General features: G+C 39.8%; 1 protein-coding gene across 1 annotated transcript; it reads right to left on the bottom strand.

Moving 5' to 3' along the window:
* Positions 1 to 16002: 16002 nt before the first annotated feature.
* Positions 16003 to 111473, bottom strand: ltb4r2b (leukotriene B4 receptor 2b). Its single transcript, XM_039745706.1, has 3 exons — positions 111288 to 111473; positions 39330 to 40104; positions 16003 to 16993 (listed from the first exon to the last, which is right to left on the bottom strand). Exons 2-3 carry the CDS (start codon positions 40083 to 40085, stop codon positions 16673 to 16675), a joined length of 1077 nt encoding a protein of 358 aa, XP_039601640.1. The 5' UTR covers positions 40086 to 40104; positions 111288 to 111473; the 3' UTR covers positions 16003 to 16672.
* Positions 111474 to 144179: the final 32706 nt, after the last annotated feature.

The following is a 144179-nucleotide window of genomic DNA, read 5'->3' on the forward strand; positions in this document are numbered from 1 at the left end:
TCGTGAAAAGCAGACAGACATACAGACAGAGAGACATTGGATGTAAAATATACTCAGCAAAAAAAGAAACGTCCCTTTTCCAGGACTGTGTATTTCAACAATAATGTAAAAATAACTTTACAGATCTTCATTGTAAAGGGTTTAAACAATGTTTTCCATGCATGTTCAATTAACCATAATCAATTAATTAACATGCACCTGTGGAATGGGCGTTAAGACCCAGCTTACAGAAAGTAGGCATTTAAGGTCACAGTTCTAAAAACGCAGGACACTAAAGAGACTTGTCTACCGACTGTGAAAAACACCCAAAGAAAGATGCCCAGGGTCCCTGCTCATCTGCATGAACGTGCATTAGGCATGCTGCAGGGAGGCATGAGGACTGCTGATGTGGCTAGGGCAATAAATTGCCATGTCCGCACTGTGAGACGCCTAAGACAGCGCTACAGGGAGACAAGAAGGACAGCTAATCATCCTCGCAGTGGAAGAGCCCGGATCTCAATCCCATTGAGCACGTCTGGGACCTGTTGGATCGCAGGGTGAGGGCTAGGGCCATTCCCCCCAGAAATGTCCAGGAACTTGCAGGTGCCTTGGTGGAAGAGTGGGGTAACATCTCACAGCAAGAACTGACAAATCTGGTCCAGTCCATGAGGAGGAGATGCACTGCAGTACTTCAAGCAGCTGGTGGCCACACCACATACTGACTGGTACTTTTGATTTTGAGCCTCCCTTCATTCAGGGACACATTGTGAAACATTTTTAGTTTATGTCTTATGGTGTTGACTCTTTTAGTGTTCATACAAATATTTACACATTAATTTACTGAAAGTAAAAACAGTTGAAAGTCAGAGGGCGTTTCTTTTTTTGCTGAGTATATTATATATTAGTAAACCTTCAAAACAATGTGCAGTTAAAGTCTCAACAGCATTCTCAACATTTCTGGAGCTTAGTAGAGCCAGATAACTATAAGAATCGTCACCAAGCAGCTCTGAAAATGTCTGCTTTGTTTGGGTCTCCATACCTCTCTGTGAGTCTGACATGAATGTCATGAAATCAAAGTTCAGAACAAGAATGACAGAAGAACGTTTAAATGACTCCAGAAGAATGAACCTCAGTGGCTCCACTCCACCAGACACCTGCCTCTCTTGTTGGCTCCATGCAGAGCCAGTCATCTGACTCACTGAAAAACACATCACACCTGCAACTGGACATGCGAATAAAGTGAAACAGTGACATGGAACAAAATGACAAATGAATAAGTCATATCTGTGTATTTGGAATTGCATTGTTTTGTTTTGACAGCATTCATGTTTAATTCAATAGTGTGAGATACACTAGAAAATACATACAGACATACAAAATGCACTTGCAGGTGAACTAAATATTTTTTGTGATGTTTTAATGCAAAATGTGAGTTGTGGACACCAACATTTTGTAAACGTTCAGGCAAAACAAGCTTATTTAGTTAGTTTAGGTTGAAATAAGCTATGAGAATAAACCTTAGAAAACATGAGTAGCTCTCGGCCATTTTCATTTTGTAAAAGTAGCTCTCAGGGGACAAAAGGTTGGAGACCCCTGGTTTAGATCATTTGAAGCCCATCTTCCAACTCTTCAGAAGTAGAACAACAGTCAGTATTATAGTGTTATACCAGTCATGAAAACCTAACGTGGATCATCTAGACTGCAGCAGAGATGATAACTGCCTGCCTTTTTGTTTCAAACCAATCCCTTTTATTCTTCTGGCAAGAAGAGAAAACCATGGAATGATCAGCTGCTAAAATGAAATTAGCAACAGACCAGTAAGTATGCATTTTTTTAACAAAAGACATAGAAAACATAACAGGTTTCTCAAGAGGCTGTTACTTTCTATGGAAACTAAAGGTCTATTATCATAGAGTTGAGAGAAGAAATCTATGAATTGTAAACCAAAATGCCTGAACCTAAATCACTCAATTGCACTTGTTTACAAATTAAGTCCAGAATTTTGGACAAAACCAACTTGTCAGCACCCAAATCACCTGTGCTTCTGAAATGCCACCCACCTGAAGCTAAGCATGTTTTGGGCATGGACCATCTAAGAAAACACACGGGGTGCTACTGGAAAAGGTGTTTGGTTTGTCCAGCGGGTGGCGCTTACCCCGTGGGCTGTGTGTGGATCCCAATGCTCAGGGGTCGCTGTGCTGGAAATATGGTGATGGGACACCAAGGTCCTGACTCCCTGAGCGTCTTTCTAAAAGAGTAGGTGTGAATTGGCCTTCGTGTGTGGGGTTGTGCTAGCTGGGATAGTCTCCATCAATCCCCACAACCCTGATCTGGGTTAGATGGGTTAGAAAATGACATGACATGAGAAATATAGGGAGCCTGAACTTATCAGGGTGCCTACAAACTGATACGATACAGTAACTCTGGATTCCCATAACCCTTTGTGTGTGGACATGCTTTCTTCATTTGATCTTGGCAGTAGTCGGGGTGAAAAGGTTTTAGCAGCTGGCAAGCAGACTTTGTAGAGTATGACATTTGTTAATGGAAGAGTGCCAGATATTTATAGAAATAAACTCTGCTCCTAACATCATTTAAATCATAGCAGAGTGGGGGAAATTCCATTTGTTACATTTACACCATGAGATAGTTTTCAACACACTATGAAGTCATCACAGTTTATTTTTTATTTTCTCGATTCAGCTCCGCTGTAAATTAATGTTATACTCAAATATTTTCTAACACATTCCCTTTCCTTGTGTTTAAAGTCGGACAAAAATAGTTCTTTAACTGTGTGATAACACTGTGAACAGTAAGGCATTACAGTATTAGCTACTCTTAACTCCAAAGGCTGAATTTTAACCTTAAATGGGTCTATCTAAATGTCGGTATTATCTCTGACCAGGATTTAACTTTTACTCATCATATACAGTATCTGTGCCTTCTAAAACTTGCTTTGTAAAGTTAAGAAGGCAGATCTTGAAAAGCCAGTTCACTCATTTATAAACAAAAGGCTACTATAATTCTTAATGATGAAGCTGTTCATATCGCTCACTTATTATTCTATAGCTAACTCAAAATGTGGCAGCAAGGATCATCGCTAGAAGTGAGAAGTGTTGTCATATTACTCCAGTGACTATCTAACTAAAAAGAAGAAAGGCACTACAACAGATCACTAAATAAACTGAGGAAAATGAACTATATAAGGGATAGGTAGTGCTATTTACAAAAAATAGTACTTTAAAAGTCTCCACCATGGCCTGTCTGTTACTCTGCACAAGTCCAGTCAGCCTCACACTGTTATGCTAGATGTGAGAGCTCAAAGTGACTCAGATGGACTGCAACACATACGCTGTCCACCTGCCTTTTAATTTCCAGCATGACAAAATCAGAGAGAGCAACTGTTAGATGTTATTAGCTACAAACCAGGAGATGCTTGTAGTTTTTGAGACTGAAACTGGAAACAGACTGTGTGATGAATATGAAAAACCAGAGGGCTTTACTGTTTATTGTAGTCAGACTAAAATTAGCTTACTACTGGCTTGCCATCCAATGTAATGGAGCTTGAAAGGATCTGTCTGGAAGAAATGGATAAACTGCCCAATTCCCAGTGTGCAAAGCTTGTAGAGATTTACTCCAGATGACTCAAAGCTGGTAGTTCTGCCAAAGGGGCTTCTACAAAGTACCAAATTCTAAATACTTATATAAATTAATTATTTCAGTTTATTTTTAAAAAAATTAGCAAAACTTCTGAAAACATGCTTTCACTTTGTCATTATGGGAATAGCCAAAAATGGCAAATTTATCAACTCTAAATTTAAAGTGGGTAAACAGAGCATGCAGAAATTGATGGAGTTTGAATATTTTCTGAAACTACTGAATAAATATATATATTAAGCAATTGGGTTGGAACAAAAACCTGCAGCCACTGCGGCCCTCCAGGACCGTGATTGAGGACCCCTGGTTTAACATTTAAAACTGTATAAAGTATGTTCAGAAAAGTTGTTTCTTTATTAATATATAAGAGCTTCTATAAAACAGACTTAGTAATGGCTGCTTAAATAGCGATTTGTTTGAATCTGTACAGTTCTAATGCATTTCGTAACTTTTATTCAGTGCCTTCGCCAATGATGGCACGTCATAGCACGCTGTTAATTTCTGCCACCATCTACTGACCTTTTTGGGTATTACCTGTTTTTAGCATCCTGTGTGTTTTTATTTTTGTGACGGTTATTTTATGCTATTGTATTTTTTCTGTTTCAGAAGCCACACACACATAAATACACACACAAATATTTAGCTTTACAGAGCCATTGCAACGAATCCTTCCTTTGCAACGTTCAGCAGTTAATTGAGTCATCCTACATTAATTCTGGTCTGCTTCATCCCTCTTATCGGGGATTAGGATTTGGTGCCACATAGACACCAGTTTGACGCACGCGCTGTTTAAGAATTATTATTATTATTATTATTATTATTTATTACTAAGGTGCTCAATTCTGTCGACCATAAATTGGTGCAAAACTGTAATAGGCACAAAAGTACAGAATTGTATTTTAAGGAAAAATCTTGTCATCCATTTGTCTCAAAATTGGAGTTTTGGACCAAAATTTAGAGTACAACCCTGACTATAAAGTAGCTGAATAAACAGTTCATTCTTGTCATTAGTGGAGACTGGGCATCTCCTTCTGCAGGTCTGTAGTGATTAAAGTTAACCTCTCTGAATTATTCAAAAGCTAGTGAGAACCATCCTTATTTGAAATCATATATATCAGCTACATTTAATATTTCTGATTCCATTTCCTGCAGTTTGGAAGGGACACTAAGTATTTTATATGGAACAAGACAAACAGGCTATTAGAGACGAGCGTAAAATGTTAAATAAATATGGCAACAATGGCTAGGAGCCCCTTTCTTCTGAATGAGATAAACTAATTTTAAACTAAACTAATCACATACAATGTAGAAATTTGACCTTTTGTTCACTTTGTTTTTATTCAAGGGAAATTCTGAAAGATTCCATGCTAATTATGAATGTAAATCTCCTATTGTGTGATGCTTGTTCTAGATATACAGTTGTGCTTGAAAGTTTGTGAACCCTTTAGAATTTTCTATATTTCTGCATAAATATGACCTAAAACATCATCAGATTTTCACTCAGGTCCTAAAAGTAGATAAAGAAAAAACCAGTTAAACAAACGAGAAAAAAATATTATACTTGGTCAATTATTTATTGAGGAAATGATTGAATATTACATATTTGTGAGTGGCAAAAGTATGTGAACCTTTGCTTTCAGTGTCTGGTGTGACCCCCCTTTGCAGCAATAACTGCAACTAAATGTTTCCGGTAACTTTTGATCATTTCTGCACACCGGCTTGGAGGAGATTTAGCCCATTTCTCCATACAGAACAGCTTCAACTCTGGGATGTTGGTGGGTTTCCTCACATGAACTGCTCACTTCAGGTCCTTCCACAACATTTCGATTAGATTAAGGTCAGGACTTTGACTTAGCTATTCCAAAACATTCACTTTATTCTTCTTTAATCATTCTTTGGTAGAACAACTTGTGTGCTTAGGATTGTTGTCTTGCTGCATGACCCACCTTCTCTTGAAATTCAGTTCATGGACAGATGTCCTGACATTTTCATTTAGAATTCTCTAAAATAATTCAGAATTCATTGTTCCATCAATGAAGGCAAGCCTTCCTGGCCCAGATGCAGCAAAACAGGCCCAAACCATGATACTACCACCACCATGTTTCACAGATGGGATAAGGTTCTTATGCTGGAATGCAGTGTTTTCCTTTCTCCAAACATAACGCTTTTCATTTAAACCAAAAAGTTCTATTTTGGTCTCATCCGTCCACAAAACATTCTTTCAATAGCCTTCTGGTTTGTCCACGTGATCTTCAGCAAACTGCAGACGAGCACCAATGATTTTTTTTAGAGAGCGGTGACTTTCTCCTTACAACCCTGCCATGCACACCATTGTTGTTCAGTGTACTCCTGATGGTGGACTCATGAACATGAACATTAGCCAATGTGAGAGAGACCTTCAGTTGCTTAGAAGTTACCCTGGGGTCCTTTGTGACCTCACTGACTATTACACGCCTTGCTCTTGGAGTGATCTTTGTTGGTCGACCACTCCTGGGGAGGGTAACAATGGTCTTGAATTTCCTCCATTTGTACACAATCTGTCTGACTGTGAATTGGTGGAGTCCAAACTCTTTAGAGATGGTTTTGTAACCTTTTCCAGCCTGATGAGCATCAACAACTCTTTTCTGAGGTCCTCAGAAATCTCCTTTGTTTGTGCCATGATACACTTCCACAAACTGTTGTGAAGAGCAGACTTTGATAGATCCCTGTTCTTTAAATAACACAGGGTGCCCACTCACACCTGATTGGCATCCCATTGATTGAAAACACCTGACTCGAATTTCACCTTCAAACTAACTGCTAATCCTAGAGGTTCACATACTTTTGCCACTCACAAATATGTAATATTCAATCATTTCCTCAATAAATAAATGACCAAGTATAATATTTTTTTCTCGTTTGTTTAACTGGTTTCTCTTTATCTAATTTTAGGACTTGAGTGAAAATCTGATGATATTTTAGGTCATATTTATGCAGAAATATAGAAAATTCTAAAGGGTTCACAAAATTTCAAGCACAACTGTAATCTTCCAGTGTGTGCTACAATAACTGAAGACAGACTGAAGGGCAATAAAAGTAGTGAACTCTGGTATTATGAGTGTTGTCTCTCGCATTTTCAGCACTAATTAAAGTAAAAAAAAAAATTCCAGTCTGTGCCATCTGGGAATTAGGTTTTAAAAACAAATGGATACAATCACCTTTAAACTTGATACTTGAAAGAAGATTCACCGCTCAACACAAAAACAATGTCAAGCATCACACTAACTTAAGAATAAGCAGCTAATTGTTATTCAGAAGCCATTTTAGACTCCTCAACCATCACTAAGAATCTGCAGCATCAAGTTCAAGTTCAAAAGTATTTATTGTCATTTCATCCATATACAGTAGTACAGCATACAGTGAAATGAAACAGCATTCCTTCAGGACCATGGTGCTACATAGAACACAGGACAACGAAGAATCCACGACACATAACATAAAAACACATAATATATAACAAGGTGCAAACATGTGCAACATTGCAGAACAGAACACATATATCAGATATCAGATCAGTCCATGAGTGTTCAGGAGTCTGACTGTTTGGGGGAAGAAACTGTTGCACATTCTGGTGGTGAAAGCCCGAATGCTTCGGTACCCTTTTCCCAATGGCAGGAGTGTAAACAGTGAGTGTAAAGGGTGTGTTGGATCATTCACAATGCTGGTGGCATTGCGGGTTAGCGTGTGGTGTAAATGTCCATGATGGAGGGAAGAGAGACACAGATGATCTTCTCAGCTGTCTTCACTATTTGTTGTAGGGCTCTGAGATCCCTGACCGTGCAATTTCCAAACCAGACAGTGATGCAGTTGCTCAGGATGCTCTCTATGGTTCTTCTGCAGAATGTTGTTAGAGTAGCTGATGGAAGATGGGCTTTCCTCAGCTTACGCAGGAAGTAGAGCCACTGCTGGACTTTCTTGGCTAAAGAGCTGGTGTTGTGGGACCAGGTGAGGTTCTCTGCCAGGTGGACACCCACGAATTTGGTGCTATTGATCATCATTCAGTTTTACCTTGAGAGTGGTTATTTCAGCTTCCATATTTTGGATATTGTTTTCTTTTATGTATCTGAAAGCCACTCAAATCCCCAGTACAAGTTAATCAAAACTCGACACACTTCATCTACCTGGAAATAAATGGAAGAGGAAAGAAATTCTGTAAGCATTACACTATAAGCACAAACTAAACTAGCATGTCCTCAGTATTTATGTTAGAGTACAAACTATTTCACAGCAGCATTACCTGCACATTATTATTGTAAACAGGGACACTTATTTCAGGAGTTTTTCTTCTATAATTGAGGCTATTTGTGCTCTACTTTTATTTAACTGACAATGTCAAGTGCCTGTAAAAAGCAGCCATTTTGGTCTTGTCCCTTGTGTGAGATGGACATCTAAGACAATGCTCCACTGGCAGCGGTGTTTAGCTTTTTTTTGCTATCTATCCGAGATACCCTGCATTTAGTCAACCCAAGAGGATTTAATTACAAGTGTATTAAAAGCATGAGCAGGAAACAGAGGGGTCAGAAAGACAGGGAAAAAGTAGGAAAAGTTTGACCAAAGTCTAAACTGGTCTTACATTTGTGCTAAGCAGGAATAAATGAAGGAATGGATCAGCAACAACCTCACACTGTAGCATCGGCTACAGTCAACAGTGAATGTGTTAGCAAACTGTGAGTGAGGCGGTCAATGAGAATTTACCATTCTCAAGAGGGTTATTGGAACTCAGCATGGCCTCTTTATCCCCTCTGTCATCTACTACCAACCCTACCTGTTAGTCTATAGCATCAACTGTAACTGGATACGTACCTCTGCCTTTGTAGCACAGAGAAGATGGAACTGAGCTATCCGAGCTGAAGGCATTCGCTATTGCACTTGAGGTTAAAATAAATGATGCAAAGAAGGATTTAAAGGATGATATTCACAAGTGAATAGACACCAGAATAGACAAGTTGCTTCAGGTTATAAAGACCAGGAGGTACATTTACACAATAACTTTGATGCAAACCTTAAAAATAATCTAGCTAGAATTGATGAAAAAATACTGGAATGTGTAAGCAAAATTGAGAATAAAATATATACACTTGGTGCTCACCTTTAAGACATTATGCATATGTTTATGACTTGTATTGAAGAAGTATGACAATGGACATCCGCCGCTGACAAATAAGAAACTGCTGCAAAATCCGAATGGAAATTGGTTGTTTAGAAATTAGCTATTTTGTAAGACAGACATAGAAGGAATAACATCAGAATCGAAGGTCTCCATGAAAACTATGAAAGTCCAAATCTATTGAAATCCATAGCTAAATTATTTTCAAAAATATTTGGAAAGGACTTTAAATTAAACACAGAAATCTTAGCAGCTTATCACATACATGGATTGAATGGCTCAAAACCGAGAAGCCTAATTCAACAAACTATCGGTTTAAGAAAATGTGATGTTGATTTGCAGACAGAAATAGGAGATTATATTAGAAAATTACTATATTTATATTTTCCCAGATTTCTATCCTTCAACAGCTGCTAAATGAACTCCATTCTACAGCATTAAACAGCGTGTGCTCAAAGTTGAAATCAGGTACAGCCTCTTGTTTCCTGCTAAACTGAAAGTGATTGTTGATGGCAATTCTGCATCTTTAGTTTTCCTGAAGAAGCAGAAAAAGGGTAAAAAGACTGATCCTGACATCATCTACAATATGAACATAATGGCCGTAGACTTTAACTGAGTTTTAAATCCAGAACTAGATAGGTCTCCAGCTGCAGTGATGATAAAATCTAATACCGCAAAAACAATCACACATTTGTAATGGGTCATAACTTATCAGACCCGTAGAGATTCTTAAATCCTAACTCAAGAGCATATTTCGTCTTCTCACCAACTATTTCATAGTTACTCAAGAACTAATTATTTCTTTATTGATAATAATTTATTGCCCACTATATTTACCCATTGCATCTCTACATGACAATCACCTTTTTCTACCCTCTCAGACCTACACGCTATTTAATGCTTGGAAAGCGACTGGGATTAAAACACTTAGAGAATTGTATACAGATAATGTGTTTGCATCTTATGAACAATTATGCTTCAAATTTAACTTTCCATCAACACAAATTTTCCATTAATTTCAAATCAGAAACTTTGCTAAAAGTAACCTTCCCAATTTTACACACTTCCCAGCCGTTTCTATTCCAGGAGGAATACTGATCAGTCTTGATGACTCAGACAGAATCTCAGTAATATATGAAACATTTTAAAGCGTCTTACTTTCAAAGATCCAAGTGTATCGTGGGGAAAGGATCTTTCACTTAATATTTCAGAAAAGGAGTGGAAGGCAGCCATGCACAGAATACACTCCAGCTCCATATGCACAAAGCATTCAGTCATTCAACCTAAAATCTTTTACTAATCACATTTATCTCATTTAAAATTGTCCAAAGTTTTTCCTGGGCAAAATTAAACCTGTGAGTCTAGCTCCAGTCTCATTGGGCTACATGTTTTTAGTGTGCACCAAATTAACATAATTTTAGACAAAAATCTTTGAATGCCTATCAGACAGCCTTGGTGTCACAATCACTACTAACCCATTAACATCTGCATTTGGTGAACTCGTAGATGGGTTTAAAGTGGAGAAGGACAAATTACCTATACTACACTACTAGCATGTAGACTTATCTTGCTCAACTGGAAGAATTCCAGCCCACCCGTTATAAGTCAATGGGTAACTGATGTTCTGTATTGTTTGAAATTGGAAAAAATCAGATTCTCACTTAGAGGATCTGTTCAAAACGTTTTTAAAATATGGCAAGATCTAAATAATAAAATTTTAGAATAAGCATTTAGAGTGCATCCGGAAAGTATTCACAGCGCATCACTTTTCCCACATTTCGTTATATTACAGCCTTATTCCAAAATGGATTAAATTCATTTTTTTCCTTAGAATTCTACACACAACACCCATAATGATAACATGAAAAAATTTACTTGAGGTTTTTGCAAATTTATTAAAAATAAAAAAACTGAGAAATCACATGTACATAAGTATTCACAGCCTTTCCTCAATACTTTGCCGATGCACCTTTGGCAGCAAATACAGCCTCAAGTCTTTTTGAATATGATACCACAAGCTTGGCACACCTATCCTTGGCCAGTTTCGCCCATTCCTCTTTGCAGCACCTCTCAAGATCCATCAGGTTGGATGGGAAGCATCGGTGCACAGCCATTTTAAGATCTCTCCAGAGATGTTCAATCGGATTCAAGTCTGGGCTCTGGCTGGACCACTCAAGGACATTCACAGATTTGTCCTGAAGCCACTCCTTTGATATCTTGGCTGTGTGCTTAGGGTCGTTGTCCTGCTGAAAGATGAACCGTCGCCCCAGTCTGAGGTCAAGAGCGCTCTGGAGCAGGTTTTCATCCAGGATATCTCTGTACATTGTTGCAGTCATCTTTCCCTTTATCCTGACTAGTCTCCCAGTTCCTGCTGCTGAAAAACATCCCCACAGCATGATGCTGCCACCACCATGTTTCACTGTAGAGATGGTATTGGACTGGTGATGAGCGGTGCCTGGTTTCCTCCAAACGTGACACCTGGCATTCATACCAAAGAGTTCAATCTTTGTCTCATCAGACCAGAGAATTTTGTTTCTCATAGTCTGAGAGTTCTTCAGGTGCCTTTTGGCAAACTCCAGGCGGGCTGCCATTTGCCTTTTACTAAGGAGTGGCTTCCATCTGGCCACTCTACCATACAGGCCTGATTGGTGGATTGCTGAAGATTCTCCTCTCTCCACAGAACCTCTGGAGCTCTGACAGAGTGACCTTTGGGTTCTTGGTCAACTCCCTGACTAAGGCTTTTCTCCCCGGATTGCTCAGCTCTAGGAAGAGTCCTGGTGGTTTTGAACTTCTTCCACTTACGGATGATGGAGGCCACTGTGCTCATTGGGACTTTCAAAGCAGCAGAAATTTTTCCGTAACCTTCCCCAGATTTGTGCCTCAAGACAATCCTGTTTTGGAGGTCTACAGACAATTCCTTTGACTTCATGCTTGGTTTGTGCTCTGACATGAACGGTCAACTGTGGGACCTTATATAGACAGGTGTGTGCCTTTCCAAATCATGTCCAATCAACTGAATTTACCACAGGTGGACTCCAATTAAGCTGCAGAAACATCTCAAGGATGATCAGGGGAAACAGGATGCACCTGAGCTCAATTTTGAGCTTCATAGCAAAAGCTGTGAATACTTATGTATATGTGCTTTCTCAATTTTATTATTTTTAATAAATTTGCAAAAATCTCAAAGTAAACCTTTTTCACGTTGTCATTATGGGGTGTTGTGTGTAGAATTCTGAAGAAAAAAATGAATCTAATCCATTTTGGAATAAGGCTGTAACATAACAAAATGTGGAAAAAGTGATGTGCTGTGAATACTTTCTGGATCGCTGTATATTGTGGAAAAGGGCATTCTCCCTTCTTTGTTGTTTTTAAAGATTTGCTCTTCCTGTTGGCTCTCCTCCATTTCTCTCTTGTGAGAATTTTCAGTTTAAGCAAAAGAAGATTAAGACTGTGACATGATTGAAGTGTTTAACATTATGAAGGGAATTAGTACAGTGGATCGAGATGGTTATTTTAAAATGAGTTAATCAAGAACACAGGGACACAGTTGTTAAGTGTAAATTAACAGAGAAAACCATGAACACATTGAATAAACTGCCAGATAGTGTGGTAGACAGTAGAACGTTAGGCACTTTTAAACATGACTTGATGTTATTTTAGAAGAATGAAGTGGATAAGACTGGTGAGTTTTGTTGGGCTGAATGGCCTGTTCTTGTCTTGACTGTTGTAATGTTCTAATGTAAATAAATAAATAAAAAGACATGTAAGTGTAATTTGCTGTCAAGCAATTTCTACTATTTGAATAATTTTGTATGCAGTTAAAATGTACTAGAAAAAAAACTAATACAAAAAAAGTAAAAAAATCAAAAACAATTGTTAAATTACAACATGGCCATTGATTTATTATATTTCAAAAAAGAGTGCATGAAGTCAGCTCTTTATCATCAGGAGCAGCAGACAGACCATTAAACAACATCATAGCTGTAATGCTTCAGCAGCAGTCCTTTTATTTTCCAAGAAATTATTTCATTCAACAATGTTCCCAGTAACAGTAATTCTGACTATAACTGGAAAATCACCATTCAGTGCAATTTTAAAACATCCAACCAAAGAAAGAGTTTTACTTGAAACATAAGTTTTAATTAAGCAAGTGAAATCAATGTTTTATTCAAAAAGGAATCAGACATCTTTTAATCACTGAAATATAAAAAAATGAAAGCATTTTATGACATACTGTATGTTTAAAAGAGATTACTAAAGCTTCTTAAAAATATAAGATATTTCACAGGAGTGTCCACTATTCAGTTTATCAGACATTTCTGTTAGCTAATAGCTAAATTGGTTGTGTAAGATCCTCCAGATTTTTTTTTAGTTTGGCTTAGTGTGTTCCTGTTTGATGATTCAGTTTTTAAAATTAAGCACCTATTTCTGATTATCATATTAAATGTAGGGTGGCATGGTGGCACGCTTCCCGGGTCCTCCCTGCGTGGAGTTTGCATGTTCTCCCCGTGTCTGCATGGGTTTCCTCTGGGCGCTCCGGTTTCCTCCCACAGTCCAAAGACATGCAGGTTAGGTGCATTGGCAATTCTAAATTGTCCCTAGGGTGTGCTGTGTGTGTGTGTGTGTCCTGTGGTGGGCCGGCACCCTGCCTGGGGTTTCTTTCCTGCCTTGCGCCTTGTGTGTGTTGGCTGGGATTGGCTCCAGCAGACCCCCATGACCCTTTAGTTAGGATGTAGCGGGTTGGATAATGGATGGATGGATATTAAATGTAGTGTATAAAGGGAGACATGATAATAGGAGGATCTGCACCATGTTTCTTCATCTGGATGAGATGTACAGTACATTACCCAGTTAGCCATGATGGGGAGACAGCAGGAAATATTTGGTGAAGAATTTTAGACCATCCACAAGCCTAGCATCTAACATCTGCAGCATTTCATAGATGTAGTCCAGGCTCCTCCAAAGGAGTTTTGGTATTTTTAGTGTATGTCAGGGTCCAGTATTACATTTGTTAGATACAATCAAATGGTAGTGGCGCTGCAGGCACTCCTGATTCCAGATGTATAAGAGCTTTCCTCTACACAGTCAGAGAAGCTTACAATTGGAAGTGGAGCACAGGTGGAGGCTTGTGAGACAGGATGATAAAAAGAGGTCAGAAGTTTCTACTAAAAGAATTAGCAGGTAGTAAGGAGTGCTTATGGCTTTGAAGAGGTGGCTCAGCTGCCAATATACTGTAGTACAGTGCCAGATCAGGCTTAGCATTTGCTATTTTGTCGATTTCTTTGCTAGAGTCATTCCTTCAGTTCAGTCCTACTGTTTATTGTTAGTTCTGGATTAAGTACAGCTCTCATGTTCCATTTGAATCTTGATCAAATGAAAATTTCATTTTTTGTTTTTGAATCTTTATTCAATACTTCTTCTTTAGTACAATTATAACAATAGATTTAATACTGCTATCCTGTGAAGATAAGAAATATGAACACCATTTAATACCATTTAGCTAGTGAATAGCTAAGTTTGCCCAATTTCTTATTCAAGCCTTTTTAAAAACCATTCCTTTCTAAGACTTGTAAATGTTTGTTCGATAGAATTGCTTCTATGTCATTTTCAAGTAATATACTATTTAACTGAAAGAATTGTGATGGACCAGCTTGATCAATTTCTTTGAGGACATTGAAGATATCATTAGGTCTCTGATATCCTTTAGTCTGTGCAGAACATGCTTATTAGCCCAGGGGTGCCTTTGGTTGATCTTCTCTGTATTTTTGTTGGAAAAATGATGACCAGAATTATACAAATTGCAACATATACAGACTCACTAGGTTAACTTAAAATAAAAAAATAAAAAGCAATAAAGTCACCAGAATGAATTAAAACAGGAGATAAATAAATTCACTCTTTGGAGATCACATTTCCTCCCTGAATTCTCTTCTTACAACAATATATTTATATTATAGTATTTATAGTATTATAGTAATTTATATTACAGTATGTATACTGTATGTATGTATACTGTTATGCACATTCTCCCTGTGCAGTATTCCTTCTTCTGGAGGACAGAAGATTGATGATTTCACCAACTCTGACATCACTTCTATTGTCTACCCTCCTGGACCCACCCCTTCCTGACTGGGCCACCATTTTGAGTCAATCCACTTGTTGATTCCCGCTTTGTATTTTTTTTTTTTTTTTTTGCTATCACTCAATTATTTGAGGTTGACCACAGTGCCCCAAACCTTATAATATATATGGTATATACAGTATACACACACACACATACACACACAGACATCTATATATATATATATATATATATATATATATATATATATATATATATATATATATATATATATATATATATATACACATACATACATACATCCATATTATTGGGTGCCAAACAGGCAAATATAATGTTTTTCAGAATATATAAATTCAGTGTTCTGAATATATAACATCAAAACCTGATTATATGAAGTCAGCGTCAGAATATATGAAGTCATTCCTGAGTATATAAAGTTAAAACTTGAATATATAAAGTAAATCCTGAATATATAAAGTCAGCGTTGGAATATATAAAGTCACTCCCTAATATATAACGTCAAAGCCTTATTATATAAAGTCAGCATTGAAATATATAAAATCATTCCCGAATATATAAAATTTCCGTGCTTGTCATTTCTCTCGTACTAGTGAAAGGTAAACTTCGACAGGAGCCACTCAGAGTCAATTGGGCTTGCGAGGTTTGTCCAAAAATGTACCCAAACAAAAAAAAATAAATAAATGTAGTGTTCAAAATGCCGGGCACATGTATCATTTTGAATGAATTAACTGAACAGTGAGTTTTTTAAAAATATTTTTCTAAAGATATTTTTGTTAACCTATTTCATTACGTTGCATTAGGAACTCATGGAGTTTACTAAAAATGTCGTTTCAATCAATATCAATATAATCTGACTTTAAAATTATATATTCAGGAATGAGGTTATATATTCCGACACTGACTTTATATGTTTGGTAATGACTTTATATATTCCAACGCTGAGTTTATATATTCGGTAATAACTTTATATATTCTAACTCTGACTTTATATATTCAGGAATGACTTTATATATTCTGACACTGACTTTATACAGTATATTCCGAAAATCATTGTAATTGCCTGTTTGGCACCCCATAATGTATGTATATACAGTATATATATATATATATATATATATATATATATATATATATATATATATATATATATATATATTATATCAGCTCTTCTCTGACATGCAGTGGTTGATCCCTTCTCATTTTGGCTGTTAAATAACCATGGAAAGTTTGGTAGAAGTCAAACATAAGGATCAAACAAAGTCCAGGGGAAAAAAATTAAAATAAACTGGAAAACATTTGGCAAACACCACAAATTTGCATTTATAAAATCTATAAGAATGACTTATAGCTGAAAGTCTTTATGATTTTCTCAAAACCAGTTTATAGCTATTAATCTGAAGTTTCATTTGATGACATATATGCAGGACATGAAAGGAGATCCAGAATCTGACACTCCTCAGTTAAAGACATCATGTCTTGAGTTATTTGTTGACCGTCACATAGCTTATTGTGAATGAAAGAGGCTTTGTCATCAGATCCGCTGCAATTTTTTGATTTCCAAGACAGGATTAGTTCCTTCCAGAATAGATTTTTAACTCTGCTAGAAATTCCAGAAAGTAAATGAACAGAATATATTTTTAGTAACTTGATTACCCAGCAGAATATCATGATCTGTTCTAATGCAATTCTGATCGACTTCAGAAATTTTACCTGCTATCTGTGTCATTAGACTCAACCATATCTGTACAAGTTTGCCCAGTTTTACAGTGGTCTTCTCAAATCAGAAATTAGCCAGTAGCCGTGATAGAACTTTCACCATCGTTATTCAAATCCACTGATTCAAGGTATGCTGGGTCCTTACTTGGTTGGCGTGATAAGTTATTGCCAATCTTGAACCTCTTGCTTGTAAGATCTTGAGCAGTGCCTTCAAATAATTTTGCCATGAAGTTTAATCCAGCTGTCTTTATGTAGCCCTTTCCAACAAATGTGTAGAGAATTGGATTTGCACAACTGCTGAGGAAGGCCAAGGCGGATGTCACCACGCGACATGTCTTCCAGATGTGGTCAAGTGTGGTCCGAAGTGGAAGAGGTGCCAGCCCTGCAGCCACCTGTATAGGAAAGAAATGTATTGATGAGTGATTAAATCAGATATAATTTGACACATTTGTAGAAATGAAAATGGAAAAGAGAATGAATGAATACACAGAAGGCATTGCAAAGGTAAAGAATGGAATTGAATTCTCAAGAAATACCTGACACTACTGACATGGGCAGCATTGTAATTAAAATGTCTAACATCTCCCACATGTAATTAAATGTATTGTTATTATTTTGTTTATATATTTAATCATTGTATTAATTATGATATTGCATTGATATTATTTTTGCTGCTTTTCTAAGTATACTTTTTTGTGAATAGTTGGTGCTGACATTTTGTGTAATGAATTACTTTCAGTGTTATTGTTGTGTCACTAGCAGTAATCTCTCCTAAGGAAATATCTATCTAACCCTAGCAATTCTGTATTTCAAAAATCTAAAAAAAAAAATATTTTGTTTAACAGATTACTTGTTGATTTGTTTGATGTTTTAATGTTATTATTTGGCTGGCATTTTCTAGTTATTGGTGCTGATGATCTAATACATTGTACATTGCACATCTCTCACTGCCTGCACATTCACACTGCCTGTTTTGCCTCTTAACATTCTTTACACTCACTTGGGGTCAGAAGTAACACATCTGCACTCAGTTTCTCCAATAGCTGATCAAAACCAGGAATAATTAGTGGGCTGTATATCCAGACAAATGAATTTAAGCAAAGCAGGGGAACTAGTAGGTTCTGCTTTTTACGAGTTTCATCCTTTCTTTCCATCTTTCTTTTTTTCTCACACTCACACACACACACACACACACATAACCTTTTAATTTGAGGTGTCGCCAACATTACAGCAGGTACCCAGTGTGGTGTAGTGGTTAAGGCTTTGGGCCTCAAACCCTGCAAATGTGGTTCAAAGTCTGCCTGTGCTTCAGCTGGAGAAACAACCAAAATACAACCAATTAAATTTCAAATGTTATAAGCTGAGTGGATTAAAGGCATCAGCAAAAAATGTAAATGATTCAAAATGTGGCAACAAACTTTTTGTTCCAAGAAATTTAAAAAGCAGAGTAAATGAAACGGAAAGCATAATATTCTTGAGTCATTGAAAATTTGCTCAATGTAAACAATTTCCTCTTTCCTGTTTATTTAGATTTTTCTGGAAGGATCAATAATATTTCAGAAAAACATTCATGTATTTTGCATGTTTTGAGCATACGAACGAATAAAGAACATTAAGTGACACAATTTACATGAGAATTTTTAAATCTTTTTAATCCATTGACATTTTTCACATTGTTTGCTGTTGGGCAAAGCAGGTCACCATTATGGTCCAGATTATCAAAAACTGTTTCCTCTCATTCTGAATGAAAACATAAGAATAACGTTTTTTCTTGGCCACTACTACAAACTACATTAGGTAATTAACATGTAAAAATATAATTTTTGGTAGAGTATTCCTTTTTATTCAGATGGCACTGTACATGTGTCTGCCTAAGAAGAATCAGAGTTGTTTTTTGTCTTGACTCCATGGTTTCAGTAATTCTCAATGTGGATGTATGGATAATTTAAGTTAAAAGTTGGATGAACATCATTTACTCCTGACGAATTGCTTTTACATTTTTCAGATTGTTCACAGAGCATCATAATATGTATCCCTTCTTTATAAATAATAGTGTATGATTTTGATTTACGGTATTTGTTTAAAATGTCTTTATGTGCTGGGCTGCTGAAATTGGAGTACAACAACCACTTCTTATTTAGTTTGTTTACTTGGTTATTCTCCATTAGAGATTTGAGAGAAACGTAGCATCATTACGTGTACAGTGATGTCTGACCAGCTCTCAGGCACCACGATAAGCAAGAATGTATTAAAATAGACAGGACAGAAAATACCTTCTTCTTCCTGAAATGTAGTCTTTTAATATTCTCCAGAGCAGCAGAACAGTTTTTGAAAGTGTCTGTTGTCTGACTGCTCTAATTTTACTTGTTACGTTAGTACCACTTCCTACTCTACAATTAGAAAACAGTATCCTTTATTATTACCCAGGAATAAACTAGTCTACCATGCATTATGCTTATTAGCCAACATAGACTGCAGCATCGGACAGACACAAACTTTCTGTAAATAAGAACTTTTGGAATTTGAAGCTTTTTTTTGCAGAGAGCATATTAGTTTGCAGTTTGGTGACTATGTGACTAGTTGTGCCCTATCTCATGACTGTTACTTTTTCCTAATCTGCTACACCCATAATCCATGTCTATCTTGAGTAATAATGATGCCTTTCTAAGAAGACAAACTAAACAGTGATCCAAATCTGACCTTTGTGAGAGTTAGCCACCCATTGACAGATACAGCTAAAAATAGCTAACTGGTACTATCAGCTAGACTGAAGATGAGGCTGGCATGTAAACCCAGATAAGGGAAAGGGAAACTCGGTCAAGCTGCCCACCCTATTGCCACAGTGAGTCTTAACATGAGATGAGATCTTAAAAATAATTTGGCTGGATAGATTGTGGGTGAACAGTCGGATTTTGCTGGAAATGTATGTGAAATGTAGAAGATCTGTGCATTAAACCTAATTGTTAAATTGTGATTTACAAATTGTAGAAAATATATACATATTTAGATTATAAAATGTACATATATTTGCATATATGTAGTTATTTCCTGCTATCAGATGTGCAACAAAAAAAAACAGTGATTGTTGTAGTAGTAATAGTAGTATTAGTAATAGCAGTAGCAGCAGTATTGCCAAGTGAAAGTTTTACTTGTATGTCCATCCAAAAAGCAATATGTCGACACTTTCTGGCCCCACAATAAACCAGAATTATTTAAATATGCAATCTTAAATTAATAGAACACACAAATCATCTTACCTCATGTACTCCTTAGGTAATACTAACATTTTTTTATACTGTACATGTACTGTATGTCGACTTGTATTATGATTTTTTTTTACCTTGTAGAGTCTGTTTATAATGTCATTTGATCATTTCAAATTAAACCAAAAATGTTTTGTTTTATTCCTATCGCATTTCTTTGCTTACGTGGCTGAATATGTCACGTGAACAAGATCATCATGTTGATTACATCATGGGATGTGATGGTTCCATTACCAGAAGTGTTGATTTTATTCTTTTCTTACTTAACAAATACTAATGGTGGTGCTGGAGTGTGATGACGTGTTGCATGTTGATTAGTATATGCAAGATATTTTTACTGTACTCTATACTTGAGACTATAATGACCCTCCAAACCTATAAAATACTTACAAGTGATTACATTTAGAGAAATTGATCTAATATAGATATATAATATTCAATATAATGCAATTTAATTTATTTTTAAACACACTTCCACTTATGAGCTCCACTGAGATGCACAATAATTACACATAAAATCTTAAAAATGAAACATGTGGCCTCCCCCAAGGGGTGCCTGGTGATTCTAGAGCCCTGGAAGCCAGCACTTCCACCACAACAGGAAGTGTCGGCGGAGGTTCATCAAGGGGCATCTGGAGCACATCCAGGTGGAGATAAAAGGGGACCTCCTTCCTACAATGAAGGAGCCGGAGTTGGGAGGAAGCAGATGAAGCTCAGGAGAGAGGATTAAAGGCGGCCCTAGAAGGACCAGTGAAAGGCCCAGAGATGGAGGGTGTTTGGTGCAGGGGCACTGTGTGCTGTACAGGACTTTATTCAATTGTAAGTAAATGTGTGCGTTTTGAACTTCCGGTGTCTGCCTGTCTGTGTCTGGGCTACTTTATCACTATATATATATATATATATATATATATATATATATATATATATATATATATATATATATATATATATATATATATATATTTTTTTTTTGAAAAGATCATTCTGCAGGTAAAGAACAATAATTTATTCAGGCAGAAGAGCTGATGTAAAATGAAGTAAAGTGGATGATTTATCCAAATGTAATGTAGCTCCTTGGATGCTCCACTTTATCTGTTAATTGCTTAATACATATAAAATGTAAAAGTGAAATGAAGGAATATTTGTGGCAATTAATGTGTTAAAGTTATTCTAAAATTGTTTATTCCACATCACATATCAGGTCTGATGCTCTTTTTTTCATAATGTCCATTTCCTTAGACATGTGAGTGGCCTTTATGGTGTTAAGCCTGTTTTGACTGTTGAGAAGTTGTTGGGCTTATGGGGCAGCCACACTCAGGAGTGGCAGGATACTTTAATTGGGCTTCCCTTTAAGCTGTTCCATCATAACATACGTTGCCCCTGTAATGAGCTTCTTGGTTAACCAGTATAAAGTCACATTTGTCCACTTTGGGTGTTGGGCTCTATCATTTTTGTCTCCTGTTTATGGTTTTCATGGACAAGATATCAATGCATAGCTGAGGATGTGAAGGAGTCCAGTTGGGGTGGTTAGGGTAGCATCATTGCCTTATGCAGATGATGTTGTCCACTTTGCCACATCTGACTCTGACCTCTGGTATGCACTTGTGCAATTTGTTGAGGAGCGTAAACCTGTGGTTATGGTCCTATCTTGGAAAAAAGTGGATTGCTATTACCAGGTGAGGAGAGATCTTGTTCATGAGTGATGGATAAAGGAACATGAGATGAACAAGTGGATATTAGCAGCAGCAGCTGTTCTGTTAGTGCTGTACCACTTCATGGTGGTAAAGTGGGAGCTTAGTCTATAGAAGAAACTCTCGGTTTACCAGTCTATCTACATTCCTCGTAACTGTGGGTAATGACCATAGTGGTACAAAGGAAGTTTCTTTGCTGGGTGGCTGGGCTAACACTCTGTGATAGAGTGACTCAGGAGAGCCTCAGTGCTTAGTTGCTGCTCCTCCAGATTGAGAGGAACCAGTTGAGGTCTTCTGTGCATGTCATCAGGATGCCCCCCTGGGTGACTCCCACTAAAGCTGCTTCGGGCATGTCCCACTGGGCAGAGTCCCTGAGACAGACTAAGGACAACCTGAAAGAATTACATCTCACAGGTGGGAACTGGAATTCCCCATGATAAGAAGACATTTCTAGCTGTGCAAAGAGAAGTCTTGGCTGACCAGCTTAGTTTGCTGTCACTGCAGTCCTCACCAGCAAAAATGGTTTCAGAGAATGAGGTGAAATTGCATTTTTACATTTTAAGCAACCAGTTCATTTGTAGTGCTTACTACAATAGTGAGAATAATATAAATATTAAGGTGGAAAATTTTAATATTAAGGTGAGAGCTGCTGCTGACATAGTTGCACCTGAAAATATAGTTAAATAATCTTTTAGTACTGTTATACCATGGAAGACCCAAAGAGTGTCTGATCTTAAGAGAACATGCCGGAGAGCTGAGCATAAATGGAGAAAAACTAAACTAACTATCCACTATGATATATTGAAGGTTAAAATAACAGAATACAACAACACAGTCCGTCTTGAGAGGCGCTCTGTTATTTCTCTAGAATTATAAATAACAATGCTAGTAATCCCAGAGTGTTATTCTCTACGATTGATTGTCTGCTAAACCCAGGTCACTCAATGGAATGCCTCCAAAATACTTCCAATGAAACTTGTGAGGCTTTTGCTATATTTTTTTAATTAAAACATTAATGATATTAGAAATAATATAGTACATCTCCCCAATACTGAACCGCTTAAACTCCGGTACTCCATTTTAAACAAATTAAATTCTTTCACCAGGATAGATTTACATAAATTATATAAAATAATTTCTCAACTGAGACCCTCCACCTGCATCCTCGACCCAATACCAAGTTTTTTCAAAGAAGTATCAGGCGTGCTAATGATAATATTCTTGACATAGGAAACTCGTCATTAGATACGGGGGTCTTCCCAGACTGTCTTAAGACTACTGTAGTTAAAACCCTACTCAAGAAAAATAATCTTGACCCCTCTGCTTTTGAAAATTTTAGACCCATTTCTAACCTGCCTTTCTTAAGTAAAATTCTAGAGAAGGCAGTCATTAAGCAGCTTAATGACCACCTCAATAAACTTGCTATTCTTGATAAGTTTCAGTCGGGTTTCAGAACAAATCACGGTACAGAAACTGCAGTTGTTAAAGTAGTAAATGACTTGCAGGTAAATGCAGAAAGAGGCCGTTTATCTGTTCTCATCCTCCTAGATCTGAGTGCCGCATTCGATACCATTGATCACAATATTCTTAGAAATTGCCTTGGTCAATGAGTGGGCCTGTCTGGCAGTGTCTTAAATTGGTGTGAATCCTACCTGGCAGGTAGAAAATTCTTTGTTAGTTGTGGTAATTATACTTCAAAGACACATGATATTCTATACGGTGTTCCACAAGGCTCTATCCTGGGTCCGCTGCTCTTTTCAATTTACATGCTTCCGTGAGGTCACATTATCTCGGAGCATAACGTGAGCTACCATAGCTATGCTGATGACATACAACTGTACTTATCAATAGTGCCTGATGACCCCGACTCTCTTGATTCACTGACACAATGTCTTACTTGTGTTTCTGAATGGACGAGTAGTAATTTTCTAAACTAAATAAACAGAAAACAGAAATATCAATGTTTGGCAATATTGATATAATGAGGTTATTAGAAATAACCTTGATGCATTAGGATTAAAAATCAAAACAGAGGTAAGGAATCTAGGGGTAACAATTGACTCTGACCTTAATTTTAAAACACATATTAATCAGATTACTAGTACAGCATTTTTCCACTTAAGAAATATAGCAAAAGTTAGACCCCTTATAACATTGCCAGATGCTGAGAAATTAATCCACGCTTTTGTTTTCAGTCAACTAGATTACTGTAACACTCTCCTGTCAGGCAGAATACAGCTGCTAGAATCTTAACTAGGAAAAGAAAATCCAAGCACATCTCTCCAGTTTTGATTTAGAATTGACTTTAAAATCCTGCTTATAGTTTACAAAGCCTTAAATAATCTCACTCCATCTTATATTTCGGAAAGTCTTACACCTTACACTCCAAATCGCAACCTTAGATCTTCACATGAGTGTCTGCTTAGAATTCCAAGAGCTAAACTTAAAAGAAGTGGTGAGGCGGCCTTCTGCTTTTATGCACCTAAAATCTGGAATACCTTGCTAATAGGAATTCGCCAGGCGGATACGGTGGAGCACTTTAAAAAACTGCTAAAAACACATTACTTTAACATGGCTCCCTCATAACTTCATTTTAGTATAACCCTGATATTCTGTATATGCATTTAATTATCATTTTTATCATGCCTCTGCAATCTGTGCTAACCCTTACTTTCTCTGCTGTTCTTTTCCTGGTTATCTGTGCTGGTGATCTTCACCCCCACCACCTGATCAAAGCACCGTGATATCCCTACATTGATGGATTAAAGGCGAGAAGTCCACATGACCATCGCCTTCTAATTGTTCCATGTGAAGCCTGGAAAACATGAGGACTGATTTAGATCATTTATGTTAGAATGCCCAGTGCGGGCTGGGTGGTCTCGTGGCCTCTGAACCCCTGCAAATTGTTGCTATTTTTGTTTTTTCTGTCCTCCAGGCCATCGGACCTTACTTTATCCTTTGTTACTTAGTATTGTCTAATCTTATTTTACATCTGTACTGTCACCAAACATTAGCCATTAGGTGGGAAAGATAGTTAGCCAATTTGAAAGGAGGTATGGTTAGGAGGCCAGAGTGGGCAAGGTTAGAAAGAAGGTTGGTACATAATGCTGCAAAACAGTGCCATGTATTCTCAATCAAACTGAGACCAAGGCTTTCTCTAATTCATTGTAGCATGTTCACAGTTTCTTTCTTATGAGCCATTCCAAGGTTACTGCGGCCTTGAGTTTTACGATCAATGCCCTGTTGAAAGGTGAAGCTTCAGTTTTCTAGTAGATTCAAGCAAGTTCTCTTTGCTTACATTTTCATAATTCATTCTTCTTTCTATTTTAACCAGATGCCTAATCCATTGTGAAGTAGAGCAGATGCACAGCAAAATGCCCCACCACTCTTCATTTCTGTAGGTGTGATGTTTTTTCAGATAGTGTTGCATTTGCTCCACACATGCACATATCTCTTTGAACTCTGGCCTAAATTCTCTTATCTTGGTCTCATCTCACCACAAAATCTTTTCCCAGATTACAACTGGGTTACTCTAAATAACTTTGGCAAACTGCAGACATGCTATCAGATGGTTCTTTTTGAGTAATTACTTCTTCTGTGCTCAAATTTTTGTTCAGATCAATTGAGTAGTGGACATTTACTCCTGCCTCAAGTACAGATAATAGCTCTGTAGCTCCTTGAAAGTGCTTGTTGGACTCTTCTCTCCCAATTCTCCTTCTTGTTTGTGAAGAAAGTTTTGAAGCCTAACCTTTTCTGGACAGGATTTAGGTAGTTTGACGTAACTTACACTTCCTCAAAACTGAAATAACAGTACTTAATGGGACATCCAAACATTTGGATATTATTTTGTGCTCTTTTACTAATGTGTGCATTTGTATCATTTTATTTTTCTAATTTCTGTGGAATTCTCTTTAATCTTAATTTTCACAACTTTCCTCTAGATTCACAATCTGATCAATGCTGCCTTAACTCTGGGGTTTTATCCGGTAAATGTGCCAGTTATTTAAATACTTCACTGTGTCCTTGTTAGGCAAATCTGTTTTGCATTTATAAACTTTGATATTCCACAAAGCATCCATCCATCCATTATCCAACACGCTAAATCCTAACTACAGGGTCACGGGGGTCTGCTGGAGCCAATCCCAGCCAACACAAGGCGCAAGGCAGGAAACAAACACTGGGCAGGGAGCCAGCCCACCGCAGTCCACAAAACAGGAACTGAATAATTATGGAAATTTTTTTTTCGCATTAAGTTTTTTTTCTTTTTTTATTTATTTTTTATTAATTTTATTACAATCCATACAAAACAATCAAGTTTTTACAAAAAAAAATTATTAAGAACAGATCGATCCCCACCCTGAGAGAGAAAGCAAGCCAAATGGCGTAAAATTTAAGGCTTGTAAACATACCTAAATTAATAAATTTTCTGTGCTTTATAAACTTATTTTAAAATATTACTGATTAGATCCTGCCATGTTTTGAAAAAAGTCTGTACAGATCCTCTAACTGAGTATTTGATTTTTTCCAATTTCAAATAATATAACACATCGGTTTCCCACTGACTTAAAAGAGGAGAGTTTGGGTTCTTCCAGTTTATCAGAATAAGTCTGCGTGCCAAAGTGTAGTGAATGCAATCACAATTTGTTTGTCTTTCTCCACTTTAAGCCCCTCTGGAAGAACCACAAACACAGCTGTTAATGGGTTAGGAGGGATTGTGAGTCCAAGGCTGTCTGAAGGTAATTAAAAATTTTGTCCAGAATAATGTTAATTTGGTGCAGGCCCAGAACATGTGACCCAGTGAGGCTGGGCTTGGTTGCAACGTTCGCAGGTTGGATCATGCCCTGGAAACATTTTGAGAGTTTTAGTCGAGACAGATGTGCTCGATATATAATTTTGAGTTGTATAATTGTATGCTTTGCGCATATGGAGCTCGAGTGAATTCTCTGCATTGCTACTTTCCACTCCTTTTCTGATATATTAATTGAGAGATCTTTTCCCAGTGTCCTCTTGGATCTTTGAAAGGAAGGGATTGTAAAATGATTTTATATATTGTAGAGATGGAGTCTAAGTCCTTGAGATTGAGCAATATTTTTCCAGTGGATGAGGGTGCAAGATGAGGAAAATCTGGAAGGTTCTGTTTAACAAAGTTCCTGATTTGAAGATAGTGAAAGAAATGTGTAGCTGGAATGTTAAATTTGGAATGTAATTGTTCATAGGATGCAAAGACGTTGTCTATATAAAGATCTCTAAGCAAGTTAATTCCAAATTTTTCCAGATATTAAAACTGCATATGTTTGTGAAGGTTGAAAGAGGTGGTTCTCTTGCAGGGTGCCACAGATAGAAGCTTCTCCGTCTTAAAATGCTTTCTACATTGGTTCCAGATTCTAAGTGAGTGGAGCACAATTGGGTTATTAGTGTATTGCCGATAGCGTGTGTTTATTGGAGCACAGAGCAAGGAATACAAAGAAGTACTGCAGGATTTTACTTCTATTGTGGTCCAAGCCTGTGTATGTTCTTCTATTTGTGTCCAGGTTCTTATCGCCTGTATATTTGCTGCCCAGTAATAAAACTGGAAGTTAGGTAGAGCCATGCCGCCTTCTGCCTTTTGTCTTTGTAGGGTCGCTCTTTTGATGCGTGGATGTTTTGAATTCCAAATAAATGAGGTTATTGTTGAATCTAATTGCTTAAAGAATGATTTATTAATGTATATTGGATGTTTTGAAATAAAAAGGAGCTTAGGAAGAATATTCATCTTAACAGTGTTAATTCTTCCAGCTAGTGTGAGATGAAGGGTTGACCATCTATGCAAGTCTTGTTTAATTTTTTCCATGCAGAGCGAAATTTTGTTGATAAAGAGCTTTATGTTTACTTGTGATGTTTACCCCTAGGTATTTAAACTGTTCTGCAATGATAAAAGGTAGGGTGTCTAATCTAATATTATATGCTTGAGAATTCACTGGAAAGAGTACACTTTTATTCAGATTAATTCTGAGACCAGAGATCTTTTGAAATTCTGTGAGTGCTGCTAAGACTGCAGGCACAGAATTTTCTGGGTCCGATATATACAGTACCATGTCATCTGCATATAATGAGATTTTCTGTTCCAGTCCTTCTCTGCTAATCCCCTTTATCTGATCAGTATTTCGACAATGTATTGCCAGTGGTTCAATGGCAATGCAAACAACAGCGGTGACAAGGGCATCCTTGTCTAGTGCCACGCTCTAGTTTAAAGTAGTCTGAGCAAATGTTATTGATGCAAACTGAAGCTTCTGGGTTAGTATACAGTAATTTAATCCATGCACAAATGTTGGGCCAAACCCAAACTTCTCCAATATAGTAAAAGGTATTTCCATTCAATCATGTCGAATGCTTTTTCTGCATCCAATGATAATAATATTTCTGGGGTGTTTGATTTAGTTGGTGAGTATATTACATTAAACAGGCGTCGAAGATTTGAAGATAGTGCGGCCCCTAATAAATCCAGTTTGGTCTTGTGATATTACGAGGGAGCACTTTCTCCATCCTTCTAGCTATGATTTTAGAGAGTATTTTAACGTCGTTATTCAGAAGTGAAATTGGTCTGTATGATGCACATTGTAATAAGTCCTTATTTTGTTTTGGAAAGACAGTGATTAGTGCTTGGCGAAAGGTTTGTGGAAGAGATTGGTTATCTCTGGCTTCTGTAAATGTTGCTAATAGGAGGGAGCTAGCTGAGCGGAGAATTTCTTGTAAAACTCTGCAGGGTAGCCATCAGGGCCTGCTGCTTTCCACCTTGGAGTGACTTTATAGCATCTAGTAATTCTGATAATGCCAGAGGTTTATCAAGTTCCTCCACACTAAAGCGTCTATTTGTGGTATCTGTAATGTATCCAGAAATGCATTAGATTGTATATTGTCTTCTTTAAACTCAGTAGTATATAGGGATTTATAGTAGTCTCTGAAAGTGTGCATTATATTTTTGTGTTCGATGATTTTATCTCCGTTGTGTTAGTGATTACCGAGATTGCGTATGCACTTCTTGCTTGTGAATTTGTTGAGCTAAAAGCTTATTAGCTTTCTCCATGTTCATAGTAATGATGTCTGGATTTGTAAATTAGTTGTTCAGTTTCTTAAGTTGTCAAGAGGTTTAATTCTGAATGTAGAGCCTGCCTCCTCCTATGTAGAGTCTCGCTTGGTAGTCTGGCATGTTCTTCATCTATTTTAGTAATTTCGCTTTTATCTCTGCTACTTTCTTGGCTCGGATTTATTTCTGTGGGAAAGATATGAGATAATCTGTCCTCTTAAGAAGGCCTTAAGAGTTTCCCAGAGTATTCCTGCAGAGATCTCGGGGATGTATTTGTCTCTAGAAAGAATTTGATTTGTTTGGATATAAATTCAGTACAATTCTCTCAGCTAATAGAAGCGGTTGAGGCCATCTGGGGTGAGTGTATGGGGCTTAGTAATTTAGCTCCAAGATCATAGGTGCATGGTCAGAAATAACAATAGCATCGTATTTGCAAGATTTAATCTTAGGCAAGAAGTTATTGTCTATAAAGAAGTAATCAATCCTTGAGTAGCAATGATGTACTGGTGAGTAGAAAGAATATGTTCTTGAATTTGGGTTTAAAAACCTCCAGGGATCTGATAAGTTGTGATCAGTTATAAACTTTGTAATTATCTTTTGGTGTTAGATGCGTTCCCCTGTGGAGGAAGTACTATCTAAAAGTGGATTTAGAACACAATTAAAGTCCCCAGCCATTATAACTTTATGAGTGTTCAGATTGGGAATGGATGCAAATAAATTTTGTATAAATTCCTTATCATCAACATTAGGTGCATAAACATTTATCAAAATCATTTTACAGTTAGATAAGTCTCCCATGACCATTACATATCTCCCTTCAGGATCCAATACTACATCTGATGCTACAAATGGTACTGTTCTATGTATGAGAATTCCCACACCTCTAGTTTTCTTTGTAAAACTAGAATGGAACATTTGGCCAGTCCAGTCTTTTGCAGCCGGAACTGATCCTTGCTTAGTAAGTGGGTTTCCTGTAAAAATACTATTTTAGCATTTAGACCTGTTAGGTGAGAGAGTACTTTCTTTCTCTTTAATTCGTGATTCAGGCCTTTAACATTCCAGCTTACGAAGTTAACTGTCCCATCATGGAGACACTGATTCTGAGTTTTTGATGTCATTTTATAGTCTTATTATAATTATAAAGATTGAGAGGATAGATTAGGTATAGATCAGGCCTGCTCTCTTTCTCCCCCCCCTTAAACCCCACCCTCCCTTTTTGCCTCCCCAAGTGAGGCTAAAACCCACTTCACACAGTTCCAGTCCTCTGACATACCCAGAGACAGAGTGCATCCAAAGCAAAACAAGCTCCAATACAGCGGCGCTTTAGGGTTAAAAGATAGAGATATCTCTAAAAAAAAAAAGGAGTTTTGCACTTAAAATATATATATAGTCTTCAGCAATTTTAGTGCATTAAGATGATACACCCAGATAATAAACCCGGGGGATGGTGTTAAAAATGTGTCCAGAAGAAGCATAACAAGTCTTAATGCAGTAATAGCAATAACAGTAAACCAAGGGTATGATATTGAAAGTCTCGTTTAGGGTAGAGATGAGATAATTAGCAAAGAAAAAGAGAGAGAAAAAAAAAAGAATAATTAAGCACAATAAAACATAAACAGATAGCCCTAGTAATACTAAGTAATAATGAGAATATATTAGAATATATGCTGATAAAACCCGTATTTTAAAACGAATAGATCAGACAAAAGATTATTAATCTTTGCTTTATCATTAACCGCCATGACTCACTATTATGTATCAGAATAGTCCCGGGATCAGCTTTCTTAATTCCTTTTCTGCTGCTTCCTTGCTAGCGAAGACATAGAATTGACCCTGCCATTCCACTTTCAGTTTTGCCGGATACAGGAGGCTGTATTTGACACTGGCTTGCCATAACCGCTGTTTAATATTATAGAAGGCTGCGCGTTTAGTAGCTGTTGCTGGAGAGAAGTCAGGGAAGATACGAATGTGGTTATTTTCATATATAATATCTTCCTTGTTTCTGAGGAGTGCCATCACCTCTAGCTTAAATGATAATCGTTCAAAACGAACTATAAAAGATCTTGGTCAGGGTCTGACGGTGTTTGATCCACGCGGTAAGCCGCTGCTATCTCAGATTCTGCTTTAAAGTCGTCCCTGATTTTTTTAGAAAAAAGCACAGCTGCGAATTTCACAGGGTTTGAACTCTCTCTATTCTCCGGCAGACCTTCAATCCTGACATTATACCTTCTACTCCCATCTTCTAAAGCAGCCAGTCTGTCTCCAAGTTTTTCTCCGAGTTTTTTGCATTCGGAACTGACATTTACTGCTCTTTCCTCGGCACTAGCAGCTAAATATTCGGCCATTTCAACCCGATTCGTGAATGTCTCCTTGATATCCTCCAATTGATCAGTAAGTGTGCTCAGTTTAACCAAGTTTTCCTGAATGTGCTCTTCAATTTTACCCAGCACTTGTCGAAGCTCAAGTTGCACCTCTTGACGCAGCCTTTCATTTGCCTGTTGGAATTCCTGTCGCAGCCTTTCATTTGTCTGTTGGAATTCCTGTCGCAGCCATTCATTGGCCTGTTTCATCTCCTGTTTCAATCCCTGTTTCAGTCTCTCATGTGCCTTTGCTTTCTCATTAGCCTTCTCGCTTTTCTTTATATCTTGCGTGAGCACAGCGAGCAACACCTTCAGTTCAGATAGTTCAATTGTGCCTTCTTGTACCGTAGATGAAGCAGCAGACTTTGCTGTAGCCGGTGTCCCCGCTGCTCCAGGCTTGCGTAATTGAAGCCGCGGACTTCAAGGCCCTTTCCAGTTTCATGTGATCTTCTCCAATCAGCGAGCTATCCAGATCTGCACTCACGATCGCACCTTCGCTCCCCTTTTGGCTCTCAGCCGGCGATGATGTAGCGGACCGTGGTCCCGAGGAGTCTGTGCTTTCGCCCATCTGATCCAGATCTGTCTCTGAAAGGCCGTATCTAGAACCGGGGCTTGCTGATTGCAGCTTGGGTGTAGCTTTAGTTTTCGATTCTTTCGAACCCCCCTTCTTGTTGGCCATGTTTATATGTGCTTACATATACTGTAGCAGTCTCTCTCTGGTTGAATAAATGCAGGATATCTCAGGACAATAAGCAAATAATATGAAAAATAACACCACTGCTAGCGGAGCTCCACTTCAGACGTCCATCTCTCGCATCGGACGAGACCAAGCAACCATTTTTTTTCTAACATAAAGTAAGGTAACATTAAAAAACAAATATTGACTTTCATCTCAAGACCCTGCTCAGGATTAAGTGGCATAGAAAATAGTATAGTATTGAATTTCAGTGCATTGGAACAAAACTAATCAAAGAACAAAATTTCAGTGTAAGCAGGGCCAGATTAAGGTGGGTGCTATTGATGCTGCAGCATTAGGCCCATTCCTGAAATAGGCCCAGATGAAAACAGACGAGAATTTTTCGGAAGCTGAACAGTTTTCCTTTGCTATATTAACCTGTAAAAAATTCTTAGAATTAAATTTGGAGTCTGACTTTCAGACGCCTAGACACAGCGTTACGTATTATACAGTTACTATTGTACAGTGATCCCTCTATATCGCTTCGACTTTCGCTTCACTCCATCGCGGATTTTAAATGTAAGCATATCTAAATATATATCATGAATTTTTCTCTGGTTCGCGGATTTCTGCGGACAATGGGTATTTTAATTTATGGTACATGCTTCCTCAATTTGTTTGCCCAGTTGATTTCATACAAGGGACTCTATTGGTGGATGGCTTAGAAGCTACCCAATCGGAGCATGTATTACATATTAGATAAAACTCCTCAATGATATACGATATGCTTCCCGCGCGGTGCTTGATTGTTTGCTTTTCTCTGTCTCTCTCACTCTCTCTGCTTCTCCAGACCCTTTCACGTCTGTCATCCTGTTCCTCCTTGCCCAAAGGAGCAGATACTGGTCCTGCTGATGGGTTATGGACCTTCTATGGCCCTGTCCAGTCCTCCTAAAGTAACTGCCTGTCTCCTGGAATCTCCTCCATGCCCTTGAGACTGTGCTGGGAGACACAGAAAACCTTCTGGCAATGGCCCATATTGATGTGCCATCCTGGAGAGGTTGGACTACCTGTGCCACCTCTGTAGGGTCCAGGTATGGCCTCATGCTACCAGTAGCCAAATGCAAAACTAGTGAAAAAACAGTCAGGAAAGATGAGGAGGGAAACATGTCAGTGGCCTTCACCGGTTAAACCATTCCTGTTTTGGGGGTCGTCTCATTGTTGCCCCTCTAGTGCTCCTGTTGTTAATTTCATTAACACCAAAACAGCTGAAACTGATTAACAACCCTCTCTGTTACTTAACTGACCAGATCAATAGCCCACAAGTTTCATTGACTTTATGCTATACTCCGATTAAACAGTGTTCCTTTCATTTTTTTGAGCAGAATACAGTATATATATCCTCTTTAATGAAACCCCTGTGTGTGTCCAGGTGTCCGTGTGTGTACGGGGCACGGTACCGTGTACGCATGCACACTGGAAGCTGGGCAAACAGTGAATGGCGTAGCCGCGGCCGCGCATGATAAGCAAATAAAAGACATCATTGCTGGGGAGAGTGCTGATTGGGTAGTCGCGGCTGCGCACATAAAATCTGTTGCTGTGGAGATACCACACATACTGCCCCGTGCATGTTTACTAACTAACTATCTACTAACAACATGCCACCCAAAAAAATGGACACGTCAAGTAGGACAAAAGACACAGACACTCAAATCGTATATAAGCAACATCTCCTGGAAGAACGGTCAGCTCAGCAAGAAAACATCAACAAAAGAAAGGCTCAAAGACAAAGAAAAATACGAGCAAATAGATCGATTTAAGAAAAACAAAATGAGCGTCAGAATATTCCCCATATTGATTTGGCTCCATCCTCTACTAATTTACCCTTTATCTTTTGAAGGCGACAATTTCCAGTTACATTAGTCTTTGCCATAACAATTAATAAAGCTCAAAGGCAAACCTTGCAAAAAGTTGGCATTTACTTGCCAGAACCAGTACTCAGCCACGGTCAGTTATATGTTGCATTATCAAGAGTTACAAGTTGTACAGATGTTGTTGTCACTGTTGTAGATGGTCCTGAACAAGGCAAACTGTTGCCAAACTCTGACAGAGTATTTACAAAAAATGTTGTCTATAATGAAATTTTATAGAAAAATTTAATGAGGTAAAAAAATAAAAACTTTTTCCTAAATATCTTCATCAGATATTGTGTATTACAGATTGTTACAAAGTTTTACACTAAGGCAATATTAATTATACTTACTGTATTGTCATATACAGTACGTTTCTATTTTATTTTTATTATTATTTTACTTTAGGCTTCTTGCAAAAATATTTTTAACAAAAAAAATTAAGAAAACAAACAGAATGAGGTCAAGGTTCCTTGCCATTTAATATAGACTGTTCCTACTAATGTTTATGCAATACTGTTCTAGCGCCTGTTATTGTAACGGGCTTAATGTCTAGTATATATATATATATATAAAATGTAAAATATATATGTAAAAATGTAGTTCCTGGAATGGCAATGTGTCACCCATGTTCATTGAATCTTCGCAGATTAACAGAAACAGAGGCAGCTTGAAGTAGTGACTCATCTTTCTTCAAATGAACACATGTTCAGTATGGATGATGAAACACGGTAAAACAAAAGTCAAAGTCAGGAAACTAAAACAAGTCAAAACCAAGAGATCAGTGTTTTCAGTACAACCCAGAAACAAAACTGCAAAGCATTTAGTGGGAAATGGTGAGTTCATCAGGGCCGAATAAAATCATGCATGTCACACTTGCAGTTCAAGACCATGCTTGTGTGTTTTTTTTTTCTTTAACTGTGGAAAACTCAGTGCTTTGTTTCTTCATTGTACTGGAAACGCCTTGTTCTATCACATTTGACTTCTTGGTTTTGACTTGTTTTTAGTTTCCTGACTTAGATTTTTGTCTTTCATATTGGCTAATAAATATCTATCAACTTTCTGGCTCCTGACCCTCTCACTATGTTCTTTTTGACCTGGATTATTGCTTCACATTTTGGGCACAGTTTAAAATGCTCATTTTCTTCCTCACTGGCATTGACCTTAGTTTGCTTTTCTGTCGTAATCTCTTTCTTTTTGCACAGTCAATACACAGAGGGTATTACAATGATCTGATGCCACCTGAGACAGACCAAGCGCCAGTATCCAATTGTTAATTTTGTTTCTAATGTCAGAGGTGCCTGACTTGCATATATCACTAGTCATTAGCAAAAGCAAGTCAAATATTTAATTATTTATTAGGTCAGTTAATGATTACATTAGAGAAGACTGTATACATATTGGAAAATTTTGATATGGCCCAAACAGAATTTCCATGCCAAAAACAGCTCATAAGTGATGCTTCACAGCAAGTCGTTGCTTCCTCAGTAGTATTCAGTCATGATGTCCTCTTCTTAAGTCTTTAGTTACGGAAGCTGCCAGATGCTGATACAGCAGTACAAGGAGACTGAAAACAGAAAGGTCTACCAAGACAAGATGGCTGGGCTAATTTAGTAGGAGCAGCTGCTGCTGAAGAAGAAGCTCTGGGCTTCTGGAGTATGCTGCAGCACTTAGCCTCTCTTGGAGAGCGAGGTAAGATGCCAGCAAAGTACATAATGGATGATTCTGTAAACAACTGGTGATAGCTTTATTTAGACAGAATCTATATATATAATTCACTAAGGCAAGACAACCATGAAAAGCACGCCGGAAGGGGCGTGGATTCACTAAGCCGCCAACAAGTGAGACACCTATGGCGCACGAAGGAAGGAGCCACGCCCACCAACTCCATTGGATACGACGACAACTCGCAGGGCCACGGCCACCAAGTCGGACGCGAGGACACAGAAAAAGTGGCGTCATTTATATTCGTCTGTCGTGGAGGCCACATGCGGTGCAGGGCAGGTTAATGTCATGTTCATGTCATGCACCTCCGAGCTACGTTGTCTGTTCATAGAGGCATGTTTCTCGTGGAGGTGAATCGCCATATGCAGCATGCGAGGGGTATCTCATGGGATCTTTAAAACAATCCTTTACAACTGAGGTTAAAACACAATGAAGTAAGCAGTCTTTAAAAACCGATTTTTCAGTTACAACGCATGACCGCTTGCACCATAGCAAACTGTTTTACACACTACATACAGCAATTCGCATCCGCGACAAACATGCGTCTTCTTAGATGCTCCTGCAGGAACACGGAAGACGTTTTCCTACCCACTAACACTCCTTTTTCACCGGCCCGCGTCTACCCTCGCTCTCCAGGCATTCACACTGCCTGCCCATGTGCCCGGATGCAAAAACTCACCGACCACCCAGTTAGCCCCTTTCGTCTGTGCTAGGAGTCCACATGCACGTCTAAGCCATGTTGACTTTTCATTATTCTTTTTGGTTTCGACACCAACGCGCCCACCATGAAAAACCATGCGAAAGGAACAACGAAGCCCCGCCCAGAAACTCTACCCCTCCTCCCACGTGCTCAGGAACGCACCTCAGACCACTGCCCGCCAAATCAAACAGCTCATCAAACACATACTCACTTGCTTTGGTCTGTGCTTCGGTCCAAACCCAGCTGTGAGCCACGTTGACTATTCTTTTGCCCTCCATGGCTGCAAATGTATTTCATGGAAACAACAATTCTTTCAATGTTATGGAAATTCCTGCTTCAGGTAACTGTTTGTTTCTGTCAGTCGGGTTTTTTTGAAGAAATGTCATTGACGAAACTGTTGCTCTCAAACTTCGTGACATGGCTCTTAGCTTTGTTTGCCAACATTGGGATAACTTCGGTGACGTGGTGTCCGTTGTTCTTAGTCACAGAGGCATTGTTATACAGTCTGCTCAACAATACGCTGATTACATGAATACGTCCGGACTCTATGGTGCAGCGTGTCAAACGGTTTACGAGGGGTATCCCATGGGATCCTTAAAACAATCCTTTACAACTGAGGTTAAAACACAATGAAGTGAGCAGTCTTTAAAAACTGAGTTTTCGGTTATGACGCTCCACCACGTGCTCCATGGCAAACTGTTTTACACGCTACATACAGCAATTGCATCGCGACAAACATGCATCTTCTTAGATGCTCCTGCACTTTGTTCACACCCCCCTCCCACCTCGCTACTACCGTGGTCAGGTGTCTTGGTGGATTATATATAGAAAGGCAGCCGAAACCGCACAGAGCAATGAAAAGTCTACAGTTCCATCTTTTCATTCACTTTCTGTTGTATCCTCAAACCCTCCCTTTTTAGACAACTGCGTCTTTCCAGAAGTGTTTAGCATTCAATAAATAATTATGCATGACATTGACCGTGTGTCTACCCGGCGTGGGTAAGCCGTTGAGCCCCATTCGGGCTGCAAACCGTGGAATTCCCACTAAGCGCGACTCATGCACTCCCCAGGGCCGATCCTGGCGACGGGCAAAAACGTGCCCCGCACGTGGGCGGCCAAACTCAAAGGCGGCCGTTGAGGAGACGTGCAGCAGCCGGCGACGCTGCGACCGGCGGCTGTCCGCCTTTGAATTTTAAAGTCTGAGGGCGGCCGACGACTATAGCAGCGGCGGCGTTTGCAGTGAGCAAAGTTTGACAAAGTTGCGTGTGGTGTGTATTGTAGTCGATGCGTTGATGCCTATTAGGGACTCCACATACATAGCGATTTGCTCGCGCGAGCAGGCGCAAAAGCCTTTGATGGTCGCCGACTCATCGCACACTCTGTCTGAACGGTTCCATTGCTTACCATGCGTTTACGACACGCTCTCTAAATGTGTGTAGTCCCTTAGTCAACGTTCAACTTGCATGTTTCATAGTTGCGTCGCGAAGGCGATAGATTTCATGTGAGACGCGTGACGCTCCTCAATGGGATTGCGAGTCAAGAGAAGCGGCAAAAGACAGCGGGGCTGCGGCGATCTCTGAATTGACTGTCACTGTGTGCAGAGCTGCCTGTCGCTTAGAACGATTAAATAAACCGGCTTTCTAATCTAGGCTGGTTTGGTTTGAAATTAATCGTTTGAAATTAAATTTTATTTATACATCCCGACTCTAACCCTAACACCGTCTTAATCCTGTTTGAAGTAGTACATGTAATAGTAATATCCGTCATATCATAATAGAAAATAGGTACGTAGGGCGGCGAAACCACATTCGCACAAAGGCGGCCGTCTACCCAGGATCGTCCCTGACGCTCCCACTGGTTGCGTCGCGACAAACATGCGTCTTCTTAAATGCTCCTGCACTTTGTACGCACCCCCCTCCCACCTCGCTACTACTGTGGTCAGGTGTCTTGGTGGATTATATATAGAAAAGCGGCCAAAACCGCACAGAGCAATGAAAAGTCCACGTCAGTCACATGTACATCTGGACTGTGTAAAGACGACGACTCAAGAGACAAGTTGGAGGTGGGCACATGACCGGGCAGTACATACTGAACGAGAAATCAGCAGACTAGCATAACGGACAGAGCTGAATGGACGTCCTTCTCTCCTCCCGTTCCACTCTCCGCGCGGAACCCCATCCCTCCGTCTGGCAGCAGAAGGCGCGAGGACGATCCGCCGGTTTTCAGTCACGGACGATTGTGTGTTGGTTCGTTCCGTGCATTGTTACAATGTTGCTTTTCTTGCCGATTTATTACATTACCGATTTTTCAAATGTTAATTTTCTCCCTGTGCTTAAAATTCATTAAAAAACCGCCCTGATTATGCGGCGTATGGTACGCCGCGGGTTGGCTAGTTTATCTTATTAACCTTATTCTAAAGAATTCATCCATTATCCAGCCCGCTATATCCTAACAACAGGGTCATGGGGGTCTGCTGGAGCCAATCCCAGCCAACACAGGGCGCAAGGCAGGAAACAAACCCCAGGCAGGGCGCCAGCCCACCGGAGGGCACACACACACCCACACACCAAGCACACACTAGGGACAATTTAGGATTGCCACTGCACCTAACTTGCATGTCTTTGGACTGTGGGAGGAAACCAGAGCACATGGAGGAAACCCACGGGGAGAACATGCAAACTCCACGCAGCGAACCCGGGTCTCCTAACAGCGAGGCAGCAGTGCTACCCACTGCACCACCGTGCCGCCCTTCTAAAGAATTATAATTATTATATTTATTCTGTCCCCAAACGCCGAATTAGTGAAGCTTCTATCCTAGGACCCATTTCTGTACAGAGTGTGCGTTGCCCTGTTGATTGTAGTGAACGTGGACAGATAGCTTTACTGACCAAGAAAGTAAAGGCTGAGAATCCGTATATTTTAATGTAGATTTCTGGCAAGAAGTCATATAAAGTATTAGGACATGAAAACCATTGACAACTTGAAGGTAAAAGAGTGATAATTTCCTTAATCTAAAATACAATATGGTGGAAGGTAAAGTAATGACTACAGCAGCACCAGCAGCAAAAAGAGAGCTAGGGATATACCAATATGTATTAAATTAAAAAGGGGGGGGCGTTATGAATGTACCAAACAGTCTAATAGCAATATTAACACAGGGTGCCGCAGCAGCACAATATTTCTTATTTTGAAACACGCTTATGATTATCCTCATTCTGATTCAACACAACTGTGAGAAGGTGTGTCTGCCCCACAAATTACTACCATTTTGTCGTGACTAATATTCAGTATTTCTCACAGATAATATACTGTAAACAGACCAAAATGGCAACAGAAACCATACCTGTATGATGTTGACCACATGGTAAGGTAACCAGAAGAAACCAAAAGCTCCAATGATTGCAAGGATCAGATTTTCACTGCGCAGTTTGCGCTGAAACTTGGAAGTCCGGAGATGGTGTAGAATGTAACAATAGCTACTCAGGATGATTGTGAAAGGCACTATAAAGCTAAAAACTGTCTCAAAGCTGTACTGAAAGACTTCATCTTTGCGGAACGGATGATGAGCACTGCACAGCCTTCGGGTGCTGTTGTCCGTAGTAGTGACGTGCCGAAACATCACAGCAGGAATTGCAAATATGAATGTGACCAACCAAAGTACAATCAAAATTTTAACCACTATTCTTTTCCTTCGGATGGAAGGCACTTGATGAGGCCAGGCTACAGCCACAAGACGATCAAGACTCATAAGAGTGATGAAAAATATACTGGCGTACATGTTCATACAGCATAGGTAAAAGAGACATTTGCACATGAACTCTCCAAATATCCAGTCCCTCAGTGCCAGGTAGACGGTGAAGAAGGGTGTCAATAACATTAAGCCGCCATCTGCGAAGGCTAAATTAAGGATCAACAAGCAGGTGACTGAGCGTTTCCGAGTTCGAAATAAAATACTCCAAATAATGAAAAGGTTTCCTGGGACTCCAATAAAGAAGACTAAACTAAGAATGAAAGTGCCTAACCCAGTAGACAAGTTGTTGCTAACTACATTCTCAGAGTCCTCGGTGTCGTTGCTTTGGTTGGTTGCCATAAGAGCCATTGAGTCTTCTGGAAGTGGCCTAGAATGGAAAAGAGAAAAGCGTGAAAAATCTCTGCTAGATCAAGAAAACAGTAACTTTAATGTAACTGGATCTAGTCTAAAACTAAACAAAGAGCAGATGGAAGTGACTTCACTGTCTTCACATGACGTGGGGATTATCTTAGTTACCATTTGTGAGATGTCACATATCTCAATATCATTCTATTCATGTGAATTTTCAATGGGCGTTTCAGGAGAAACACAGAGTCATATCCACAAAAAAACATTTACTGATTAGTGCCAATGTTTTGCAGTAAATACAAAGCTATTGAAATACATTAAGTAGATTATCATGTCATTCCATAAGTAATGCAACCAGATTATTAACATCAGAAACGTTTTTGATTTTCTAACAGTTAATGTCTCACAGCTCCAGAGTCCTGCAGGTGCGTCTTGACATGGACAAAGTCTGAGTGGTGCCTGCGCACTCTTCCCATGAGATATTCTCTAGCTATTGGAAACTCTAACCTGGGCTATCAGAAATGAGTGTCCCTGGCAATGGATTGGCATCTGGTCTAGAGGTGGCTTCCGCCTTGCACTACTGGAATAGACATCAGATCCATGTGAACTTGAGCTGCATAAGAAGGTCTAAAGATAACAAAAGCAATAACAACACTCTGTTTCTTGTATAGCCCATAATTAAACAGGTAATGCATTAACTGGCTTTAACCGGTCCTGTTGTTTTACAGCCCTCCAGGCTTGACTCACTAAGAAGACAAGAAAAAACTCCCAGAAAAAGTGTATGAAGCAATATAACTGTTTCTGACACATATAAAATTGTGATATACTGCAAGCTAACATTTTCTATAAAAGCTCTCAACGGTTTCCTAAATTACCAGATGTCATAAAAAAATTACATTTTAATTGACTTTAAACTGGATGTGTGAGTGAGTACAGATTTGGACGTGAGTGATCAACTAACATCCCATTGTGCTGGCTCTTACTGTCTGAGCAAAACAAATACGCTTCAGTTTGCATACAGTTTACTGTCACTAACACTAAGACTTATTTTGCAATCCATTTCACAATTGCAAAACGTGAAACTCACAAAATAGTTTTTAGGGTTCCCTAAAGCCTCATTCATGCTTCCCTGTTTACCTGTCTCCTTTTCTCCAGTAATCTGTACTCTACCTATTTAATCATTTTGTTTTATTACATTAGAACAATCAAGATGAGAACAGGCCTTTCAGCCCCACAAAGCTCACCAGTCCTATCCACTTAATTCTTCCAAAATAACATAAGCTGAGTTTTCAAAGTCCCTAAAGTCCTATTGTCTACCACACTACTTGGTGGCTTATTTCAAGTGTCTAAGGTTCTTTGTGTGAAGAAAAACTTCCCAATAGTTGTGTGAAATTTACCCTTAACAAGTTTCCAACTGTGTCCCCATGTCCTTGATGAACTATGCTTATACATTAATTTTACCACGGAGGAGTGCGGCATGTTTTTGTAAAGTGTGATATGCTGTTAATTTTCCAAATGAAGACACACTAAGGTGCAGCGTTGAGCACAGTACTGTGTTTTCAGTAGATATCTTTATTTAAATATTAAGTGACAGGAAGGGGCATGAGGAATTAATGTGTGAAAATACTTCCACGCTGGAACTTAACATCATTCTTCACGAGTAAATGGCATGAATTTCACCAGAAGCGAATTTATGTCAAGAAGTTTTTGTAAAGAGAAGCACTAAGTTTCATTGCAATTTCATTCACTTATCACTACTTCTACTACTTGTTACTAAGATGAATGTTGTCTCACTACAAACCTGTAAGTGAACAAGCAGCATCAGAAAACGGATTGATGTGTGGACAATCTTATGCATTTTGCCTCAAAGAATTAAGAACATTTGAAAAAGAAACTATTATATTATATTATATTATATTATATTATATTATATTATATTATATTATATTATATTAAGCTACAAATGGCACCATAGTTAGCACTATTGTCTCATACATGCAGCATCCTTGGCTCCTGTTCTATGTTTCGTCGTAGTTTGTGTGGTGTGTTTATGTTTGTCTTCCTCTAAATACATAATTTTATTTTTTTCTTTCCCACATTTCCAAATTGTCCCTGTGACTCTTTCCTATATTGCGTATACTACTGTCAGGATAGGCTCTGACTCATAGCAACCCTGATTTGGATTTATCAGGTTAGAGAGCATTCTATTCTATTCTATTCTGTTCTATTATATTATATTATTACTATTAGATGATATGACATGATTGGGTCTTATCTGGAAGATTACTAAGACTGTGAAGAGTGGAAGAAAATATTTGGGGGACAGCAGACTATCCTGAATAAACCCAGAAAATGGCCATTAAACTTGCAATTTACATTTTGTCAAGTATGACAGGGGGACATCTTTAGGGCTCTCGGTAAGTAATCAATACTCTGCCCTGAGCAAAGAGGGGGTGTTGTAACTAACCACTTCTCCCTTTTCCAACCACAGTTCCAAGGCTTGTTGGTCAGAAAATGTGCTACCCAATTCTTCTTCTACCAAGAAGCTTTGCCTCTTCCAGGTTGATAATATATAAACCGTGAAGCCACCAAACATCAGAGGTCATTCCAGAACCAGTTCAACAAGAGGACTGAGAGCTTCTTCTGCCTTTAATCTTTCTATTTTGCCTTAATGTCAGTTTTGCACCCACAAGTGCTTGTTATTTTCCCTTTTTCAACATCACGATTAAACAGGGCTACCTGCTGGCATATCATACTAGTAATGGCACACTGCATGATAATGTGCAGTGAATACACTTGACTTGAGCATTCCTAGTTTTCATATTCTTTCTTTCTCTGTATGTTTACCATTCGTTTGTTCAGAGGTTGATGCGCTTGCTGCTTCCTGAGCAGCTCTTCTTTTCTCCACCCTAGTGGCCCGCTTCTTCTCTTATTTCGTTGGCATCTTTCGGTGTTAAAATTAATTAAGTCAGTGTTGGTGTTGCAATTACTTAGTACGTTCTTTTCATTTCGTTTCTTTAATTTTTGACTTAAGAGGGCACTTAAGTCTTCAATCTGCCTCAGGAATGATTTAAGATATGACGAGGTAAAGGAAGTGACAGCGAAAGTGGTAGGGATGAGAACGGCACCCGTACACATGAACTGCATGGCCACCCTGCTACCCGCTGCCAAGAGTTGATTCTACAATACAATAAAATAAAAATAAAAAGTGGAATAACCTTGGAGGTCAATCTTCACCCTGAAAGCGGATAAATAGACGTCACGTAGCATATGTGTACTAAATTTCAGGTCAGTAGTTTAAACGGTTTGTGAGCTACAAATGATTTAAAATCCTGGACAGAAAAACAGATAGCCATGGTAGCGTATTATATAAGAATATTATATTATATTATATTATACAGGGCTATTCAAAATGAGAGAGCAGATTTCTAAAATTTATTTCAAACAAACTGTGTAAGACAGAAACACATTCAGCACATCACTGGATAGAGGAAAGTTCAAAGTTTGATCCTATGGTCCTTGAGTTTGCATGCACTCAACATGAGCACCATGTGTAACGCGACAAACATTAAAATGGAAGACCATTTCTTGCCACACAAAAGTCAATTGGTCCCTAGTTACTGAATTCACAGCTTTCTTAATTTGATGTCACAAACCTTGAAAATTAGTGGACATAGGTGGAACAAACACTCTTTCTTTAATGTACCCCCACAGATAAAAATTGCAGGGTGTAAGGTCTGGAGACCTGGTAGGCCATAGACGATGAGCAAGATCTTGTTGTCCACCTCTTTCAATCCATTGTCCTGGATTGGTATCATTCAGGTAACACTGGACATCCAAGTGGAATGCTACTATACTATAAATGAGAAATAGCACTTGTACTTTTAGGCAGGCTTTTAAACTTTGATCTTTCCTTTATCCAGTGATGTGCAGAATGTGGGTCTATCTTATACAATTTGTTTGAAATAAATTTTTGAAATCTGCTCTTTCATTTTAAATAGCACTGTATTATATTATATTATATTATATTATATTATATTATATTATATTATATTATATTATCTGTGTAAGCTCCTAGAAACCATGGATTCTGGCACTTCATTTAATCGGTTGTGCATTAGCGGCTAAGTGAGGTTTTCTTTCCTCGGAGGTTTCGTTTTGCTGATGTGCTCACCTCACTCATGGATTAGCAGCTAAGTGAGTTTCTCTTTTCTTGGTGGTTTCACTTTGGCAACAGAGTCGATTTCTTTGAGCTTCATGCTGTAGCCTTGCACTTCCGGGCCAGACAGACGGACACACACACACACACACACACATCGAAGTTTCGGACATGCATTTAAGAAATTCAATGTGTTCTGTTCACGAGTGAGTACCCCTCGATTGGCTGGTTTCCAGGATGGTCTATAGGGTTCAATGACATATTCTTAGAATCATTAAATCTAAACAGGGTGGCCCATCTGCTGGGTGCAAAGGTCCCACACACGCATACGTTAACGACCACTCACAGTGAAGACAATTTAGAGTCACCAATCCACCTTTCGCACACTTACTTTTGATTGGCAAGGTAAACTAGAATACCTGGTGTGGCGGATGGCCAGGACCCATGCCTGGCCGGGATGCCCCTTTGTCACTAGATCCAGGGCAGCAGCCATGGGATCCACGCTACATCCCTCGGAATCTCTGTTTGCAGCCCCCCGGGTTGCATCGAGGCCACTTTCATGGAACACTGGAGCTCATCTTGGTTGGGCTCCATGGCCTCCGCCAGGGGAGCTCCATAGAGCTGCACGGCTTAACGAGCCCATCTGGGCAGGAGCTCAGCCACACCCAGAAGTGCAGCCAGAAGTAGGTCAACGAGTACCTGCAGCACTTCTGGGTGGGCTATAAGAGGAGCCTGCAGCCACTACTCAGGGCGCCAGAGTCAGGAGGAGGTGACCGAAGCTGCCCTGGGAGGAGTGGGAAGAAGAGGATGATTAGGGGTGATTTTTATTTGTATTTTGGGACTGTGTTGTGCCTAAGGGGTTCAATGGGGAAGAGACGTGCCCCACAGGTGAAGAAGAAAAATAAATCTTTTTGTTTATTTTGCCTGTGCCTCTGGTGTCAATCTGTGTCGGGTTGGCGCCAACCAAGCTCCAGTCTCACACTGGAGAAATCATGCACACTGTGCACAATATCTGAAGCCATGGCACTGTCTGTGTAAGAGAGCAGCACAAACCACAACTGCAACACAATCTACAGCAAGAAGTTTTTAATTTACGGTTAGGAAAAAAAGAAGCAGAAAATGGTAAGCAAAGACTCCATTTTTGAACAACGAAGTACAAGCTCACCTATCCGTTTTCTAAATCTGCTAATTCAGATCAATTAACAAAGTAAAAGCAGGGCCTATTGAGGCAATCAGAGACCACAAATCAGAAACTCCCTGTATTTGAGGTGCCCCTTTATTGTTTGTCAGTTAAGTTAAAATCCAGGGAAAATGTACACAAATAACACATTCTTACAGAGAAATACCAGGATGGGAGTAGATGCCTGATGTCTAACGGTGAGAGGCAGGTCTCTGATATAGTGTGGCAGCTATGCTAGCCAGTGTGCCACGCCTGCTTTACATTCCCCAAACACAGTGGACCTACAAACCTGTGCCTCCTGCATGCACTAACTTGTGCAAGTCTTACAACATTGACTCCCAGCCCAGGAATCATTAATCATTGCCATTTGATCTCCTGTAAGTCTTGCGAAATTTATGGATGTTTCATTAAACTAATTCAAATAATTTTAAGAGGCACTTTATTTGAATAAAAGATAAGGTGGTTCAGTTGTGAGGGCAAGCAGATGATACCATTTTAGATAATGGGAAATTAATAGCAAATATTACAAGGATCAAAGTCATTGCATTAATGGAAATGTGATAGCTGAGCTGGAAATCTGATGTGCAAATATTTATATTCAAATAAAACACACTGATAGTGGATACAGAATAATCCACATGACTGCATGATTCAGTAGGTCAGTCCATACTTCAAAGCTCATATGCTTTGTTTTAATACTCATTATTGCATTTTCCAGTTTTGCTCATTCCTGTAAACAGTTATGGGAGGCCATTGCCTATCTGGACAGCAGGTGCTAACTACGGGCAGCACTTCTTGGCAGTACACAGTTGTCAGAGGGGGACATTTTTGTACACTGGGTCATTCCATTTCTCTCTTAGGAAAAGAAACATGTAAATATTACATTCAAAACCTAGCAGATAAACAGGCAATAGGCACCCATTGTTTGGACTGAGGTGAGAAGTTAAAAGGCAAATTTCCTGGGTTATCCTGTTACTGATTATTGTGATGGCTATCTACAGGATATCGGTATTTGCTGTCTTGCAAAAGAATCACCGCTTTGAGGTTTTATCTGCTTATACATACTGTACAAACAATATAACATTGGGATAAAAGAACTGCTCCTCCCTTGGAAAATGTTTGTATTTACCTGACTTGGAAATTAACATATCTGAGAATATTGGTTTCTAATCAGCTGTGTACTCATTGATAGTTGGTAACAATACGTTTTGTTAACTTGTGTTTTCATTATTTATTAAACCTAGAAAATTTAGATGTGCCATTGTTTAATCCGATTGTCCAGGACTGATAATTGCAGGGACTGAAGGAGACTTAAACATCTGCGCAGGAGAAGGCAAAGAGAGGGACATTCCACTGAGAACGCTGCCAAGACACTCAGACAGAGCACAGGGGTTCACAGGCAGACGAGGGTACGTGGCTGGCACGACATGAGGCACAAGGACGGCAACACTTACGTCCAGGGAGAAAAAGACAGCTCCACAAGGAGACGCCAGTTGTGGGTCCAGCGAGAGAGGGAAGCCACATGAAAGGACGAACAAAGCTGGCAGACGAGAAATGAGGCGTGCCTAGATCACAGCAACACAAGGAGCCCAGAGTGGAAAAAAAGGAACGATGAAGAGACGCTGACAGGAATTCCACGATTTTGATAAAACTTCTGTTGGGAAACGAGTGTCCGGTGAACAGACTGCATCTGTGGACAGTTGGAAGATTAGTTGTTGGGGTAACGCAGTGCGCAAACTGGACTCTGCACCACTAAAGGTTGTATCCTCCAATCCTTGTTTTTAATGGACTTTTAGAGTGTGGACTGTGTGCTTTCCTTTCTAAAAAAGGAATTTTGTTCCTGATATTGTTAGATTTTGTTTATGTACATTTATCTTTTTAATGTACTTATTATTATCTTATGTAATAGAAGTTACTGTTGCTTTTCCTGAAATTACTGTTGTGTCTGTCATTGTGTGTTCTCACCGCCCAATTTAAAGAATGCTTTGTGCTATTTTCTTTAAATTTTAAGAGTTCTCAGTCTCTTAATAAAACCAGGTGGCGTAGACGGATATTTTAGATTCTAAGTCTAAGTTAGATTACCTGTAAGTGTGACCAGACACCTGTCACACAGTCACGCTCACACCCCTCATCACTTCTACTGAGCCAATTCAGAATTAGCGATTATAATAACACAGAGGGCATGTTTGCTGATGACATTGTGATCTGTAGATAGAGTAGGGAGCAGGTTGAGGAGACCCTGGAGAGGTGGAGATATGCTCTAGAGAGGAGAGGAATGAAGTTCAGTAGGAACAAGACAGAATACATGTGTGTGTGAATGAGAGGGAGAGCAGTGGAATGGTGAGGATGCAAAGAGTAGAGTTGGCGAAGGTGGATGAGTTTAAATAGATAGATAGATAGATAGATAGATAGATAGATAGATAGATAGATAGATAGATAGATAGATATTTTATTAATCCCAAGCAGAAATTCACACACTCCAGCAGCAGCATACTGATAAAGAACAATATTAAATTAAATAGTGATAACAATGAAGGTATAACTAATACTTGGGATTAAGAGTACAGAGTAATGGAGATTGTGGAAGAGAGGTGAAAAAGAGAGTGCAGGCAGGGTGGAATGGGTGGAGAAGAGTGTCAGGAGTGATTTGTGACAGATGGGTATCAGCAAGAGTGAAAGGGAAGGTCTACAGGATGGTAGTGAGGCCAACTTTGTTATATGAGTTGGAGACAGTTGTTATGTGGAGGTGGCAGAGTTAAAGATGCTAAGATTTGCATTGGGTGTGACGAGGATGGACAGGATTAGAAATGAGTACATTAGAGGGTCAGCTCAAGTTGGACTGTTGGGAGACAAAGTCAGAGAGGCGAGATTGCGTTGGTTTGGAAATGTGCAGAGGAGAGATGCTGGGTATATTGGGAAACAGATGTTAAGGATAGAGCTGCCACGAAAGAGGAAAAGAGGAAGGCCTACAGGAAGGTTTATGGATGTGGTGAGAGAGGACATGAAGGTGGTTGGTGTAACAGAGCAAAATGCAGAGGACAGCAAGACATGGAAGAAGATGATCCGCTGTGGCAACCCCTAACGGGAACCGCCAAAAAAAGAAGAAGAATAACACAGAGGGCAAATTATGTATTTATGGCAAAAAGGTTTATGGTTAAGCCATAATAGCCTTGCTAGCTGAGGTCAGGATGCTGCTGCTGCTGCTGACTCTGCTGTTAAGATCTTTCACCAGCCAGTCCTCCTGTTGATACTTGTCAGTCAGTAGATACACATGGATGATGATGATCAAAGTGATTCACCTGAAATTAAATTTGATGTAGTGAGAGATGTATTGTTTCATTTCACAAAAAAAACTAGCAAAACAAATGATGTTTTGCCTCCAATGAAATGTGTGCCATTCACACCAAAAGAAAGGTGTTTAGCTCCTGTCTGTAAGCATTTTCATGCATTATTTCTGTATGTGTTTCATTTAGTATTTAAAAAAGATGTCTAGTGAAAACAAAACAGTGTGCATATCCTTAACTTAGTTAAAGCGATGGTAACTTTCTGTGTAGTTTGCTATTCTGTGAAGTAGACACAGTAATGTGGATGATGGTGCATTGAGGTGTATCTTTATGCAGAAAATATATAGTACAGCATATCGCATTATTCTAACACATACTGCACTCCTCTGCAAAAAATGTACGGTAAATGACAGGCGTTAATTGAGTCAAATTTACTGATTTACTCTTTTATAACTCCACGCATCCATCTCAGCTCTCCTGTACTCCCTTTACTGCCCTTCTCTCAGCTCATTGCTGCACTTACCACTGTCTTAAAAATCTGACCTTTAACCTTCACATTAGTTCTTCTAACACACAGTACCCCTCATACCTTTTTCAAATTGTTCCATCCGCACTGCACTCTATGGGTTATCTCTGCATCAAATTTTCCATTTCAGGCTACCACTGATTTTTGATATTTAAATTTATCCACTCTTTTCGATAGCTCTCCCTGCATGCTAACATCTGAATCTTGATCACCATTGAACCTCAGATATTTTTCTTTGGTACTGTGTCTCTGCAGAGAATCCTTGGGTACCATTGGTTTGACTTTGTGTTGCTCATGGAGTCCCGAATGAGGCACATTATCTGCATTATGAGGGAGCATCAGTTACGGCACTACAGCCATGTGGCCCAATTCCCTGAGGGTGATCCAGCTCGTAGGATCCTCATTACTGGGGACCCGAGTGGCTGGACCAGGCCAGGGGGACGTCTATGTAACACCTGGCTACAGCAGATAGAGGGTCATTTCTGGAGGGTGGGACTGGACCACATATCTCCCTTATGGGGTTGCCAACTGGGATCCCAAGCTGTTTTGTCGTGTGGTGGGTGTAGCAACGCACTGTACCACTGCATGGTCCCCAACTTGACTTGACTTGCTTTATCTTCCAAAGCTCTTCTAAATTCTTCCATTGTCCTCTCAACTTCTTCTTTTCAGTTGCCACACAACACAATGTCATCAGTAAAAAGCCTACACCAGAGGGAATGGTCGAAAATCCCATGACTTAACACATCCATAACCAGACCAAAGATGCAAGGACTGAAAGAAGATCCCTGGTGCAGACCTTCTCTAACTGAAATCTTGTCTGTTACCCTAACACTGCTTTAAACTGAAGTCTTTGCTACCTCATTCATATCCTGGACAATCCTCACATACTGTACATCTCTGGTGATCCTTTCTCTTTCATGCACCTGCAGACCTCTTGATGTGGCACTCTGTCATAAGCCTTCTCCAAATCAATAAAACACCATGTGCAAACCTTTATGTTTCTCTGAATGCTTCTCTCGCTTTATTATACATGTAAAATTTCATTAAGATCGACTCAGCCAATTTGGAATTACGTGCAGTTTTAGGAGTGACCACAATTATAATCCCCTGTTGAAATTTTTTAAACACCATAAATCCTAAATTTAACTTGGGCCAATGTCAACCTACCTGCAGCATTTCATGAAAAATCATTCAGCTCTTTTTGCACGAAATGACAAGCAAACAAAAAAAAACAAAAAAAAACAAGACGCGGTCTGATTTCCCTAGTGTGCAAAATGGTAAATAACGTCAAAGGATTCAAATGACAGCCAAGAGGGAATTATGATATTACAACACATTTATGTACTGCAGAAGTACCATTTAATTAACATAGAAATCTCTTAAACATTTAAAGTACAAAGAGGAAATTGCGCCTCATTCAGGGAATACCAAGAGCCTGTGATGCAACACACATTTCTGGAAAAACCCACACATGTATTGATTTTAATAGAGGTTGCTTAACAAAAACACTTGTATTTCAGTCTTTCCATCCATTTACTGAGCTTTTAAGCCACCTCGCCATTTTCTGCACCTGCTTTTTCTTATTCACAAAAGCCAATTTGAAAACCTCAGACACTCAAGGAGAATTCACAGAGTGCACAGTGCTGTTTACCAGGCTTGGATGTGAGTGATCCAATTCACCACCAAAGGTATGAATGCAGTCCAGACTGGAGGCCATCATTCCATTGCAGGGCAAACACTGGGACAATTTAGAGGTGCCACATGTCCTCGAGACCAGTCCCACTATGGGCTAATTTGGTATCATTTGATTAGGTTTTTCAGTCAACAGACCCAAAACTAATAAGTCAGACCTGAATACACAACAGACACTGGCCGAGTTAAATCTCAAGCCACTTCACACGAGTGGAAACAACTCAGTTTTGTGCTGATTCAGGCCCTCTTACCACACAGTAATGGACAGATGGCAGAAAGTCAAATGCAAATCTGCTGACGGGCTTCCGCTTTGGCATGAAGATTTTGCAAGTGACAGTGGCAGGGAAGAGAAAACGGTGATGTTTTTTGATAAAAAGAGATCACACATGTTAACCACAATCTTTCAAAATGTCAAACAGGAAACCTCTTTAAACAGAAATAAAAAACAGTTCAATAAAGAGACAGTGTAAGCAGAAGAAAATGTTCAACTCAAAACCCAGTTGTTATCGTTGGGTTTCTTTGGGTATTCCACTTTCATTTAACTTCCAAAAGAAGGGTCATATTGCGGTGGGCTGGCGCCCTACCCGGAGTTTGTTTCCTGCCTTGTTCTCTGTGTTGGCTGGGATTGGCACCAGCAGACCCCCATGACCCTGTAGTTAGGATATAGAAGGTTGGATAATGGATGGGTGGAAGATGGTTCATTGGTGTGTCAAGTGATTATAAGAGTGTGTGAGTGTGAGTGTGCCCTACCATTGACTGCTCTCCCATCCTGTGCTCAGGTACAAATTCACTGTTAATTGTACACCATTCAGTGGGACTCCTGTGTCTCCCACACCCTAGTGACAGCAGTGCAATACCAAAAACATAGAATGAATGCAGCACTTTACACAAGCTAGTCAAGCCACTAGCATTTATGAAGCATTTTGATTGTAGAGTCCTATATTGCAGAGCCGTCAGCTAATTACGAAGAATTACCCACCACAAAGAGACACGGACCCAAAATAGTGGAAATATTACTTTAGAAAAAACTATTGCTTCTTCCAGAATGTATTGCTGCTGCGTGACTGCTCTACTTTAGAGCTGTGCTCATCCTCAACGTCAGCCAAGCTGATTTAATGCAAAGGAATGTTTCGGTACTGACATTCATGTTTTTGCATGTGCATGTATAGCACATTCACTCAAACAGAGCTCGCTCCACATGAACGCATCGGTTGAGGCAACATTTCTATTGCTATTACTTGGCTGAGGCCTTTTATCCAAGTTAACTTGCAATATTAAGATATAATTGGCAATATGTTTTTACAATTGGAGCACAGGCATGTGAAGTGACCTGCTCATGGTCACACAGTGTCAGTAGCAGGGTTTGAGGGCCAAAGCCTTAAACTGCATACCAAGCAGGAGTGAGCTAGCATACAGAACCTATACAGTATGTAATTGATACAGAGGTATTGAACACACTTACTTCCCGACGCAGTAAAACTCTCAAGTAAAAGGAATAGATTTTCTTTTCACTTATTTAAGGCAAAAAGTCAACATATGGCTCATTAGCACCCTCTTGAGATCACAACTGAGTTGTGTCGTATCAGATTGAGAGAAAAGATGTGGGAAGTGCTTAGCTACTTCATATCACATAAAGGAACAGATAAAAACAGGGCTGGTTAAAGTCCATTTGGAAACCTAAACAGGATGGATGGACATCACCTCTTGTTGGCCATAGCGGGTAGTCAGTGTTAATAGACCTTTGAGGAGAGGTCGGGGTCCCCTCTCAGTGCCCAGAGTGTGTGTCGGTGCTCATTTTTGTATATACAACTGCTGGAAGTATCCGTAATAAAACAATGCTAGACTGTGGCCATAAAAGAACGCACAAGATCAGCAACAATGTCTTGGCAATTTGGCATTCAACTCAGTTGATATCAGGAGGCTAACATGTCCCCACACCATTGTGCTGGCACAATAAGCCTGTACTGTTGATACAAGTGAAAATGTTCCTGTTCTCGGTTTCAATAATGACCCAATAAAGCTATAAACAAGGCGGAATAGCTCTACAGGTTCATGCTGTTCACAGGAAAGTCTCTACCTGCCATCTGTATGTCATGGCAGAAATCCAGATTTTTCAGACTTGGTGACATTGTTCGCAATTTTGACTCTTTTCTAATCTGTAGTCTCATTTTCTGATTACATCCAACAGGAGTGGAACTCCAATGGGGTCCTTTGCTGCTGTTGCCCATCCACTTCATTGTTAGGTGGGTTGTGTATTCAGCAACATCACTATTGTAAAGAACTTTTATTTGAATGTTTGTGGTCTTTTTGTTAACCTGTCCATGGCTGGCCACTCTCCTTTGACTTCTCTCATGAACAGATTATTTACACTTCATTCCTTTTAAATTCTAAAGCAGGGGTCCCCAACTCCAGTTCTGGAGGGCCCCAGTGGATGCAGGTTTTCATTCTAACCCCTTTCTTAATTGGTGATCTGTTTTTTCTACTAATTACCTCCTTTTCCTTGCACTTTAATGGACTTGTTTTTGAAGATTTGTTTCCCTGAATTTCTTCATCGTTCCTCTGAATTGCTTAATTTCTTTCCTTAAACGGCACCCAAAAATAAATGAAATGTGAAGTGAGTGAGCCAACCAAGTCAGGGCCTCAAACTCCAGTCAATTTTTCTCCAAACAGTTGCTTATTCAGGTGCCTTTGGTAACAAAAGTAGTTCTATCTAATCTAATCTAATCTCATCGAACTTTGGGCCAGTATGGGTGTGCAAAGGTTGTCCTAGAAAGTAATTTGTGAGTGAAACTAGGACAAGAAAGACACTAAGATGAAACCAGCAACATTCTGTCTGGACACTAGAGGGCAGCAGAGAAGCCTAGCAAAGAGTGTAGAAGCTACAGGCTGGCAACATGAGCACCACTGTGGCATCTCGTCTCATCCATTCTACCCACTTGCAATTCAAAGTAAAGCAGTCATAGGATGAGGTGGGTTTAAGTAGACTTTGAACTCTTCCGGAGCACTTTGATGCACTTTTTGACTTCATTCAAGTCAGGGAACCCCCTGTGGCTGCAGGTTTATGTTTCAATCAGTTTCACAATCAGTCATTTCCCTCTAATTAATCTCTTTTATTTAGCTGATCTTTTTTCTCTTCTCCTTTTCTTTATTCAGAAAAACATAGCAGTGTGATTGGTATATTTATAACACATTTAGAAATACTGTGTTTGTATTTTTGCTGCAGCTTCAAATGCTTTACCATCTTTTTTCCCTATTAATTGCTTTTTCTCTGTGTATTTTGCTCTATTAATTGTTTCCTAATAAAGACAACTAATAAGGAGCAGTGCAGACATCTGACAATGAATGCTGAAAGGCTGCAACTACTTCAGCATCAGACTAGCACATGCGCTTATCAGTAAATAATGGATTAAGCACCTAGAATACCTAGAAAAGCAGAATGAAAAGCATGATGATAAAAATAAAAAAAAACAAATTAAAAAATACAGAATTAACCCATGTTAAACACATAAATGTTGGTATAGGGTGTACTTCGTGAGGAGACTCGGGGTCTTTTAACATGTGCTGTATGCTGCTGGAAATGTTTCACCAGTCCATAGTAGGCGATGTGTTGTTCTACTTCATAGTCTGTGGTGAAAGTTCAAATGGCACAAAATGCCTGACAAACTTATCAGGAAACTCTGCTCTATCACAGGGTTGGCTAATCCTGGACACACTGGAAGTTGTTGTGAAAAAGAGCTTGGTACCAAAATTGGATGACATCATAAAAAATCTCCTCCATCCCCTCCAGGAGGACATCATGGAGCACTTTTATCCACAGGCATATTACTCCACGGTGTGCTAAGAAGTGTCTGTGGGGATCTTTTCTGGTTACTGGTAGCAAGCAATTTAATGCTTCCTCTCAACATTCCAGATTAAATACCCATAATTTTTAAATACGCTTGTATTCATTTTGCTGTTTCTACAAAAAATGAATGTATTATTTATTTGTTTACTTATCTACAGTGGCGTGAAAAACTATTTGCCCCCTTCCTGATTTCTTATTCTTTTGCATGTTTGTCACACAAAATGTTTCTGATCATCAAACACATTTAACCATTAGTCAAATATAACACAAGTAAACAAAAAATGCAGTTTTGAAATGATGGTTTTTATTATTTAGGGAGAAAAAAAAATCCAAACCTACATGGCCCTGTGTGAAAAGTAATTGCCCCTGAACCTAATAACTGGTTGGGCCACCCTTAGCAGCAATAACTGCAATCAAGCGTTTATGATAACTGGCAATGAGTCTTTTACAGCGCTCTGGAGGAGTTTTGGCCCACTCATCTTTGCAGAATTGTTGTAATTCAGCTTTATTTGAGGTTTTTCTAGCATAAACCGCCTTTTTAAGGTCATGCCATAGCATCTCAATTGGATTCAGGTCAGGACTTTGACTAGGCCACTCCAAAGTCTTCATTTTGTTTTTCTTCAGCCATTCAGAGGTGGATTTGCTGGTGTGTTTTGGGTCATTGTCCTGTTGCAGCACCCAAGATCGCTTCAGCTTGAGTTGACGAACAGATGGCCGGACATTCTCCTTCAGGATTTTTTGGTAGACGGTAGAATTCATGGTTCCATCTATCACAGCAAGCCTTCCAGGTCCTGAAGCAGCAAAACAACCCCAGACCATCACACTACCACCACCATATTTTACTGTTGGTATGATGTTCTTTTTCTGAAATGCTGTGTTCCTTTTACGCGAGATGTAACGGGACATTTGCCTTCCAAAAAGTTCAACTTTTGTCTCATCAGTCCACAAGGTATTTTCCCAAAAGTCTTGGCAATCATTGAGATGTTTCTTAGCAAAATTGAGACGAGCCCTAATGTTCTTTTTGCTTAATAGTGGTTTATGCCTTGGAAATCTGCCATGCAGGCCGTTTTGCCCAGTCTCTTTCTTATGGTGGAGTCGTGAACACTGACCTTAATTGAGGCAAGTGAGGCCTGCAGTTCTTTAGACGTTGTCCGGGGGTCTTTTGTGACCTCTCGGATGAGTCGTCTCTGCGCTCTTGGGGTAATTTTGGTCGGCCGGCCACTCCTGGGAAGGTTCACCACTGTTCCATGTTTTTGCCATTTGTGGATACTGTAGTTCGCTGGAGTCCCAAAGCTTTAGAAATGGCTCTATAACCTTTACCAGACTGATAGATCTCAATTACTTCTGTTCTCATTTGTTCCTGAATTTCTTTGGATCTTGGCATGATGTCTAGCTTTTGAGGTGCTTTTGGTCTACTTCTCTGTGTCAGGCAGCTCCTATTTAAGTGATTTCTTGATTGAAACAGGTGTGGCAGTAATCGGGCCAGGGGGTGGTTACGGAAATTGAACTCAGGGGGCACAAGGGGGCAATTACTTTTTCACACAGGCCAATGTAGGTTTGGATTTTTTTTCTCCCTAAATTATAAAAACCATCATTTAAAAACTGCATTTTGTGTTTACTTGTGTTATATTTGACTAATGGTTAAATGTGTTTGATGATCAGAAACATTTTGTGTGACAAACATGCAAAAGAATAAGAAATCAGGAAGGGGGCAAATAGTTTTTCACACCACTGTATATGTCTGTTGATTGGAAAGGAATATAAATAACAAGCTGGTTAAGTCTGCAGATTATATACCAAACTAGGTGGAATGGCAGATGATCTAGAATCTGTTGAATCACTACAGAGTGACTTGGGTAGGATACAGGCTTGAGCAGGTTTGTGGCAGATGGAGTTTAATGTAAGTAAATGTAAAGTATTACAAGTCGGAAGTAAAAATGTTAAGATTTCAATACACAGTGGGAGGTCTGAAAATGGAAAGTACATGTCATGAGCAGTATTCAAGAGTTGTAGTGAACTCAAAACTGTCAACTGCCAGACAGTGTTCAGAAGCCATTAAGGATGCTAACAGAATGTTCAGTTATATAGCATGATGTGTGGAGTACAAGTCCAAGGAGGTTATGCTGAAACTTTAGAACGCACTGTTGAGACCTCATCTGGAGTACTGTGTCTAGTTTTGGATTCTGATCTACAGAAAGGACATAGCAGCACTGAAAAAAGTCCAGAGAAGTGCAACTAGCCTCATTCCAGGGCTACAGGGGCTGAATTATGAGGTAAAGATCAAAAGAGCTGAACCTTTTCAGTTTAAACAAAAGAAGATTAAGAAGAGACATAACTGAAGTGTTTAAGCTTAAGTAATTATTCCAGTGGATTGAGACTGGTACTTTGAAATGAACACAGGGGCACAGATGGAAACATGTTATGGGTACATTTCACACAAACATTAGGACGTATGTCTTCACACTGAGAACTATAGACACATAGAATGAGTTACCAAGTAGTGCGGTAGACAGTAGGACAGTAGGACACCTTCAACACTAGACTTGAAGTTAATTTGAGGTAAGTGGATAGGACTGGTGAGCTTTGTTGGGCTGAATGGCCTGTTCATGTCTGGATTGTTGTAATGTCCGAATGTTCTGATGATTGAATTATTTGTCCTGTGAGTCTATCTTTGTTTTTGATTTTTTTGCTGCTCTATGCTTCTAAATTTCCCTTTGGGATTAGTAACGTCTACCTACCTGATTTAATCTAACAAAAATGTGACAAATTTAGTTTTGTAATTTCTACATTGACCCCACAGCATAGAAACTTGGAAATAACAGCTGAAATATCAATATATTTTGATGTAATTTTTGTGACAAATAAGGATTCTAATTCTGACATGTATTCTATGTTTATAACTAAGCTAATAAATTAAATTTCATAACCGCCTTCTTTATTGCCATCTGGAGATGTTAAATGATTGTGACTCTTGTGCTGCTGATGTCACAGAACCAGCAATATGAATATCGCAGTATTAGCACCGTTTAATATCCCTTAGTGGATAAAATACCCTTTCAGCATTCCTTGCTGATGGTTAGGTTTACTATCAAGTACGCTCTAACGATAGGTTTGTGTGCTTTGGTAATGCTGCTTCGTTTCTTTTAAAATTTTTTCTGGCCTCAACATGAATCTTTTTTGAAGTTTCTTTTTTAATTCTAAGGGTATGGAATCATGCAATTCTTCACTTTAAAATACTTCTGAAACATATTTTTAAAATGCTTGTTTATTTTTATGTCTTATTTCAACGTCCTTTCGCTTTTGTAACACATCACCATTTTGTGACCTTTGTAGTCGTCTGGCTTCTGACCAGGAGTGTGCAATACGCATCACTATCAATACCATGCACTCTTGAAATCTGGATAAAAATACTTTTCATGTCGTTTGCTTTATCTTCTTTTGATCTTCAGTACTGAGTCTCTTGTTTTCTCACTTTAAAATTTGATTTCTGTTAGATAGGAGTGATTCTTTGGCTATGAACCTTTTCTTGGCTTCTGAATTTCGTTTCATATCCAATCCCCATTTACAATAAAATTATCCCTGCCTTTTCTCCTAAGGCGTAACAAGTTAAAACTTCATTCTGACTTTGACATTCAAGTTTGTCTTGACCTTCTGGCTTGGTTGCCGCTTCTTAATTAATTTCCCACTTTTGACATCTGGCTATCCCCTGACAACGTTTTGATTTTGTTAATTGTCTCCTGGTCTTTTTGTGTTCACAATAATCCCCTAGCACATTAACATGTCCTTAATAACAGCTTGTTTAACTAGTTTTGGAGTCCAGTTATCAGCAGATCTCGGTTGGAACAGAAACTGTGGCGTCCCCAGGACTGAGTTTGAGAATCATTGGTCTAGCTTTTCTGCATTGGAATTTTCAGGCACTTTGTTTTGACTTTTCCCAGGTTTTTGACATCATTTTCAGTTGTTGAATTGTTCCCAACTGTCTTGTGATTTTGTTTCTACAAATGATGTATCTTCATTTCCCTAATTCAAATAATTTTCTTATTGAGACCGCATGTGGGTTTCGAAATTAGTTTCTGCTACTGATTAAGAGGTACTGACTGTTCCCACGTTACATGTACTTTGTCCCTCTGGGGAGCACTAACAGCTCTGGAGTTTAACAGCTGCCCCCAATTCTACTAAGCTACTTCTTCAATTACCTAAACTGTCTCATGTTTAGTCTTAAAGACCAACGAAGGACCGTATGAAACTGACGTAGGAAGGTGAAATGGGATAAAGGCACACTGGAGAGAAGTAAAGAAGCTGAGTTTGAAAGCGAAAGTGGTGCTTTGAATTGGAGTAAATGGAGACCACAGGGTCATTTAGAGAGTACAGTAATCTCTCCTTGATCGCGTGGGTTGCGTTCCAGACTCCCCCCAAATAGGTGAAAATCAGCGAAGTAGATACCATATGTTTGTATGGTTATTTTATTATATTTTAAGCCCTTATAAACTCTCCCACACTGTTTATAAATATTCCCCACACAGTTATACAGCATAATCCCTTTGTATTCTTTTAGATATTAGGTAAGATTCATTGAAATTATGTATGTAAACACATTGTTTATATACAGTAAAACCTAAATATTATTTTAAAGATATCGAGCGTCTCCGCTATCACATATGTTACAGCCATTACGATAGACAGGCCACCAGCAATAAATACGTACAATGCAAGAAAAATAGTATACGGTAAATGTGTGTACAGTGACACTAAACGTACGCACATGTACTAAGTACTGTAAGTAGAAAATTAATTATGGTTACTCACCAACAATGACACGATGACTTGTCCGATAACAATGAGTTTAATTTTATTGCACAACAAAGGAGAGCGTTACAGCTCTTCTAAAGGAGCCTCTTCAGGCTCCTATTGTGTAGCACCGCCGTTGTTCTTCTTTCAACAGTCTTCAATCCAAATCCCTAAAGCAGATTCCATCCAGACTACTGCCTTATTACATCCACTTACAACTCGTTTTGCACCCTGGTTAAAAGGACACTGCAGCTGTAGATCTTATATTCCTTTCCTACTTTTTAAATAAAAAGAATCGTAGTCTCATTGATGCCGTAATGGCGTCCTACAGCGGTGTAGCTTTTCCATTCCTTTAGCATATCCAAAACTTTTACCTTTTTGGCAATCGTTAACATCTTCCGTTGGCGCTTGGGCATGGCCCCTGAAGCAGCAGCAGGAGCAGATCGTTTTGGAGCCATAATGTAGGGCTTGACTACGCACAAAGATAAACACAAAAGAGCACAAAAGTTAACTCTTTACACAGCGAAACACATTGATGCTGAATGAGCAAGACGAGACTTCCTGGTTAACACTGCATTCAGCATACAGGAACTTAACTGCGTGCTCTGATTGGTTAGCTTCTCAGTCAGGAGAACTTAACTGCATGCTCTGATTGGTTAGCTTCTCAGTCATCTGCCAATAGCATCCCTTATATGAAATCAACTTGGCAAACCAACTGAGGAAGCATGTACAGGAAGTAAAAAGACCCATTGTCCGCAGAACCCGCGAAGCAGCGAAAAATCCTCGTTTTATATTTAGTTATGCTTACATATAAAATCCGCGATAGAGTAAAGCTGCGAAAGTCGAATCGCGATATAGTGAGGGATTATTGTACTCCATTCTTGTTCAGGAGCAGCAGGGAAATATGGCTTCATTTTTAGTCTATTAATTGAGCTCTCAATTCGTTCATCCTTCCACTTAATTTTGTAACCATGTACCCTCTGCGGGACTGATTTCTTCTTTGTGTCTGCATTTCAACTACCCACCAACCCGAACAAGATGAGGCCGGGATGACAATTAATGAATTATTTCTGATAAGCTGTACTGTAAAAGGTTTTCAATCTTTTTGACTTGTGGACCGGTTAAAGTACAAGAAACTCTTAGAGGACTGTGTAGAGCAGGTGGGTCCCTCTTGAGTTTCTGAGCATCCAAATTTACCCTTAAACAACCGGAACCAGCTACAATCTCTAGGCACAAAGTCTCGTCTTGTGGGACTTGAAAAACTCTTATCTCATCACAGGATTTTTTTATATAATGGAGAGAAGTTTTAAAAGGGTTTTTAAATTTCTTTAAGTAGTTGACATACTACTTTTAGTTTGTCAGATGCTGCATTGCATTTTATGCTATTATTATTTTGTTTGTCTTAGTTGTCTGAGTTTTTTGCTGGTAATGTTATATTTTAATCTTGAATGTTGAACTCAATGTCAGAGGGTGGTAGCAGAATCAATTGTTTCGTTTTATATCTTCTAGTTTTCACATAGATATGCTTTGCTTTGTTTTCATATCTCTTGTAAGTATGGTAACTAGCATACCATTTGATTGACTGTTGTTATTTTTTGATTTTTTGAAACTATTGACATTTGCTGCAATGCATTTTATGCTATTATTATTTTGTTTGTCTTAGTTGTCTGAGTTTTTTGCTGGTAATGTTATATTTTAATCTTGAATGTTGAACTCAATGTCAGAGGGTGCTAGCAGAATAGATTGCTTTGTTTTATATCTTCTAGTTTTCACATAGATATGTTTTGCTTTGTTTTCATATCTCTTGTAAGTATGGTAACTAGCATACCATTTGATTGACTGTTGTTATTTTTTGATTTTTTGAAACTATTGACATTTGCTGCAATGTTTCCCCGTAACAATTGGCGTTATCAGGGTTATAACCATTGATCATAAATAATTGTATTTTATTCTGTGGTGTTCCTTTTGCTCTTTCATTCATTTTAAAAAGGGACTTGTTCTTTGGAGAATATTTTGCTTATATTCCACCAACATCATCACACACTCAGTGACTGACTGCGAACTGTAAAAAATACCGTATCCTCGTCTTGTAAGTTGCATTAGATAAAGATGTTAGACAAAAGAAAAAGAGTTGTTTTTTTAAGAGTTGAGAGGTGGCATCTGGTTTTTAATAATGATTTCATGTTATCACTTCTCATTTGTTTTTTATAATCTTCAATTTGGCCTTGACTACAAGAGCGGAAATGTGAAGCTGTTAGTTAGAAACAATAAAAAAGACCTTCAGAAGATGCCAGCTGGAAATGTTGCTATCTTCAGCTGCCAGAACAACATCATCTATTTCGTGCTGCCTTTGTTCATATTTTCAACATTCCCAAATCAAGCAGTGATGTTTTAAAGGCGTTCCTGTTAAGGAAGCAGCAGGCAGGAGATGCAGGTCTCTGAATAATTGGCAATTGACGGGTTTGTCCCATGGCATGGATTTAAAGAGCAAAGCACCCACTGCAGTGAAGGACAGAGCAAAAATGAGTCATCCATGAAGAATTTCAATAAAACGCTCAAACTCACAATGCTGAAAAGCACAATAATAGCAAAAGCAGACCATGTCAGCCTAGGTAAAGAACAGAATAAACAGTGTAGTAGTAAAGAATAAATCTGATGTGTCCAGAATGTAGCTAAAATACCTCAGGCTCGTATTTTATTACATTAAATAAATTGAGAGATTCAAGTTTAAAAAAAAAAAAACGCATTTTCCCTCCTTTGCTTTAGTTTGGGAAGAAATGTGTGATTAAAAGGTTTAATTACTGCCTCTGTTGGTCCTCAGACATTTAACAGAACTACAGTAAGTATTGTGGTATTTATAAGGCATCTGCGAGCACCATTTCACCACTTTTAGTGTGACATCTCTCGATGTTAGGACGTGACATTATGGACAAAATAACTCAAAGAAAGATCATTCAGTCTTAATGAAAACTGGAAAAGTGTCAGAAACCTATGAGGACTGAGAAAAACTACTCCATTAGATTTTCCTCTACAGCAATCAGTGTGCGCACCGCAGTGGATTCAGAAAATATTCAAACCCCTTTGTCTTTTTGCACATTTTGTTATGTCGCAGCCTTGTGCTAAAATTGTTTAAATTTATTTTTTCCCCACATCAAACAACACTCAATATCCCAGAACGACAAAACAAAAACAGGATGTTAGAAATGTATAAAAAAATGTAGAGCTAAATTATCACATTGACATGGCATGCAGGTGCATGTAGGTGCATTCACACTACAGTCAGATGCCGGTCACTCATACTTACGAATGTGAACTGTCAAGATAGGCACATCTGATCTGAGCAAAACTTGGAATTGAGCAATGAGGCTTGTAATGTGAATGTGGCTGCAGATTTTTTGTTTCAGCCAGCTTCTCAATCAGTCAGACATTTTTTCTTTTTAATGACCTCTTTTAATAAAATCTCTTCTCTTTTTCAGAAAAAAACTGTGGTTTTAAAATGTATAAGGCATTTAGAAATATTGCTCTACCTTTGAATGATTCATTTTCTTTTTTGTTTTTTTATTAATTCTTATTAATTCACCCTGTTTCTGTGTTGTTTGCTCCCTTGATTGTATCCTATAAGTGATAATTAACAAAGAGTGGAGCAAACACCTCAGCAGACTACATTAAATACTGAAAGGCTGCAACTACTTCAGCTTCAGGCCCACTAAAGTGGTCATTAGAAAATAATGATTAAATAACCAAGATTTCTGGAAAATTAGAATGAAAATCATGATGATGATGAAAATCTTTAAAGCCAAGTTAAAAATAAATGAACACAAAAGTATCTTCATGTAGTATACGTAAATGTTTAATAAATTCTAATAAAAAATTTCCAGATGTAGTTTTCTAATTTCTACACTGACCCCAAGCATACAAACAGGGAGATAGCAGCTTGTTTAATGAGGCTGGCAATCCAATTAAAAATAAACTTCAGCTGGAATAAAAACCTTAAGGCCACACAGGGTCCCCAGGGCTCAGTTTGAAAGACCCTGGTCTTTTGAAAACTCGGAGGCAGTTGCCTGCTAGCATTGGATGCCACTTCATTCAGTAATACAGCAGTACAGGGGCGCCGCAGGGGACTGTACTTTCTCCGGTCCTGTTCAGCCTATATACATCAGACTTCCAATATGACTCGGAGTCCTGCCACGTGCAAAAGTTCGCTGATGACACTGCTATTGTGGGCTGCATCAGGAGTGGGCAGGAGGAGGAGTACAGAAAGTTAATCAAAGACTTTGTTAAATGGTGCGACTCAAACCACTTACACCTTAACACCAGCAAGACCAAGGAGCTGGTGGTGGATTTTAGGAGGCCCAGGCCCCTCATGGACCCTGTGATCATCAGAGGTGACTGTGTGCAGAGGGTGCAGACCTTTAAATATCTGGGAGTGCAGCTGGACGACAAATTGGACTGGACTGCCAATACTGATGCTCTATGTAAGAAAGGTCAGAGCAGACTATACTTTCTGAGAAGGTTGGCATCCTTCAACATCTGCAATAAGATGCTGCAGATGTTCAACCAGACGGTTGTGGCGAGTGCCCTCTTCTATGCGGTGGTGTGCTGGGGTGGCAGCATAAAGATGAAAGACGCCTCACGCCTGGACAAACTTGTTAAGAAGGCAGGCTCCATTGTAGGATTAAAGTTGGACAGTTTAACATCTGTGGCAGAGCAACGGGCACTAAGCAAACTCCTGTCAATCATGAATAATCCACTGCATCCACTGAACAGTGTCATCTCCAGACAGAGGAGTAGTTTCAGTGACAGACTTTTGTCACTGTCCTGCTCCACTGACAGACTAAAGAGATCGTTCCTCCCCCACACTATGCGACTCTTCAATTCCACCCGGGGGAGTAAATGCGAACATTAATTTTATTTTAATTCTTTTCATTTTTATTACTATTTAATTTAATATTGTTTCTTTGTATCAGTATACTGCTGCTGGATTATGTGAATTTCCACTTGGGATTAATAAAGTATCTATCTATCTATCTATCTATCTATCTATCTATCTATCTATCTATCTATCTATCTATCTATCTAATGCAGATTCATGTAGTAAACCACATTGCTTAACCCTTAACTACTCGTACCATTTCTCATCTCGTAAGTACTCGTGCGGTTCACTTTATGCACCAGTGTTAAATTGGCTATTTATATGCACGCTGTGAGGATATAATATAAAATATTGCAATCATTTTAAATTGTACATGTTTTGAGTGTAATGTGGCAGACGGCCAGGGATCTTGTCCCACCAGGATGCCTGGAACCCGGAAGGACTGGGAGAGGGGCAATACGCCCCCATGAAGGTAATAGGGTAGCCCCCTGGATTTCATCAGGACCACAGAGCTGGGAAGCTCAGCCCTTGTGGGGGTTCGTGGTCGTCACCAGGGGGCGCCTGGATGGTTCCTGAGTCAAAGACAACAGCACTTCAGCCACACCAGGAAGTGCTGCCAAAACAGGAACAATTTATGCCCAAAGTTCTTCTGGGTGCAAGGTCAGCACTCCTGCCACACTAGGACGTGCTGCCAGAAGACCATCATGGAGCACCTGGAGCACATCCGGGGCGGAATTAAAGGGGCCGCCTCAATCCATTTGAGGAGCCGGTGTCGGGAGGGAGAAGATGGAGCTTGCGAGAGAGAAGTGAAGGCGGCTGAAAAGAAAAGAGGACAGAACTGAGCCTTGTGGTTTGTGCACAGTATTGTGTGTGTGCAACTGTTCTAATAAAGAGTTCATGGTTTTTGGGTCTTCTGGAGTCCGTGTCTGTCTGTTGCCGGGTTGCCAGTCTTTCACAGTAATTTAATACCATATTATTGAATAGTATGACACAGTCTAGGACTATCTGATAATAAACCTGATCTACTTCTCCAGTGCTCATTCGTCACCGGTCACAATTTCATCCACTGCAGGATTAGCACATGGATCACATTTCACTTCAGCTATTAAATGGTCTTTACAGACAAAGTCAGTGCAAGAAGAACATCTCATTGTTGTCACATATACGTAAGTACCTGCGTGGTGTACCAAACCAGAGGATCCACATTGGAGGGAAACCATTACGACACTGGACTTGTAGTGAATCAAGCTGATCATAGATGGCGCATGCTGCTGGTAGATTCAAGTAAAAGGACGTTGGACAAAAACAACTGAGATTGGTGTACAAAATACAACAGCGTGAGTAGTTAAAGGTTAAAGGTCTCAAATCATTTTTTAGGTTGCAATTTTTATTTCAACCAGTGCCCTATTTAGCTGTTAATGATGCCTGTTATTTAATTCTATGCCCTATTAGCGCTCTCATTCTGCCAGACCAGTCATTTCCAAAATCTGTTTTCTTTTTTCTGAGATCATCATCCAGATATTTTGTGTACCAGTATTTCTCATACCTTCCTTTTTTTTTTCCTTTTTTTAATATTTTATTAACAGAGATATCATATGAAAGACACAGGTAACTTGCCAGCTGTTGGCTCCCTGCAGGTCTCATTATTATTTAGCGGCTTGTTAAAGAAAAAATGGAAAAAATAAAATGCAATTCATTTAAAATAAAGGCAATATTGAGTAGGCAGCATGGTGGCGCAGTGGGTAGTGCGACTGCCTCACAGTTAGGAGACTCAGGTTCACTTCCCGGGTCCTCCCTGCGTAGAGTTTGCAAGTTCTCCCCATTTGTGTCCAGTCCAAATACATGCAGGTTAGATGCATTGGTGATCCTAAATTGTCCCTAGTGTGTGTGTGTGTGTGTGTGTGTGCCCTGTGGTGGGCTGGCACCCTGCCCGGGATTTGTTCCCGCCTGATTGGCTCCAGCAGACCCCTGTGTTAGGATATGGCGGGATTGAAAAATAACTGACTGACATGACATGACTGATAATTGGTTCATAATAAAGAATGTGGCTGGAATGAAAACATGCAGCCGCTGTTGCCCACCAGCAGCAGAGTTTGACATCCCTGGTCTATAGCAAGGGTCACCAACTTCGATCCTGGAGAGTCACAGTGGCTACAGGCTGTGATTCTAACCCATTTCTTAATTAGGACCTGTTTTTGCTAGTAATTAATTTAATTTGATGTATTTGCTATTTAAAACTCAGACCCTTTAAATCAGAGCTGACCGACGTCCTGGAGGGCTGCAGTGGCTGCAGGTTTTCGTTCCAGCTCAGTTGCTTCATGAGAGATCATTCATTGCTGATGAAGCACTTATTGCTCAAGTAACATTTTCTTCTTCATTTTAGTTGTCTTGCTTGTTAAGATTTTGAACCCTTAATTGATTATTTTAACCTTAAACAGCTGTAGTCATTGTTTTAACTGATCCTCATTAGCAATAAGATGTAAATGACAAAGGAACCAGCAGTTCTCCATCTAGCTTGTCTCCAGTTCCACCCGTGTGTACTCATCATTCTCTATTTGGTTTAATTGAGTACTCAGAAGGAAACTTAAGAAGAACTGAAAATTACTTATTTTAGGCTTCACATCACTTGGATGATACCTCTATCATTAGAAAGGAAAAAACAATTCATGATTAAAGAATGAACTGACATGGTAGAGTTAAAACACTAACAAGCTATGAAATTAAATAAGATCTGATATTGGGGGGGGTTTGGATTGGCGTCTAATTAAGCAACTGGGTTGGAACAAAAACCTGTCACCACCGCAACTCTCCAGGGTCGGAGTTTGCCACCCTTGGTCTACAGCAGGGGTTTTCAGACTCAGTCCTGAGGGTCCACTGTGTCTGCAGGTTTTTGTTCCAGCCAGATTCCTAATTAGTAAAAACAACTGGTAACGCTGAGCTCATTTAATTAGCTGGGATTTCTTTTTTCCTCTTCTCTTATTCTACATTCAGAAAAGCAGAGCAGCATGATTTTTACATTTATTAGACACTTAGAAATATTTCTATTTTTGATATAGATTTAAATGCTTAACTCTCTTTCATTATATTTCACCCTTTCTCTGTGCAGTTTGCTCCCTTCATTGCGTCTTAATAATGACAATTAAAAATGAGCAGAGCAGACATGCTGGTAAACAACACTGAATAATCAAAGGCTGCAATTACATTAGAGTCAACCCCACTAATTAGTAAATAATGGATTAATTAAACAATGACAACACCTGGAAAAGTAGAATGAAAATCAAGATGAAAATATTGTTAAAAAGAAAAAAATAAATACATTATCTCCATATAACTGCTAAGTACAGTTTAATAAAATTTAGTTTTCTAATTTCTATATTGTTCCCAAAACAGAAAATCTGAGAAATAACAGTTCACTTATTTAGCCCAGAAGCTGTTTGGAACAAAACCTGCAGCCACAGTGGGTCCCCAGGACTGACTCTGAAAACTCCTGATCTATAGCAGGGTCCTCAACTCCAGTCCTAGAGGACCGCAGTGCCGGCAGATTTTCATGCTAACCTTTTTCTTAATTGGTGACCAGTTTTTGCTGCTAATTAACGCCTTTTCCTTTCATTTTAATGTACTTTTTTTTAAGATGTGTTCCCTTTATTGTTCCTCTGAATTTCTTCATTTCTTTCCTTAAATGGCATCCAAACAGAAATGAAATGTGAAGTGAGTGAACCAACAGAAGACCAACTAAGTCAGGGCCTGAAACTCCAACCAGCTTCACTCCAAGCAGTTGCTTTATTAGGCTCTGATTCTTGTCGTTCATTAAACCCGTTCTTTAATTCTGTGACTTGTTGCTGCTCTCATTGTGCAATAGCAGACATTTCTGAAATTGTTGATTTTCTCTTTTCTAAGAGCACCGTTTAAAATGTTTTGTGGACCTGAGCAGATCAACATTCCTGAGACCTTCATCATTCCTTATTTTCAGATATTGTATGATGGTCACAGTTTGCTCGTCTTATTTTGGTTCATTTTGTATCTCATTATTGTTTGGCTGCTAATTAAGGAAAAAGAAACAATTGAGGGGTCTGAGTCTTCAAGAGCAAGTCAAATAAAATGAATTCAAAAGAAGTTAATTAGCAGCAAAAACAGGTCACTCATTAAGAAAAGGGTTAAAATGAAAACCTGCAGCCACTGTGGTCCTCTAGGACTGGAGTTGGGGATCCCTGGTCTATAGGATGTGACGGCCAACAGAAAATAATATGGGGCCTGAATGAAGCCTGAGTGTTGGGTAGCAGCACTAACCCCTGTGCCAGTCTGTCATCCCTAACTACCATCCATTACTTTTCTAAACCCAGTACTTTGTGTAAGAGTCCGCAAGAACTGCAAACTATACCAGAGGCATTCTTCAAACTGGAAAATCAGAAAAAAAAGTTACTAATTCAATCAAACAATCAATTAATGAATTATTAAACGTGTGTACCTCCTGCCATCAAGGACTCCAAGTCATGTCTGATTAGCATATCACATTTAAACAACAGCTGGCATATTTTTGCATTTTTGGCAACAGAGAAACAAAGAGAAAGCAAGATGAGGCAGGTACCTAGGGGATGATGCATGTCTGAAACAGAGTCAGCCCTGAGTCTTTCTAGACATGGCCATAAAACGTGTGCTGTAACGGATGAGAAGCACGCCGGTGTGATTTTCTGAAACAAGTAAAGATGAACTGGCGTCTACATTGAAAATGAAATTCGCAAAGAACATGAAAGATGAAAATGATTCGGTCTGATCAGTCACTGAGGTAAGAGCAATGACTCTATAGTAACACTTGATGAGACCCACAACACAATGACCGACAACCTTAGTAACCACCAGGCCTCTTGATTCTGGGCAGAAGATGATAAATGGCTCATGAATAAAGTTTGGAGTTCATGTAATATTATGCTTGAGTTAAGGATGACAAAGATTCTGATCTGTCTGCTCAGATTCAGTCATCATCCAACATCTGCTGCTTCTGTTTTCCACTTTCTTATCAGCCAGCTATTGATTGCACAAACCTCTCTGTTTTTAAATTTGATTAAAAGTCCAGATAGAGCCTTCAAGCAGCATGTGTGTTGCAGATCATCTGGCTATTAAGTGTGATGAAACTGTCATTAATAACCACTGTAATGCTTTTGGCACTGACATCTTTGTGTAATGTTAAAGGTGTAACCTCGCAGGAGGAACACATCCCTACTGTGTGCTGCTCAGCCCCGGTGAGCTATAAGAATGCCTAATAAGGAGGCACATATCACTCATTGGACCATCCATCTTTGAACCCTCTTAATCAATGTTAGGGTCACAGTTTAGAGCTTTTTTCAGCAGTATTGGCTGAAGGAACAAAGCCAAGATGGGGAGTCTGTTCATTAAAAGGCATATTAACACATGCAACAACACTGTTTTGAATTGCCAATTCATCTGCCTCATGCATGTTTGAGATGGAAAAGAAAAACTTGAGTACCTGGACAAATGCCTACATTATTTTACTTTTGTGTTATGCAGGTAGGAAAGAGTGACAGAGCCATCCATTCATTTATCCATTTTCGAAAATCTGCTTTATCCTCAGTAGGGTAGCCTGTTCCAGCAAGCATAAGGTAGATGTGATGACAAAACTTTTTCATCATAAATGCACCTCTTATCTGTCTCCTCTTACCTTATTTACCACTCCATTTCCCCATGCAACTAGAACTTTTGTTCACTATTCATCTGACTCCAAGCTCAATGGAATAGTGGAAAAAGATAGATTTACACTCCAAGTTCAAGTCCAAGTCTGGTTAGCCCCTGAGTCTACATCCAGGGTCCCCTGAGTTCTATATAGATGGTGCCACCCTATGCCCATACTTCTCAGATATGACTGCACTCTCAAGCTCCACCTGTTACTTAAAGGTTCTGCCAACGCTTAGGTTCCCAGTTCCTTACACAGTGTAGCCAGGCCTAGCATGCCTCTGTGCTGTGGACTCATGTGCTAGGACATTTCTTTTCCATATCTATTTTCCCTCATTGTCCTAGGATTTTCATGTTCCCAACTGAGGAAGATCTCACTGCACTGTTAAGTCTATAATGGTAGATAAATAGATAGATAGATAGATAGATAGATAGATAGATAGATAGATAGATAGATAGATAGATAGATAGATAGATAGATAGATAGATAGATAGATAGATAGATAGATAGATAGATAGATAGAATTTTATTGAACCATGAAAGGAAATTCATTTGATTCACCATCAGTTTAGGACCTAAAGTATAGTAGTCAAATACTGGGGTGAGATTACATCCTTAGTCTCTCACTTTCAATGAAACAATGACAGACTATCCATTAAACATTCAATTTTCGGTCAGGCCAGATCAAAGGTTGGGGTCTCTCCACCAGATTTAGAGCTATACCACTATACATTTACATTTTCCTTGGCTTGGACTTGACTTGATTTTCCCCTCCGTCCCATTCTTTCACTTCCATTGAATCCAATGTTGCAACTTTCAAATCTTTATTTTTCTGTCATTAAATTAAAATATAAAGCCCATTATCTCATTAGCTCTGCAAACTTGGCACTAGATCAAAAAGCTTGTAGGCCCATATCCAGTTTTACACACCCACACACGTCTTTCACAATCAGGCGCTATGAGATGATACAAATTCCATATCTTTTCCTGCTTAGTCTTGTCAAGCTATACAGACCCTACAGGATGCTCTTGATAACACTGGGCTAAGAACTCTCCAGTCATTGAAAGCCTCTTTTACTCTTCCCCCTTCATGCTTTTGTTTCTACCTTCCATTTAGATCTGTTCTTAATACTCAAGCTCCATTTTCCTCTTCACTCCTCTCCCACTCATTATTTGCATTTACATTTAAATTTATTTGCTTAGCAGACACTTTTTTCCAAAGTGACTTACAAAAGAGATCAACATACAAAAATAAGTCTGGGGAACTGTTTGGGAATAGATGTCACAGGATAAGGTTACAAAATCATTATCACAAATTAAGAACTCAGAACAAAACACAAGTGAGTTACAATTCCTAGATTACAAAATCTGACAGCTAATATCAGTCAGACACAAATTCACCAAACAAGAGAGTCTTCTTCTGCTTCTTAAACACATCAAGGGAACAAAGGTGGGCAGCTAGTTTCACCAGATAGGAGCTATAGGTGAAAAGAGTGTGAATTAAGATTGATGCTACTCAGAGGTGGCATCATCCAACGCCATTCATTAGTAAATCTGAGTGGTCAAGCAGGAGCCTAGAACCGCGCAAGTATCTTCACATATGTACTGTAGGTGCTAACCCATTGACTTCTCTGTAGGCAAGCATTAAGGATTTTAACTTAATACAAAATGCTAGAGGGAGTGAACATATTGATCTGAAAGGAGGAGTGATATGTGCCCAGCTCAGCTGATTGAAACTATGACATGTCACTGCAGTAGCTTGCTGTCATACAGTATGCTTGTACTCCTGTCAACAGAGTTTCAATAGTCCACATCTTCTTCTTATTCTTCTTTTTACGGCTGATCCCATTAGGGGTTGCCACAGCAGATCATCTTCCATATCTCCTATTTTCTGCATCTTGCTCTGTTATACCCACCACCGTCATGTCCTCTCTCACCACATCCATAAACTTTCTCATAGGCCTTCCTCTTTTCCTCTTGCCTGGCAGCTCTATCCTGAACATCCTTTTCCCAATATTTCCAGCATCTCTCCTCAGCACATGTCCACACCAACACAATCTCGCTTCTCTGACTTTGTCTCCCAACCCTCCAACCTGTGCTGACCATCTAATGTACTCATTTCTAATCCTGTCCATCCTTGTCTCACCCAATGCAAATCTTAACATCTTTAACTCTGCCACCTCCAGCTCTGTCTCCTGCTTTCTGGTCAGTGCCACCATATCTAACCCATATAACGTATCTGACAAGGCCAAAACCTGGACAGTTGTGCTGCATTCTCTGTCAGATACAATCTGATCTTGTGGAAGTATTATTATAACTTAAAACTTATCATTATCATTTATCTAATTTACTTACCACTACTTGGAAATCAGTGTTAACCTTTTTTGCAATTCTTTGTAAAGCATCACTGCCATTGTTTATCTTGTTTCTTGGAAATCAGTATTAAAAACTATCACTTTTTTTCCTGAAAAATCCACATGTTCAGCATTTCAGCATGTCCAGTTTTAATATGCACACCATTCATGTATCACACTTCTAAAATGCTATGCCATTACTCTAGCTATGAAGTCTTACTGGCATATATGCACCTGTCACATTAACATGTTTATTCTAGGACCACCCACTCCAAATGTTTTGTGTTAGCTTTCTATCTTTTATCCTCTCTCTTCTAGCGTACACCTTCTACCTCAAATATTCCTTATTTAATATAGGTCATCTCTTCACCTCACTTCTCTCTAGCATAATTGTTGAAAGATCCACATGAGTCCCTCAGTGGAAATCTGCTTATTCTCTTCCTTTTACTTGGTATAAATCTGTCTTCTACAGTTTACTTCATCTTGAACTCTTTACTGCACTGGTTAAAGGGTCATCTGGACCACGTACTCTGAAATGGAAATCACTAGTGAAACTGGTTAAAGATTGGATGCTTAACTTTTCCTCTTTGATATTTTTCTTTAACTTCTTCTCGGAGGGTTTACTGGGCATGATGGCCCTCCTCCTGGTCATCTCAAGTTCTATTTTTTGAAGTTTATTTACAGGACGAATGCTAATATCTTTGGTGGGCTTGGGGAGTGCTCTTAATTTTGAAAAATGTGTTTTTTAAATGATAATTTGCATTTATATCTTTGTTGCTATTTCATGTCAATAAAAATGTGATTGCAAAAAAGTATAAGGAGTTTACAAAACAGTCAAAAATAAAGTACCAACTGTTACATAAGGGCAAGACCTTATGCACACAGTATAATAAAAATATGGAGGAATATTGTCTCTATGCCAATGTGTCTATCAGAACTGGCTATGATGAAGATGAGTGGAAGAAGAGGAGGCACTGAAAAGTTTGATGTCTGTGGAGAAAAAAAATGATCCACAGTAGTGCCTTTTACAAATCCATGATGGAATAAGCCTAATGGACAACACATCAGGGACAAGATAGTCATGCATTAGTCATGATGGCCAATAAATTTGTCAACATCCTCTTTTTTTGCCAGTTCTCCAGAAAGTCTGATGAGTCTCCTGACATGTTGATGTCATTCCTGAGTGCTGAGCTGAGACTTGTGTGTTGCTTCTGTATGATTTATAGTGAAAGTTTAATAAAACTCAGATTGTTGCTACGAAAAGTTTGTTTTGTTTGTCTCTAAGGGGTTATAATGTACTACTTACACTTTATTTTACTGTTGTTTCTCCTGAACAGGAGCGATCAGCAATGCCAGAAGCTCAGGAGGGAGGCTGCTGTACAGTAGACCATGGCAGGAGAAGCACAAGCTGAATTAAACAGTAGCTATCAGACATTAAGTAAATATTTAACCAGTGTTATTGATGTTAAAGCTAAATGAATAAAAAAGTTAGCAGAGAGGAAAAAATTAAAGGATAGAAAAAGAAACCTCATTCAGTCAGTTACACCAGGCATAAGCTAAAAAGAATGGCAGCATAAAGAGCACATCTATATGAGATGTAGTTAAACAAGTATTGGCAAGACAATGGCATTGGGCTATAAAGGAAGAAAGAAAGAGAAGGTCTTCTAGGGAAACAGACAGCAGTGAAGGAATGTTCTGTGCAAATAAAGACATATTTAGCAAATAAGTGAAGAGCCACAGGAAGAAGGCGTGTGAGAGTTCTGTATGTTTTAAACAGTTGAAAATGTTCTTCCTTTGTGTTCTCATTCAATTTATAAAGAGATATGGAAGTCACAGTCAATTTCAAAAATAAGGCCAATACCAGGTATGTCCTTGTTTGATACCGGACTATTCACTGGCTTGCTTAGTTGAGGCCTTCTTTCCAGGACACCTAAATAGGTGGGAGATGCCACCTAATCCACAAACTTGAGGAGGAGGCAGCAAGCTTGTACTATAGTTGAGAACAGATCTTGTCCTCCTGTCCTTTAGGATAAATTGTGCAGCCACAAAGTGGTGTGGGTGAAGATTCCAAACCAGAGAAGTAGTGACACATGGGTCGTTGTTGGAGTGGTTCTCAACTGGTGGGGCTGCAGCCCACTAGGGGATCCTAGTAAACTATTTTGGAGCCACAATATGACTGAAAGTAGTTATAAAATAGAAGCAAACTATTTAAATCATTGAAAATCAAGCTGCAGTAGGGATATCAAAATTAAGGTCCACGGACAAAATTCATCCCCATAAAGCAGCCCACTTCATCAATATTCAAAACATGCTACAGACAGACTGCACTGATTGTTAGTTTTATCTAATACCCCCTTTAATATGTGTTTCATATATAGATTGTATTCTTATGCTGTATAATTTAGCTGGATTACATTTATATCTCCCATAAAAATGTGTCTCTACCATCTGCATCATGTCCAGATAGAGATTGGGTGGACTTCTCACCTGCATACAGCGATTCAGAATTTAGTGGTTACTCGCTCTTATCTGCACATCACAGTGCACTGTAGCTACTAGAATGGGAGTCTGCTTGTAATGACCCAACAAGAAGGTTACATACCACACTGCTCTAAAGAACTTATTTCAGCATAATAGCAAAGATGTGGCAGTCTCATGAAGGATGTGGTGGGTCCACTTCACATAGGCTGCAGCCACCATTCCGCTCTCTTTTTAAGCAGCATCAGACTCAGGGCTGGTTACCTTTGTGCAGTTTACCTGACTGCTAGATTACTCCCATGAGTGCTGAATCCAAAGGAATATCAAGTAATAATCTATGATATATATATATATATATATATATATATAAATATATATATATATATATATATATATATATATATATATATATATATATATATATATATATATATCCTAAAAGTGCAACGATTTTATGTGACGTTATTTGACGTTAAGTCAAAATATGACTTTAAATCATGCTTATTTGAAAACCTACATATATATGTTTGGTATCATTCTTTTCGGAATTTATCAGACTTTAATATGATTTTATTAGATTTTCAGATTCTTATTCTGTTTTTAACTTATAAACCAAAATATCAAGAACTCAAGTCCCAAGAGACGAGACTTTGTGCCAAGACATTTAACCATGCCCAGGGCCTCAAATAAGACAAAGAGCATATGACAAATACAGCTGCTGTACAGGCTTTTAAATGTTCGAAGTGCCGCGTTTTTATGTTGCAATTAAGAAATTCATGATCTCCAGAAAAAAAAAAAACTTTTATTCAATACAAACATGTGTCTGTTTTTTAAATAGCCTATAAGTTTTATTTTATGTCTTAAAAACACCATCCATCCATCCATCCATCCATCCATCCTCTTCCGCTTATCCGAGGTCGGGTCACGGGGGCAGCAGCTTAAGCAGAGAAGCCCAGACTTCCCTCTCCCCGGCCACTTCTTCCAGCTCTTCCGGGAGAATCCCAAGGCGTTCCCAGGCCAGCCGGGAGACATAGTCCCTCCAGCGTGTCCTGGGTCTTCCCCGGGGCCTCCTCCCGGTTGGACGTGCCCGGAACACCTCACCAGGGAGGCGTCCAGGAGGCATCCTGATCAGATGCCCGAGCCACCTCATCTGACTCCTCTCGATGTGGAGGAGCAGCGGCTCTACTCTGAGCCCCTCCCGGATGACTGAGCTTCTCACCCTATCTTTAAGGGAAAGCCCAGACACCCTGCGGAGGAAACTCATTTCAGCCGCTTGTATTCGCGATCTCGTTCTTTCTGTCACTACCCATAGCTAATGACCAAAGGTGAGGGTAGGAGTGTAGATCGACTGGTAAATTGAGAGCTTTGCCTTACGGCTCAGCTCCTTTTTCACCACGACAGACCGATGCAGAGCCCGCATCACTGCGGATGCCGCACCGATCCGCCTGTCGATCTCACGCTCCATTCTTCCCTCACTCGTGAACAAGACCCTGAGATACTTGAACTCCTCCACTTGGGGCAGGATCTCTCCCCAACCCTGAGAGGGCACTCCACCCTTTTCCGGCTGAGGACCATGGTCTCGGTTTTGGAGGTGCTGATTCTCATCCCAGCCGCTTCACACTCAGCTGCGAACCGATCCAGAGAGAGCTGAAGATCACGGCCTGATGAAGCAAACAGGACAACATCATCTGCAAAAGCAGTGACCCAATCCTGAGTCCACCAAACCGGACCCCTTCAACACCCTGGCTTGCCTAGAAATTCTGTCCATAAAAGTTATGAACAGAATCGGTGACAAAGGGCAGCCCTGGCGGAGTCCAACTCTCACTGGAAACGGGCTTGACTTACTGCCGGCAATGCGGACCAAGCTCTGACACCGGTTGTACAGGGACCGAACAGCTCTTATCAGGGGTCCGTACCCCATACTCCCGAGCACCCCCACAGGATTCCCGAGGGACACGGTCGAATGCCTTTTCCAAGTCCACAAAACACATGTAGACCGGTCGGGCAAACTCCCATGCACCCTCCAGGACTCTGCTAAGGGTGAAGAGCTGGTCCACTGTTCCGCGACCAGGACGAAAACCACACTGTTCCTCCTGAATCCGAGGTTCGACTATCCGATGGACCCTCCTCTCCAGAACCCCGAATAGACTTTTCCAGGGAGGCTGAGGAGTGTGATCCCTCTATAGTTGGAACACACCCTCCGGTCCCCCTTTTTAAAGAGGGGGACCACCACCCCGGTCTGCCAATCCAGAGGCACTGTTCCCGATGTCCATGCGATGTTGCAGAGACATGTCAACCAAGACAGTCCTACAACATCCAGAGCCTTAAGGAACTCGGCGATCTCATCCACCCCCAGGGCCCTGCCACCAAGGAGTTTTTTGACCACCTCGGTGACTTCAGTCCCAGAGATGGGAGAGCCCACCTCAGAGTCCCCAGGCTCTGCTTCCTCATTGGAAGGCATGTTAGTGGGATTGAGGAGGTCTTCGAAGTACTCCCCCACCGACCCTAACGCCCCGAAGTCGAGGTCAGCAGCGCACCATCCCCACCATATACGGTGTTGACACTGCACTGCTTCCCCCTCCTGAGACGCCGGACGGTGGACCAGAATCTCCTCGAAGCCGTCCGAAAGTCGTTCTCCATGGCCTCTCCAAACTCCTCCCATGCCCGAGTTTTTGCCTCAGCAACAACCGAAGCTGCATTCCACTTGGCCTGCCGGTACCTATCAGCTGCCTCCAGAGACCCACAGGACAAAAAAGTCCTATAAGACTCCTTCTTCAGCTTGACATCATCCCTCACCGCCGGTGTCCACCAATGGGTTCGGGGATTGCCCCCTCCTTGAACCGTCACCTTGTCCTCTCCTTGAACCGTCACCTTATAGTGATGGAGGGGTTTGCGTGTCCCAATGATCCTAGGAGCTATGTTGTCTGGGGCTTTATGCCCCTGGTAGGGCCACCCAAGGCAAACTGGTCCTAGGTGAGGGATGAGTACAAAGAGCGGTTTAACAAACCTCCGATGAAGAATAAAAATCATGGACGACGTTTTCTCTTTCCCGGACGTGGGTCACCGAGGCCCCAATCTGGAGCCAGGCCTGGAGGTGGTGCTCGATGGCGAGCGCCTGGTGGCCGGGCCTGCACCCATGGGGCTCGGCCGGGCACAGCCCGAAGAGGTAACGTGGATCCTCCTCCCCACGTTAGGAGGTTGGGTGCAGTGTGAGTTGGGTGGTGGCCGAAGGCGGGGACCTTGTCGGTCTGATCCTCGTCTACAGAAACTGGCTCTTGGGACGTGGAATGTCACCTCTCTGAAGGGCTAGGAGCCTGAGCTAGTGCGCAAGGTCGAGAGGTTCCGGCTAGATATAGTCGGACTCACCTCGACACACAGCTTGGACTCTGGAACCAATCTCCTTGAGAGGGGCTGGACTCTCTACCACTCTGGAGTTGCCCCCGGTGAGAGGCGCCGAGCAGGTGTGGGCATACTTATTGCCCCCCGACTTGGAGCCTGTGCATTGGGGTTTACCCCGGTGGACAAGAAGGTGGCCTCCCTCCGCCCTCGGGTGGGGGGAAGGGTCCTGACTGTTGTTTGTGCGTATGCACCGAACAGCAGTTTGGAGTATCCACCCTTTTTGGAGTCTCTGGAGGGGGTGCTAGAGGGCATACCTTCTGGGGATTCCCTCGTTTTTCTGGGAGACTTCAATGCTCACGTGGGCAATGACAGTGAGACCTGGAAGGGCGTGATTGGGAGAAATAGCCCCCCCGATCTGAACCCGATCGGTGTTTTGTTATTGGACTTCTGTGCTCGTCATGGATTGTCCATAACGAACACCATGTTCAAGCATAAGGGTGTTCATATGTGCACTTGGCACCAGGACACCCTAGGCCTCAGGTCGATGATCGACTTTGTGGTCGTGTCGTCGAACTTGCGGCCATATGTCTTGGACACTCGGGTGAAGAGAGGGGCGGCTGTCAACTGATCACCACCTGGTGGTGAGTTGGCTTCGATGGTGGGGGAAGATGCCAGTCAGACCTGGTAGGCCCAAACGTGTTGTGAGGGTCTGCTTGGAACGGCTGGCAGAGTCCCCTGTCAGAAGTAGCTTCAATTCCCACCTCCGGCAGAACTTCAAGCACGTCCCGAGGGAGGTGGGGGACATTGAGTCCGAATGGGCCATGTTCCGTGCCTCTATTGTTGAGGCGGCTAACCGGAGCTGTGGCCGCAAGGTGGTCGGTGCCTGTCGCGGCGGCAATCCCCGAACCCGTTGGTGGACACCAGCGGTGAGGGATGCCATCAAGCTGAAGAAGGAGTCTTAACAACACTGAAAGTGTAATACCAGTAGCAAAAAATATGCTTTTATCAGCAAATGTAGATTTAAAATCAAGGACACAAGACTGGTCCCAAAGTACAATAGGGAAAAAAGTGTTCTGAGGCGCTCATATATTTTTGCGGTACACAATTCTTGTAGAACACTGGAGAATTTTGAGGGATAAAGTTTGATAATCATTGGTCTTGGGGCATCACTCCAGAGTTCGTGTCCATCAGTTTTTCAAGACCTCACAGAACTGGGGGTGACTTTTATACTTTTGAAACACTAGGCAGGGATAAGCAGTCCCAACTGTTCACCTCAAAACGAGCCCCCAGATAGAGAGAAATAGTGACTATGAGGGATGATTCACTGTACACTGTACTGTACACCTCTCAACTTTGATGGGTGAAGACGGCAATTTTCATTTTATTCCATACTAGCTGAAATTCCCAATGTTGCCCAGGAAGAAAATAAAGTGTTTTTTTTTTAATGTTTGAGAAAAATATAATTGAAAAAAACAGAACTTTAAAAATAAAAATAAATGAGCAAACAATGAAGACTCACTAATGTGCTTGTCTTACAGTCTTGTATTTATGTTAACATCCAGTTGATGCTCAGAACCGGCCAACTCTATTTAATTTCAAAAGCAACAGGGGCGCGTTGCTGCTTAAGCATAAAGAATGCCTTCAGGCACCTTCAGTTTGCCCTCTGGTGGTCATTCCGAGTGTCAATTGGATGATAACATGCATACAAGACCGCAGGATCATTTTATTCATTTGTTTATTTAATTTTGTATGAAATATTCTTTCATATTAGTGAACATCAGCTTTCAGAAATGAAGTTCGAGTGGCAGACTCCACATAGGCAATGAAACTAAATCTGTGAAATGGCAATGCCACCCACTGTGCCATAATGCTGCCCAATTAATTATTTAGTAGGATGAGTTACAGATTACTTTTCATTTTACTGTAAGGCATAATCTAATACATATATAGAATGTGTGGGTGTGTGTTTGTCCATTGTGCAAATCTAAACAGTCAAACCTACTGCATGTCTGCCAAATTATCCACAGACTCCTCGTTTGTGCAGGGTAAACACCATAGATTATATTTCTTTATAAAATTTAGTTTGTGCCCCTGCCCAGGTAGTGCCGGGTACCCCTGCTAGTTATTTAATACAGGCAGGTAAAATTGAAAACGTGGTGAGAGTTGACATTTATTTAACAGAGGATCTGAATGGATGCTTGCTGCAACTAGGTTATGAGTAGCAACTTAGTGAAGATAAGCAGGGATACAAAACAGTAGGGACTGAGGCCTGATATTGATATTGTAAACTCCCAATGCATGCCATAGTTTCAAATGCACTTCTCTTTAATAATATTAAAAATAATAATAATAATAATAATAATACATTTTATTTATATTGCTCTTTATATTTAACAATCTCAAAGTGCTACAAAATAAGAATAAATTAACAAACAAGATAATCTATAGAAGTAATTTAACAAAATGCCTTTCTAAAAAGATACGTTTTTAGGTTTCGTTTGAAAGCATCAGTCGACTGTGGGGCTCTCACGTAGTCAGGGAGAGAATTCCACAGCCTCGCTCGGCGCCATCGAAGAAAAGGCCCTATCACCCATACAGCTAAGCTTAGTTGTAGGAACTTGAAGAGTGTTAGTATGCACAGGCTAGGTGCTGAGGGTGCGTGAGGAAGTATGAGGGATAAGGAGTTCCTGTAAATACAGAGGAGCAGATCCATAGATGCACTGATGGGTAAGGAGGGAAACCTTGTACTCAATTCTAAGTGGTACGGGGAGCCAGTGAGGGGTTTTCAAGATAGGAGTGATGTGGCTATGCTTTCGCACCCTCATCAGGATCCTGGCAGTGCTGTTATAGGTATTTAATTTGCTCAAATATTAATTGAAATAACCTTACAGATAGTGGAGCACAAGACCAGGACTGCATACAAGTAACCAATACCCTTTTTTTCTTTACAGAGTATGGCAAAGCACTAATAACAAGAAAAGATTGTCTAGATTTAATATATTGTAATAATCAGGATAGAATTATGGAGTAATGACCATATTATGATGCAGTTCACAGTTTTCAGCAGCACATATATTCAAAAAGTTAAGCTGTTAAATTTAAAAGTGTTTTACCAGCAATGCACAGCAAGTTCATCACAAAATTTAGAAGCACTAAAAATTTTAAGTGAATTCTGCAGTCAACAAATGAAGAGCAAAAACAGAAGCTGCAAAGGAAAAAACATATAAGATTAATAACTCCAGGATTGTATCTCCTGGGGATAATAAGAGAATGAGAGCAGTGGCTAAAATGTTTATTCATGAAGCTAAAAGGAATTAGAGAGAAATGTTGAGGAATTTTTGTCCATTCTGGACAAAAATTTTTAATTACCTCTCAGACAGCCTTGGACTCACAATCCCTCCTAACCCATTAACAGCTGTGTTTGGGGTTCTTCCAGAGGGTCTTAAAGTGGAGAAGGACAAACAAATTGTGATTGCATTCACTACACTGTTGGCACGCAGACTTATTCTGATAAACTGGAAGAACCCAAACTCTCCTCTTTTAAGTCAGTGGGAAACTGATGTGTTATATTATTTAAAATTGGAAAAAATCAAATACTCAGTTAGAGGATCTGTACAGACTTTTTTCAAAACATGGCAGGATCTAATCAGTAATATTTTAAAATAAGTTTATAAAGCACAGAAAATTTATTAATTTAGGTATGTTTACAAGCCTTAAATTTTACACCATTTGGCTTGCTCTCTCTCTCAGGGGTGGGGATCAATCTGTTCTTAACATAATTCTTTTTTTTGTAAAAACTTGATTGCTTTGTATGGATTGTAATAAAATTAATAAATAAAAAAAAAAAAAAAGAAATGTTGAGGAAAAGAAAAAAGAAGATCCAAAAATTTATTCAGGTGTGAAAAGTCCATAAATTCCCAGCTGTTAACGGGACAATTAAGGAGATTCTGAGTAATATGAATATCATTTACCCTAAGGATGTAGTGAGTACAGAAAGGGAGGTCTGAGACTTCAAACTACAGGTAATGAGCAGTACACGGGAGGCACCGTTGATTTGTTACTTTCAGCATCCAGGCAGCTTACAGAAACTATTAAGAAGACTCATAGCATGCCAAGTTATACAGCCTAATGTCAAAGAAGGTTATGAAATGATTTTGAATCATGAAAATGAAATTGAGAAAGAAGGAGTTTTTAATATGATTAAAGATGGTGGAAGACGATATTTACACTAGTGAGGTGTTGTCTTTAATACTGTGCAGTTTTTGGTCTACATATGATAAGTACGACTTAGCAGTGCTAAGGGGTGACTAAACTAATTCCAGGACTGCCAGGTATGGGGAAAAGTGAAGAAGCTAAACCCTCTTAGGTTAAGCAAATGGAAATTAAAAAGGTGTTATGAAATGTTTAAATTCACAAAACAAATTAGCATGGTGAGTCCTGGCTATTATTTTAAAATACATTTTTCAACAAAAATGCGTGGACATGGTTGGAAATTTGTTAAGCACAGAGTTCAAACTTTACGTTTTTCTTTACCTTCAATACCCCGGTGTACTTATCCATCAGTAACTGTAGACAAGACACCCGTGCAAAGAGTCCTGCAGGACCGAGGAGTTAGTGGGGCAAAGAGGGAGGCGGATAACAGAGGTGTACTCATGCAAGCAAAAATTGTTCTTATTGTGCAATATCCAATTAATAATAAATACATAAATCATTCAAGTGCACTTTAAAAAGTATACAGAACTTGGCAAAAAACAAAACAAATAAATAATACTGTCGTGAGAAAAAAACAGTCCCATACAAGTTCATAAAAAAGGACATGTATAAATACTATTTTAAAACAAGCATTTCTCTCCTGGTAAACCCTGTGCCTAGTTTCATAAAAAAAAAAAAAACAACTAAAAGCAGTCTGTCCTTACTGAGGCTACTTTAAAAAAATGCCCAGCAGCCTTTTAGGGGATACAGTACTGTCTCCCTCCTACGTCCATATACTCCAAAAGGAGTGTAAGCTGTACCTCAGACAGGCACTTTACAGCCTTTCCTCGGCTTCCAGAGGGAAAAACAACCTGAAGAATCTCTCAAAGCTTAAAACCAACCACCCCGTTGCAGTGATAACTATCTACCTCTCAGCTGACACAGGCTGAAGCATACCTGTGCCCTGCTCAAGTGCATGTGCGGTTTCTAAATAGCAGCACATGCATACTTCACCCGGACAGTCTCCACCGCACGATTCAGAGATGTGTTCCCCTGGAGAAACTATGGGCAGGTTTATACTTCATGTGACACAATGCATGCTCCAGTGGACTCTACTGCTACTCTACTGCTTTTACTGTGCATGCGGAACTTTGGAGGAACTGGAAGAATCCACCAGGTGGCAGTGCGAGATATTACAACGGTGAGAACAGGTTTGGCTTTGTTGTGTTAAAAAACAGGAAGGATCAGTGTACCCTGGTCTGGCATGGAATTATCCTTTTGTGAGCCCTTATCGTTCATTTATTCTTCACGCTCAGAACGCGTACACGCACGCATCATGGCTACCACGCGCTCCCAGCGTTCTTCTGAGCACGTCCTCAGAAATTAACGCCACACGTGCACAAGTTGCAGTCCCAGCAAAAAGTCGAGCGGCGCACTGGCGCACTGTGATGTCAGAGTCTCTGTTTACTATCTACATGTGACAGAAAGATTCTACGGGATCGATGTGCATGCTTCGATGTTTGATGAATGGTTTAGGTAGTGAAGCAAAATGGCGACATACAAATGCATTCGTGGTGCTTTTATATTCAAGCATCGTATATTCCCCGATCATAATGACACGATACATTTTAAAAGTCACACATACCATCTTTTTTGCAACTTCACAACAACAACAGAATGTACAGCACTATAGTTGAGCCACAGAGAAAAAAAATTAAGGAAAAAAGGTGCATTAAAGTGGAAACTTGGGCTTTAATCTCGAAATGTCCTCCTCTAACCTCGTAGTTTTCTTTATCATTAAAGCAGACCGTCCTTTCTGGGGCTTCTTCCTGACCTGACAGCAGCGGCAAGCAGCAATAGATCGCTACACAGAACACATTAAATGTATGATATTCCAACTCTCTGCACATTTAGAATCCTCAGATTTACACTTGATATCACTTTCATGATGAAATACATTAAAGTAGGTATGTTACAGTTTACAGATACATTTTTAATTTCATTTAAATAATGAATACTGTTAATAATTACACACATGGGGGTGACACGATGGCAGAGCGGTAGTGCTGCTGTCTCGCAGGGAGTCACGTCGCCAGTGTTCCCTGCCTGGAGTTTGCATGTTTTTCTGCTGGATTTCCACAGTGTGCTCCGGTTTCCTTCCAAAGACATGCAGATTTGGTGACACTAAAATGACACTAGTGTATGTGAGTGCTTGTATTCACCCTGCGATGAGCTAATGCCCTGTTTAGGAATTGTTTCTGCTAGATGGAATAGGCACATCCCTGGATTGATGGATTTAATCATTAAACATCCTTTTCGGAGATAAGGTAAGGTGTCATCAGAATTTAATGGGTGTTCCAGGCAATTCACAACACAGCAAAGCCGAACCTGTTCTCGCTGCGATAATATCTTGCACTGCCATCTGGTGGATTCTTCCAAATTTATGTAAAGTACACGTGCAAGTATAAACAGTACAACGCTTGCGTAGCAGTAGCGTCCACTGGAGCACACGTCACGTCGCGTCAAGTATAAACCTAGCCTAAGTGTGGACAGACAAAAACAATGTGTTCCTGCATACTATGTTGCTCTTCCCTGATTGGATCCCACTCACTATATCTCATTCTTTGATTAGTCACTCTTAAGGAAAAAAACAAACATATTTTTTAGCATAGCATGAATAGAAGACTTGCTTTTAATGGCTCTTGTCCTGCTGCTTGCCTGAAGACATATAATTGCATTTTGTGCAGTTTGAATGCTGCATACATGCACAAAACGCAACCAATTTAAAGGTCAGTGATAAATCCCATTGCTAGTGGTGTTACCATTATAGTGAATATTTACAGACCCTAATATAAATAAAACAGCTGGCAGCCTCCTAGCAATGTTTATTACTCAGACTTGATCCATTCAATAAAGACAAAAAATAAATAACAAGGCACATAACGAAGTGGATGAGTGTAGAATGGAGCCAAGTTTGGGATATCACAGGTCAGTCACACAAAAACACAATGCAGTAAAGGGAAGATATACTGTACACACGCATACAATTACAAACTTATTTATTTATGTTTACAAATGTTGCTTGGTACAAGATGCACTTTGATCACTTTGGACTGCTTGTAGTCAGTCATCTTGCAAATGCACATAAAACTTTCACTTTCTTTTTTTAGGTGTCACTTTAACATTTCAAGAGTTTTTATTTAATAACAAAACTACTGTTGCCAGCTTTGTTAGTTTCAACTGTGATCAAAGCATTAATGTGACACGGGGGCAATTTGCAGGGGCTACTTAATGAATTCCTTTCTTTTTCAACGCTGTGGACACACAATCAGAGTCCTGCACATGCTGATACTTTTGAAAGGTTACAAAGCACCAGGTAAGCTGATTTTCTCTGAATTCCTCTGAATTTCTCACTACACGCCCCCTTCTAGGAATTTTGTGCCAATGCACGCATGCCCAGTGTAGGCAAAAGTCTATGTCATAGGAGTTTTTGGGTGTTTTAAGGTGGAAAAAGATACTTTTGTAAAGGGTGTGACATCTCTAGTGTGGACAGAAATCATTCTCATTTAAACACAACATTTTAAAATGAAAACATAGTAGTGTGAACAAAGGCTAAATACAACTGGTTACTGAAACAAAAATTCAACAGCTGCTGAAGGCCACGGCACCTTCACTTACTGCCACCTAGCAATCGAAGATGAATTTACAATTGGGACGTTATCACCAAAACTGGATTATTGAATTCTGGAAATATTTGCCTGGCCTAGTGACTCTCATGCAGTTTCAACTGTGACATGTAAATTTGGAATAAATATAATGAATCCATGAATCCATCCTGGTATGTGTAAACGGTACAGGTTGCTGGTGGTTGTGTAACAATGTTGAAAATGTTTTTTTTGGAGCATAGTATGCCTCTTTATATCAGTTGACAATTGCCTGAATGCCCCAAAGTACCTAATTGGACCATCTTTTTCAAATGGATACTAGCAGGATGATGCACCATGTCACAAAGCACTAATCGTCTCAAGTGGGTTCCCCAAAGAAAAAAACGAACTTCCATTTACTCCAGTGCATTATACAGTTCCCAGATCTTGATCAATAGAATATCTTTGGAAACAGGTGGGATGGGAGTTTCTCAGCGTATATGTTTTTGGACTGGAAATCTGCAAGAAATGTGTGATACCTTTCAGGTCAGCAAGGCCATTCTTTTGCAGTATTCTAGAGGCAAAAACAGGACCAACCCAAAACAAGTAGACCTAATAAAGCGTACTGGATCTCAGTCCTAAACAGTAGTCTTGGTATACAGGAAATTACTGACCACCAATAACATAAACTGTTTTTCTCAGAATTGCTCCTAAGTGCATCTACTTTGTACACTACATCTTTGATTTATGAACTTTTTTCAAATGCCTTAAAATAAGCTTTAATAGAAATGAAGCAGGAAATGACCCCTGTATAATGCTATATTTTAGCAGCTGCTGGTCATCCTTTAAAAGAGAGGAACACAAAGGACAATTACTGGCAAGAGACCCTATTGCTGAGTAAGACTCAATATGTCAGATGAGACTGTCAACCGCTCCCCATTCACATGACACCATAATCTCCAATCCCTTTATCACATTCTTCTGTTAGCCATAAATCAAGGAAGCTTCAGTGGGAAGTCATCAGATCATATAAACATCTCCTGACATCGACTACAAAACATCTGTGCCCTTTAGTATTCTGAAATGTTTCTGTTTGTGCTACTGTATTTTTACAGCAGACCTTTCAGTACCAATATGTTCTCCCAACACCAGAATCTTTTCTTCATGTGCAGAACACTTAGTATAAATTTGTTTATGAGTAATATTTAAGTACATAGCATTGCTTTATTGGCAGAGTAGTAGAAAATGATTTTATTGAAGAATACCGTTAGCATTTTTTATGGTAAATAATGTTCATAGCTGTGAAGCTAACACAATTCTTCTTGCTGCATGTAAAGGCCCCCGTAAAAACCCATCTATCAAATTTTAAAATCACTTAATTCGAGTGAGAGTGGGTTCAAGGCAGGGGGCAGCTCAGGGCCAAAAATCCAAGGTGGACCTCCTATTTTTGTTGAATATACTTTAAATAGGATCAGCATCCTACTGTACATTTGAAGCCTACATCAGCCATAATCTATTTGGAGTTTGCACATTCTTCACGTGTCTGCACGTCTTGGTCTTGGTTTACTTCTGGGTACTGTGATTTTCTTCCCATCATCCCCAAAGATGTGCACTTTAGCTTAATGTGGCCATGTGCATTAATGTGCCCTGTGAAGAATTCCTGGGAAGCCAGGCACTACTTCATGCTTTCAGTGAGTCTCTAACAGATTTGAAAATTAACATTTGAACTATTACACTGAAACTTTAAATTTCCAGCAACATACTATTTTTTTGATCTAGAAATGAAAACATCCTACCTAACTTTTCTCACCCTTCATCTTTACTTGTCTCTAAGGTGATGTTGGTGAAGATATAGGCAGCATCTATGGATTATACAGGGTGGCGTAAAAAAAATATATATTTTCTTCTTGTACTAAGATTTTGTTGGTCATATGTGACTAAAAATAAAATCATAAAAGCAACAATTTAATTCAATTAAAATGTATAGCTTTGTTTAAAGTGAAATTTCTAATAAGTTTAACTATGGAAAGAAAATGACACATCATATAAAACTTGATTCAAGTATGTAGGTCCAGATGACATACCTATGGAAGCATGGAGGTGTCTAGGAGACATGGCAGTGGAGTTTTTAACCAGATTGTTTAATGGAATCTTGGAAAGTGAGAGGATGCCTGAGGAGTGGAGAAGAAATGTACTGGTGCCGATATTTAAGAATAAGGGGGATGTGCAGGACTGCAGTAACTACAGGGGAATACAATTGATGGGCCACAGCATGAAGTTATGGGAAAGAGTAGTGGAAGCTAGGTTAAGAGGTGAGGTGATGATTAGATAGATAGATAGATAGATACTTTAGTAATCCCAAGGGGAAATTCATGAGCAGCAGTATAGTTTCATGCCAAGAAAGATCACCACATATACAATGTTTGCTCTGAGGCTGGTGATGGAGAAGTTTAGAGAAGGCCAGAATGAGTTGCATTGAGTCTTTGTGGACCTGGAGAAAGCACATGATAGGGTGCCTCGCGAGGAGCTGAGGTATTGTAAGAGGAAGTCAGGAGTAGCAGAGAAGTACGTAAGAGTTGTACAGGATATGTACGAGGGAAGTGTGACAGTGGTGAGGTCTGCGGTAGGAGCGACGGATGCATTCAAGTTGGAGGTGGAATTACATTAGGGATTGGCTCTGAGTCCTTTTTTTTTGCAGTGGTGATGGACAGGTTGACAGACGAGATTAGACAGGAGTCCCCGTGTAATATGATGTTTGCTGATGACATTGTGATCTGTAGCGATAGTAGGGAGCAGGTTGAGGAGACCCTGGAGTGGTGGAGATATGCTCTAGAGAGGAGAGAAATGAAGGTCAGTAGGAACAAGACAGAATAAATGTGTGTAAATGAGAGGGAGGTCAGTGGAATGGTGAGGATGCAAGGAGTAGAGCTGGAGAAGGTGGATGAGTTTAAATACTTGGGTTCAACAGTACAGAGTAATAAGGATTGTGGAAGAGAGGTGAAGAAGAGAGTGCTGGCAGGGTGGATGGGTGGAGAAGAGTGTCAGGAGTAATTTGTGACAGACAGGTATCAGCAAGAGTGAAAGGGAAGGTCTACAGGATGGTAGTGAGACCAGCTATGTTATATGGGTTGGGAGACGGTGGCACTGACCAGAAAGCAGGAGACTGAGCTGGAGGTGGCAGAGTTAAAGATACTAAGATTTGCATTGGGTATGACGAAGATGGACAGGATTATAAATGCGGACATCAGAAGGGTCAACTCAGTTTGGTCGGTTGGGAGACAAAGTCAGAGAGGCGAGATTGCATTGGTTTGGACATGTGCAGAGGAGAGATGCTGGGTATATTGGGAGAAGGATATTAAGGATAGAGCTACCAGGCAAGAGGAAAAGAGGAAGGCCTAAAAGAAGGTTTATGGATGTGGTGAGAGAGGACATGCAGCTGATGGGTGTAACAGAACAAGATGCAGAGGACAGAAAAATATGGAAGAAGATGATCCGCTGAGGCAACCCCTAACGGGAGCAGCCGAGAAAAGAAGAAGATATAGAGACCTGTAGGATCTCCGTAGAGATCTGAAAATAGCTGCCAACTGACAGTCTCCATCCAACCTAAGAAACCTTGAAAGGATCTCCAGAGAAAAATATGCAGAAGAACCCAGGGAGGACCAGGGATGCAAATCCTGGTCCATTGGATTAAAAATAATTGTACTGCTTTAACAACAGTATTTGAGGTAACACCAGATGGAATAAAAATGTACAGTGAAAAAAGTTGTAATATTCTACAACACGGCCCTTTCATGAAGGCGCATTCTGCTCAGGAGGAAGAATTGCAATCCAATTTCTCTGACTCAGTGGGTTATAAATATTCCTTATTTTCACACATCTTCTCTTTATGAGGATCTGTTCAGAATTGTTTCAGAACTTGGAAGGAGTTCATAAATGTAATTCTAATGTAAGTATGCCAGGTCTGTGCTGTTTTTTTCTGTTATTTGCTGTTGGATAATTCTGTATATAAAGAACATTTTAGATGGGGCCGAGTGCCAAAGAGGGGTATACTCTTGAGTGATTTGCACTTGATTGGGTTGTGTGCTGTTGTATTCTTTTGTTTCTTAAATAAAAAGTTAAAAAAGGGGAGAATGGAAGGCAATACAAAACTAGGAAAGTGTACACAAATAGCCCAGAGTACCCTATCTTGTTGCAAGAAAATGAGAAAGAAAATGAGAAGTGAATAATTAACATCAGTGCTGATCATCACAGAAAGGATTGCAAGGAAAAATCAATACTGAAAAACAAATTGCTAAGATTCATTTATTTGTTTGTGAGCCCCGAGCGTTGCCATGCTGCAGCTGGGGTGAATTACAAACAACTAAGCAAGAAATGAAGAAGTAGGAATGTTCCTCTTTCATCTCAAGAACTGCAAGAATAAACTGCTGATGCAGCCAACCTTTCTCAGCCCTGTAAGCCCCTTTGTTGCTTTTACTGCAATTTGATCTTCGCAAGTCCCCTGATTTGAACTTTACTTCATTCAAAATTATTTGTTGATTGCCACTTTGCCATTTTGCTAATCTGCCTTCAAGTTTTGTGATGTTTGTTTAGTTACTAAACAGGATGTTACAGTCAGAGAGCCCTTCCCTGATGGCGTTAAAAGGACAAGAAGAAACAAGAGAGATAACAAACTGCAGCCAGATTACCAGAAAAAATATGACTATAAGGGGCTCTACAGGTCAGAACACAACCCTGTAAGTCCAGATGTGTGTGTGTTGCCTTGAGGGGTACAGCACTGGGTGAACTTCAGTTTTATTCCCAGGTTTGAATGCCATCAGTGTTGAGGACGTGTGCTCTCCCTGTGATAAAGTGGGTTCCCTCCATTTACTCCAGTTCCATAATCCCCACCAATAAACGTGCAGTCAACTGAAGTGTCTATGAGTATCAGTAAGTGAGACCTGAATTGTACTAGCATTACACACAGGGTTGGCTCTTAACCTGCACCATTTCTGCCAAGTTTAATGGGAAATACCATACTGGCATTGAAAAGTATTGGGATGAATGCTCCCGGTTCATGGCTCAAGAGCCATTTCTTTAAATATTTAAAGCTATTGTCAGTTTTACTTGGTCATTTTCAACTAACCAGGTACAATAATGGCAGGGGACCAGTGTCCACAAGCCTCCTCTAACCATCCAAACTACTCCCTGTCTACTGATATGGAAAACTGACCTCTTCACAATGTGCTTTCGGACTGTTATTCTGTGGATAGCTACAAACATCATGGCACCTTGACCAAAACCACAATATGTAAAAGCCAGCTTTCGCTCTGCTGTTAATGGATCCTGAAAAACATTGTCTAGGTGCCACCACCCAAGGGAAGCCAAAGTCAAATCTTAAAGCAGGTCTTCCCATTTAACTTTTTGGCGGAGGCCTGAAAAGGCAGACTCAAGGTAAGACGAGGTAGTTCATTGTCAACCGGAAGACAGTTCTAACTAAGGGGATGCTCCGGGTATTACAAGCTGGAGAATAAAGACTGGCAAAGACCCCATTGCAAGTTAACTTTGATTTTTAGGTGTATAAAATAAAAAGTTTAGTTGTTTGGAGCTTCACCAAATCCTAATAACATTCATTGAGTTGTATGTTTTCCTGCGGTGGTCCTGTTATATTTCCCTACTCTGTTTGTTGTGTCATGTGATGTCATCAGTGTGGTCCTCTCCCAGTATTCATTGTGTTACTGTGAGAGGAGGTAAGCGCACTGTTATTCTCTGTATGGTAAAAATCATTCAATTATTTTAAATTGTTTAAGTTAATTTTTTTGTATATGACAGTAATTGTAATATGACTTTTGTTGTATACAGTTGTTGTTTTGAAATGTTTTGAATGCTTTTCTATTAATTTCAGTTTGTGTTAATGCAAGCGTTCAACAGCCTTTCCACATGGTTTTCTTTTGTTAATAAGAGGAATCACAGAGCTTGAATTGTCACTTTTTATGTTCTTTGTTTAATATTTCAGACCATTAATAAAAAAGAGAAAACATCAACAACTAAAGGGTGTTTGCAGTATTCTTTTGTGGCGGTTTGTACGGCACATTGCACATAAATCACAGCGCAGAAGCTTTGAGGGTTAACTGAATCCAAAGGCCAGGATGCAGCAGTCCGGCGCCTGTGGTGGAGACCAGTTACACATGGCTGGGCTGAAACCATAGCACTGGTGTCCAGTCTTTGTGTTTGATGAGCAGCCCCCAGTGACCACAACAACTAAACTGACCTCATCATCCGTGTGCTTTTGTTACAGTACTAGGTAATGATTCTTAAACAAACTGTTACACAAGTTTCATTCTCTCAGGATTCATCTTTCTTTTCTATTGCCTTTTAATGTAATTGACATCATTACTTCATTTTGAAGATTTTTCTTATTGCATTTCTTCTCAATTACTTTAATGGGACTGACTTTGAATCTTGTTTCTTACAAATCTTAAAAGTGGGTGCTCTGAAAATCCTATAATCAAAGCATATGTACAGCATCTTGCAAAAGTATTCAGTTCTTTGCCCAATTCTCTAATTTTACTGAATAACAAAACCTGCACTGAAATTTCAAACTCTGTGATGTATTTATTTAAAGTCACCAAAAGTCAACATTAATTTGTAATTGGGACATTGTCTTCCATTAGAAAAAAAAAATCTTACAAAGAAAAAATGGAGGTATGCTATTTGCAGAAATATGCAAGCCCTGTGATGTGGAAACTCTCAGTTTCCCAGGTTGCCTAATGGGGGCACAGTTTTCTTACAATTTACCCTTCACCAGCAAATCATTTAAAACACTGACACATTTTCTGGGCAAAAACTTTATTCATTAACACTGGGTAACACAGTGTTTCCCAACCTCGATCCTGGGGGCACGCTGTGGCTGCAGGTTTTTGTTCCAACCAGCGTCTGTTTTTAATTGGACTCCTGGGCTAATTAAGTGAAGTGTTTTTACCCAAAGTTCTGTGTTTTTGGGAGCAATATAGAAATTAGAAAACTAAGTTTGGAAAAAAAAAAAAAAAATATATATATATATATATATATATATATATATATATATATATATATATATATATATATATATATATTAAAATGTACCAAGCGGTTATATGGAAATAATGTATTTTTTCTTTTTAACAATATTTTCATCTTGATTTTCATTCTACTTTTCTAGGTGTTCTAATTGTTTAATTAATCCATTATTTACTAATTAGTGGGTCTGATGCTAAAGTCTTTGATCATTCAGTGTTGTCTGCCGGCGTGTCTGCTGTGCTAGTCTTTAATTGTCATTAATAAGATACAATGAAGGGGAAAAACTGCACAGAGAAAGGGTGAAATAGAATGAAATCAACAAAAGAGAGTTAAGCATTCAAATCTATAGCAAAAGCAGAAATATTTCTAAAGGTCTTATAAATGTAAAAATCATGCTGCTGCGCTTTTCTGAATGTAGAATAAAAGAAAAATAATACCAGCTAACTAATTAAATGAGGTCAGCGCTATCTGGTGTTGTCACTGATTAGGAATCTGGTTGGAACAAAAACCTGCAGCCACAGTGAGCCCCCAGGACCGAGTTTGGGAAATACTGGGGTAACACATTTTTTCAAAAGGTTTACTTCCTGAAAAGAATAATGATAATGACACACAGTTTCAATTTTAAAACAAATATAACCTCAGATTGATTATAATTTTCAGAAGCATGAAATTAACTTTTACTGAATTTAGTGTGTTTAACCACTTAATGGTGCTAACACATTGTATTAGTTCAACTGAGATAAAATGTTTTGCTGTTGATTTTCATGTATACTCATCATCTGATGTGTCTCGTTCCTGTGTCCAACAACAGTTGGAAAGCATTGATGGATTGCACTTTTTTAATCATTGCACTGTCCTGCTGAATCCTTTCCCCATGTTCATCACTAATTGCATCAGGATTAGTAGGGAAGAAGTCCAGGTCTGAATACAGAAAATGAGTCTTTAGCAATATGTTGCACTTCATCGTTTTTTATACTTGAAACCCATTGCCAACCAGCTGACAGTATTTTGGTGCTCTGTAGTTTCCAAGGAAATTCTCCACAGCATTCTTGAATGCCTTCCATGCGATTTCCCCTGGCGCCACAAGAAGATATTTGAGCTACTTGTCATTTCTGACATGTCTGATTTGTGGATCCACAAAAGTGCAGTTAATAAAATAAATCAGTTATTTGTGGAAAAATCTTTGTTGCTTTCGCAAAATATTTCATCAGTCTAAGTTTTATATGAAAAGGGTGCAAAAATATCTTTTTTGGGTTGAGAAGTGGTTTATGTGTTACACTTTTCTGCCCTGGGACCAGATACTTGCGGAGCAGGCAGTTCTTTTGAATGCAATGAGACCCTTTAGCACAGCTGTCCCATTTTCAGTACAGTCATGCACCGACTTAAAGTTTCATTTCATGTACGCATACTTTAACTACCAGTAAGGAGAGGCACAACCCAATCTTCACATCTCAGTGGTTCATGCTTGATCTGTGTAAGGTAGTGTTAATCAAACCACTGAATCCCACTGTCAGTGGATCACAGTTTGTCATTGTTGGTTTGCAAGTGGGTTATGGTGGGTCTCCTAAAACAGTGTTTCTCAGCCACAGGGCTGTGACCCAGATTACCGCTAGCTGGCTTCGGGTAGCCATCTGTACTTTGCGAATGGATCACGGTGGGTTGCCTAAGCAGGTTACCATTGGTGGGTTGCAGATTGCTGTTATTGGTTTGTGAGTGAGTCACAGTGGGTTGCCTAAGCAATCAGTAGCCTTGCGAGATATGTTTCCTTGTTTCACCAAGAAGGCAGCCTGCAATTGCTGCTGGTGGGTTGTCAATGAATTTAATAAAACTTCGGTCAAGGCACCATAAAGGATCAGAAACATTGGTGTAAGGAAGATGTAATGGGACCAAATAAATAACAATTACCCATGTGGATCAGCACCGCTCAAAAAAAAAACATAAAAGGCACTCCAAGAGTCAGAAAACATATGAGACCCAGTGAAATAATACTACTAATAATGAAAGATTAGTTACTGTGGCTGGCATTGGCAATTTCTAAAAAATTATCGCCCTATTGTTTTCCCATGGCCTTCAGCCACAAGTATGAACTGCCTCAACTTGGTCGGCCACAAATCTGAGCGTGACTGTACTTGGTATATCTGAGGTGCACTCCTTAAAGCAGTGCCACTACTTTTACATCACCACATTGCTCCAGCTGTATGTGTACGCTTATGATAGAAAATCACGCAAATACTCAAATGCAATAAAACAGCATGTGATAGGAAAATTTAATGGTGGTTTTTGTGAACAGAAAGCTAAAATCCATAAGACACACCCAAAACTGTTTGTTAAGCAAAAATGTTGATGTCCAGTGTAATCAATCATTATTTAAAATGAAGACTAAAGTGCATTCAGAAGAAGTCTGAGGCCAAATAATACAAGTGCATAAATTAGGAATCATGTAAAAAACAAAGTATTTGGATGTCATTAGTGGGTACTGTTGGTTCAATTATCAGGAAGTGAAATCTACAAGAAAAAGCTGAGATGCTATCTAGAAAAGGAAAAACTATCTGTGAAAGCAAGAAGGAAACTTGAGATACAGAAGAGACTAACAGTCACTTTGAAAAAGCCACAGAGCTCAGTAACTGAGAGTGGAGCAAAGCTATACCAGTCAACCCCATCAAGAGCCTATAAGGAAAGGCAGCAAAAAGAAGTAATTACTCAAAAAAAAGGACATGAAATAACACCTGGAGTTTAACTGAAATTGTGAGACTGACACAGTTGAGATATAAAAAAAAGGGTTTGGAGTTCAGATGAGACAAAGATAAAGATTTTAGGATGAAGTTCAAAGATCTGCGTGGAGCAAATGCAACACTGTCAACACTTCAGAAAACAAGCACCACACCTACAGAGAAGAACGGTGGTGGTAGCATTATGCTGTGTAACTGCTTTTCATCAGCATGGTCAGCGCATCTGATAAAAAGAGAAAGAGCAATGGATGGAGGGAAATATAAGCAAATTTTGCAAGAGAACCTGTTTCAGTCTGCTACAAAGCTGAAGCTTGGGGTAAAGGCTAAAGAAACCTTAGAATTGCTTAAAGACAAAAAAGTGAATATCCTACAATGGACCAGTGAAATCCCTAACCTCAATCTGATCTAAGAATATGTTGCATTATTTTAAATTGACAGTGCAAATGTTTAATCTGGTTAACCTAAGCAAGCTGGAAGATATCTGCTTTGTAGAATGGGCTAAAATCACCCACTAACAGAATCAAAGGCCGAGACATGCTCTATATACCCCCAAAAGATGTAAAGCTGCTATTGCTGCAAATATATAACATTTTTTGCAAATAACATATTTCATTTTATTTTTTCTTAAGATCTATTTTCTAATATACAATATCACTTTAGAAAAAAAAATAGAGTTTTAGCATTTTGAAATGAACATATCACAGACAATGAAATTTTAGTGCAGGTTTTATTCAGTGAAACTAAGGAATTGCTGCAGATTTTGAATACTGTCATCTGAATACAGTAATGGCTTGAGGAATAAGTTAATCAAGCAAGAGGGAGTAAGAAGTTTAGGAAACCTGCAGTCACTGTGACGCTTCAGGACTGACGTTACTTACTCCGGTTGAGTGAAGCTCTAATATTACAGTACCATTGGCTCTTACCAGTCTCTGAAGTTCCCATTCTGCTGTATTCCGAATCATCATCATATATCCTGTTCAGGTCTTTTATTGATATTGAGAAAAATTCCAATCTCATGAAGAAGATGTTGGTATTTGATAGTAGAAAACATGAAAGACAAAAGCTAAGGTTTCCTGAAGATTAATTCTGTAGTGAACTTAGCACATAAGGCCCCAAACGTTTCAAAAGCACTTCCAGGAATGCCCACTGGGGGGGGGGCACTATCGAAATCCCTAGCTAGATACAAACAAGCCTTGAAGAATTTTTATAAACTAAAAGATTTATTCTTCACAAAATATTCTTTAACATAATGAAGCTCTGTGGAGCTCAAGAATCAAATGAAATGGACAAAAATACTAAGGCGATCCAATGCACACAGAGCCCCAATCTGGTGATCCAGGAACATAGTGAAACACAGAGCAAGAAGCTCAATATTCCAATGAATACCAAATCATAGAAAATGCTCAAGAATTCACAATGAACCATCAGGTTCTATGGAAGAACTCTCCAGAATTCTAGGGCGGAAGGCAGTTTCTGGCATTGATTGGTAGGTGGCCCTGCATCTTGGGGACCACCCACACAACACATGGAATATAACCAAGGCATAGTACATAATACAAAAAATAAATAAATAAATAAATAAATATTAACATAAATAAACATTGAGCCAGTGTGGAGGACTAAAGGCAAGGCGTTCGAGAAGAGGTCCTGCAGGGAGCGAGAGGAATGGCACGCCATGGGTGGGTCACTCCTGCTGAGCATCCAGGGAGCTGGAGTGACCAAAGGGTTTTGAGGGTTGTCCTAAGGCAGCCTATTGGAAGGTGGAGGGACAATGGAGCCAGTCTTTGGACATCCCTAGTGGTGACAGGCTGAAGTAGCTGGGGTGTAAGCCATTTAATGGATAACCATGCATGCTGGTGTCTTGACCCTGCTGTGGAGACCCAATGGGAGAGTGAGAGAAGTGAGGAAGAGGGACGTACTGAGCTTGGAAGTGAAACAGAAGACAGGGGCCTGATTTTAACTCCAAGATTTTAGACTTGACTTTAATCCTGCTATGGATTTATTTACTTATTGGTTGATTGATTTCAACTTCCACAAATGAGCAGTGATTGTATGGGCTATTTATATGATTATTTATTTATCTATACATATAAAGGAGAGTTGGGATCCGAGAGACTGTGTTTGTGTGTTTGTGGAGGGATGGAGAGTTATTGCGGGTGGGGGAGTCACGTGATCATCTCCCCTCACATTCACATCAGTTCATTCACTTCATTTCGCTCCGAGCTGAGCTCCGCAGCTGACGCGGTCTTGCCGTTCTTTTTCCTTAGTGTTTAGTCCTCTCTCCTTTACTGATTTACTGTTTACTAGACACAGTACTTACTGAATAGTATTTTTTCCTTTAGTGTTTCTACTTAGTGTTTCTTAGTATATTTTGGCTCCAGGAGGACAAACCTAAAATGTTGTATATAAAGAAGCTCTATAAGTTGCATGTAGATACATAATTATTCCAACTACAGTGACTGCAGCGAAGCGCACGAGGTCTGCTAGTTTATTTATAAAAATACTTGCACTACACTTATTTATTTGGATGCTACTTTGGGAATAAAACTGCATTATACAATTTACACATCTTGTTGTTCTGTGTACCCATTGCACTAGACTATCCCGGTCATGACCATCGATAAAGAAGATGCCAAGGCTTCAGGCCATCCAGCATCACAGAGTGAAAGCTGCACTTTAAAACAAGTCAAAATGTTCCTTTCTTTTGTACCATGTTTCTCTTGTTTTACAATCTCTGCTGTGTTTACTGTGAAGGGACATGTACAGGCTCAAAGTATGAGCTGCAATTGTAAAAAGACATTCCCTGGGAGCAAATGTTCTTGTTGAATACAAAATGGTTTTCAAAATACGTTTGGTTTTATATTACAGATGACAAAGGTGATGAAACAAAAAAAATCTTATTTTAATCAATCTATGATTATATCCTGATTTCTGAAATGACTTAAACCTCTCAAAGTTCCATTTTTGAATTCAAGAGTATAACAAGTATGAGAAGCCACAGGAGGCCATTCAGTTGCATTAGACTCATCTTGATATGTTTAATGTTTCCTTTATTGTCATAATCATACAGTATATTTTCATAAAATTGTGGCTGTGTGATGTATGCAGATTAAGGATCAGCCATTGAGTTGCATTATGGGTAGATTTCCAGTATGATTAAGCACAGACATTAAAAGAGTTTGCAGTAAAGGCACTATTTTATTAAATTCAAAGCACAGCCATCAAGTGTGGCCTGCTAAGTGGACTTATAGCCTTCTGGGCGTTTTAATTGTCTCATTGGGTTTAAAAGTTGCTGCATTTTGTTTTTGGATAGCTAGAAGTTAAGTTGTTAAGGGTGTTGCCATGAGGTTGCTGTAATTCTCCCATGAAATTCTTTAAAAATAACAAACTATTTTATTTGTCTAAAATTGCTTCTCCAGACTTAAAGTGTCAGAAAGCACTCGATACTTTATATACACAGCAGCTAATGACACAAGAGTAATAAATTGTCTATTTGAACTTATATAAAATGTTCTGCAGGTTCATGTTCTACTAGAAAAAGAAACCAGGGTAACAATTTGTTGAGATGTAATCTGATCTTCTTTTCTGTGTCTCCGTTTTCTGTTTAGGTGTATCAGTGGCCTGCTTATTTGTCCAGAAAAAGTGTGCATCTCCTCCTTTGTAACTGCAGGGTCTCCCCAGTACAAATGAGTGATGTAATCCCACCATTGTGTCATCATTCTGCTCCTCTGGGGCAGATATGTTTCACCTAGCAAGGAATGCACCCAGGATGGAAGCCACCTACATTAGCTTCTATTGACATGGACCAGTAATGGCTCCACTCTGGGGTCTTACTGAATTTTCAAGCTTCTTACATCATACATTCATTCAGGCCTTTAATGACTTCTTGGGCACAGCCATCAGCAGTGTGTCTGTTTGCCCAGGGAGTGTTGACCTTGTTGAGAGGTTTACTTACGTTAGCAGTGACATTCATGTCTCTGGTGACTCTTCCTGTGAAGTCAGTAGACGGATTGGGAGAGCATGGAGGGAACTGAAGTCGCTGGAAAGGTGTGTGATGCTCCCAATATCCATGCAAAGGGACAAATATCCAAGTCTTTAGAGTCCTGGTGCTTCCTGTCTTGCTATATGGTTGCAAGACATGGACGCTATCCAGTGATCTGAGACGAAGACTGGACTCCTTTGGTGCTGTGTCTCTCTGGAAAATCCTTGGGTACCGTTGGTTTGACTTTGTGTTGCTCATGGAGTCCCGAATGAGGCACATTACCTGCATTGTGAGGGAGCGTCAGTTACGGCACTATGGCCATGTGCCGCGTTTCCCCGAGGGTGATCCAGCTCACAGTATCCTTATTGTTGAGGACCTGAGTGGCTGGACCAGGCCAAGGGGTCGCCCACGTAACACCTGGCTGCGTCATTGAGGGTGGGACTGGACCCCGTGTCTACCTGGGGGGTTGCATACCGGGATTCCGAGTTGTTCGTTGTGTAGTGGGTGCGGCAACGGACTGTACCAGTGCAAGCTCTCCAACTTGACTTGACTTGACTTGACTCACTTGATACCAAGTATAAGATCCTTATTTTGGGAATTGCACCAGCAATTAGTTTCTTTAACTTATTACCACAAGTTCCTGTAGTTTGATTTTTTTCCAATTTAAGATTATATAGAACATTGCCTTACAAATGTCTTACAAAAGATGGCTTGAGATTGTTCCATTTGAGCAAAATAGTTGTGGTTTAGAACATTCCCAAAACATGTGACCTAGCCATGTAGGCACTTCATGACATCACTCACAGGTTGGATCTTGCATTAAGAATTTTTAAGTAATTTTAGAAAAAATGTATGTGAAAAAGTAATATTTTAAGTTGAACTGTCATGTTCTTGGCATATATTGAACTGGAATGTATCCTGTAACGTGAACGGATTCCACACTTTTTCTTTCCTCAGCTCCTCCTGATAGTCTGTAATACTGCACCTCACCATAGACTTTGTCTCATGATACAGTACCTCAAAGAGCTGTAAAAGCCATAATGATGGTATGAAAATCCAGCAGTAACTGACGATTGAACTTTTAGCAGCATGGCTGTGAGAGTGTTACCTCCTTCTTCTAGTATCTGTGTTTGTTGTGACAACTTGGCAGCAAGGCATACTTAGAACAGGAAGAGTTAAAAGTTGTGGCTTCTGCTAATCTAGTTGCCAGCGGTGAAGTCTCTGACATGGTCGATGACACAAGCACACACACCTTTAACTGAATTGTTTAAAACTTGACTGAAAACACATTTCCATTTTCCAGCTTTCTATGATCTTCAGTGATAATGATGGTTCTCTCCTCTTAGTCATTTGTTTGTTTTCAGTTTACTGCTGGTTATATTGTGTTTTACTGTATTTTATTCTATTTATTTTATTTATATTTATTGTATGTTTTAATGTAATAAAACTCTTTGGCTACAGCATTACTGATACTGTTTTAAAAGTGCTCTGTAAACAAATTGACATTGACAAAAGCATAAAATAATTGAATATGGTGTGAATACAGCACTGTACTCTACTTCAGTGTCAGTAGCAACTACCGTGTATTCATCTGGATGAAAACCACTAAGTTTTGTTTGTAAGTAAGTAAAATGGAAGTTGCTAGATGACAATTAATTGCAATTCAATTGCAAGGAACATGTTTGAGTTTTATGTACTTGATCATATTTGCAGAAGTTGCTTAAGTTAAGACTGCTGTAATCTGAGATCCACCTATAATAATAATAATAATAATAATAATAATAATAATAATAATAATAATAATAATAATAATAATAATAATTCAAGTGGATTATTTCCTGCACATAGTGATACTTGTTTTCCCTCAGTTGAGAACTTCAGCTTCCTTGGTGTCTTGTTTACAAGTGAGGTCAATGACTGGCAGATGAATTGGTAGAGCAGTAAATATTGTGTGGATGTTGGATTTGGTGCAGCAGCCAATCCCCAAGTGGAGCCCTCAGTTTCACTGTCTGCTTAGAGCTTCATCCTCACCTATGGTCACACATTCTGGGTAGTGATTGAACAAAGGAGATGCCTGTACAGATGTTTCCATTGAAGGTGCACAAGCTTCTTTGTTCTAAAAATACTACCAGGAGATGAATAATGCTAAGAATGGTACTTCAGGGACCGATAGAGGATCAGAACATAGAAAAGCTAACGAAAAAAATCATTAACAAATCCCCGTATGCAAAAAAGGATTTGATGTCAAAGCAACAAAACAGGAGTCAAAATGCTAGGTAAGAATTCTTAGCCCTTTCTCTGAAAATACAAATATGTATATATATATTTTTTTTGTCTTTTTGGTCAAAACTAGGACAGCAAACCATTCAGTTTCACCAGCAGCACTTCACATGAGACACTGGTGATGCATAACACCTGACCAGCAGTAGCGACCTAAAATTCAAAGACCTAAAACACAAAAACTTGCACATACAAAATTTTGAAAAATAAAATCTTGGCTGCAGAACAGCAGAAACTATAACAGCAGGTATAAACAGACAAAATGAGGCTCCTGCATAGGGTTGCAGGGCAATCAGTGGTGAGAAGCAGATCGATATGGAATGGCCTCTAAGTAGAACTTCTGTCTCTCCGGTCCATCACAATCCAGTTGAGATAGTATGAACATGAAGTTAGGTTGCCCCCCCCGGGTGCTTCCTATGGAGGGTGTTCAAGACATGACCCTGGAGCAAAAGTCCCAAAAGCAGTCCCAGGACACGGTGGAGATCCAGCCCTGTCATCCAGCCCTATGTGCATCTGAGAATTCCTCAGGAGGACCTGGTCAAGTTATTTAGGATAGGATGGCTTGGATTGACCAGCTAAATTCCTTCTTTTTTATTATTATAACTAGCAAAATACCCGCGCTTCGCAGCGGAGAAGTAGAAACTGTGCTTGCTGCAACATGTTTTGCATTTAGATGGTACCGTAAGGTTGAAGTGCTTCGGTGGTATGCAAACTCCTTTTTGCACATTTTGCACAAAACCACGCTTTTATCAAGGCTTCCGTTGGGTAGTCTTTTAAAATGAAATTTGCCTCCGATCAGTCCTAGCAACGTGCTTTCTTCCAGCTGTTCCATTTTTGTAGCTCTGATGTGTGCATCAATGTAATCGATGTACCAGGAAATCATGCATTGACAAAAGTTCCCCTTTGCTTGGAATGCAAAGTGTGATTAAATGCATTATTTTTTTTAACGCGTTATGGAACACATGCATTGAAGCTTTTCAGCTGTGCTTGTGCTAAGAAAAGGAAACATTTTAAAAATAACGTAACATGATTGTCAATGTAATTGTTTTGTGACTGTTATGATTGTTGCTGTCATCAAGGATTTGATTATCATTATTTGTTTCAATCAGGTTCGTATTTAGAGGATGTGTCGTGTTCAAGTTATATTCCGTGTTTGTCAACCGTTGTAAAGATAACAGATTTCATTCATCAAAGTGTTCACTACCCAAATCGGTACTCGTGAATCTAAGATGTTCAACAGGCATTCCCGGTATTAAGTTGTGGATTTGCCTGCGAATATTTAGCGGTAGCGTGTGTATGAACTTAATTTAATCTTCTCCAGTCCTGCAAAGTCAGTTCACGTGAGCCTCTCGGAGTACACGCATCGAAGCTTCTCAGCTTTGCTCGTGCGATCTTGCAATGTCCACGGCTTTATTTAATGTTAGCTAAGACCCGGCACTTAAAAGTTTCTGGCTACAGCAATTTTAACTCTGTTACAAAGTGATCCAAAGTCTTTTTTATACCTCGTGTCTTCTCATTAAACTTGTATCTCGCGAATATCGTATTCGACGTAGGCATGACAAATGGCAGCGGGATCGTGTCTATAAACTTAATTTAAACTTACGGTTTACACTGTGCTTTGTTTCTGCAGTAGCTGCACTTACAAATATGATTGTATGCGTCACTCGCTTCATATTCTTTTGCTGCCTTCTCAATTGTGTAATGCGTTTTTATGTTCAGGGCTCTTTGGAGCTCTTCCTTGTTCTCTATGTACTTATATTGGAGGCGTGCTGCTGCGGCACGCAACTCCGCCTCACACGGTGACCGAGCTGCTGGCTATGGCCGTATATATGGTCAAAAGTAGGCTCCAGTTATGACCGTTATGCGCAGAATTTCGAAATGAAATCTGCTTAACTTTTGTAAGTAAGCTGCATGGAATAAGCCTGCCAAATTTCAGCCTTCTACCTACATGGGAAGTTGGAGAATTAGTGATAACTGAGTGAGTGAGTGAGTGAGTGAGTGAGTGAGTGAGTGAGTGAGTGAGTGAGGGCTTTGCCTTTTATTAGTATAGATTAGTAGTAGTAATAGTAGTAGTGTTATTAAAAAAATAAAAAAGAATGTTACTTTGAGTGGGCAGCACGGTAGCGCTGCTGCCTCGCAGTAAGGAGACCTGGGTTCACTTCCCGGGTCCTCCCTGTGTGGAGTTTGCATGTTCTCCCCATGTCTGCGTGGGTTCCCTCCGGGTGCTCCAGTTTCCTCCCACAGTCCAAAGACATACAGGTTAGGTGCATTGACGATCCTAAATTGTCCCTAGTGTGTGCTTGGTGTTTGTGTGTGTGCCCTGCGGTAGGCTGGCACCCTGTCCGAGGTTTGTTTCCTGCCTTGTGCCCTGTGTTAGCTGGGATTGGCTCCACTAGACCCCCGTGACCCAGTAGTTAGGACATAGCGAGTTGGATAAAGGATGGATGGATGTTACTTGGAAATGAAAGTAGATTTAACAATATTTTATTTGTAAGATGAGTAAATGGTGTTCAGTAGGACTAGGAGAAATTCCTTTCAACACTACCTGTTAAAAAATAAATAAACCACAATATTGTCATGTTAATATTATCTTTCAATCGCGGAATAAAATCGCTTTCAATTTACAGGTGGGAACTTCAGTGCAGTTGCAGAAGGCACTGAGAAAATGATTCCCTGTCCAGCTACAATAATTAATGAAGTTCATTACCTAGAACATTTCAGAAGCTGACAGTGTGGAAGCCCCCACATTCCTTTTGATGCATATATGCTTGTACCATCTACCATTTCCTATTATTTACATTTTGAAAAGACTGGATTGTCTTATTTGGCTCACACTTCTCTTCCCTTATTCACTATTGTCATTGTGAATCTATGAAAGAAGAATCATAGACCTGTCAGATCCTTTTCTGTGTCCGCTCATCCTGTTAGTTGCAAGGTTCACTCAGCTTTATCATAAATGAGTACATCCCCTTTCTATCTATCTATCTATCTATCTATCTATCTATCTATCTATCTATCTATCTATCTATCTATCTATCTATCTATCTATCTAAAAGAGAACTTTAAACAAAAGTTAGACATTGTTAAATTATTTTAAAGTTTACAGGAAAATGAACAGCCATCATACAAATGAGCTCGATGGACTAAATAATCTCCTCTTGTTTGTCAGATTTTTATGTTCTGTTTGCCTCTACCCTGTGTTCAGTCAGTAACACAATACTGCACACGATCATACAAAATAACACATCTCTGAAAATAAAATCAGTAATGTGACCACCGTCTACGTGTTGAGCATTAGGAAAGAAAACCATCTGCCTCCTGATACTAAGCAAACAGTCGGACATGTGTGAGCTTTACACCTTAACTGTCTGCAAGAGTCCACTTCAAAAGGTCAGAGTAGAAGGGGCATAGTAAATATCTTCCTGATGACCTCCTAACATCTACTGTGTACACTATTCTGTATCAGCAGCTTACTGCATACAAATCACTACATGCTTTCCTGGGGAACGTGTTTTGAATTAATCAGACTTTTGAAACCTTTCTGTTAAGCTGTCGGGCAACCAGCTTACACACCCATATTTTTTTTACATTAGTCCTCAGGTCTTCTAGTGCAGTACTTATGGCATTATTACAAGACAGATAGAATTGAGCATAACTTATGTTTATACAAAATGGATCTATTATGTGTCATAACTCATAACTCATAACCAGCAGGAAAAAGTAAAATATTTAATGATTTGGAATGCATGAAACCTTCCTCTGAATACCATACGTTGGTTAAATGAGAGAAGAGCATACAATTGATCTTTTTTGGTTAGATCTGGAGTGAGCAACATCAATCCTCGAGGGCCACAGTGGCTGCAGGTTTTTGTTCCAACCCAATTGCTTAATTAGAAATCAATCCATGCCAATAACAGATTGTGTTTAATTTAATGGCTTTTTAGTGTTTTAACTCTGCAATGTAAGCCACTCTTTCATCCTGGACTTTTTCTTTTCAAGGATATCATCCATATGAATTGAAGCCTAAAATGAATTTATTAATTCAGATAGCTCACGATTACTACACACAGGTATAAATGGGAAGAAGTTAGACGGAGGACTGCTGGCTCCTTTGTCATTTGCATATTATTGCTGTTAAGGAACAATTAAAAACATTGAATGCACCTATTTAAAACTAAAGAAGCAATTAAGGGTGGGAAATGTTAATAAACGAGACAACTAAAATGAAGCAGAGCAATTTCGCTTCAACAGTAATATCCCTCTGAGTCAGCAAGAAACTTAATAACAAGGAGACTGAACTAGTTGAAGTGCAAGACAATTCAACGGGAACTCAATATGTGCCCAGGGAGCTAAAATGAAGGTCTTAACTTCATGAATGTGTCTTGACTGCTGGGAGCTCTCCATGAATGTCTAGGTAGACTGAAATGATTAACGGAGTGGCAGGAATTAGTAAGTTCATAGAATCAGTAACACTAAAAGTCAATAGTTTGTGCATCAAAGTTAAGCAAGCTTGCAATATTCAAAATTGTAAGAAAAACTCAACTCATAACCAGAAAATGCGAACATAAACAAATTAAATTTTCTCAAAAAGTTCTTTACTGTTTTGCAGGGACTGTTTAATACACATGGCTATCATCTATAACATGGCTGCAATGATATCACAGGCCATATGGCAAGTGCATCACGTGCCTAGAAACTACGTCTTATCATAGTGACCAGAGACACAAAATGGTGGCACCAATTAAAACAAGAAATACTAAATTGTGGCATTCATACAAGCACATTTTGGAGCGCCAACACCCATGAAAAAATGTATCTTATTAAATTATGATGAAAAGGTGTTAGCAAAGTAATGGGAAAAGTATTAATAAATTCAAAATAGAAATTATTAGCACAATCCTGGGAACTTGTTAGGGATTTCTTCTCTCAAACTGGCCCCATGTAACAAAGTTAAGTGCCTGCCTAAACTAACTAGCTACTCAAGGGTGCAAAAGTGGAATGAGAGTGAAAATAAAGTGCAAAAACAATAAAAGAATTAAAGTGCAAAATGTATAAACAAGAACTTACTGAAAAAAATCATAAAAGGATGTCAAAGTAAAACAGTGCTCCTTACTAACAAAAGCAGCCCTTATTTTAAATGGAAAATGGCGACTGTGACGTCAGACATCGATACCAGTAGCCATCTCCATTGAACAATATGATTATACTCATCATGTGACATTAAGATAACATCATTATTCAGAATACAATGACATAATGAGAGATCATCAGAAACAAAACATCCATCCATCCATCCATTGTCTAACCCGCTGAATCCAAATACAGGGTCACAGGGGTCTGCTGGAGTCAATCCCAGTCAACACAGGGCACAAGGCAGGAAAGAAACAAAACAGCATGAACAAAAAAAAACTAATAAAATTAAAAGAAAAGAAACTCAGTTAAACTGTTAAATCTGACATCAAGTTACAGTATGTAACCCAGAGGTTACAAAAAATATAGAAATACCAATAGAAAATAATGTAACGACGGTCACAAGATTAGAACTCAAAGGTACTTAATATTTCGCTCTCATTGCTGCTCCTTATTACCATTACCATTATTATTACTGCATATTTAGCCAAAACCTTTACTACAATATCAGTTGACATTATGTTATTCACGTCCATTTTTGTAACAGGTACACAGGCAGGTTAGTTGACTTGCTTAAAGCCAGACAATAAAAATCCATGGCAGGAATTGAAGAGGCAACCTTATGGTTTAAAGGTACAAAGCATTAGTCTCTACACTGCATTGCCACATCAGGCTTAACTTTAATAAAGTGGTGCGCTTAACAAACCCTAGTGATGAACCTCACTGAAATTGGTCCACCTTAAGTTTGGTGAAATCACAAATATGTTTGGAACTTCTCTAAACTCAGTGAAATGTGTTGAAGCCAAGGGTGAAGAAGAAACTGAACAATATTTGAATGGATTATGATGGTGTGATGTTCTTTTAAGCATCCCTGACAGCTAGGGAAATGGTCCAGGATAGTCTGCCAACTATCCTGGACTAATTATTGTGGCCATAAATGTGACCGGAGCTGTGAGGCAATAATGCTAACCACTGTGCTACTGCACCTCCCTGAGATAAAATGAATAGACTTGAATATAAGAACAGTACATTTTTCGCAGACACAATACATGAATCCACTATGGCTTGATACAGACATATTCAATAACAAATAGTTGCCTCTTTGAAAACAAAAAATACTGTTTTATTTTTTCCTGATGCGTTTGCTTGTTCACTGCCAAGGCAACCAAATAAATGCAACACTAAAGCATGTGGATTCTTCATTTCTTCCTGCTTTTATCAACTGCACTGCACACTGGGTAATACTATTAAAGGGGAAGGCTCATGTATAGCACACGGGTCAAATAACCGTCCATACAAAAAGTTATTACCTTTAAGACAAGGATACACATTTCCAGTTTGTGTGCATTTGGCGTTTAAACATATTCACAAGATTTCTGTTAATTTGTGTTAGGTTCAGTGTTAATATACTTAGGGAGCTTTCCCATCCAACACTGGCTGCTACAGCTCTGTAATGTCACACAATGACCCCACAAAGCATCAGGAGGTATTATCTAGGGAAAAAAGTGAATTTCTAGAAAAATATTCAACAAACAAGGTCATTAGCAGATATGGCATATTCACTGCAAAAATGCTTTAGTGAATTTCGACTATCGACACTAGTGATGAGTAAAACAGTGGAGTTTTATTTCACATACAGATACACAAAGTTGCTTCTAAAATTCATTTGGCATGAGATTTCACAAAACTCACTAAAATTAGGTTTTCAAAGATGTTTGTGGTGGAAAATGAGGGGATATTCCACAGCCAAAACTGCTGTCTTCCTCAGCCACCCTAAAATGCTGCTACCACCACCCCAGTCTTCCTGGGCTTCTACCACAAGTTGCCAACCACTCATGTCTGCCTTGTGCACAGCCTGACTGCACATTCACATTTGGGTCAGAGGGAGCAAAATTTGCTCTTACTTTCTCCAACTCGATAAGCTTATTTAAGTCAGTTTGCTTCTGGAGATTTTCCAGTGGTCACACACCCAGGCCAGTGGATTTAAACAGAGAAGAATCATCTCCACAGTGCTTACAGGTACCTGCTCTCTATCTTTGCCCCCTTACCACATTCTGCACCAGAATCAATTGTGCTGTGCTTTTGAACGTGAAGATAAAAGGCTGAAGGTAAGATGAAAACATATGTAGCAATGTCATGAATTTCATTCATTGTGAAGCATCATTTATTTTTGTGTTTTGTGACACAAAACACCAATGGAGGATGTACAAGCATGCAAACTCAAGCACAGTCAGGAACACATCTACCTCTGTTGGTCTCTGCCATGTGGGGTGAGCAATTTACAATGGAGATCTAAATGTTTTGAGTCTGAACTAGGACGCCGTATTCTATGGTACTGATTTTATAAATCACTAAAAATTATCCCCTGTGTGGTAAAACATGAAGTACTGTACACATTTCTAGCTTTTATGTTTTATAGTGTGGGGTTCTTGGTTCAAGACTAAGTCGATGTGGAAGCCACAATATCAAGTGTCAAGATATAATTGAATTTCAGAGAACAAAAGGAGAAGTCATTCTCGGCTAGTCAATGTGGACTAGGACCAGTCACCTCCATATGCTAAAATAAAGACTGAGGAATTTTGGCTTTCAATATCATCAACAAAAGTTCAGTAATTTGTAAAGAACAATCAGAGTGATTGTGTATGAGACTGTAGATACTATTTGGACGATTAATGAATCAAGTGGATCTATTTTTTATGAATGGTTAGATGTTGAAAAACCAGAATGTTGGCACTTGATATGAAGCATTAGTAGTTCAAAAAAGAAATTTTAAGTTTCATGACTGCGGATAACACCTCGATACATCACTATAACCGAAAGTTCAAACAATGGAAGCTTGGCTTATGGTACCAGTGAAATTCTGGATCCAAGCTGCTATCGACATGTAAATGAGCACAGTTTCTTACGATGTTAAGTGTCTAATTCATATCGATTGCACCGTGTTTGCAATAGTAGCTCAAGAACAAGCAGCAAGGAAAGCTGTCGACCGTCCCTCTTCTGCTTCATGACTCTGCACAGGTTGCTAACTGATCTGCAAGCCTGTTAGTTTGAAGAGATGCCTCACCCACCTTGATCTCTAGACTTTGACCCATCTGACCTCTACATATCCCCCAGTCTGAGGAACTACCTTTATGAAACACAGCATATCAGTTTTGAATGGATCAAGTCAGCTACAGAGGAGTGGTTACACAGTCAAGAAAGTTCTACTTGAGCAGCATAGAAAAGCTTTGTGAATGTTATAACACATATATGAGTGCTGATAGGATTTATAAAAAATATTCTCAAACCTGCTTAATCCAAGTTAGTGTCATGGGAGGGTTGGAGGCAAGGGCCTATCACAGCAGCACTCGATGCATGCCATGAAACAGCCCTGGACAGGACCCCAGTTACATCACAGGGCCCACTCTCACGCAAGGGGCATTTTAGAAACAGCAATTAACCTAACCTGCACATCTTCACTGACATTGGCCAAGCACAGAGTTCAAACTCAAGAACCGGGGTCTCTAAATCAATTGGTGTAACCACTGCACTTCTTTGCCACACTGAGTTAGGCTGACAAGTAAAATCCTGTGTAAGTCAGATCCAACACTATTTTATCATTCCTTCTCTGCTCATCCCTCCAGCCATATCACAGCCCTCTTTCCCTTCCTCAGTTTTCCCACCTTTCATTTTGCTCAAAACAAATATACAGAGCTAAAGGCGCATGGACTTAAAACCATGTAACTTAAAGAGATTATCTCATTTTATCTTTGTTTGACTTTTGTTTCCTGACTATTTATTTAACAACAAGACAGAGGAATCTGATTGCGAGACAGGCTTGCAGCGTGGCATACTGTATCTAGAAAACCAAGTGAGAATATGATAAATATCTACTTTTACTAGTTATATTCATCTCTGTACTCCTGATCCATGTTTTTACAATATTTTGATTATTCAGGAGATTAGGAAATATCAGTGACATTATCAGCACAAAAGTTTAGTTTAATATAATAAATATTCCCAGCCTACCTCAAGATTAAGATGTGTGTTCTTCCAATAAATTATCACCCAGCTTCATCTTTGTCGTGCTCCCTTCTTTCCACAGAATGTTTGCTTTTACTTTCATCCACTATGGCTGTGTTGTAATAACTGCAGACAGTGGACAACTTGTACTGTGCCGGCGTGTCTCTCCTCAAGCACATGAGTGTGCTTTTAATCAGTTACTTAAGCTTTTACCACACACTTGCCAAGCTGAGACCTGTTGATTCACCTCAAGGCCACACCTTTCTGCAGGGGGGCTTGGAATTTAAATTATTCAGAAGCAAAATCATATGGAAGGAAGGGAGGGGTGGAAAAAGTGATAACGTGATGGAAGGCGTCAATAATTAACTCTGAAGCTCCTGGAAAAAGGAACCGGTTGGCTGCAATTTTGGCACCGCATTAACATGGTGAAGGTATGATGAGAATTCAGATTTGGTCCAAGTACTACATCATACCATTAACTGGCTGAGCCGCACATGCTAGAGGTGCACTTATCACCGTATCTGTGGCCAAATCTGATTATGGATCTCCTCACAATGTGAATCTACATACTAGTTTCAGGACTCTCTTATCAGCCAGAGCCATGTGAACAATTCAAACTGAGATTTTAAGTCTTTCAAACACACTTTAGGACTTTCAAATTCAATATTTGAAATGAGAAGTTTTATATTGTATGATGGGGGACTGCTAAGTGACTGAGGCCACAGTCAGCAAAATGCCGTACAGAACATGTGATGCAATAGTATTATGCAAATGACAATGCTTGGGGTGTTTTTAGTGACACTAAACTGCCACTAGAAAGGGCTACTAAAATCTTTAAGGAAAGGAATTCTCACAAACTAATTATTAAGGGTGTTTTCAACATTAGAAAAGGTATGTGCCCTGGAGGGAGTGGGGATACGTCACAGGGTTTTCTATGTGTCTTTTAAAAGGGATAAATGATGCATGTTTAATAGGAAGCTTCTATCTTTAGAAGTATAAACAGTAATCCGGAAACACTAGTAACACTGCACAACAAAGATTTTGCTTCCTGGAGACTTTAGGGTGTATTTTATGGATTGCTGATGACAAACGTCACTTATACATTGTCCTTTCACTTTTTTACTGCAATCTCCTATACTTGCGAACAGTACAACGCTTAAAACTGGAACATCTGGGGTGATCTACCGCTATTAGGAATGCAGCTCGGATAGACCAAGTACTGTTGTTCCTTTTCTGTGCCGAAGAGTCTCATTACATTGGGAAAAGAACTGGCAGCTGCTTCAGGGCAGAAATGCGTGGCTCAAAGAAACACTTGTCGAACTAACAAAGATATTTTGCCTCCTTTTCACATAAAACATAGACTGAAAAAATTTAGTGAAAGCAATAAACAAGGAGGATGAAGGATTTCAATATTTCAGATGTTTCCATGAATGCCTGATGCCAAGATTAAGGAAGGCATTTTTGTTTATCCACAAATCAGATATGCCATCAAATGACATGTGGTTGGAAAATCTGCTATTGTAGTCCAAGGAAACTACATGCAAAACATTTAAGGGCATTGTTGACAGTTCTCTTAAACCAATAAAGAGCACCAAACTACAGCCAGCTAATCGACAATATGCTTCAGGCATACAAAACCATTAAGTTCAACATGTCACTATAGATTAATAGGATGAGGCCTATCTTTAGTGAAGACTCTGGACTGGTTTTGTGGGTCTTTTAGAGGCTTCACACTTTTATGCTATTTTGATTTCACTTGACACACGTCATTGGGTACATTGGATAATATATAATTTATAGAAATAAAAGGTATTATTATAATTATTATTATAAGAAATTATAACACCAATAGAGTGTCACATGGCCAGAGCAAACAATATTTTGATTTGCTAACTTCTAACCTCTGTTTAGGACCTGCAAACTTGTTCCAAGAAATGGCAATAGTTTTATGGATTTCCTGTGCCACAGGGCAGTACACCCAGTCAAATATTATTTTTATATGAATATAGGGAATTTAGTGATTTTGTAAACTGCATGCTCATGTATAATATACATTCTAAGTGACATAGGAAAGTGGGGGAAGTGAGGAGGTCTGTGATGCAACATGCCAATACAATCCGGGGCATGACCTTGAACCCTGGGCATCTAATACTTCATGACTGGTGACCACTGGTAGAGACACGGGCCAAATTAGAGTGACAAAAATAATAAAAATCAAACATCAATGTTTTTTGTCATCACTTAAAAAAAAAACTCCCCTAAACAGACAACAGAAACAAATATGTATAAAAATCAAATTTTTCCTTCTTCTCTCCTCACACAAAAATCAAGAAAAAGTAAAAGGATCCTCAAAAATATTTACACAAAAAAAAAAGCTGAGAAATCTACTCACCCAAAATTATCAGGCTGAAAGCTCTTGGGCTCACAGCTAGATGAGTTTTTTGTTCCTGTAAGTGTACCATTCTATTATACAGTAGTCGAACCCTATTTGTTACTTACACAGCTTTAACCATCGTGTCTTCTCCTCCATCACAGCTTCATGTCCACAGGCTGACAGTGGTAAGGTGTTTCTGCACTCAGGTATGTGCGGGATTGTAAGCCTCTTTGGATTTGCTGGTACCTCATGTGCCTGTGCACCCAACGTGCTCTCTTACCGGAGCCTTCTGCACTTCCTGTTTTGCCAGGGTAAGTGGCTGTCATCTTGTGATGCATCCTGCCACAGGGTCCGATAATACAGTGCAATACAAGGCACTGCAATCTGTTCTAAGAAATAAACACTGACCCATTGTAAAAGAAAACTAGACAGACATATAATGAGTTGAGGCCTTTATGATTCCCCATTTAATACCGGAAAAGACCATTGGACTGAAAGGAAAAAAAAAGAAAAATATGCACTATTTGTAAAGTGAAGCTTGTCTGGCTGGAAGTTTTGTAATCCTCAAAAGCTGCTCCAGTAGTGAACATCAGCTTCTGGTACATTCTTTGTTTAAAAACCTGTTATCACAGAGGCTATGAAGTGACATCAGACATCTTCTAGTAGCTACTTCTCCACTCTAAGGATGTGAATGGACATCCAGTTAGTGACTAAATTTGCCCCGTTGTTTCTCTTCTCTTCTCTGCCTGTGAAACAAATCTAATGATCATATGGATAACACTACGGTAGATAAGATATAGAAATGTACATGTGGCTATAGAAGAGGAAAGGGTATATAAAATATATATGATATGGTGTAAGAGGCTTGAACTGTACATAAACATGTAACAAGATACATGCATGAGGGCTGGAAGAGGTAGTGGTAATACAAATGTGACAGGTGTCTGGTCACACTTACAGGTAAACTAACCTAGACACCGTTAAAATGTCCGACTACGTCACTCAGTTTAATTAAGAGACTGGGAACTCTTGAAATTTACTGATAATAGCACTCAGGTTTGTTTAATTTGGGCGGTGAGTAAACACACAATGAAAGACACATCAGTAATTTCAGGAAAAGCAACAGTAACTTCTATTACACAAGACAAATATAAAGTGCATTTAAAAGATAAACGAACATAACAAAATCTAAAAATACCAGGAACGAATTTCCTTTTTTTTTTAAAAGGAAAGCACACAGTCCACACTCTAAAAGTCTGTCAAAAACAAGAATTGGAGGATACAACCTTTAGTGGTGCAGAGTACAGTTTGCACACTGTTACCCCAACAATTAACCGTCCAACTGTCCTCCGATGCAGTCTGTTCACCGGACACTCATTTCCCAACAGAAGTTTTATCAAAATCATGGAATCCTTGTCAGCGTTTCTTCGTCGTTCCTTTTTTTTTCCACTCTGGGCTCCTTGTGTTGCTGTGATCTAGGCACGCCTCACTTCTCATCTGCCACCTTTTCTCTGTCCTTTCATGTGGCTTCCTTCTCTCTCTGGACCCACAACTGGTGCCACCTTCATCTGCCTGCAAGCCCCTGTGCTCTGTCCAAGTGTCATGGCAGCGTTCTCAGTGGACTGTCCCTCTCTTTGCCTTTTCCTTCAGTCCCTGCCATTATCAGTTCTGGACAATCGGATTAAACAATGGCACATCTAAATTTCCTGGGTTTAATAAATAATGAAAACACAAATTAACAAAACGTATTGTTACCAACTATCAATGAGTACACAGCTGATTAGAATCCAATATTCTCAGATATGTTAATTTCCAAGTCAGGTAAATACAAACATCTTCTAAGGAAGGAGCAGTTCTTTTATCCCAATGTTATATTGTTTGTATGTATAAGCAGTTAAAACTTCAAATCGGTGATTCTTTTGCAAGACAGCAAATACCGCTATCCTGTAGACAGCCATCACAATAATCAGTAACAGGATAACCCATGAAATTTGCCTTTTAAATTCTCACCTCAGTCCAAACAATGACTGCCTATTGCCTGTTCATCTGCTGGGTTTTGAATGTAATACTGTATTTACATGTTTCTTTTCCTAAGAGAGAAATGGAATGGCCCAGTGTACAAAAATGTCCCCCTCTGACACAAATACATCGTGTTATGATGTGTATTCTAAAATAAAGTAAACATAACATCTGGCTATGGAAAACATGCTCATTACATACAGTGCAATGGAGGAGATGATACAAACAATAGAATCTGTCTGATATGTGCATGCATCACCTACTGTAGTTAATAGCCTGGAGAGAAAAAAATCTCTAAAATGTGTGATGCAGGAAGTGATACTCTGATAGCATTTGCCAGAAGGTCGGAATGTGAAGAAGGCGTGAGCTGACTGACTAAGCCTTCCTTAGACATTGGGTGGAGTGGATGATCTAAAACTGTGGAAGATCAGCGCAGATTTTTCGTGATGCCATTTTTACTGCACCCTGCAAAAGATTTACATTCTTGACATATAGTCTGCCAACTGATACTATGGTGCATTCTTTTAGGAGGATTTCAACAGTGCAGCAGTACAAGTTCAACAAGAAACTTTAATCCTCACTGTAGAAGATGCAGATGAAGTGTTCTGATCAACATCACTGTAAGGACTGTTTTCTGTCTGTCCATTAATGTGTAACCAAGACTTAATGTGCCCATCTTTACCAGCACATTCACCACGGAGATGATGAGATCATTAACTGTAATATCAGTATACATTAAGTTCCTATCCTTCTATATAAAAGCGGTCGAGATTGTCCTTCCGTCCCGTGAGTGCTACGCAGGCGCGGAGTTTCACACACACCCGGTCCATTTTGCAATGCACGATGGGATTTGTAGTTTCGTTTTTCCAGGTTAAAGATGATTTTCTACTCCAGACTGTGCGATATCTTCTTCTTCTTTCTTACTATATAAAAACGGTCGGGATTGTCCGTCCGTCCCGTGAGTGGAAAGCGTAGCTGTATTCCGCTTATCACAGACTTACTACTTGCAGCTTGCGGTACGAAGCGACATGATGTGAGCAGAGTTCTGGTGCTCCCATTGTTCCCTTGCTTTTGTGCGCGATGCGCTGGAAAAATAGACAAAATTATGTCTCTGGAAATAATTAATGTTGATGAAGTACAAATGCCTCACCGCATAGTAAATATCAGGGGGGTTCAAAAGGGCGACCTCAATATAGAAAAAAAGTTTAAATGTCATCACAAAAATAACAGAAACTACGAGTATTAAAGTAACACCGCTCAAATGCAATATAACCAAATTAATGTGTTTGTATACACTATCAAATTGATCTACATATTGAATTGCCTTAAGAAGTGGTCAACTTAAAAGTCGGTCGCCTTAAAAGGTGGGTCAGCCTAGTTTAATAATAAGCTGTTTATCTAGGTATTTTAGTACCTTTCTATCTATGCAAAAAATAGGATTTTATATAGGCTATGCTATTTTCCTTATTTTGATTGATGTAAATGGTAAGATGGTAAACGAATTATCTTAGCCTTTATAAGCTAAAACGCCCCCAGATTTGTTCAGTATGGGTGTTTGTATGCCATGCTCCCTCAGATGTGTTGTAATAAAAGACGTTCATTGCAACTGTTACGTTATTGTTCCTAGCTTTTATTTAAATAAAAAGTCAAAAACAATCACCCATGGCATCAGCGCTTTCTGCTTATAATTAATTATAGAAACTAGTTGTTGGTAACGCCACTTTCAAAATGCTCCACAATGGATCTCATCACTGTAATTTTTTTTCATCTATATTTACAGGTTTGACTGACAACCCACAGTTTAACTTACTTTTGTTTCAGTCATTTTACAAGGCAGGTAAGCACTAGTGGGATAAATGACTCACTAAGGGTCATACAATTGAGATTAGATCAGAAGCATAGTGGTTTACCAAGCAGATTATTAGCCACTTGCCAACATCGCCTGCCTATTTATTGTCCAAGGTTTTTTAGAAGCACATTCTTTCACAATTAATAGAGTCTGACCTTATGTGTGGTGAGGTTATTCAGTTCGATTTCATTGTCAAGAATCTAGGCATAACTCTGGACTCCTCTTTTTCATTCACCATACATATAACTTCAATGACCCATTCCTGTTGTTTCTTTCACCCTAATATCCAGAGGCCTACTTCAGGGCACTGGTTCTCTCTCGGCTGGACTATTGCAACTCTCTCCTGGCGGGACTTCCTTCTGTTACAATCAGGCCTTGCCAGCTCCATCAGAATGTAGCTGCTTGACTGGTATTCTCTGCTCCTCACTTCACTCTTACTGCTCCTCTCCTTTAGTCACTCCACTGGATTCCTGTTGCTGCAGAGGTTCCAGATTAAAACGCTTGTCTTGATCCCCATTTCTCTGAATGGTTCTGTTCTTCAGTGTCTCCAGTCGTTGGTTTCTCCTTACATCCCCTCAAGAAGTCTCAGTTCTGCCTCTGCTGACCATTCCTCCTCTTGCAAGATGTGCCCAAAATGGAAAATGCTTCACTATTTTTGGTTAAAAGCTATGGAATGATTTTCCTTTACGTTTAACTATTATTTTAAAATGAGTTCATCATGAACACAGGGACACAGTTGGAAATGTGTTAAGAATAAATTTCACACAAACATTGGGACATTTTTCTTGACATAGAGAACCAAAGATACATGGAATAAGCTACCAAGTAGTGTGGTAGACAGTGGGAAATTTCACAACTTGACTTGATGTTATTTTATAAGAATTAAGTGGATAGGACCAGCAAGCTTTTTGAATGGCTTGTTGTCATGTGGAGTTTTCCTGTGTTCTAAAATTCAAATGGCACCCAATTTACTTGTGTTTAGGCATCTTTTGAAAACACATATTTTTATTAAATATTTTGTAACTGCTTGCATTCTCTCTTACAAGGTAGCTGCTGTTATACCGACAAACAGTTTAGGGTGCTGATTTTTGTGATATGTTGTACTTATGTGGTTGTTCTAATTTCCTTAGGTTCACTTTTTATCTTGCTCTGTGTTGCTTTTGATGTTTGCACTTTCATTCTTCTATGTACTTAACTTGCTTTGTAAGCCAGTTTGGATACATTGGCATCTGATAAACTAATGATAGTAATCATTTTCTTTTTTAAGTTCAAAGAGAGAAACCTGGTCTGCTAGTTGGGCTGTTAAGATAGACTAAGACATCACTTACAGTGGGGGAAATTATTATTTGATCCCCTGCTGATTTTTTAAGTTTGCTCACTTACAAAGAAATGAACAGTCTCTAATTTTTATTGTAGTTTCATTTTAATGGAGAAAAACAGAATATTAATCAAAAATCCACAAAAAAACACATTGTATAAAAGTTATAAATTGATTTGCATGTAATTGAGAGAAATACGTATTCGATCCCCTACAACCCAGCCAGGATTCTGGTTTCCACCAGGGGTGCCCAACTCCAGTCCTGGAGGGCTGCAGTGGCTGCAGGTTTTCATTTTAACCCTTTTCTTAATGAGTGACCTGTTTTTGCTGCTAATTAACTTCTTTTGAATTAATTTTATTTGACTTGCTCTTGAAGACTCAGACCCCTCAATGGTTTCTTTTTCCTTAATTAGCAGCCAAACAATAATGAGATACAAAATGAGCCAAAACAGGACCAGTAAACTGTGACCATCATACAATACCTGAAAATAAAGAAGGTGAAGGTCTCAAGAATGCTGATCTGCTCTTAGAAAAGTGAAAATCCACAATTTCGGAAATGTCTGCTATTACACAATGAGAGCAGCAACAAGCCATGGGATTAAAGAACGGGTTTAATTAACGACAAGACTCGGCGCCTCATTTAGCAACTGGCTGGAGTGAAATTGGTTGGAGTTTGAGGCCCTGACTTAGATGGTCTTCTGTTGGCTCACTCACTTCACATTCCATTTCTGTTTAGATGCCATTTAAGGAAAGAAATGAAGCAATTCAGAGGAACGATGAAGAAATTCAGGGAAACATTTCTTAAAAACCAAGTCATTTAAAATGAAATCAAAAGAAGTTAATTAGCAGCAAAAACAGATCAGTAATTAAGAAAAGGGTTAGAATGAAAACCTGCAGCCACTGCGGCCCTCCAGGACTGGAGCTGGGCACACCTGGACTAAGACATCACTTACAGTGGGGGAAATTATTATTTGATCCCCTGCTTATTTTTTAAGTTTGCTCACTTACAAAGAAATGAACAGTCTCTAATTTTTATGGTAGTTTCATTTTAATGGAGAAAAACTAAGAAAAGAATATTAACCAAAAATCCAGAAAAAAACACATTATATAAAAGTTATAAATTGATTTGCACATCATTGAGAGAAATTCAAATTCGATCCCCTACAACTGTGCCATAATTCTGGTTTCCACACATTGTGCCACATGGGCACACAGATTACAATTAATAAATAAATTGATCGATTACAGATACACCTGATCTCAACTAGTTATGTGTATAAAGCACCCCTGTACACAGAATCAGTTTCTTCAAATTCCAACCTATCCACCACGATAGGCAAAACTAAAGAGCTGTCAAAGGACGTCAGGGACAAGGCTGGAATGGGCTACAAGACCATCAGCAAGAAGCTCGGAGAAAAGGTGGCAACTGTTGGTGTGATTATTTGGAAATGGAAGAAATATAAAATGACCATCAATTGCCCTCGGTCTGGAGCTCTAGATCTTGCCTCATGAGTTGAGGATGATCATGAGAAAGGTGAGAGATCAGACCAAAACTACACAGGAGGAGGTTGTTAATGACCTGATGGCAGTTGGGACCACAGTCACCAAGAACACCATTGGTAACACACCACTCCGTAATGGATTGAAATCTTGCAGCACCCACAAGGTCTTAAGAAAGCACATGTACAGGCCCATCTTAAGTTTGACAGTGAACATCTAAATGATTCAGAGAAGGCTTGGGAGAAAGTGCTGTGCCTTCCTGAGCAGGGGTACAGTGATATGCTGAAAATCAGTAGATATCCAGTTCACATTTAATTGTAGAAAAAGACCCTAATTCTAAAACACACACACACATACATTTAACACACATACACTCACATTTTGTTGTATTATAGTTAAATTTTATAAACACAGAATTTTGTAGTGTATGATGGGGGACCAGGAAGAACATGGGGTTGTAGTCAGCAAAATGCTGTACAGGTCTGGAGTTTGATCATACAATTCCCGAAGTAGTAAGTACTGCACTGACGATGTCAACTCTTGTGGCATTTTAAGTGACATTAGACTGCCACTAGAAAAGGGTTCTAATCACATTAAGGAAAGACATTCAGAGGAATGAAATGATAAGAATATTTTCCAGGTTAGACAATGTTTGTGCTCTGGAGGAAGTAGGGCTCATACGTCACAGAGCAGTCTGAGTGTCATTTAAAAGTGATAGCTGATGCTCTGCTTAATAAGAAAGTGCCACCTTTGGAATTATGGAGGGTGATCTGGAAACATGAGTAATCAGAACATTGGTTTATGTCAGACATAGCATGTATATTGTAATAGTCACAATGATTCTCTTATTTCAAACTCATCCATGCACCCACAAGCCATAGGGTTTCACAAAAAATGTGTCTCCTTCCTTTGCCATAGATAAAGCAGTGTTGAAACTTGGGTAGTGTTATATAGCCTGGTATTTCATAACTTGTGTAAAATATTAAAGTCACCATACTGGATAACTGGAATCAGGATGAGTACTGAATATCCATGAACTCTGTACTCACCTAAATAAATAATTTATGATGCCCTTAGGTCCAAATTTTGTTATCACGACTAACAAGTTTGATTTAATGTGTAGAGAGGTTTCTGGTTAGGTTTGTAATAAGATCACTTTCTCTGATTCCCACCTGTAATGTCATTAGGAACATATGAAGGGCAGCTTACTTTTTATGTACATATACATTACTCTTCCTATATTTAGTGTATTATTTATAATATGGTATACATATGTACCTGTGAATACTGTACAGGCATGCATTGCTTGCTAATTTGTACATTTGTACAAACTACTGTATATTTTTCTTAGAGTCATTCATATATATTTAGTTATATTTTATACCAGTAACGGCGCGCTGAACGATAATGTGCAGTGAATACACTTGACTTGAGCATTCTTAGTTTTCATCCTCTTTCTCTGTACGTTTCGTTTGCTCAGAGGTAGATGATCTTGCTGCTTCCTGAGCAGCTCTTCTTTTCTCCACCCTGGCAGCCCGTCTCTTCTCTTCTTCCGTCCGCATATTTTTGTGTTAAAACTGATTAAGTCAGGGTTTCTGTTGCAATTACTTAGTACGTTTTCCTTAATTTTTCACTTAAGCTGGCACTTAAGTCTTCAATCTGCCTGAAGAATGATTTAAGATATGAAGAGGCAGGGAAGTGACGGTGAAGATGGTAGGGATGAGAACGGAGCCCATACGCATGCGCCTCATGGCCACCCTGCTGGCATGAGTTGATTCTACAATAAAATAAAAATAAAAACAGGAATAACATTGGAGGTCAATCATCACCCTGAAAGCAGAGAGTAGACATCACCTAGTATGTGTACCAAATTTCAGTCAATAGTCAAACGGTTTGCGAAGTACAGGTGATTTAAAATCCTGAACAGACAAACAGTGTATTATATAAGAAGATTATTATTATAATGTGCATTACTATTATTATTATTATTATATATACTGATATTTTATAGAGTTGTGTGTAATTTGTTTATTGTATGTTTTATTTCCCCTTTTCTAATGCAAAGTCTTTGGAGTAGGAGTAGTTCTAATATTAGCATTTGCTGGTGACAGGAGTGACCTTCCTTCAAATGGAATCCACACTTTTGATTTCCACAGAATTGCAAGGAAGACATGGGAAGAGACTACTTTTGTAATGTTTGCTTCCCATCATGATTCTCATTCTGTTTGTAGCTTTTTAGATCTTGGCATTAATACATGCTCTAATGTTAGGTCACAGTAAATGAAGATAGCAGCTGGGAAAGCCAAAGCACTATGTTAGGCTATCGCCATTTCATCAGAAGTAAAAAAGTAGCTTTAGAATTCCCCACATCAGCAGCAGCTGCCATTCTCAGACATTGTATGGTTTTCTTTCTTGCAGCCAGATGTTTTCATAGTAGCATAATGAAATGGAATTAACACTCAGTCTTTTTTCCTGACTTATTTTCTCAGGCCCTTCTTTTCTTTTTTGTTTTTTTTCCCTTTAGGTTATTTTATAAGGGTAGTTGTTCCCCCCTTCCCAAACCTGAAGAGGTTCTCATTATGCTTAAGTACTCTGTAATTGCTGTTCTTTATGGCAGCCAACTGAGGCCTACTGAAAGGGCTAGCTCAAACGTCAGTAAATATTGTGTGTGTTCTAGCTTGCCAGTCACCCTTCTCTTGAGTCTACTCAAGTCTGTAGTTTCTAAGTTTCAAGTTTGCATCCCTGGTCTTGATTTTAGTTTTATATTTATAGCCTTGTCATATGTCTAGTGATGTTGTAGGTTCCATTCTTGAATTATTACAGTATTTTGGAGTTTAGATTTAGAGACCAAATTTGACCCTTTGAATTCCTCATTTAAGTACAGGCAGGTCTATTAATAACTAATTAATTAATTGCATTTATGTGGCATTTTTCTAAACTGCTTAAAGAATTTTACATAGACAGTGGACCACCAACGTATAGTCTCACCCTGGATAAAAAATATAAAGTGGAACCTCGGTTTGCGAGCATAATTTGTTCCAGAAACGTGCTTATAATCCAAAGCACTCGTATATCAAAGCGAATTTCCCCACAAGAAATAATGGAAACTCAGATGATTCATTCCACAACCCAAAACAATTCATATAAAAATGATTAATACAAAATATAAAGTAAAAATATGTAAAAACAAATTAACCAGCACTTTACCATTGAAAAGAATCATGGCTGTTGTGAGGGAGACGAGAGAGAAGAGGAGGAGGAGGGTTATTGTGTAGGACGACTTTCACTCTAACTAACAGAATCACCGCTATCTGTTGGCTCACTGGAATCTTCTTCTTTTTTCCCACTTTAAGACTGAATCTATCCAATGACTGTTCTTTTGCCTGAAGAGTCACTACACATGGACACACAATAAAAAAATGCTTTACGCACTGTAAGGTTTCTAAACTCTTTTGGGATCAAACCCCCCACCCCACCCTAATGGGACGACACGTGGAAGAACGTCCCGAAGCAACCACAGGCTCCCAGTGCTGTAGCTGTAGATCGCGGTCAAGCTATAAGCACCTGCTGTCGATGGGTGATGCAAGGAATATTATAAATGCAAGAGCACAGTACTACTTGGCCACTAACCTGAGCACGACCCTGCCTGATTGCCGTGTCTCTGTATAGGACAGCGGTAGATCCTGCTACAATAAATAACTGTGCTGTTCCAGTAAAGCTGGTTTTGCTAAAGTACTGAGACTCAGCCTCATGTTTTGGTGTACAAGACAGGGACTCGCATGTTATGGCACACACACGTGGTCACCATGCTCTAGTAAACAGTATACACTTATATGGATGTTGACTATATGAGTGAGGCATGCCGACTGAGACTGAGAATGGCAGACAATTACCCACAATCCCCATGTGATGCTCGGCGGACAAAGCGTATGCGTACTACTCGTATAGCAAGACTTCGCTCATTTATCAAGTTGAAATTTATTAAAAATTTTAGCTCATATTGCAAATATGTGAATTTCCCCTTGGGATTAATAAAGTATCTATCTATCTATCTATCTATCTATCTATCTATCTATCTATCTATCTATCTATCTATCTATCTATCTATCTAAAACACTTGCAGACCAAGTTACTTGCAATCCAAGGTTTTACGGTAGTAGTAAATAATTTTTGGGTTAATTCAGACAGAGGCCAAATATCTGGTCTTGTTCTACTAGACCTGACTGCAGCATTTGACACCACAGACCACAGTATTCTTATAAATCATCTTAGTCATTGGTTAGCCACGTCTTTTAGAACTGTCTTTAAAATACTACTGATGGTATAAAAAGCTTTAAATAATCTTGCTCCTTCTTATATTTTAGAATGCCTACCCCCTACACTCCAAAACGTAACCTTAGATCTTCTAATGGCTGTCTGCTTATTATTCCATGAGCCAAGCAGAAAAGAAGTGGTAAGGCGGCAGGCTAACACTTCTAAACACCCACTGTTTAAATTTGGCTTTCTCATAACTACATTTTAGTTTTACCCTTAATAAACCAGATAATGGATTGAAATATCATGTTTTCCTATGAATCTTCAATCCTTATTAATCTTTACATTTCTCTATTTGATTTTCTAACTCTTCTGCGGCAGGCTTCTACATATGATCAGTCATGCACAGACACCTGTGATGTTTGAATGTTTGAATGAAAGCAGATACCCCAGCCTGCCATGAGACCCACTGTGTCAGATCCTCTCAGATGAAGGTTTAACAAAAACAAAATCAGTGAAGAGCGACTTAAGAACATTTACTGTATGTTTGGCAGAATGCCCCGTTTTGACTGTGGTCTTTAGGCCTGGGAACCCTGCAGATTCTTTTTTTTGTTATGAAAGGAAATGCCTTGGCACAGGAAAAAGGTTTTGGGCAACCATCCATATAGCTGAATAAGGCTGCAAAGAAATTAAAATTGGTAGTACAGTTGTGGACAGGTTGAGTCCAAAACAGAGCTGAGTTCACAAGCAAAAGTTAACTGGTATTTAAGACAGGTTGGCGGAAGTGATGTCAGAGGGGCCGGAACAGGCAGTGATGTCATTGTGACTGGAAACAGGAAGTGATGTAATCAAGGCTGGAACAGGAAGTCACGTCATCAGGGCTGAAACCGGAACCAGCGTCAGGCAGAATTTCCCGTTTTTGGTCTGCAGGAATAAAAGAGAGAGGTTTACTGCACCCCGTCACCCCCTGGCTTGGCATGGAATTACCTTCTTTTGGTCCTTTTAGCTGCCTCCTATGCACACGTCCGTGACACCATCCACCCTAGCCAACTGGCCTTATCATCTGTCATTAAAAGACTTAACAAAAAAAATACAATTCTATATTTATGGAGACTGTTACTCCTAATTATATATCTCTCTTATGTACATATGCATTTTTGTATACTATTTATGAATTATTTTTCTTATCTAATTTTAATTTGCTTTTCTTTGCATATAATTACTTCTTTAATATATTGCAAAGCACTTTTTGCTACATCTTTTACAGAAATAAATGATTATGCTCTTGGATGGAGTGATGGTAGCCATTCTTACACATGTAGGGGTACCACAAATTATCTGTTAGGAGGTGAAGGAGTAAGAGAGATAGTTAGCTAGTTAGAGACAGGGGATGATTTGGTGGCCAGAAAGACCAGGCCAAGGTAGACAGTTTAGTTAAGACATTGGGGTACATCCAACTCTTCTCAAAAGATGCCCAGAGATCCTTTATGACTGCAGTGAATCAGGACCTCAACTTTACATCTGATCCAACGAATTTGTACACCACATTGTACCCTTCACTGCACTGGAGAATTGGGATCTACACATGGATCAAAAGGTAAGCACCCCCTGATGGTCTCACCAACACCTCTTCCATAGTTATAAAAAACACGTAAAAGCCAAAAAATATCCTTTTCAACTTAATTTCGCTTAATCTTCATCTACAAACTTGATTTTTTTTACTTACAAATGAAACAAACTAGTTTTGACAAATGAATACAAAGCAGGTGTCACTAACACTGATACACAATATAGTACAGTCAATATTGTAAGAGCCATATCCTTTAAGTTAATGTTAATGGTAAAATTTCTGTAGTCTGCTTAGATTGACTTTGAATATAATATAGCTTAACATAGATTTTGGAAAATTCACTTTAACCCCCTTATAAGTTATAGAAAATGGAATGTTCATAATCTTAACTCTGTGTGACAGTAGAATAGCCCATAGTTTAAAGTTAGACAGCTAGAAAGAAACATGAACGTTCAGAGAGATATTAAAGGCATACAGTTTTCTGACCGTCTGTTGCATAGATCAATACATAGAAAGCTTAAGAAATGTCACCTAGATATTTAAGCAAGATATTTTAAATTCCTCTTTTTCCTTTAACTTTTTTGTGTACTTTCAATGTTTTTCTCTATTTTTTGTGTGAACTCTTTGCTTTGAATTTCACTAAATTCTTTAAAAACAAAGACACTTGGACTGTAAAGTATTTTTTACACGATGAGTCATACTAGTGCTGGAAGATAGATAGATAGATAGATAGATAGATAGATAGATAGATAGATAGATAGATAGATAGATAGATAGATAGAACTTTATTAATCCCAAGGGGAAATTCACATACTCCAGCAGCAGCATACTGATACAAAAAACAATATTAAATTAAAGAGTGATAACAATGCAGGTAAAACAGACAATAACTTTGTATAATGTTAACGTTTATCCCCGGATGGAATTGAAGAGTCACATAGTGTGGGGGAGGAATGATCTCCTCAGTCTATCAGTGGAGCAGGACGGTGACAGCAGTCTGTCGCTGAAGCTGCTCCTCTGTCTGGAGATGATCCTGTTCAGTGGATGCAGTGGCTTCTCCATGATTGACAGGAGCCTCCTCAGCACCCGTCGCTCTGCCATGGATGTCAAACTGTCCAGCTCCGTGCCTACAATACAGCCTGCCTTCCTCACCAGTTTGGCCAGGCGTGAGGCGTCCTTCTTCTTTATGCTGCCTCCCCAGCACACCACCGCGAAGAAGAGGGCGCTTGCCACAACTGTCTGATAGAACATCTGCAGCATCTTATTGCAGATGTTAAAGGACGCCAGTCTTCTAAGGAAGCATAGTCAGCTCTCTCCTCTTTTGCACAGAGCATCATTATTGGCAGTCCAGTCCAATTTATCATCCAGCTGCACTTCCAGTTATTTATAGGTCTGCACCCTCTGCACACACATTCACCTCTGATGATCACAGGGTCCAGAAGGGGCCTGGGTCTCCTAAAATCCACCACCAGCTCCTTGGCTTGCTCGTGTTCAGGTGTAAGTGGTTTGAGTCGCACCATTTAACAAAGTCCTTGATTAGGGAATAGGTTCCTATACTCCTCTTCCTGCCCACTCCTGATGCAGCCCACGATAGCAGTGTCCTCAGCGAACTTTGTAGCATATAGATGATTTGTTCCTCCGCTCCCACCTTCTCCTCGTATGCGAACTGCAGAGGTTCAAGGGCATGGGGGACTTGTGGCCTCAGGTGGTGAAGCAGCAGTCGCTCCATGGTCTTCATCACATGTGACGTCAGAGCGACAGGCCGGACGTCATTCAGCTCACTAGGACATGATACCTTTGGGACTGGGGTGATGCAAGATATTTTCCAAAGCCTCGGGACTCTCCTCTGTTCCAGGCTCAGGTTGAAGATGCGCTGTAGAGGACTCCCCAGCTCCACCGCACAGGCCTTCAGCAGTCGTGGCGATACTCCATCTGGACCCGCTGCTTTGCTGGCACAAAGTCTCTTCAGCTCTCTGCTTACCTGGGCTGCTGTAATTGTGGGTGGGGATGTCTCTCCAATGCTGGTATCAGCAGAAGGATAGGTGGAGGAATGTCTATCTGATAGCTGCTTTTGAATTGTTTGGACCCATTTGAAAGCCTTTGTCAAATGCAGTTACACATATTTTGCCACCATTTTCAATCATTTTGTGTTTTCGTTGGCACATGTTATGTAATGTAACTGGCAGTGCAGGTAGTGTGATAAGCTCCATCAGAGCAAAACAGCTACTGTAGATTGTCATCTGGCTGTTTAGGTGAGCAGTACATGTAAATGTAAATTTATTTATATAGCACATTAAAAACAACATAGGAATGCTGTGGCCAAAGTTCTTTACAATAATAGAATAAAATAAAACAAACAAATAACATAAATAGCATAAACAGAAATAATATAAATGAACATAAGTAAAATAAATAATAAATAGAAGTAATGTTACATATTCACAATGAGGAAACCATCAGTATTACTGAAGGTCATGGAATGCAAGTGAATAGAAATGAGTTTTTAATCTTGCTTTGAACAGTTCAATTGTAGACGACTCCTTTATGTGATGAGGTAAAGAGTTCTAAAGGCAAGGAGCAGCAGCTGCAAAAGCTCTGTCCCCTTTGGTTTTACACTTGGTACGAGGGACAACAAGAGACAACTGACCAGTAGATCTAAGCACTCTGGATGGCTGGTATAAAACACACAATTCAGATAAATAGGCAGGAGCAAGCTCCTGTAAAGATTTAAAAACTAGCAACAAAATTTTAAAATCAATTCGAAAACTGACAGGCAGCCAGTGTAAAGAAGCTAAATTTGAAGAAACAGAGTCATACTTTCTTGCCCTAGCCAGAAAGCATTCTGGACCAACTGTAACCCCTGTATCAGGGATTTGCTAATCCCAGAATACAGTGAGTTGCGGTAATCAAGGTGAGAAAAAATAAAAGCATGAGTAGCTTTCTCAAGATCCCTAGAAGATAAAAACAGCTTGGTCTTACCTAAAAGATGAAGCTGGAAAAAGTAACTCTTGACTACAGAATTTACTTGTTTCTCAAAGGAGAGGTTACTGTCAAAGATAACATGAAGATTGTGGACTTGAGGTTTGCAAATGACAGAGAAAGAGCCGAGAAGTCCAAGACCAATTTGGGCTTTAGCTGATGGACCCACTATAAGCATCTCCATTTTATTTTGATTCAGATCAAGAAATTTATTAGCCATCCAGGATCTTAGTTCAGAAAGACAGTTGTGGAGTTGATTTATTGCAGAGTTGCAGACGGGAATATAAACCTGTGTATCATCAGCATAGCAGTGAAAAGAAATGTTAAATTTCCTAAAAATAGTTCCAATAGGGTGACGGTATATAGAGAATAAAATAGAACCCAAAATGGATCCCTGAGGAACACATTTAAGAGGAGCAGTAGACGAAAAAGAGGAATTTAAAGTCACTGAAAAGTGTCTACCAGTTAAATATGACCTGAACCAGTGAACCAGTAGTACAACCTACTGTTTGTATTCCCCAGTGTCATAAGCATGCCATCTCAGGGAGTGTAGCTGCTGGGTGGGGAAGCGAAACTCTGATCAATTCTTCAGCAGAAACAAAATGTGTCTCACAACCATCAGTTAGTGGTGGGCTTTCATGCCATCATTATGCTTTTTTTAACTCCTTAAAAGTATTGTAACATTTTCAAACACTGTAAAATGGCAAAGCATAAGGTCAACATTCTGTTGAAACCTGTGGTTTGATTTAGTTCAAATTAATTATTTGCATTTTGTCATTTAAAGCACAGTATTATTACTATTATTAAAACTCCCTCATAAACAGTATTTCAATGGGAAACAAGAACACTCTTAACTGGCCCTCTGCAGGATTATCTGAAGGTTTGCAGATTTACAGCGTAACATGCTTGTCAAATGATGTCTATAACATTTAAAAGACAGAGTCCCAACAAGCCCAATTGCTCAATCTTATGTCCTGTCTCCTCCAGACTACGCCTACCCCAGTTGAACCTGCTCAAGGAAGAAGACTTTGTATTCTTTTAATCTGAAGTAAGGAGCTGGAGCAGGACGATTGTTTGAGTTGCTGCTTATAACCTGTGTGGTTATGTGATAAAAGAAACTCCTATCTTGAATAATGTCTTGAGACTGTTCCTGCCTGCTCAGCCATAAAGTTATTGTTGTTTGGAAACCTGGTCTCATCTTCCTGACTCTTGTGCAACCCTAGCTTGGTAATATATAAAATGCTAAGGTCTGTCCATCTGTTATGTGACTACTTGCAAACTTCTCAGGTAGAACCTTGATCTTCATCTTAATCGAAAGCTTATGACATGATACATTCTGGAAACCTAAAAAATTTGAGGTAGCATCAACACCAGCAAAGTGGCCTGTGACCAAAGCTTTATTATGACAAAGTGACATATCGTAAAGAAAAGGAGGAGCAGTAATATCTGGTGATCATCAAGCAAATGACAGAACCTGCCTACATGACAACAGGAAAAAGAAGAAGAGCAGCGACATCTGCTGTGCATCATGTGCGGGATACAGAATGCAAAAACAATAAAGATGAAGAAATGGCATGCCAGCAATCAAGAGGATTATCAAATACGTGATCAGAATTCATAATTAAGTGTGAGTTCTTATGCATGCACACATCTGGCCATAAAGGACAGCAAAGTGGCCTGTAGTTGTGTGTTTATGACAAAATGATTGGGAAACTAAGTGATAAACACCATAATGGCAGAAAGACAAACAAGAGAAGTGACATCTGCTGAGTATCAAAGCACATTACAGAAGGCAATTAAGTGATTAAGCATAATAGACGAGCAAAAAGGAAGATTAATCCTGAATATAGCCTAATATGTTCTGGAGAAGCAAAGCTTGCTTCCTTACTGGTGGACAAAAAAAGTTATTTTAAAAAAAAGCCTGTGTATTGGTAATCCCCCCAGGACATGATACATATATGTTGTCAGGGATGCCAGGGGCCATGACCCGGCCGGGACTCCAGGAGGGACCGGAAGAGGGTCAGAGCCCTGCCTGGATCACGTGGGGTTTGCCTTCCGGGTTGCTTTGGGGGCCACGGGTCAAGGGCATGGAAGCCTTTCCCTGTAGGGGCCCGTGGTCACCGCCAGGAGGCGCCCCAGTGCCTTGGGGACCTGTTACCCCAGCACTTCCGCCACACCAGGAAGTGCTGGGGGGAAGATTTATGACGGCGCCCGGAGAGCAGCCGGGAGGACAGCCGGCACTTCCGCCACGCTGGGGCGTGGCTAGAAGAAGATTGCCGGGAACACCTGGGGCTCATCCGGGTCCTCTATAAAAGGGGCCATCTCCATTCATTCGAGGCTAGAGTCGGGTGGAAGAAGGACGAGGCAGAAGAGAGTGGAGGTGGCCCGAAGAAAGGCATTGTGGCCAGGACTTAGTGTGTGATTTGGGGTTTTGTGCACGTGATTAAGGTCTGTGTGACCACTGGACTGGGTCTTTGTGACCTTTATTGTAAATAATTGTGGAAAATAAACGTGTGGTGGTTTTAAGACAACATGTCCGCCTGTCTGTGTCCGGATCAAGTTCACATCTGGCGTAGTCGGCAGGATGCTCCGCCTGTTTCAAGGCGGGGACCTGTATATAACAAATTTGTTGTGGACGGCCCGGCGCAGCCGGGGACCCCACCCACGTACTGCGGGGGCTGCGTGCACACAGTCCCGCGGGGTAAAGGAACCCCATGGACCGCCAGGTGTCCGCAGGTGGGCCGTTATTCCCTGATGCGGGCGGGCAGCGTGCATTGGAGGAGTGCAGCGGGCTCCCACGATCGCACCGTTGCTGGAGGCACCCGGGACGGCATGGCGTCCAGAGAGGCCACGCCGAGGACGTTTCCTCGGTTAGACGGGACCTGGGAGGTGAGTTCCCTGCCTATCGGCAGCCGGCCCTTGAGGGCCGGGCGTGTTTGTTTTCCAGGCAGGGACCTCCCGGATCCAGCGTCAGTGGCGGGCTCATGGTGGTTTGCAGGGCTCCGGCAGGACGGCGGCAGCCGCGAGGGCTGTGGAGGAAGAGACGCTGCAGCTCGAAAGGTGCTGGCAACAACAAGGCTGCCGGCAAGCACGTCGCCGCCGCAGAAGGGGAGCCAAGATGGCGCGGACCAGAAGTCCCTCCCCCTGACAGGCACGCGATTGGACGGTGTGTCTTGTGTGCCCGCCGATGACTGCAGAGAGGCGGGACCAAGGAATGTCCATCACGGGCAGGGGGGAGACCCGATTGGGCCGGAGGAAAAGGCCCACAGGAAGTGGCCAGCGTTGGAGGCTGACAGACAGGTAGGCTCCGCGTCGGTTAACTTCCTGTCTTTGCCGGCTGCTCTGGTGGAGCTGGAGGTGTCCCTTCAGCCCGCAGAGCAGCGTGTGTTACAGATGCTATGTGCCCTCCGGGCTGAGGTGCTGGAACTGGAGAGGAAGGCGCTCGCGGCGCTGAGAACGTTTTGATCAACAGCGGGGCGGTAGCGCTGGAATCTCCAGCCGGAGAGGTACGGCGGAGACGGTGAGTACAGCCAACTCCGTACAGCATGCAGGAGGGTCTGTTGAAAAAGGCTGTGATGATAACGATCAGTTCCGAGTAAGCAGCCCTCCGACAGGAGGTGCGGCGCAGCGGGCTGTATGCGCGGCGAGGGGGGAGTCCGAGAGGACGCTGACTGGACACGGGCTGCTAAGTGCCCCGGGTCCTAGCGCCCTCCGCCCCGAGTCGGCTGCGGTCTTGCGCCGCACTATAGGGACGCAGACGGGAAAGAGGCACCTTCTTTTCCATAAGGAGTCTCAAACCGTCATGGCGTCCCAGAGTGAACGGAGGAATAAGAGGCTGGGTGCCGATTCCTCCGATATGTTGGGGACGCAGACGGGAAAGGGGCTTGTGTTGGTTAATACAGAGTCGCATACCGTCAAGGCGTCCGAGAGTGAAGAGAGGATTAAGCGGCTGGGTGCCGCCTTCTCCAATACAGTGAGACGCGTTGCTGGGTGCACGCGTACGGCTGGCCGCCCTCTGAGGGAGCAGAGGGAATCCCTGAGGCCGGCGGAGAGAGAACAGGCGGTGCCGACGTTTCCACTATCGAGAGGGATATGGAAGCCGGGGAGAGGGTGCCGATCAGGCAAGTGCCGGGATGTTGTTTGGAGGGGGGAACGCTGCCCGTGTGTGGCACGAGAAGGGTGCTTTGGCAGCGGTTCTGCCCCTGTATTTTCTTTTGTAGGGACGGACCCCGGGCGAGCTGAAGGAACCCCTTCGTGGCTGACCAGCCCTCTGATGTCGGGCCGTCTGCGGAATGATCTCTCTGCCGGTGCGCAGGTGCGCTCACAGCTGGAGGAGCCTACAGGGGAGCGAGTGGCTCGGAACAAAGGGGCGTGGAGGTCTCGGAGGGGGTGCCTATCGGGAGGCCCGGGGTGCCGGTAAAGGGGGGAGCACAACCTGTGCGAGGCGCAGGGATGCACCAAGGGCTGGTGCTCGGATTGTGTCTCCGCTCCTGTCCCTGCTAGGAGTGCGGGGCCGGACCCCGGCTATCCTCGAGTGGGACCCGTTTCGGGACTCTGCTGCCCTAGCGGGACGGGTCGCTCTTACCCACGGGTGGTCTTCGCCGGCTGTGGGGCACTGTCAAGGATGTCAGGGGCCATGACCTGGCCGGGACGCCAGGAGGGACCGGAAGAGGGTCAGAGCCCTGCCTGGATCACGTGGGGTTTGCCTTCTGGGTTGCTTTGGGGGCCACGGGTCAAGGGCATGGAAGCCTTTCCCTGTAGGGGCCCGTGGTCACCGCCAGGAGGCGCCCCAGTGCCTTGGGGTCCTGGTGTGGCGGAAGTGCTGGGGGGAAGATTTATGACGGCCCCCGGAGAACAGCCGAGAGGACAGCCGGCACTTCCGCCACGCTGGGGCGTGGCTAGAAGAAGATTGCTGGGAACACCTGGGGCTCATCCGGGTCCTCTATAAAAGGGGCCGTCTCCATTCATTCGAGGCTAGAGTCGGGTGGAAGAAGGACGAGGCAGAAGAGAGTAGAGGCGGCCCGAAGAAAGGCATTGTGGCCAGGACTTAGTGTGTGATTTGGGGTTTTGTGCACGTGATTAAGGTCTGTGTGACCACTGGACTGGGTCTTTGTGACCTTTATTGTAAATAATTGTGGAAAATAAACGTGTGGTGGTTTTAAGACAACATGTCCGCCTGTCTGTGTCCGGGTCAAGTTCACAGTGTTCAGAGTTCAAAATGAAGAGTAAGAATTGTATTTACTGATTATTGAACATTAAACTTTACTTAAGATGCATAAAGAATGGAAAAGCAACCTGTGCTTGTGTATTTATGGAAAAGTGATGAAAAACAAAGTGCTAACCACCATAATCGCATGAAGAAGCAGAAAAGGTTTGAACATCAGCACTTAGGAAAGTTAGATCACCAATGTGATCACCATGAAGCTGTATTTTTTACTGATGAAATCAAAAGAATATGTCCAAAAGAGATAAGTGTAGCTTGCTCTATATGAATCACCAGAAGTAATCAAATATATTATAACTTGTGGAGGACCTTAAAGAAGTAACTGATTAGAAAACCGAAGAAGTATCAAGAGCTTCTTCTTGTTATTTTTTTGCTTTTTTTTTTTTACAACTGTAGTTCCTCACATTTCACTAGTTTTATTATGTTTGGAATATTCTCCTATATAATAAGTACTTAAGCATTATGCATTGTTGATTTTTCTTTAATGTACATTTTGCTGTGGTAGTTCCACCTTTAAACAAAACCAAGTTACAAACTTCTGTAGGAAGTAAACTCATTCATAACTCAACATCCACCTGTTTTTAGAGTCTTGCTCTTTTAATTTTAGTGTCTCTTTGCAGTTTTATTCCTTTTGCTATATTTTGTTAATTTGGTTCAGTTTAGTTCTTGCTTAATAATTATTCACTCTGTTATGTATTTCATTTTGTGGCATTTGATTGTTTTTTCTATAAATACACATGTAATTATTTAATGGAATGATAGTTCTCTGTGGTAATGGTAGTTTTGGAGGGCAGCTTGGTTGAGTCGCTTCGTCTACAGGATATGCCAACAGATGCACCACCTAAGCTCAGCGTCGCTGAACTGGAAGAGGAAGAGGTGGCTGTCCTGTGTAATAGTAGAGAATTGATAGACCTAGCCCAGGTGTCCTTTATCGAGATGGTGTATACCCCTAAGCTGGCCCAGAAGGATACTCAAAACCAGAGAGGTAGGTGGGTCGGTGTCGGATCATCACAACAGGCCACCACAAAATCAGTCCCCAGAAAGAGAAGGATTGTGATATTGGGTGACTCAAACATTATATGGAATTGAAATGCACATTTGCCCCAGACACAGAGAGTTTCATACAGTGTGTTGATTTCCAGGTGATAGATAGATAGATAGGTGGGAGACCTCCCTGGAAAGGTGGATAGGCCCTTGACCAGAGTGGGGGTGAATTCATTTGTCATTGTTCATGTTTAGAAAAATGACTTACATAAGAGTAGGCTATCAGTTCTTCAATTGAAATTTAAAGAGTTACTGTAAGTGCCAATCTGATGGGTAGAACTGAAAATGTAGTCTCTCTGAAGTTCTATGCCAGGTGCCAGTCCATGTAAGATCAAGGATATTAGATGGCTTTACTCATGGCTCAAATCCTGATGAAGGATAGAAGGATATAGATTTATGGAACACTAGCCATTATGTCTGTTGAATACAGGTGAAAGAATAATTAAAAAATGTTTGCTATACAGTGGTGCTTGAAAGTTTGTGAACCCTTTAGAATTTTCTATATTTCTGCATAAATATGACCTAAAACATCATCAACATTCACTCAAGTCCTAAAATTAGATAAAGAGAAACCAGTTAAACAAATGAGACAAACATATTATACTTGGTCATTTATTTATTGAGGAAAGTGATCGAATATTACATATTTGTGAGTGGCAAAAGTATGTGAACCTCTAGGATTAGCAGTTAGTTTGAAGGTGAAATTCGAGTCAGGTGTTTTCAATCAATGGGATGACAATCAGGTGTGAGTGGACACCCTGTGTTATTTAAAGAACAGGAACCTATCAAAGTCTGCTCTTCACAACACATGTTTGTGGAAGTGTATCATGGCACGAACAAAGGAGATTTCTGAGGACCTCACAAAAAGAGTTGTTGATGCTCATCAGGCTGGAAAAGGTTACAAAACCATCTCTAAAGAGTTTGGACTCCACCAATTCACAGTCAGACAGATTGTGTACAAATGGAGGAAATTCAAGACCATTGTTACCCTCCCCAGGAGTGGTCGACCAACAAAGATCACTCCAAGAGCAAGGCATGTAATAGTCGGCGAGGTCACAAAGGACCCCTGGTTAACTTCTAAGCAACTGAAGGCCTCTCTCACTTTGACTAATGTTCATGTTCATGAGTCCACCATCAGGAGTACACTGAACAACAATGGTGTGCATGGCAGGGTTGCAAGGAGGAAGCCACTGCTCTTCAAAAAAACATTGCTGCTCGTCTGCAGTATGCTAAAGATCACGTAGACAAACCAGAAGGCTATTGGAAGAATGTTTTGTTGGCAGATGAGACCAAAATAGAACTTTTTGGTTTAAATGAAAAGTGTTATGTTTGGAGAAAGGAAAACACTGCACCCTTATCCCATCTGTGAAACATGGTGGTGGTAGTATCATGGTTTGGGCCTGTTTTGCTGCATCTGGGCCAGGACGGCTGGCCTTCATTGATGGAACAATGAATTCTGAATTATATCAGAGAATTCTAAAGGAAAATGTCAGGACATCTGTCCATGAACTGAATTTCAAGAGAAGGTTGTTCATGCAGCAAGACAATGACCCTAAGCACACAAGTCGTTCTACCAAAGAATGGTTAAAGAAGAATAAAGTTAATGTTTTGGAATGGCCAAGTCAAAGTCCTGACCTTAATCTAATCAAAATGTTGTGGATGGACCTGAAGCGAGCAGTTAATGTGAGGAAACCCACCAACATCCCAGAGTTGAAGCTGTTTTGTACGGAGGAATGGCACTTTTAGGACTTTAGTGAAAATCGGATGATGTTTTAGGTCATATTTATACAGAAATATAGAAAATTCTAAAGGGTTTACAAACTTTCAAGCACCACTGTACCTTGCCTTACATGTACCTTCAGTGCCTGTTCTCTGCATTCATGTGTGTGTGAACATCTCTTCACTGGCACTCCGTCTCTTGAGCACATTCCTATAAAGCCTGCCTGCTTCTCAGACTCTGTCATTATTTTTGAGGCAGCTTTCTCACCTCCTGTCTGGCTTTACACTCACCATTTTTCTCTGTGTCATTCATGTGTTTTCACTCCTTTGCACCTCCTATTTTGTTGCATCACCAAAGCCAAACTGACCAATCACACCTAAGCCAAACTGGCCAATCAAATGGCTCTAAGGGACTGGACACACAGACTCGAATGTTTTCTTAATAGTAGATTGGGACTCCTTTTAGAACAGATGGGTTACATTTGAAATGGAGGAGCACCAGTGTTTCAGGGAAGCTATTCAAGGACGGTTTAAACTAAGAAATGGGAGGTTGGGAGTTTAGGACAGGCCAGATTTAGAACGTCACAGAAATGGAAGAACAGTAATTGTACTTAGCTTCCTTTTTCAGGGTAATGAACAGATTTACAAGGACTTTTAACCAGTGAGTGATGTTGTTATTTATTTTTTATTATAATTTAGCAGTAGATTTTGGGCTGGATGTATGGAAGGAAAGAAGTATGGACAGGGCAACAATCCTTCATAAAATCCATTCACCCAAACACTGACATTCACAATTAAAACTGTCTTTTTTTGAAGGTTTTTTCCAAGACAGCCACAACCAATGTTGTTATGGTAGCAAATCAGACAGAGAAAGTAAATTGCATTAATATGACAGTGAAATGTCTACTTTTTAAAAAAAATAAGATTCATGTCTTTTAGTTGCCTCTCCTGTAGTTTGCTCTTCATCTGTAGATGTTCTAACTTACGTTTCCAGTAAAAACCCATGGGATGTAGTTTTTAATTATACTGAAAATTCACACATCATTAAAATAATCAAGATGACTAACAAAAATTTCATCAAGAGTCCAAAAATAGCAAATTACATAGCTATATAAAAAGCCCCAGCTGGGTTTGAGGAAACATGCCAAAGTTTTGTGTGGTGAGGAGATGGCGCCATAACATACTGATGTGTGAACTCTGAGATTCCTTGTATGTAAAGCCCTTTGTGAAGTTTATGAAGGATTTTTTCTTATTCTTCTGTCTTGTATCACCTTATTTGGCAACAGAAAAAAACAGAAAGCAACAAAAAAAGAACAGTGTGCTACAGAATGATTCTGTCTGAACAGAGAACAAGTAACTTACAGAACGGGATTGTGAGGGTGTGCCCAGGTGGCCAGAGTCTGCCAGGGGTGAGGGCAATGTAGTGAACAAAATGTATAGTCAGTATAATCAATAATTAAAAACTTCGGCGTGATATGCATTGTGCTTGAAAAGGTTTTACAGATAAAGTCTGTTCAAAAAGTATTCAGACCAGTTTACTTTCTGCACACTTCACTATGTTGTAGATTTAATTCTAAATGGATACATTTGCTAATTTTATCCTTCGGTCTTCACTCAATAACTCATAATAACAAAGTGAAAACATATTTTCAGGAAGGTTTAAAAACTAAAAACTGAAATCTGTCATTCACAGAAGCATTGAGACCCTTGATGTTGCACTCCAGTTTGTGGTCAGGTGCATCCTGTTCATTTTACTTCTCCTAGAAATGTGTATAGAACTTGATTGGAGTCCAGTTGTTCCAAATTCAGCTGACTACACATCATTAATAAAGGGGCACAGCTGTGTATATAAGGTCTTACAATTCACACTGCATGTTAGGACAAAACCAAGCCATGAAGTCCAAGTAAACCACCATGATCGAATTGTGGTAAAGCATAGTTCAGGGTGAGAGGATGAAAGCACTTCTAAAGCTTTGAATATTCCCAGAACCACAGTGGTCTCAATAATTATGAAATGGAAGAAGTATGGAACCACCAGGGCTCTTCCTAGAGTCATCAGTCTGGCCAAACTTAGTAACTGACCAAGAAGGGTCTCGATTTGGGATGTAACCAAGAAGCTAATGGTCACTCTCAAAGAGCTTCAAAAGTCCTCTGCTGAGATTGGAGAAACCATCAGAAGGACGACTTTCTCAGCAGAACTTCATTGAGCAGGTGTTTTTGGTAGAGTGGTTAGACATCTTACATTGCAACAATACAACTTATTTTTGTATAGCACTCTTCACTGACTGCAGGTACAGAGTGCTGTGAGTGTCCTCAGTTAAAATATAAGTATCGATTATACTAATTACTAAATACAAAACCGGTATACCTATAAATGTAGACTTGTTAAAACTCACCAAGAACAAGGTGGTGGAAAATGGTTAAACATACATTGAAATAAACAATTATCTGTAAATAATCAAGCCTTGACACAACAAAATTTGAAAGTTGACTGCAAATGCAAAAGTTTGAGAAAATGGTCTTTACAGACAAGAGTTCAAAACAGAACTGAAGCAATAGTACAGGCAAGATGGTTTTAAAGTTGGAGGGGGGAAATAATGACAATCAGGAGAGGAACCAGAAGTGACGTCTTCTGGGGCGGAACCGGAAGTGGTGTCTTCTGGGGCGGAACCGGAAGTGATGTCATGGGAGCCAGGTGGAATTTCCCACATTTGGTCTGTGGTGGGACAAGAGAAAGGATTAGTGGACTCTGCCACCTCCTGGTCTAACCGGGAATTACCTTCTTTGAGGCCATTAGCTGCATCCCATGCGCACGTGTGTGACCCTGTCCATCAATTGATTGATAAACTATGAACAGTTGATTAAAATTGCAAAAGAGAAAGAAATGAAGTCACATTTCTGGAGACATTGCCCAACTGGCCGTCTACATGCTCCTGTGTTTTCTCTAATGAAGTCTGTGCTGGCTGTCCAATCTGACGAGAGAATCTTTCCATCCAATGATTCTAGTGCTCTACTGATTTGTCCATATGTAGGAGAGCAGCCTGGCAGTACAGCAGTAACACCAAGTGCCATATCCAAATACCAAGAAGACTAACAGAATAGAAGATGGTTAGTAATGGTTTAAAAATATTGTATTACTTCTATATAACAAAAAAGGCAGAGATGCAGTATGGCACATCTAATCAAAAGCACTATTCCGGGATGTTAAAACCAAAGTTGTGAGTCTTAAGCCTGGATTTGAAAGTTGAGACTGAAGGGGCATCTCTTATAGTAGCAGGCAGACCTTTCTGCAACTTCGGGGCCCTGTCAGTAAAAGCTCGGCCTTCCACTGTTATGTTATTAATCCTTGCCAGAATCTTGAGATCTCAATGTCTGCTCTGGTTTGTAAGTAATGATAAGCTCGGATATGGAAGCAGTTCCATGGCCATTTAAGGCTTTATAAGTTAAAAGGAGGATTTTGAAATCAGTCCTAAACTTAACTGCGATCCAGTATGAGGACTTGAGAACCAGTTATGTGTTCATACTTTCTTGTTCTTGTGATAAGTCTTGCAATAGCATTTTGGACAAAAAGGACACGCATATTTGGGTGAAAGGCATATGACAGCTGTAAGAGCTCTGAGAACACAAGCAAAAGGATTCTCTGGTTTGATGAGATAAAAATTGAAGTGTTTGGGCGTAACCTCACCACCTCCAAAATTCCATCCCCACTAGGAAACATGGTGGGGCAGCATCATACTATAGGCATCTTTCTCATGAGCAAGTGTAGGGAGACTGGTCCGAATTGTGGGAAGGATGAATGCAGCCAAATACAGAGAGGTCCTTGAAAAAAACTTCCTCTAGCATGCTGGCGATCTCAGACTGGGGTGACAGTTCACCTTTCAGCATGACAATGTTGGAGAGACTTTGAGAGAATTCTTAGACTGTCCTTGTAAAAAGCTCAGACTTAACCCACATTTAATATCTGTGGAGAGACCTGAAGATGGCAGTTTACAGACTCTTCCCATCCAATCTAATGAAACTTAAGAGGATATGCCAGGAGGAACAGGATAAACTCCCCAAATTCAGGCGTGCAAAACTTGTAAAGACAAACCCATGGAGACTTGAAGCTGGAACTGCTGCCAAAGGGGCAACTACAAATATCCTTAATATTCAGATATTAAGGCTCTGAATACTGATATGAATGAGAGATTTCAATATTTGATTTTAGATGAATTTAAAAGTCTTTCAGAAAAAAGGTTTTCCTGTTTTGATTACATCATTAAGTCATTAGGGGTAAATGAAGTGTAGATTGATGGGGAAATTTATAAATATAAAATTAAATCTTGTCACACACGTGCGCATAGGAGGACGTTGTGTGGACCAAGTAAAGGTAATTCCACGCCAGGCCGGCGGAGTGCATTAAACCTTCTCCTACTATCTTTGCAGACCAGCCGTGGGAAAACCTTTCTGAAACAAGAGCGTCCCTTCCAGTTCCGGCGCCTAGAAGAGAGTCACTTCCGGTTCTGGCGCCTAGGAAAATGTAATTTCCGGTTCCGGCCCCTAGAGGAATGTCACTTCCGGTTCCGGTGCCTGAAACATCACTTCCTGTCTGACCATTTAAAACCGCCATTTCTCACAACCTTCAGCAGTTCAGTCTTGGACTCTCAACAGTCAACTTCATTGTTGCATAAAGCTAAATCCTTTGCAGCTAGGAATATTATATGGGTGGCTGCCCCAACCTTTTTTTACGTGTGTCAAGTCTCATCCTTTTACAATCTACAACATAATAAAGTCTGCAGAAAGTAAGGGGGTCTTTGCTCTTGCTAAATTCCAGAAGTGTTTCTGCAGGAATTGGAAGCTAGGGCTAGAAATGAACTCTCAGGCATTGAAAACCATTGAAGTTGGAGTTGGCAGGAGAGCTGAACACGTATGTCAACATTTCCTCTTATAGGTCACCCAAAAACACTAGAACTACCCGGCAACATAAAGGCAGACCACATTGGAATGCTCCCAACAATCAAACAAAACAATAATTATTAATTGAACTGTATGATGTATTAGCCAAAAGAAAAATCAAAATTCAAAAATTAAGACAAGTAGGTAATCAATAAGCAGGAATTACGTAGGAATAACTAATTAATCCAAAAACAAGATAACTAAACTAAAACCATAAAGTAAGAAATGCTCAATACAAACTTTAACTACTTTGTAATAGAAATTCAAAGTACCACAATTTGGAATTAACTTGCTTAGAGATCTTTATATAGACAACGTCTTTGCATCCTATGAACAATTACATTCCAAATTTAACATTCCAGCTACACATTTCTTTCACTATCTTCAAATCAGGAACTTTGTTAAACAGAACCTTCCAGATTTTCCTCATCTTGCACCCTCATCCATGCTGGAAAAAATATTGCTCAATCTCAAGGACTTAGACTGCATCTCTACAATATATAAAATCATTTTACAATCCCTCCCTTTCAAAGATCCAAGAGGACACTGGGAAAAAGACCTCTCAATTAATATATCAGAAAAGGAGTGGAAAGTAGTAATGCAGAGAATTCACTCGAACTCCATATGCGCAAAGCATACAATTATACAACTCAAAATTATATATCGAGCACATCTGTCTCGACTAAAACTCTCCAAAATGTTTCCAGGGCGAGATCCAACCTGCGAACACTGAAACCAAGTCCCAGCCTCACTGGGTCACATGTTCTGGGCCTGCAACAAATTAACATTATTCTGGACAAAAATTTTTACCTCTTTTAAGTCAGTGGGAAACTGATGTGTTATACTATTTGAAATTGGAAAAAATCAAATACTCAGTTAGAGGATCTGTACAGACTTTTTTCAAAACATGGCAGGATCTAATCAGTAATATTTTAAAATAATCTCATAAAGCACAGAGAATTTATTAATTTAGGTATGTTTATTGGTCTTAAATTTCATGCTGTTTGGCTTGCTCTCTCTCTTAGGGGTGGGGATCGATTTGTTCTTAACTCAAATTTTCTTTATGTAAAACTTGATTTGTATGGAATGCAATAAAATGAATAAAAATTAAAAAAAGAAATTCAAAGTGCCATTAGCCTAATCACCATCTAATTATGAGTGAATAAATGAATGAATGAAAAAATATCTTTATTGTCATTGAACATATACAACAATATTGAATGACAACCTGCAAAAAAACAAAACAAAATGATAAAACCATAAAAAATATATAAATATGAATAATTATAAAGACATATAAAGATTTGTAAAAGGGATTCTAAAGAAAAAGGTAAAGCAAACATCTTACCACATGTACAAAACTTTTTTTCACATTCTGCTGGTATTTATTGTATAATTAGAAACACAAGAAAGAATCTAAACATGTTAACTACAGTAAATCCAAATGCAGACTATAAAACAAGGCCGAGAAGATATTCAAACGCCAAAACACATGAAACAGACTAGAAAGCCTTCAGCTAAAGTGGGGCTGCTGGCCAGGTGGAGCACATAACTCTCACACAGCACCTCAGCAAAGACCAGAAGCTACTGCTTGTTCTTTTTTTATTACCCAGGTCATTGCTGTCATGATTTGACTCTATTTTCATTTTTTTGGACTGTAACTGAAGACCAAGTACAGAGACGACTAAGGAAGCTACACAAAGGAAAAGCCGCAGGACCGGATGGATTCAGTTCAGTCAGTTCTTAATGCCTGTGCTGACCAACTCTGTGGTGTCCTCTGTCACCTGTTCAGTTTGTCCCTAAGGCTTCAGAAAGTGTCACTGCTGTGGAAAACATCCTGCATGGTCCTCTAAAGAAGGCAGGTTCCTCTTCACCTAATGACTACAGACCAGTGGCACTTACATCACACATCATGAAGACCTTTGAGAGACTTGTCCTGGACTATGTGAGTCTACCTGCACCCACTGCAGTTCGCCTATCAGACAAAGATTGGAGTGGAAGATGCAATTATCTATCTGCTCCACAAGCTGTATTCTCACCTGGACACAGCACTGTAATTCTGTTTTTTGATTTTTCCAGCACCTTAATACCATCCAGCCATCCCCATTAAGAG

The sequence above is a fragment of the Polypterus senegalus genome, chromosome 1 (assembly GCF_016835505.1).
Source record: "Polypterus senegalus isolate Bchr_013 chromosome 1, ASM1683550v1, whole genome shotgun sequence".
Taxonomy (NCBI): Eukaryota; Metazoa; Chordata; class Cladistia; order Polypteriformes; family Polypteridae; genus Polypterus; species Polypterus senegalus.

What these genes read in the sequence shown, in the direction of transcription:
- ltb4r2b (XM_039745706.1), bottom strand. Translation starts at nt 40,085, where the DNA reads ATGGCTCTTATGGCAACCAACCAAAGCAACGACACCGAGGACTCTGAG. An exon ending in ATGTGGTCAACATCATACAG is followed by an intron (nt 16,994 to 39,329) that starts GTATGGTTTCTG and finishes TTTCCTATACAG; the next exon opens with GTGGCTGCAGGGCTGGCACC.